At 45.7% G+C, this 143068-nt stretch overlaps 4 protein-coding genes and 1 long non-coding RNA gene across 7 annotated transcripts; 3 read left to right on the top strand and 2 right to left on the bottom strand.

Moving 5' to 3' along the window:
• Positions 1-41552: 41552 nt before the first annotated feature.
• LOC309337960 (GTP cyclohydrolase 1-like) lies at positions 41553-59843 on the top strand. The gene is made up of 6 exons (XM_081855020.1): positions 41553-42746; positions 47747-47856; positions 50634-50689; positions 54588-54619; positions 56586-56670; positions 59016-59843. The coding sequence occupies exons 1-6, from the start codon at positions 42407-42409 to the stop codon at positions 59140-59142; spliced, it is 750 nt and encodes a 249-aa protein (XP_081711146.1). The 5' UTR covers positions 41553-42406; the 3' UTR covers positions 59143-59843.
• A 773-nt stretch (positions 59844-60616) lies between these two features.
• On the top strand, positions 60617-63764 carry LOC309338070. Its single transcript, XR_014154665.1, has 2 exons — positions 60617-63255; positions 63308-63764. It is a non-coding gene; the product is annotated as an uncharacterized lncRNA (long non-coding RNA).
• A 668-nt stretch (positions 63765-64432) lies between these two features.
• Positions 64433-68685, bottom strand: CRIPT (CXXC repeat containing interactor of PDZ3 domain). The gene is made up of 5 exons (XM_081855110.1): positions 68538-68685; positions 67214-67279; positions 66110-66164; positions 64633-64736; positions 64433-64535 (listed from the first exon to the last, which is right to left on the bottom strand). The coding sequence occupies exons 1-5, from the start codon at positions 68551-68553 to the stop codon at positions 64471-64473; spliced, it is 306 nt and encodes a 101-aa protein (XP_081711236.1). The 5' UTR covers positions 68554-68685; the 3' UTR covers positions 64433-64470.
• A 186-nt stretch (positions 68686-68871) lies between these two features.
• PIGF (phosphatidylinositol glycan anchor biosynthesis class F) lies at positions 68872-107146 on the top strand. Of its 2 annotated transcripts, none has more exons than XM_081855029.1 (6): positions 68872-69164; positions 70289-70546; positions 72880-72971; positions 74379-74495; positions 92002-92110; positions 106775-107146. In XM_081855029.1, exons 1-6 carry the CDS (start codon positions 69141-69143, stop codon positions 106886-106888), a joined length of 714 nt encoding a protein of 237 aa, XP_081711155.1. In that variant the 5' UTR covers positions 68872-69140; the 3' UTR covers positions 106889-107146. The 2 variants fall into 2 exon arrangements, with proteins under 2 accessions (XP_081711155.1, XP_081711156.1); XM_081855030.1 differs by lacking the exon at positions 68872-69164 and adding an exon at positions 69414-69529.
• RHOQ (ras homolog family member Q) lies at positions 102183-139062 on the bottom strand. 2 transcript variants are annotated; one of them, XM_081855052.1, is made up of 5 exons: positions 138441-139062; positions 137390-137448; positions 114822-114986; positions 110440-110535; positions 102183-107490 (listed from the first exon to the last, which is right to left on the bottom strand). In XM_081855052.1, exons 1-5 carry the CDS (start codon positions 138586-138588, stop codon positions 107458-107460), a joined length of 501 nt encoding a protein of 166 aa, XP_081711178.1. In that variant the 5' UTR covers positions 138589-139062; the 3' UTR covers positions 102183-107457. The 2 variants fall into 2 exon arrangements, with proteins under 2 accessions (XP_081711178.1, XP_081711177.1); XM_081855051.1 differs by having other exon boundaries at positions 102183-107494; positions 138441-139037.
• Between the last annotated feature and the right edge of the window lie 4006 nt (positions 139063-143068).

The following is a 143068-nucleotide window of genomic DNA, read 5'->3' as shown; positions in this document are numbered from 1 at the left end:
CACGTCTAATCCAATTTTTGGAGGCCGAATAGCAGGCTAGCAATAGTTAGAATATATAGGGTAGTTTTTTTGTGATTTTCGTGCTTTTAGTAAACCTAGAAGGCGGAGCCTTTAATCTTGGAATTGATACTAGAAGTGATCGCTTACATGAGAAATTTGGAAAATTCTGAGTTGGAAAGTAGAGTATTTGAGTGGTAGTTGCAGGTATCGGAAAAAATCGTCCGCTCCACTTAAATTTGATTTTAGCGGCTGTTGGGGAAGCAAGAAATTATATTTTATAGCACTGCAATTTATTTAGCAGGATGTTTCTTGTCAAAGTGTGAGAATCCCGATTGCCTGCTCTCCAGTTTTCTTGGCATTCATTCTCGCGCACCCCTTTAATTCTGTAATTAGAAAGCGCTTTCTCCTCCGCCAACTGTGGCGAGAGGGCGCCTGCATAAAGGAACCGTCCCCGCCTGCAGTCTCGGTGCTCTGCAAATGACCTTCCGCGTGTGAGGCTTCCTTCCGCCTGTGTGCATTGGAAACTTTGCACGGAGGAAGAGAGTTGGGTTCCTGCTGAGTAAATTTGGGTGGTGTTGCAGCCCAAGATTGCCTTCTCCCCCGAAGATGCACCAGTTCATTCAGAATTAATCCCTCTCTCTCTCTTTCTCTCTCTCTCTATATATATATGAACAGAAAGAGAGAGAAATGTAGGGGATTCAGCTAAATGACCCTTGGGGTCTCTTCCAACTCTACAATAATGAATGCGGCGTTTGAATTCGCACGTTTGCTCTGAAGCAAGCTCCTCTACATCCGGTAAGTCTAAAATCCACCGATCTGCCAGTCGAGCCCAGTTCAGGGAGGAACCTTTACTTCCTTACCCAGATCCCACCCCCGCGTCTCCTCGGACCTGCGCAGAGGGTCGCAGCGACTAATTTGCATTGCCCAGGATTCCTTGCGCGCCCCGTGAAGCGGGAAAAACCCCCAATGGTAATGTTTCTCTGGAGATTTTTTTCACGTTAGCGAACAACTGGGCCATATTCTGCTTCCGTGGCTCCTGGATTCAGTGTGCAATGAACAATCCCGGATATGTCACCATAACATGAAGAAGAGTCGCGGATTCTGTAGCCATGTTCGCAAAAGTCAAAAGTTTGCAGAGATATGAATGGGACGATATGTCCTGTTTGGATAAGCTTTTATCCTCAATTTTTGGAGGCCCAATGGTGGGCCACTAATGGTTGTGAAAGATAGAGCAGAGCATTCTAAACTTCGTCCTGTTACCAGTGCTTAAAAGGAGTTCCTTTAAACTTTGGTTAAGCTGAATTAGTGTGATATGATTCACAACTATTCTGTTTGGAAACTCTGCACGAAGGAAGCCGTGTTCCTGCTTAGTAGAGTTAGGTGTTGCAGCCCTGATTATTGCTGTCATAAAAGTGCACAGCTCTTGAAAGTCAACAGGAATTTCTTTCACCAAAAGTGGCAGTGGAGACCAAGTTTACTCAGAAGTGCCTCCTTTTCACTCTGGCGTTTCTCCTCTTGTCTGCAGCACTAAGGTCCTCCTCACTCGCCAAGCCTCTTTTCCTCCTCCACTTCTACTGCAGGGAGAGTCTCGGTGCTTATTTGCATAGCCCCATAATGCTCTGAGCATGGGGGAAGCAGGCTTTAAAGGTGCGGAAAAATAGGAAAGATAACTATTAGGTCCAGTCGTGGCCGACTCTGGGGTTGCGCTGCTCATCTCGCTTTATTGGCCAAGGGAGTTGGCGTACAGGTTCCGGGTCATGTGGCCAGCATGGCTAAGCCGCTTCTGGTGAACCAGAGCAGCGCATAGAAACGCTGTTTATCTTCCTGCTGGAGCGGTACCTATTTACTTGCACTTTGACGTGCTTTAGAACTGCTAGGTTGGCATATTTCTCTTCAAAAATGTTGCAACCCCATTTATCGTGGGGGTGGTATCACGCCGAAGAGGCTCTGTGATTCAGCCACAAACAAATTGCGACAGCGGTGAGACACCATAACCCACTGGGAAAAGACACCATAACCCACTGGGGTTATCTGAGGGCCAGATTTGATGAAGTGAAGTTGTTGACCTTTTTTTAGGATTAAAGTTGTTCAGTTTTTTAGTCCCCCAAAATGCACTTTGGACATGCCCGCCATAACCTATTAATGAAGCATTAGTATTACTAAACGGAAAACTATAGAGGGACCTGGTCTGAATAGAGATATTGCATTCTTGTCTCGTTACATTTCTTAAAGCTATTTTTGGTCATCTGCATACTATCCTTTGCTTTTTCCAGTAGGACTAATTGCAGTCGTTAACAGTCATCCACAGCTTTATCATAACCATTGAGTTAATCACCCATCTCCTACTACCCTTCTGAGAAAAGCCCCACTCCACCCTCCCACTAGATATAGGGGTCTGGTGACTTCTGTTTCAGTGTATCTGAAGAAGTGTGCATGCACACGGAAGCTTATACCACTAACTTTTGATATAACTGTAAAAACTACTCTGAAAATTTACTATTAAAAATGAAACCTTCAGTGGGTTGTAAATGTTAAGATTATACCAGCAAGAATGAGTCTTTCTGTAAAAAAAAAATGTTTTAAATCAAGTCTTACTGACTAGTGGCACGCAAGTTATTGCTTTGGCCTCTGCCCTTAGACATGATGAGATGCCAATAGGGTTGCCATACATCCGGAATTTCCCAGACATATACGGAAGACTGCGGTTGGCAGCAGTGTCTGGCCCAAAATTGGCTGAATGTCTGGGGAAAGCTCACTATTGCAGATGCTCACTATAGCAAAGGTTCTGGGGACTTCGCCACATTTCTCTCCCACCCTGTGAAGGAGAAGCTTTGTGTTCATTGTGACACAGATGCAAGAAGAGGCAGCCAGGCCGTTCTTCTATTGATTTTTATAGATTTATAGATTTTTATTCCTCCACTCTCATTGTTCTAACCCAACCAGTCCAAAAATTAGGATGGCTACTGTTTGCGCCATCTAGTGAAAACTAAATGGGAAGTGCATTTCGTTTATGTCACTTGCAGTGAAGCTGCAGAAGATTAATCCGTTAATTTGGAGTCCTGAACTGAAAACTAAGGGATGGTGAGCAAATATGCCTTCACCCTTTTCACTTCTAGTGCTTTTTTTAAATAACATGGACATAGGAATGTAGGAAGCTTCCTCATATTGAATCAGACTGTTGGTCCACCTAGTTTAGTACTAACTGCTGTGACTCACTGTGGCTCTGCAGAGTTTTGGGCAAGGAACTTATCCCAGTTCACCTGGAGATGCTAGGGATCAGCGCTGTCTTTAGCATATTGCGCCACCGGGGTGCAAAGATCCGCCCAGTGCCCCCAAATTTAGTTTAGCCCCCAAATTCACTTTTATTCTTATGTCAGACACCACGCTTACGCCTTATCTCTTGTTTACGAAAGAAGGGAGAAAAAAGAAAAACTTTTTTATTTGCTCATTTATTTATGATACACTTATACTTCGGTATACAACACCACCACGCTTAAACTTATAAGTATTGTTTAGACACCTACTTAGGAGAAACATCAGTCGTGTCAAAGGTGCTGCTGACCCCGCTGCCGCATAGCAGCTCAATACAATACGTAACATAATATTTTGATGTAAGAGTTAATTCCGCGTTCACAGTGCTGTTGTGAATGACAAGCGCTGCTGCTGGCGTGGCACGTCTTTGGTAAATGAGCGCAGAAAGTCGAAAGTCCTTTAGTGAAACAGTAGGTATACTTTTCAGTAATACCTAGGTATATATGTATTTTGTTTTTCTAGCTTGGTCAAAATTATTTATTATTGCATAACAGGTAGATAGGCAGCTTACTGGCACCCCCCAGAATTTGGCGCCCGGGTGCCCCGCACCCCTTGCACCCTCGGGTAAAGACGGCCCTGCTAGGGATTGAACCTGTGAGGCAGGCTATATAGTGATTTTCTCAACAAACTGTTACAGCATACTTAATAATACTGTATATGGTGCAATCCTATACACCTCTCCTCTGAAGTAAGTCCAACTGAGTTCAGTAGGACTAAGTGCGTATAGAATTGAGCATTAGCTCTGGTGTACTGTAGTCCTTTTCAGGTTTCAAAACACTCTGTGTTATCTTGCTGTTATGCTTGCAATAGGTAGGTCAGTCTTATTACCCCCATATTGCAGGCAGATGGGGAAACTGAGGCTAACCCCTTAAAATGTGTTGCAGGGCGGGCGGGGGGGGGCGTTATCTGTTTCTGCTCTTATTTTTATTATGTACAGTGGTACCTTGGGTTACAGACTCCACTAACCCGGAAGTAGTACCTCGGGTTAAGAACTTTGCTTCAGGATGAGAACAGAAATCATGCGGCGTGGTGCAGCGGCAGCGGGAGGCCCCATTAGCTAAAGTGGTACCTCAGGTTAAGAACAGTTTCAAGTTAAGAATGGACCTCCAGAATGAATTAAGTTCTTAAAACGAGATACCACTGTATTTTTTAATATATATTGTATTTTTATGTTGTGAACTGTACCTGAGTTCTGCGGATGAAGGGCAGTATATACGTTTAATAAATAAAGTGGCTTGGTGAAGGCCGCCTTCCCCAAGAGGAATGCAGAGACAATATTCAAGTTGGGTCCTTCCTAGTTGACATAATGCAGAAGTGAGTCTCACCCAGTTTTAATGGGCTGAATAAAGTTAAGGTAAAGGGACCCCTGACCATTAGGTCCAGTCGTGGCTGACTCTGGGGTTGTGGTGCTCATCTTGCTTTATTGGCCGAGGGAGCCGGCGTACAGCTTCTGGGTCATGTGGCCAGCATGCGTAAGCCGCTTCTGGCGAACCAGAGCAGCGCACGGAAATGCCGTTTACCTTCCCGCCAGAGTGGTACCTATTTATCTACTTGCACTTTGATGTGCTTTCGAACTGCTAGGTTGGCAGGAGTAGGGACCGAGCAATAGGCGCTCACCCCGTCGCGGGGATTCAAACTGCCGACCTTCTGATCAGCAAGTCCTAGGCTCACTTGCAAATCTGTTTGGATTGCAACCTTGCTCATTTCGAGATACCAGCTCCTCTTGCCAGAGCCCTTCGTTTTTTTCTTTTTTTGCTCTGAAATACTAAGCAATAATAGCACAAAGTTTTATATTACATTGCTGCTTTTAAGTCATGCTGTCTGATAAGACCGGGCATTTTAAGTTAATAAAGGCATTGGTGTTGATGTACCAGACCTTTATCAGCTATTTGGCTTCCAGCCATGCGGAATTCTTATTAAGAAACTGATACACAATGTCAACATAAAACTCTTGAGGGGGGGGGCGCTATCAGTAGGTTTTATTTATTTATCTGTTTCTAAAACCTAATGCCTCACCCCCAATAATATGATCAGGACGGCTTGCAAGTCACAATAGAGTTTAAAATCACAGGAGCAACAGCATTGACAAGCCGTAAAACAATAACATTGCAGTTAAGCAGCACAGCATAAAGCACAAGCAGAAAATAGAAATCAAACCAGATTTTAAAAACACACAAAAACAAAACAAAACCTGAGAGGATCAGAGATTTGCTCCACCTTGCACTGGAAGGATGTAAAAACCTGGAGCTGGGGAGAGAAATCCCAAACTGGGGTGCCACCACTGAGAAGGCCCTCTCTCAGGGGGCTGGTCCATTAGGGCAAATGAGGCACTGCCTCACTGACCTCTGCCTTCATCTGATCTCCACATGCCTGCCTTCTTACTTACAACAAGGCTGCCAGGGGGTGGCTGTCAGCTTCCTCCTCCTCAGCCTCAGCTTTGTCCTCTTAAGAAAAGGCCAGAGACAAAAATTAGAATTCGTTGGCTTCCCTGTCGTTGGCTCTGGCGCCACCTGCTGTTGGTCTCCCTGCCTCCTGCCCTGTCAGTTCCAATAGACACCAGCCACCACTGCCTCTCTCTGATAACCTCCAGCCAGATTTGCAGAGCCCTGGTGTCAGTTTTCCCTGTTCAGAAAAACCACTTTCAGTTAGGGCAATGGAGAGCTGCTGTCTCCACCCCTGTCCCAAAGTAATAATAATAATAATAATAATAATAATAATAATAATAATAATAATAATAATAATTTATTATTTGTACCCCTGTACCCCGCCCATCTGGCAGGATTTCCCCAGTCACTCTGGGCGGCTTCCACAGAGACCAAAAATACACTAAAATGTCACACATTAAAAACTTCCCTGAACAGGGCTGCCTTAAGATGTCTTCTGAATGTCAGGTAGTTGTTTATCGCTTTGACATCTGATGGGAGGGCGTTCCACAGGGCGGGTGCCATTACCGAGAAGGCCCTCTGCCTGGTTCCCTGTAGTTTTGCTTCTCGCAATGAGGGAACCGCCAGAAGGCCCTCAGCCCTGGACCTCAGTGTCCAGGCAGAATGATGGGGGTGGAGACATTCCTTCAGGTATACTGGGCTGAGGCCGTTTAGGGCTTTAAAGGTCAACACCAACACTTTGAATTGTGCTCGGAAACGTACTGGGAGCCAATGTAGGTCTTTCAAGTTTCCGTGGGGAAACTGCCATAATGCAGTGTGCCCCAAACTTGGGTCTCCAGCAGTTTTCGGACTACAACTCTCCTCATCCCTCGCTAGCAGGACCAGTGCTCAGGGATGATGGGAATTGTAGTCCAAAAAAATTCTGGCTAGCCAAGCTCGGGAAACGCTGCACAAGCGACCCTCATTCTTAGGAGACACCTGCAAAAATCTACTGGGGTAGTTGACAAATGGGATGGAGAACATTCCTTTCTAGGACTTCCCCAGTTTTTGGAAGCCAGAGAGTGGGCCATGCCTTGTTCTAACATGAAATATAAGCATAGCTGTCAACTTTTCTCTTTTCTTGCTAGGAATCCTATTCGGAATAAGGGAATTTCCCTTTAAAAAAAGGAAACGTTGACAGCTATAACTATAAGTTTATTAACATGTAGTAAGAAAGCGGCGGTATCAATCCGTGCTCCTGGAAACACAAAAATTGTAACAAGGACACAGTGAGGAAGCTAAGCACTTTTAATGAGGGATCCCTGAAAGAACAAGCGCCCTCTCCCCCACGGCTACGTAAGAAGTGCTTCCAATGGCCCGTCTAGCATCCCTCTCTCCTCCATGAATTAGACTAATCCTCTTCTAAAGCCATCCAAATTGGTGGCCATCGCGGGTTCTGCTGGCAAAAGAGGACCGGTCCTCGAAGGCCCTTTCTGGCAGCGGACGAAGCGCAGCCTCGGTGGGTGAATAAAAAAGTATTGTTGCATTATTAAAATATGCATTAGAAATAAACCGATTGGAGGGAAATAATGACCTGCAAGGATTACGAGGAAGCGATCGGCGTTTTAATTCGCACGTTTGCTTTAAAGCAAGCTCCTCTACACTTGGCGAGTCTAACATCCACCTAACTGCGGATCGGGCCCAGTGCAGGGAGGTGCCTTTACTTCCTTACCCAGATCCCACCCCCGCGTCTCCTCGGACCTGCGCAGAGGGTCGCAGCGACTAATTTGCATTGCCCAGGATTCCTTGCGCGCCCCGTGAAGCGGGGAAAAAACCCCAATGGTAATGTTTCTCTGGAGATTTCTTTCACGTTAGCGAACAACTGGGCCATATTCTGCTTCCGTGGCTCCTGGATTCAGTGTGCAATGAACAATCCCGGATATGTCACCATAACATGAAGAAGAGTCGCGGATTCTGTAGCCTTGTTCGCAAAAGTCAAAAGTTTGCAGAAATATGAATGGGACGATATGTCCTGTTTGGATAAGCTTTTATCCTCAATTTTTGGAGGCCCAATGGTGGGCCACTAATGGTTGTGAAAGATAGAGCAGAGCATTCTAAACTTCGTCCTGTTACCAGTGCTTAAAAGGAGTTCCTTTAAACTTTGGTTAAGCTGAATTAGTGTGATATGATTCACAACTATTCTGTTTGGAAACTCTGCACGAAGGAAGCCGTGTTCCTGCTTAGTAGAATTAGGTGTTGCAGCCCTGATTATTGCCGTCATAAAAGTGCACAGCTCTTGAAAGTCAACAGGAATTTCTTTCACCAAAAGTGGCAGTGGAGACCAAGTTTACTCAGAAGTGCCTCCTTTTCACTCTGGCGTTTCTCCTCTTGTCTGCAGCACTAAGGTCCTCCTCACTCGCCAAGCCTCTTTTCCTCCTCCACTTCTACTGCAGGGAGAGTCTCGGTGCTTATTTGCATAGCCCCATAATGCTCTGAGCATGGGGGAAGCAGGCTTTAAAGGTGCGGAAAAATAGGAAAGATAACTATTAGGTCCAGTCGTGGCCGACTCTGGGGTTGCGCTGCTCATCTCGCTTTATTGGCCAAGGGAGTTGGCGTACAGGTTCCAGGTCATGTGGCCAGCATGGCTAAGCCGCTTCTGGTGAACCAGAGCAGCGCATAGAAACGCTGTTTATCTTCCTGCTGGAGCGGTACCTATTTACTTGCACTTTGACGTGCTTTAGAACTGCTAGGTTGGCATATTTCTCTTCAAAAACGTTGCAACCCCATTTATCGTGGGGGTGGTATCACGCCGAAGAGGCTCTGTGATTCAGCCACAAACAAATTGCGACAGCGGTGAGACACCATAACCCACTGGGAAAAGACACCATAACCCACTGGGGTTATCTGAGGGCCAGATTTGATGAAGTGAAGTTGTTGACCTTTTTTTAGGATTAAAGTTGTTCAGTTTTTTAGTCCCCCAAAATGCACTTTGGACATGCCCGCCATAACCTATTAATGAAGCATTAGTATTACTAAACGGAAAACTATAGAGGGACCTGGTCTGAATAGAGATATTGCATTCTTGTCTCGTTACATTTCTTAAAGCTATTTTTGGTCATCTGCATACTATCCTTTGCTTTTTCCAGTAGGACTAATTGCAGTCGTTAACAGTCATCCACAGCTTTATCATAACCATTGAGTTAATCACCCATCTCCTACTACCCTTCTGAGAAAAGCCCCACTCCACCCTCCCACTAGATATAAGGGTCCGGTGACTTCTGTTTCAGTGTATCTGAAGAAGTGCATGCACACGGAAGCTTATACCACTAACTTTTGATATAACTGTAAAAACTACTCTGAAAATTTACTATTAAAAATGAAACCTTCAGTGGGTTGTAAATGTTAAGATTATACCAGCAAGAATGAGTCTTTCTGTAAAAAAAAAATGTTTTAAATCAAGTCTTACTGACTAGTGGCACGCAAGTTATTGCTTTGGCCTCTGCCCTTAGACATGATGAGATGCCAATAGGGTTGCCATACATCCGGAATTTCCCAGACATATACGGAAGACTGCGGTTGGCAGCAGTGTCTGGCCCAAAATTGGCTGAATGTCTGGGGAAAGCTCACTATTGCAGATGCTCACTATAGCAAAGTTTCTGGGGACTTCGCCACATTTCTCTCCCACCCTGTGAAGGAGAAGCTTTGTGTTCATTGTGACACAGATGCAAGAAGAGGCAGCCAGGCCGTTCTTCTATTGATTTTTATAGATTTATAGATTTTTATTCCTCCACTCTCATTGTTCTAACCCAACCAGTCCAAAAATTAGGATGGCTACTGTTTGCGCCATCTAGTGAAAACTAAATGGGAAGTGCATTTCGTTTATGTCACTTGCAGTGAAGCTGCAGAAGATTAATCCGTTAATTTGGAGTCCTGAACTGAAAACTAAGGGATGGTGAGCAAATATGCCTTCACCCTTTTCACTTCTAGTGCTTTTTTTAAATAACATGGACATAGGAATGTAGGAAGCTTCCTCATATTGAATCAGACTGTTGGTCCACCTAGTTTAGTACTAACTGCTGTGACTCACTGTGGCTCTGCAGAGTTTTGGGCAAGGAACTTATCCCAGTTCACCTGGAGATGCTAGGGATCAGCGCTGTCTTTAGCATATTGCGCCACCGGGGTGCAAAGATCCGCCCAGTGCCCCCAAATTTAGTTTAGCCCCCAAATTCACTTTTATTCTTATGTCAGACACCACGCTTACGCCTTATCTCTTGTTTACGAAAGAAGGGAGAAAAAAGAAAAACTTTTTTATTTGCTCATTTATTTATGATACACTTATACTTCGGTATACAACACCACCACGCTTAAACTTATAAGTATTGTTTAGACACCTACTTAGGAGAAACATCAGTCGTGTCAAAGGTGCTGCTGACCCCGCTGCCGCATAGCAGCTCAATACAATACGTAACATAATATTTTGATGTAAGAGTTAATTCCGCGTTCACGGTGCTGTTGTGAATGACAAGCGCTGCTGCTGGCGTGGCACGTCTTTGGTAAATGAGCGCAGAAAGTCGAAAGTCCTTTAGTGAAACAGTAGGTATACTTTTCAGTAATACCTAGGTATATATGTATTTTGTTTTTCTAGCTTGGTCAAAATTATTTATTATTGCATAACAGGTAGATAGGCAGCTTACTGGCACCCCCCAGAATTTGGCGCCCGGGTGCCCCGCACCCCTTGCACCCTCGGGTAAAGACGGCCCTGCTAGGGATTGAACCTGTGAGGCAGGCTATATAGTGATTTTCTCAACAAACTGTTACAGCATACTTAATAATACTGTATATGGTGCAATCCTATACACCTCTCCTCTGAAGTAAGTCCAACTGAGTTCAGTAGGACTAAGTGCGTATAGAATTGAGCATTAGCTCTGGTGTACTGTAGTCCTTTTCAGGTTTCAAAACACTCTGTGTTATCTTGCTGTTATGCTTGCAATAGGTAGGTCAGTCTTATTACCCCCATATTGCAGGCAGATGGGGAAACTGAGGCTGAGACAAAGTGTTAACCCCTTAAAATGTGTTGCAGGGCGGGGGGGGGGGCGTTATCTGTTTCTGCTCTTATTTTTATTATGTACAGTGGTACCTTGGGTTACAGACTCCACTAACCCGGAAGTAGTACCTCGGGTTAAGAACTTTGCTTCAGGATGAGAACAGAAATCATGCGGCGTGGTGCAGCGGCAGCGGGAGGCCCCATTAGCTAAAGTGGTACCTCAGGTTAAGAACAGTTTCAAGTTAAGAATGGACCTCCAGAATGAATTAAGTTCTTAAAACGAGATACCACTGTATTTTTTAATATATATTGTATTTTTATGTTGTGAACTGTACCTGAGTTCTGCGGATGAAGGGCAGTATATACGTTTAATAAATAAAGTGGCTTGGTGAAGGCCGCCTTCCCCAAGAGGAATGCAGAGACAATATTCAAGTTGGGTCCTTCCTAGTTGACATAATGCAGAAGTGAGTCTCACCCAGTTTTAATGGGCTGAATAAAGTTAAGGTAAAGGGACCCCTGACCATTAGGTCCAGTCGTGGCTGACTCTGGGGTTGTGGTGCTCATCTTGCTTTATTGGCCGAGGGAGCCGGCGTACAGCTTCTGGGTCATGTGGCCAGCATGCGTAAGCCACTTCTGGCGAACCAGAGCAGCGCACGGAAATGCCGTTTACCTTCCCGCCAGAGTGGTACCTATTTATCTACTTGCACTTTGATGTGCTTTCGAACTGCTAGGTTGGCAGGAGTAGGGACCGAGCAATAGGCGCTCACCCCGTCGCGGGGATTCAAACTGCCGACCTTCTGATCAGCAAGTCCTAGGCTCACTTGCAAATCTGTTTGGATTGCAACCTTGCTCATTTCGAGATACCAGCTCCTCTTGCCAGAGCCCTTCGTTTTTTTCTTTTTTTTGCTCTGAAATACTAAGCAATAATAGCACAAAGTTTTATATTACATTGCTGCTTTTAAGTCATGCTGTCTGATAAGACCGGGCATTTTAAGTTAATAAAGGCATTGGTGTTGATGTACCAGACCTTTATCAGCTATTTGGCTTCCAGCCATGCGGAATTCTTATTAAGAAACTGTTACACAATGTCAACATAAAACTCTTGAGGGCGGGGGCGCTATCAGTAGGTTTTATTTATTTATCTGTTTCTAAAACCTAATGCCTCACCCCCAATAATATGATCAGGACGGCTTGCAAGTCACAATAGAGTTTAAAATCACAGGAGCAACAGCATTGACAAGCCGTAAAACATTGCAGTTAAGCAGCACAGCATAAAGCACAAGCAGAAAATAGAAATCAAACCAGATTTTAAAAACACACAAAAACAAAACAAAACCTGAGAGGATCAGAGATTTGCTCCACCTTGCACTGGAAGGATGTAAAAACCTGGAGCTGGGGAGAGAAATCCCAAACTGGGGTGCCACCACTGAGAAGGCCCTCTCTCAGGGGGCTGGTCCATTAGGGCAAATGAGGCACTGCCTCACTGACCTCTGCCTTCATCTGATCTCCACATGCCTGCCTTCTTACTTACAACAAGGCTGCCAGGGGGTGGCTGTCAGCTTCCTCCTCCTCAGCCTCAGCTTTGTCCTCTTTAGAAAAGGCCAGGGACAAAAATTAGAATTCGTTGGCTTCCCTGTCGTTGGCTCTGGCGCCACCTGCTGTTGGTCTCCCTGCCTCCTGCCCTGTCAGTTCCAATAGACACCAGCCACCACTGCCTCTCTCTGATAACCTCCAGCCAGATTTGGAGAGCCCTGGTGTCAGTTTTCCCTGTTCAGAAAAACCACTTTCAGTTAGGGCAATGGAGAGCTGCTGTCTCCACCCCTGTCCCAAAGTAATAATAATAATAATAATAATAATAATAATAATAATAATAATAATAATAATAATAATAATTTATTATTATTATTATTATTATTATTTATTTGTACCCCGCCCATCTGGCAGGATTTCCCCAGTCACTCTGGGCGGCTTCCACAGAGACCAAAAATACACTAAAATGTCACACATTAAAAACTTCCCTGAACAGGGCTGCCTTAAGATGCCTTCTGAATGTCAGGTAGTTGTTTATTGCTTTGACATCTGATGGGAAGGCGTTCCACAGGGCAGGCGCCACTACCAAGAAGGCCCTCTGCCTGGTTCCCTGTAGCTTTGCTTCTCGCAATGAGGGAACCGCCAGAAGGCCCTCAGAACTGGACCTCAGTGTCCGGGCAGAATGATGGGGGTGGAGACGCTCCTTCAGGTATCCTGGGCTGAGGCCGTTTAGGGCTTTAAAGGTCAACACCAACACTTTGAATTGTGCTCGGAAACGTACTGGGAGCCAATGTAGGTCTTTCAAGACCGGTGTTATGTGGTCTCGGCAGCCGCCCCCAGTCACCAGTCTAGCTACCTAGGGTGGCCTTAGGTCTTTCTTTCCAGTCCTCTGTTTAAAGCCACCCTCTGTTTCAGTGGTAGCCAGCCAGGTGCCCTGCAGAAGTTGGGCTCCAACTCCCATCAGTCCTAGCTGATATGGCTATGGTGAGGGGTGATGGGAGTTGTAGTTATGGGATGGCAACAGGTTGCCTACCCATTTGAAGGACCGTCCATCGGCGTCTGATTTAAAAATAAGAAACAACAATAAGGGGGAACAGGAGAGGCTTTGAAGTTGCCCATCAACCACCTGGCGACTTCATTATACACCTTTAAGTGCCAGGCAAACACGTTCCTTTTTGACCAGGCCTTTGGTTGATCTGATTGGTAGCTTATGCCCTTTTAAAATGTGGTTTTTTTGTGTGCGGGGCAGGAGCTGTTGCGTTTAAAAAAAGAATTCTTATGTATTTTGTGGTTTTATATATCTTGATATTATTCTTGAGACCCCTTGGGTATAGGGTGGCATATAAATTCAATAAATAATAATAATAAAGTTAAGTACATGGATAGCAGACTGAGCAGGCACACCAGATTGTGAGATTTAGATAAAGGTAAAGGGACCCCTGACCATTAGGTCCAGGCGTGACTCTGGGGTTGCGGCGCTGATCTTGCTTTATTGGCCGAGGGAGCTGGCGTTTGTCCGCAGACAGTTTCCGGGTCATGTGGCCAGCATGACTAAGCCACTTCTGGTGAACCAGAGCAGCACACGGAAACACCGTTTACCTTCCCGCCAGAGCGGTACCTATTTATCTACTTGCACTTTGACATGCTTTTGAACTGCTGGGTTGGCAGGAGCTGGGACCAAGTGACGGGAGCTCACCCCGTCACAGGGATTCAAACCACCGACCTTCTGATCGGCAAGTCCTAGGCTCTGTGGTTTAACCCACAGCACTACCCGTGTCCCCCTTAGACTGAGTTTAAAATGCATGCTGTGAGGGTAAATTAAAGATCACCTGACCCCATATGCGCCCACTCGATAGCTCTGATCTGCAGAACTGCTGCTGTTATGGGTGCCACATAATACTTGTTCCCCATTTGTAAGAAATCATTCAGCACCTGCACTTTTGGAACTCCCTGCCTATTGACAACAGGCAGGTGTCTTCACTGTACTCTTTTTGGCACCTGCTAAAAAGGTTTTTTTTCATTTAGGGAAGCCTATCGAAGCCCTGGGATAGCTCAGTTGATAGAGTATGAGACTCTTAATCTCAGGGTTGTGGGTTCAAACCCTACATTGGGCGGAAAGATTCCTGCCTTGCCGGGGGTTGGACTAGATGACCGTTGTGGTCCCTTCTAACTCTACAATTCTAGGATTCTGTGATCCAGATTGGTAGAATACTGATGAGTTTTCGTCTGGTTTTTAGCTTACTGTTTTTAATTGACTGATTTTAATTCTTTTTAAAGGTTTTGAATAGTTTTTAACTTTTTCTTTTTTTCTTTTTACAACAATCGTTTCCTTGTTCCTTGTTCCAAACCTCCTTGATCTTTTTACTTACAATCAAGCTGTATATAAATGTCAGTGCTTTTTTCTGGGGGAATGCAGGGTTATGCATACCCCTAAAAAAATTGTGAATCTAAGTTTGGGCTCATTGAGGGGCACTATTTCAATATGAGTAGAAAAATGAGAGTACCCCTAAACATTTTTTAGAAGAAGAAAAAAAGCACTGATATATGTTACGAATTGTAGTAAAACGGTGAGAGATGCTTTGCTCTCTGATCTTTGGCTCAAGGTGCTGATACGGTCATATAAGCAGTGGTGGTGTTTTTTGGTGGTTGTTTTTTTAATATTGTTATTATTGGGTTAATTGATAATCCTAACATATGGCAGATGTCCTGAAGCACAACTCAGTTTGGAAACGTGGGCCTGAAGCTCTCCAACCCCCTTGTTCTCAGACAAGATCTAAAATTAGAGCTTGGTGCTGAAATGAATACAGTCGCTCTTCAATCAGCAGGCTGCAAATTGAACAATAAATTCTTGCCTCCTATATTTCATGCCAAGTTAGCCTGAGGAGAGAGGGTGATTTACATCTCGCCATGTCTAAGGTCACAGGCCGGAGCAAAAACAGAAGCTGTTTTGTTCATCCTCTGTGGCAGGGATAGCCAACATGGGGCTCTCTGGGTATGCAGGACTACAACTCCCATCGCCTCCAACCACCGGTCCTTCTGGTTGAGGCTAATGGGAGTTGGGAGTCCAGTGAGATTGGGAGGGCGCCATCTTGGCTACATGAGCTGTGCAGGCCGCAAACTACAGAGGTAGAAATGGTAGAGGGACACGGTTTGAAGAAAATACAAGGGAGAGCAAGAGTCCCAAATAAAAGTGGTAATTCGTATGAAATGATCTGGGAGTCTTTGGCAGACAAGAATGCAATCTTAGGTAGAATAATTTGGGAGGATTGATAGAGAAAAAACAGAAAGGAAGAGCAAAAAGCATAAAAGGTTATTATATGTGGTGGCAATGTAAAACCTGGTCCATGGGATCACCAAGAGTCGGACACGACTAAACAACAACAACAATGTAAAATAATTAAAAAGGCCTGGGATAAGACATATATAAAGATCTCAAAGCAATGTGGGAAATGGTTGTTGTTAAAAGAACCCCCTGAAGCTATCCTGTTAAAGATGAAGAAGACTGGCAAACTAAACTATTGAACTATACAGGATAAACTAGTTACGTAGAACCCATGACAGAAAGAGGAGTTTGAATAATAAAAAGGGGGTAAAGGTTTAATGCTCATCCTTCAAGCTTTGTGCATAGAATATTACGATAGTATAACTTTAAAAACTCACTTGTATTAAGATGAAAAAGGTCTAAAAAATGGATTATTAAGATTATAAGGTTATAAGGACGTGTGTGAACAAGCATTAAACAATGAAACCAAGAGGGGGAGGGGAGGGAAGTCAAGCAAAAATTATGTTTTAATTATATTGATTATGATTATTTTATTTTTGTTTTTATATTTATTTTTATGTTTTTGGGAAATTAATAAATTTTTATATTTAAAAAATGAGCCGTGCAGCCTGTTTGCCAGTGATTTAAGGTTCCTGCCTCCAGCAGACTGAATGGGCGAGAAGGAGGAAAAGTCAAAACAGAACCAGCCAGTCCAGTGCTGGATTTACGTAGAAGCTAAACAAGCTATAGCTTAGGGCCCCACTCTCTTGGGCCCCCCCCCAAAAAAAATTAAAGGGAAAACCCCCTGTACATTTCCAAAATATAAGATAAAAAACAAATAAAATAAAACCTACATACAGCAACAGTGTTTTGTGTTGTGTAGGCTCCTATTTGTTATGTGCAAATGGCTTTTGATACCTACTAGGTCCATAAATTACCATATAGGATATATTCAACACAAAAAACAGCGATAATTTGTTGTTGACAAAGGACAGCTGGACATATAAAGGGACCCATTACCTTCAGTAGCTTAGGGCCTCATCAAACCTAAATCCAGCCCTGCGCCAGTCCACGACAACTATCTACTTTCTGGTTTTTGAAGTAAAGATACATACATACATACATACATACATACAGAGAGATCCGCTAACACTATTGGCGTGCTAGCTAATGCCACTATGTCAAACCCACAACCTCTTCTGTCAGTTTGCATTTCTTAGTACAGAAAGTATTGATCTGGTGTGTAGAGATCTTTCCTATTTTACTTAATCCAAGAGGGTTCTGGAAGCTTCTGAAAGCTTCTCTGTGTGAAAGAAACAGGCAGGTTTGTGATGTTTGGGTTATACCTTCAGAGAAGCTGAGTACAGCTGGCTTAAACTGGTTCTGTTATCTCTTCTGTCAAGGTCATGCTGACTATAAAAGCAGAGGCCAGAAGGAGTCTGTCTCTTTCTGTCTCTTTTCCTTCCGGTGTGGTGTTCTGTACATAGTATGGTTAGTGTTAAGGTTTAGACTTGTTATAAGTTAAAGTTAAGTCTGCTGCAACTGGATTTCTTATGGACAGTGCCAGTCCTGAATGTATTGGATTTGTGACCATTATGCTCATTTGCCTTCAGTAGCAGTAAAGCTCTGCTGGATGAAATATAATTGCCTCTGGTCTATTTTTTGGGAATACTGCAATGTGTTTAAGTTTTTAGTCTGCTAACTATACATTGGAATCTACTCTGGATCAATATTGTGTAGAATTTAAACGACATCTTCCCGACTCATACCCTGACACATAGCTGTCAACGTTTTCCCCTTTTTAAAGGGAAATTCTCTTATTCTGAATAGGATTCCTCGCAAGAAAAGGGAAAAGTTGACAGCTATGCCATGATAGCAAACAGGACAGCATCAGGACACGACATGGACGTAGAACCAGGAGAAGACCAGGGCATAACGAAAGCAATGCTCTAGAAGCTATTATATCTATCTCAGTATGTACACATATTTCTTGAAGTGATAGGGGAGGGTAAGTGATTCAGCAAGTCATATGCTCAACCTTGCTGGTGTTGCTATGACAACCCAGTGCACCTGGCATCCTTATCTCAGAACACCCAGATGTGGTGGGTGTGCTCCTCAAGACATGAGCCCAAGCACAGCATGATTTAACCCACTGTTCACATTACGCCAATAGTGGAAGCAGAACATAGCCATCGTGCCTAGCGGTCAAGGGTCACCTCCAAGTATTTGTATAATCTTCATTTAAAGTCATTCATGTTGGTGGTCATCATTACATGTTGGTGGATCACATCCCATAGCTCATTTACTCACTGTATTCTTTTGCCCATCATGAATCTGACCTGCTGGGAGCCTGAAGGGCCCTGCCCTGCCTCTTTCCACCTGGCTCCATAAAGGACTGCAGCTGCTTGACAGAGATGGATCCTTTTTAAAATTGTTTTTATTTTTTTATCTATGCCATGTTAAATTGTTATTGATATTAATGTTGTATTTTTTAGTTTTAGATTTTATGGTTTATGTGGAAATGGTTTCCCATTTGGTTGTGTACCTTTTGATGCGCTTTATTTATTGTTTATGACTTTTGTCATGTTGGTAATTACCGTATTTTTTGCTCTATAAGACTCACTTTTTCCCTCCTAAAAAGTAAGGGGAAATGTGTGTGCGTCTTATGGAGTGAACGCAGGCTACGCAGCTATCCCAGAAGCCAGAACAGCAAGAGGGATTGCTGCTTTCACTGTGCAGCGATCCCTCTTGCTGTTCTGGCTTCTGAGATTCAGAATATATTTTTTCTTGTTTTCCTCCTCCAAATACTATGTGCGTCTTGTGGTCTGGTGCGTCTTATAGAGCGAAAAATACGGTATGTAAATCTTGCCATGCTGTAAGCCGCCTTGAGCATTGTTTTAACTAGGGAAAGGTGGCATACAAATAAAAAAAGGATGATGATGATGAATCTTCCAATGCTCCATTTCGCTGGATGGCCCTTGAATTTTCATTCTGAGGTCAAAAGTCCACATGCCTCCCTGCACTTATGTATTATGTTGCCACAGTCTGCCTTGCAACCTGCTAAAAGTTGTTGAAATACAGGCTCTGTCAATGCAAGTGCTCCTGGTAATCCCCAGGGAATCAGAAGCAGGCTTTCCCCAGCTGCCCGGGACAGGTGTCCCAGAAGCTTAGAGCTGCACAGAGAAACCTGAGCAGGGGCTCAAGATGGAGTCTGACGGGGTCAGGGAGCATATTTTGGGGATGCTTTTGGTTAGGACCATGTTAAGTGCCAAAGCGAAGAGGGCTTCCGTACAGGAAGCAGAGCAGCTTGCGGTTTGACTTGATGGAGGAGGACAAGAGGCTGCCTTATACTGACCTCGTCCAGGCCAGTATTGTCTGCCCTCCACTGGCTGAGAGTAGCTTTCTAGAGTTTTAGACAGAAGACTCCACTCAGCCCATGAAGCTCACTGGGTGACCCCGGGCCAGTCACTCACCTTCGGCCTAGCCTACCTCACAGGGTTTTTGTGCTAATAAAATGGGGGTGGGTGGGAGAGATGTATTCCTGATACATCTACATGCAGCCACTGGGAGAGATCATCAGTGGGTTTGTTCTGGGTGTTCATGAATATGCGGATGATACCCAGTTCTACCTCTCTTTCAAATCTGAACCAGTGAAGGTGGTGAAGGCCCTGTGTGAGTGCCTGGAGGCGTTTGAAGGATGGATGGCAGCTAACGAATTGAGGCTGAATCCTGACAAGACAGAAGTACTGTTCTTGGGGGACAGGGGACGGGCTGGTGTAGACGATTCCCTGATCCTGAATGGAGGAACTGTGCCCCTGAAGGACCAGGTGTGCAGCCTGGGAGTCATTTTAGACTCACAGCTGTCCATGGAGGTGCAGGTTAATTCTGTGTCCTGGGCAGCTGCTTACCAGCTCCCCATGTCTTTTACTTTTAAAAGACAACTGAAGGCGGCCCTGTTTAGGGAAGTTTTTAATGTGTGATGCTGTATTGTTATTAATATTCGGTTGGAAGCCGCCCAGAGTGGCTGGGGAAACCCAGCCAGATTGGTGGGGTATAAATAAATTATTATTATTATTATTATTATTATTATTATTATTATTATTATTATGCTGGAGCAGGTGGCTAAACATGGCTGGTGGAGAGAGAGAGAGAGAGAGAGAGAGAGAGAAGGAACAGGAGAGGAAATGACATCACACATAGCCTTCTCTACCAATTACAGTGGTACCTTGGTTCCGGAACAGCTTGGCTCCTGAACAAATCAAATCAGCTCCCGAACGTCGCAAACCCGGAAGTAACTATTCTGGTTTGCAAATATTTTTGGGAAGGCGAACATCCGATTCAGCTGTTGGCATTGTTTCCAGGGCCAATCAGCTAATCAGAGGCCATGCCTTAGTTTGCGAACATTTTGGAAGTTGCAAAATGGATTGAGTTCGGGAACCAAGGTACCACTGCATGTTGCTGTGGCCTGAGTCTACAGCTCTATGGTCTTAACGCCATCACATGCTAACTAGCAAGAATATGCATTGAGGTGCCTGCTTCCTCCACTGTTTTCTGCCCAAGTGCTAATGGCAAGGTAGCTGTGTGCCTTACTATACAGAGAGCAGACCTCTGTCTGGAGGGCTGTACAGTCCAAGTCTGCTTGAAAGACAACAACAACCCCTAAGAAAGAAGAGCAGGAAGGGCCTTGAAGTTGCTCGCCAAGGGTTGGTACATGAGCTGCTAGCAGCTGGATGATCAAGGACTTCAGGCCACAGTTTTCCCCGGAGATGTGTTGCATTTCAGTTTTAGGAATACAATGGTACCTTGGGTTACATACGCTTCAGGTTACAGACTCCACAAACCCAGAAATAGTACCTCGGGTTAAGAACTTTGCTTCAGGATGAGAACAGAAATCGCACGACGGCGGCGCAGCACCAGCGGCGGGAGGCCCCATTAGCTAAAGTGGTGCTTCAGGTTAAGAACAGTTTCAGGTTAAGAACGGACCTCCAGAACGAATTAAGTTCTTAACCTGAGGTACCACTGTAGTTTCTAAATTTGTATATATATTTAGGAATTAGCATGTGCAATTTCCATGCAGTTCTCTGCCCTCTTTTCTGGTGATGCACAAGTAGCTATTGTAGGCACTAGAAAACACAGTCTATTCTCGCTCAGTTGGCAATAAAGCTCATGATCTGTATCCTGCTGCCAAGCATTCGGAGCACTTCAGATCCACCCCACGTGGCCGCACCCACCCAGACAGGCACATGGAAAGAAGGCACACTCACTGGAAGAATTCCCTGCAAATTGGTTGGTTTGTTAGATCGCATTTATACCCGCTCCAAACCCTCATGGTGTTGTACATTGTTTTCCTCCTTCAGTCCCCACCACAACCCTGTGAGGTAGGTTAGGCTGAGAGGCAGTAATCGGCCACAGGTCACCCAGTGAGCTTTATGTCAAATGGGAATTTGTACCCCGGTCTCCCAGGTCCTAGGTCTAACCCAGGGGTCAGCAAACTTTTTCAGCAGGGGGCCAGTCCACCGTCCCTCAGAACTTGTGGGAGGCCGGGCTATATATTTTTTTTGGGGGGGGGAACAAATTCCTATGCCCCACAAATAACCCAAAGATGCATTTTCAATAAAAACACACATTCTACTAATGTAAAAACATGCTGATTTCCGGACCGTCCGCGGGTCGGATTTAGAAGGTGACTGGGCCAGATCTGGCCCCCGGGTCTTAGTTTGCCTACCCATGGTGTAACCACAGGTAAAAGTAAAAAGGTAAAGGACCCCTGGACGGTTAAGTCCAGTCAAAGGCGACCATGCCTTTGTGGCGCTCATCTTGCTTTCAGGCCGAGGAAGCCGGCGTTTGTCCACAGACAGCGTTCTGGGTCATGTGGCCAGCATGACTCAACCATTTCTGAAGAAGAAGAAGAAGAAGAAGAAGAAGAGGAGGAGGAGGAGGAGGAGGAGGAGGAGGAGGAGGAGGAGGAGGAGTTTGAATTTGATATCCCGCTTTATCACTACCCGAAGAAGTCTCAAAGCGGCTAACATTCTCCTTTCCCTTCCTCCCCCACAACAAACACTCTGTGAGGTGAGTGGGGCTGAGAGACTTCAGAGAAGTGTGACTGACCCAAGGTCACCCAGCAGCTGCAAGTGGAGGACCGGAGACGCGAACCCGGTTCCCCAGATTATGAGACTACCGCTCTTAACCACTACACCACACTGGCTCTCAGTGTCTGGTGCAATGGGACACTGTGATGAGTGCCAGAGCACACAGAAACGCCGTTTACCTTTCTGTCTCAGTGGTACCTATTTATTTACTTGCACTGGTATGCTTTTGAACTGCTAGGTTGGCAGAAGCTGGGACAGAGCAATGGGAGCTCACCCCATCGCGGGGATTTGAACGCTGACCTTCCAATCACTAAGCCCAAGAGGCTCAGTGGTTTAGACCAGTGTTTCCCAACCTTGGGTCTCCAGCTGCTGTTGGACTACAATTCCCATCATCCCTGACCATTGGTCTTGCTAGCAAGGGATGATGGGAGTTGTAGTCCAAAAACAGCTGGAGACCCAAGGTTGGGAAACACTGGTTTAGACCACAGCACCACCCGCTCCCACCACACTGGCTCTCCACAACTCCACACCGGGAGAGAAGGACTTCAGAACTAGCGGAATCTGAACTTGCCCCTTGAGAGGCTGGTCTAAACACAGCATCCAGGCCCATTGGGTCATCCGGACAAGTGGTGGAACTGACAGGAGCAGGATTCAAACCCACAGCTGTGGTCTGAGACTGCAACCTTGATGCAGTGCCTTGTACCACTCAGTTATCCTGGTAACGCCAGCCGAGTTGCCTGTGGGTCAACTTCATTTGCCTTTACCGTGTTCCTCTCATTAAATTCCAGCAAGCTTTTCCAGCTAAGTACTGTTCTGTTTTAGAAGTAGCAATTGGATTGTAAAAGTTTAGTCAGACAGCACCTCTGAGTGTTTTGGGTCATGGCACTCCTTTCTCAAGACGTTTACTCAAATTAAATATGCTTGCTCATTTCCTCTTCCCTTTCCAAAGAAAACGTTGAGAAGTTTGCCTTCATGTTCCTGCAAAGGAGCCAACTTGGTTTTGAGGAACTGCAACTCATTAGCAAAGTTGACTGTGTTTCTTTGAATAAGAATTCTAGGCAGTCTTCGCTCTAGAAAACAATGGACCCCTTTGTTTCTGTCCTCTTGACTGGGCCTCAAAGGACCAGGAGTGCAAGGAAGTTCAGAGCAACTCAGTTTTGTTGCCACCCAATTTACGCTGCTGCAGTTCTGTTGGATCCAAGATTTAAAGGGAGGCATGACGAGATGGCGCTCCTTCTGCCTTTGACTGGATTTCAAAACAAGCAGCACGCTTAGGGCTTGACGTTGGGAACTTACGTTCAAATGTTGCAGAACATTTTTCAATATTTGACCAAATAATTCTGTCAGGGATTCTGCCATGCATATCCCTCCTGCAATATGGTGGCAAGGCCTTTGCACAACACAGCTTTTGGCCTCATCCATACCTCGGCTTACTGTGGATTCTGAACCACTTGTGCCTGATTTAATTCCTCATCGACCATTGCTGCATTCTTTTCCAACTACTGTTGTCCAATACTTAAAGGTAAAGGGACCCCTGACCATTAGGTCCAGTTGTGGCCAACTCTGGGGTTGCGGCGCTCATCTCGCTTTATTGGCCGAGGGAGCCAGCATACAGCTTCTGGGTCATGTGGCCAGCATGACTAAGCCGCTTCTGGCAAACCAGAGCAGCACACAGAAACGCCGTTTACCTTCCCGCTGGAGTGGTACCTATTTATCTACTTGCACTTTGACATGCTTTCAAACTGCTATGTTGGCAGGAGCAGGGACCGAGCAACGGGAGCTCACCCTGTTGCAGGGATTCGAACCGCTGACCTTTTGATTGGCAAGTCCTAGGCTCTGTGGTTTAACCCACAACGTCACCCACGTCCCTGTTCAATACTTCCTCCTCCTTAAATCCAGAGAGCCCCTATGCCTTGGAAATCCAAACAGGAGAGCCACACTGATCGCAAAGGGAATCTGGATTTCGGGAGGAGAAAGCGTGCAATGAACATTGCGTTTGTGGCTAGCAGTCTTATCCTCCATTAATCTTCCCAATCTTCTTTTAAAGCCATTTAAGGGCTTACCCACACTTCGCTACTTTCCCCTGGGGAAAACGGCTCTTTAGCACTCCATCAGACCCAACAGTAATTTGGGTCCCGTCCCCTGCAATGATTGCCATCTGTCACAGGTTTTCCTTTGGAAAGGAATGGAGCTAGGGGACAGCCACTCAGACCCATGCTTGGAAAGTGAGGGTCAAGCAAAACCCGCTCAGACCCATGCTTTCTAAGTCTGGCACAAGCAGAGAGGAGTTAGAGTGCTAAGTTAGTGGGTATTACTGCCTCCTGTGGGAGCGACCTCCATAATTTGACTATGCACTGCATGAAGTAATAATAATAATAATAATAATAATAATAATAATAATAATAATAATAATAATTTATTATTTATACCCCATCCATCTGGCTGGGTTTCCCCAGCCACTCTGTGCGGCTTCCAACAAAACATTAAAATACAATAACCTATCAAACATTAAAAGCTTCCCTAAACAGGGCTGCCTTCAGATGTCTTCTAAAAGTTTGGTAGTTATTTTTCTCTTTGACATCTGGTGGGAGGGCATTCCACAGGGCGGGTGCCACAACCGAGAAGGCCCTCTGCCTGGTTCCCTGTAACTTGGCTTCTCGCAGCGAGGGAACCGCCAGAAGGCCCTCTGCGCTGGACCTCAGTGTCTGGGTGGAACGATGAGGGTGGAGATGCTCCTTCAGGTATACTGGGCCGAGGCCATTTTGGGCTTTAAAGGTCAGCACCAACACTTTGAATTGTGCTCGGAAACGTACTGGGAGCCAGTGTAGGTCTTTCAAGACTGGTGTTATATGGTTTCGGTGGCCGCTCCCAGTCACCAATCTAGCTGCCGCATTCTGGATTAGTTGTAGTTTCCGGGTCACCTTCTTTTATCCCTCCTGAATCTTCCAACATTTGGCTTCGTTTTATTTCCATGAGTTCTAATGCTACGAGAGAGGGAGAAAAAAAACTCTGAACGTCTACAAAAACAAACCAACCCCTGGCAGCAGAAAGCATCGTTTGCAACCAGCTCATTCTCCCACCTCCATTTAAGGCAATACAGTACCATACAAACAGCAACATAATCCCCCTCTCAGGTTGTTAAGGGCTTTATATACTAACACAGAAACTTTAGATGTGGCCCGGCAGCATAATAGCAGCCAGGGCAAATCCATCAACAAAGGTGTTACTTGTAGCGGCCTAGTTTCTGCATTCTCCTCTAGCCGCAGGGTCTACACAAAGCACATTCCGTTGTCTGACAAAGTTCTTTATTATTTCTGTCCTGGTATTTCACATCCCGCTAGTGTTCCTGTTTTCCAGGGACAGTCTCGGAATTATAGAAGCCATCCCAGTCTCTGATTTGATTCCAGAATGCCCCTGTTTTCCATTTTTTCCTCCCCTCCATGTCTCGCAGAAGAACTTAAAGTGGCGCATGTGTGTGTAGGTGCAAAGAGTCCTGTTTATACTGAAAATAAAAATGAAGGAAATGGTGAATCTGGCATAGGAAACCCTTCCTATAATTGTGAAGGAAAATGTCACCAACTCACTTTCAATTCCTTAATTGCAATACTTCAGCAGCCGGCCATTTTTTTTTTTTTTTAGAAAACACACAGAGTGTAAATGGAGTCTTACGCTGTCTACTGAGAAGCAAGTCCCGCTGTATTCAGTGGAGCTTTCTCCCAGGTAACTAGGTAAAGACTGTGGAGCCTTACACTGCAATCCTAAGCACTTCTACTCAGAAGTAAGTCCCACTAAGTTCAATAGGATTTACTCTCTGGTAGGTTCCTGATCAGATGGGACACTGTGGGTTAAACCACAGAGCCTAGGACTTACCGATCAGAAGGTTGGCGGTTCGAATCCCTGCAACAGGGTGAGCTCCCATTGCTCGGTCCCTGTTCCTGCCAACCTAGCAGTTCGAAAGCACGTCAAAGTGCAAGTAGATAAATAGGTACCGCTCCGGCGGGAAGGTAAACGGCGTTTCCGTGTGCTGCTCTGGTTTGCCAGAAGCGGCTTAGTCATGCTAGCGACATGACCCGGAAGCTGTACGCCGGCTCCCTCGGCCAGTAAAGCGAGATGAGCACCGCAACCCCAGAGTCGGTCACAACAGTACCTAATGGTCAAGGGTCCCTTTATCTTTACCAATATTTCTGATAATTCTCACAGTTTCCATTATTATTAGTATTATTAGTATTAGTATTATTTCCTGCCCTTTTCCCGGGCAAGGTTCCATTCTGTTTATCTGTGGAAGGTGTTGTACATGATGCCTTCCCTCACACATTTTTTTTTCTTTACAACAATCCAGTGAGGTAGGTTAGGCTGAGAGGTTGTAATTGGCTCAGGGTGACAGATGTCTATGTGTATATGACTTCTATTGTGTGCGGCGAGATCAAACGCGGGAGAATCTTTCTGATGCAGAATAGAATTCCCCTATTTGCATCGGAAAAATGTTGGAGGGTGGGGAATTTCATCCAGTCTGCTTCAAAAGTGTCCCTGTGGGATTTAACCTCTGGAAAGGCTGCATCATGGTGTAAGTCTGTCAGATACTACAGTGTGGTGTAGTGGTTAAGAGCGGTAGTTTCGTAATCTGGGGAACCGGGTTCGCGTCCCTGCTCCTCCACATGCAGCTGCTGGGTGACCTTGGGCCAGTCACACTTCTCTGAAGTCTCTCAGCCCCACTCACCTCACAGAGTGTTTGTTGTGGGGGAGGAAGGGAAAGGAGATTGTTAGCCGCTTTGAGACTCCTAATGTTAGTGATAAAGTGGGATATCAAATCCAAATCCAAACTCTTCTAAATACCAAATTCTGTCATATACCATCTCTGAACAGTGCAGGCTCCTGCAGTTTTTCAATGGCACACCATTTTCATATGAGCAGCTGCGAGGAGATGAGCCATCAGAGAGTTCTATGCACTATAATTTTATTTCGCCCACAAAATGAAGGTAGTGCCAACCCAAGCTTTGCCTCAGTCTCCAAACGGAGCAACCTCAGAAGCACTTGCAAAAATGCTTTGCAAAAATGCCTACATTTTGGGCCACTCCAGTCCCACCAGGTGAGAGTTCCTGACATCTGACTCTGCAAGTGTTTGTTTAATAATAATAATAATAATAATAATAATAATAATAATAATAATAATAATAAATCTCTTCTATTTGCCTAAGGAAACATGCATTGTTTATTGGCACAAGCATCAGCAAACAGCCTTCTTTCAGGGTCAAAAAGGGGTAAACATCAAGAGATTCTATAACCAGCTCATTTTGAGATCTGGGCAAGCACTTTGGAGTCCCGCAAGGCTCAAATAGTTATCCAAAGGCAATTAAATCAGTCCTTTGGAAGAGCTCCCTGTTTTCAAGTGCTGGCCTATAATAAGTGTACATAGTTAATCAGCTTGCATAGTGCGAACTTGTAAATATTCCGGGGAGATCCAAGCTGTGAATAAAAATAACCCGTTGGGATTTAAGCGGGACGACAAACAATGATCTGTTTATTTAGGGGCCAGAGTTTTGGTCTTGAGTCATCCGCTAGGCGTATCATGCTTACGAAAAACACATGCTCGATTTTAATACAGAGAGAGAGACTTTAGCAGAAACAACAGCTGCCCCCTGCTTGCCCCCAACAGCCTGAAATGCCTGTTCCAGTGACGCTTGAATTTGGGTTTTGTGCATTTGGCAGGATCAAGTGGTAAAAGTTTTTCCTGGCCTGCACTGCACCCCTTGAGGCTGCTTTGTTTGTAAGATCTAAAATGGATTCCTTGCACATACAAGACTGTTATGACAAGGAGAAAGGTTGAGTCCAGTCCTTTCGTGTGTATGTGTGCTAATGTGCTATTATTTTTCTATATACAGGGCATCTTATTGTGGAAATGTTTTGATTTCTTTCCTCTCCCCTCCCTGTTCCTTTCCCCTTGTATGTCTTACTTACTTACTTACTTACTTATTTTAAAAAATATTGTAAGCTTGTCTTGTTTTAATTCATTGCATGTAAGCCACTCTGGATGAGGAGCTGAGTACAATTGCTTCAAATAAACAGACACATCACTTTGAACTGCACCTGTTGTCAGGAGCTCAGCCTACACTCGAGTAGGACCCTGGTAGAGACACATGCCCGACTGGCATGTACTCTCCCTCCTGGTCAATCATTCAGAAGCTTCAAAAGCTTTCTTTAGCCCGAACATCACAGCGACCGATGCCAACAGACATCGGCACACTCAGGTATCCGCAGAGTTTGCGCATCATGCGCAACAGACCTCAGCAACTCAGCATTTTGGCTAATCTACTTTATTTACATATAAACACACACAGAGCACTGCAACATGGCTCCCTCTCTCTCTAGCATCAGACAGCAAAGAGAGATAAAACAAAGGACAATAGTCCCACTTCTCGGAACACAGGAACACAAACATCCTGTCTCCGTCACTTCCCGCTCTGTGGAGTCAAAACATATACCGTCATGTGATAGACAACAATTCCATGACTGCAGTCGTGGAGCAGGAATTCTAACACCTGTAACCTGTGTTCAAAATTAATTTCCGGAACCAAATTGCTTTTTCTGTGCAGCCTGACCAGGAGCAGGAGCTGTTAAGAAAAAGAGGCTGGAATAGGCCAATAAGTGGACTGTCCCTTGATCATCTAACATCTTTAAGTTCTCAAAGCTCTTAACCTAACTCAAGGTAGTCATCTGAACTTGGCAGGTGTTTAATTGAAGAATCAATCAGAGTCAGTCCATCATGTGAAAAATAAGACTTTAGAGCAACCAGACGTTCTGTTTTGGCCGACTGTAACCTTGGTTTAAAGAGCCATTTGCTGGCTAGCTTATCTATCTGAGTTTCTAACACTGTCTGTGATGCTCGCAGTTAACTTCTCGGTCAGCAGATGACACTCTCCAGCCGTGGAAGGGAGGAAGCAGGGAAGTGGGAGGTGAGCCCATTTTGCCATTATTATTCCCATGTGAAAGAAGCAAGAGAAGGAGATGCAAGGCAGGCAGTTTCTGGGCAAGGTGCTCAAGTGTGTCAGGAACCTGGGTCCTTCTAGATGCTGTTGGGCTCCAAAACCTTCAGCCCCAGCCAGGATGGCAAATAGTTACAGGTAAGGAGAGTGGTAGTCCAGGCAACACTTAGGACTAATCCAGAATGTGGCAGCTAGACTGCTGACGGCCGCTGAGACCACATAACACCAGTCTTGAAAGACCTACATTGGTTCCCAGTACGTTTCTGAGCACAATTCAAAGTGTTGGTGTTGACCTTTAAAGCCCTAAATGGCCTCGGCCCTGTATACCTGAAGGAGCATCTCCACTCCCATTGTTCTGCCCGGACGCTGAGGTCCAGTGCCAAGGGCCTTCTGGCGGTTCCCTCACTGCAAGAAGCAAAGCTACAGGGAACTAGGCAGAGGGCCTTCTCGGTAGTGGTGCCCACCCTGTGGAACGCCCTCCCATCAGATGTCAAAGTGATAAACAACTACCTGACATTAAGAAGATATCTGAAGTTTTTAATGTGTGACATTTTAGTGTATTTTTGGTCTATGTGGAAGCCGCCCAGAGTGGCTGGGGAAACCCAGCCAGATGAGTGGGGTACAAATAAATTATTATTATTATTATTATTATTATTATTATTATTATTATGAGATTCACAGGCTCCCTCCCTCTGCTGGAAAACAATTTGTCCCCATTTTGTTTTTCATTCTAAGGAAACCCCACATATTTTCCACTGGCAGGTTTGTTCACATTGAGACAACTGTGTGGCAAAAGAGGGAGAGGGTGGATTTCCTGTTCCTAATCTTAAAGGAGTCAGTGTACAGTCGTACCTTGGATCCCGAACGCCCTGGAACTGAGACGTTTCGGCTCCCAAACACCGCAAACCCAGAAGTGATTGTTCCTGTTTGCGAACGTTCTTTTGGAACCCGAACATCTGACGGGGCTTCTGTGGCTTCTGATTGGCTGCAGGAGATTCCCGCAGCCAATCGGAAGCCGCAATTTGGTTTTCGAACATTTTGGAAGTCGAACAGACTTCCGGAATGGATTCCGTTTGATTCCCAAGGTATGACTGTATTATGGGAAAGCAAGCTTTTATTTCACCAGCACGTAAAATGGGGGAAAGGAATGCCATGTTTCTGGTGATGGCTGTAATGCAACTTAAAATGCCAGCTTATGAAAGGATTCATACCTTGGGAACAAGCAACTAATACACCTAAATAGTAATGATGAATGAGAATAATGACCCAAGTACAAACCCACATCTTTATTAATATTTGGGTGGCAGTCAGCTAAGTTTTATGCAGAGTAAACCCATTGAAATAAATGGGCTGGACTTAAGCCTCATCTGCATCGTGCATTTAAAACACTGTTATGCCACTTTAAACAGTTGTGGTTCCCGCCCAAGAATCTTGGAAACCGTGGTTTGTTAAGTGTGCTGAGAGTTAGCCCCCTTCCCAGGAACTTTGGGAACTGTAGCTCTGTGGGGGGAATAGGCGGCTGCCAACACCTCTCAGCACCCTTAACAAACCTCTTGAATACAAATTCAGCAGGCGTGTATACAAGAAAGCAAATGATTCAAGAAACTGCCAAGTCAAGCCAATGACCCATTGCCTATTATTAAAATTCTGCTCGTAGTTTCATTTGACTACAGTTTCTCTCTCTCAAATAGTCTGAAAAGAACCTCCACTCTTCAACAAAGGTCTCATCTTTTTGCTCTCTTATTTTTGCTGTCAACTTTGCCATGTTGGCAAGGGATGCGGGTGGCGCTGTGGTCTAAACCACTGAGCCTCTTGGGCTTGCCGATCAGAAGGTCGGCGGTTCGAATCCCTGCGATAGGGTGAGCTCCCATTGCTCGGTCCCTGCTCCTGCCAACCTAGCAGTTCAAAAGCACGCCAAAAAAAGTGCAAGTAGATTAATAGGTACCACTCAGGCGGGAAGGTAAACAGTGTTTCTGTGTGCTGCTCTGGTTTCGGTGTTCCGTTGCACCAGAAGCAGCTTAGTCCTGCTGGCCACATGACCCGGAAAAACTGTCTGTGGACAAATGCCGGCTCCCTCGGCCTGTAAAGCAAGATGAACACCGCAACCCCAGAGTCATCTGCGACTGGGGCTTAAAGGTCAGGGGTCCTTTACCTTTACCTTTTTTTGCCATGTCGGCATAGTCCATTAACTTTAAAATCCATTCTTCCTGGATCTTGGGTTCCTGATATTCACTCAGTGGTTCTGCCTGGGAGGAGTGGCTAATTGCCTGCCCAGGGGCCCAATCCAGCTCAACAAACATTCCTTACGCCAGGGGCTGGGGGCTGAGCTGCCTCCTCCCAAAGAATCTGGAAGCCATTCCTGGGTGGTAATGATTCAACCGGCTGTTGTTCCTGGTTGCTGTCCAAGGTCCTGCACTCTCCTAAAGTGACAGATCGTTCTGTACCTGTAGCTGTATCTGCTTCCTGTTACAGATTGCCTTCAGGCATGTTCCCCAGATCATCATCATCATCATCATCATCATCATCATCATCATCATCATATTTTTTATTTATACCCCGCGCTTCCCAGTTCAGAAAACCGTGCTCAGGGCGGCTAACAACAAATTTAAAACACTTAATTGATGCAACAACAAAAAAGCATAAAATACAGTATAAAACGTGAATAACAATAAATTCAGAATTAAAAAATCAATTTAGGGGGGAAATCTATCCAATAAACATTAAATGATCACCAGGGCTAGCTGGCTAAATTAGTCCTATTTGGGCCAGCAAGGAGACCAGGAGAGAATTAGCTGTGGGACCCAGAGTGGGTAATCTTCATAAAAAGGGGAGGGAGAGGGAAGGAAGGGGAATAAAAGATCAGGCGGAAAGCCAGGTGGAATAGCTCTGTCTTACAGGCCCTGCAGAAGGAAGTTAAATCCTGCAGGGCCCTGGTCTCATGGGACAAAGCATCCCACCAGGTCGGAGCCATCACTGAGAAGGCCCTGGCCCTGGTGGAGGATAATCTGACTTCCTTAGGGCCTGGGACCTCTAAACTGTGATTATTCATGGACCTTAAGGTCCTCTGCAGGGCATACCAGGAGAGGCAGTCCCATAAATACCATAAAAACCAGCACCAGGAGTGCCAACTTGGCCCCGTGACCATGGGTTCCCATGGGCTATGGGTACCATGCAGCATGCATGGTCCTGGCACCACATTTTGTGGGTGCACGGACCCTTCATGGGGAATTTTGTGGGTGCTTGAGTATCCAGGACCTAGGGAGTTGGGACCTATATCCAGCACCCTGGCAGGAACAAGACTCCTAAGACTTCATATAGGTGTCAGGATGCTGTCAGCGGCTCCTGGCTGGTTGCCCAGGAATTATAAAAACAAGGAAAAGTTTCTTACAGTCCTTTTTTATTTCAGTCTTTACAGAGAGAGGCTATAGAGGACAGCCTCTTGGTTAATGGTGTTGTCCCAAGTGAAGCTCTACCCCCGTCTCTTCCACTTCCTCATTTGTCATTCTCATCATCTCCTCTATGGGTGCTGCTACATGCCCTCTGTCCTTGAGCTCTTTGCTCTCCTACTTTTAAGGCTTGCCGGGTTCTGGGAGAGGGAGGGTCTGGAATGCTTTCTAATGACATGTCAGCCAGGTGTTGCTCTGGCTCTCGCATGATTTCCCAACTTTCCCTCTCATCTGCCTTTGAGCTGTGACCTCCTGCAAACTTCTGTTTTTGTGTGTGTGTGTGTGTGTTTATTATTATTATTTTTGAGAAGAAGAGTTTGGATTTGATATCCTACTTTATCACTACCCGAAGGAGTCTCAAAGCGGCTAACATTCTCCTTTCCCTTCCTCCCCCACAACAAACACTCTGTGAGGTGAGTGGGGCTGAGAGACTTCAGAGAAGCGTGACTGGCCCAAGGTCACCCAGCAGCTGCATGTGGAAGAGCTGAGACGCAAACCCGGTTCACCAGATGAGGAGTCTACCGCTCTGAACCACTACACCACACTGGCTCACCCAACAAACCCCTCTTGTAAATCTAGACTGTCTTCCTCTTCCTCCTCCCTGGAAGGGCCAGGATGGGGAGGAGGTCTCCACCGTTCCTCCTCTGACAATAGGCCAAGCATATATTGCAGAGCTTTGCCACTTGTGGTTTGGACATCTCATTTATTAACAAATGGATGAGTTTGATTCTCATTCAAACGCCTGGGAAGTGATGGCGATGCAAGCCCTTTGCCCCACCCTGCTGATGAGCCCAGCTTTTGCCAACGTAAAACTCCTCTGCCAACCTAGGCAGCCTTCCCAATCTGGTGTCCTCCAGGCATTGTGGGTTACATGGCTCATCACCCCTGCTAACTAGGTTAATCCAAAACATCTGATTGGGGATGTGGTTTCTCGCCCTGATCTGGCCACAGTGATCCATGCGACGGTCACCTCCAGTCTTGATTATTGTAACTCGCTCTACGCGGGGCTGCCCTTGAAGCTGACCCAGAAACTCCAGCAGGTGCAGAATGCCGCAGTGAGGCTTCTTACTGCGTCCTTGCCGCAGGATCACAGTCATCCAGTGCTTTACCAACTGCACTGGCTCCTGGTGGAGTACAGGGTCAGGTTTAAGGTGCTAGTTTTGACCTTTAAAGCCCTATGAGGCCTAGGACCAACGTACCTATGGGACCGTCTCTCCTGGTATGCCCCGCGGAGGACCTTAAGGTCCACAAATGACAACCTTTTGGAGGTCCCAAGTCGCAAGGTGGTTAGATTGGTCTCAACTACGGCCAGGGCCTTTTCAGTACTGGCCCCGACTTGGTGGAACACTCTGTCACAAGAGACTAGGGCCCTGCGGGATTTGACATCTTTCCGCAGGACGTGCAAGACAGAGCTGTTCTGCCTGGCCTTTGGTTTGGACTCAGTCTGACCCTTATGTTTTCCCTCCCCTTGCGGTTTTGATCCATGGGCTACTTTTAAAATGAGCCTGCATTTCAAATTGTATTTTAATCCGTATTTTAATAAACTGGTTTTTGTTTGTTCGTTTGTCGTCGTCCCCCCCCCCCAATTATGTTTTAATTGTAATTTTATTGGTGTTAGCTGTCCTGAGCCCAGCTCTGGCCGGGGAGAATGAGGTATAAATAAAAATTTATTATTATTATTACTATTATTATTTATTAAAGGATGGTTCAGCAGCAGGCAGTGTGCAACCACCCTAGGGTTGCATCCCACCCCATGCTATTGGATTGCAGCCCACAACTATAACTTAAAACAGCATTCCAGTTTTCTGGCTTTTCTGTTGGTTACACTTCACCACCATACCTTCTGGATGGAAGCGATGCAGTTCACTCTAGTAATTTGCGTCCCATATGTCTTGCATTAAATGTAGCAGAGAAGTTCAGCCGAGAACATTTCATAGAATCATAGAATCATAGAATCATAGAGTTGGAAGAGACCACAAGGGCCATCGAGTCCAACCCCCTGCCAAGCAGGAAACACCATCAGAGCACTCCTGACATATGGTTGTCAAGCCTCTGCTTAAAGACCTCCAAAGACGGAGACTCCACCACACTCCTTGGCAGCAAATTCCACTGTCGAACAGCTCTTACTGTCAGGAAGTTCTTCCTAATGTTTAGGTGGAATCTTCTTTCTTGTAGTTTGGAGCCATTGCTCCGTGTCTGCTTCTCTGGAGCAGCAGAAAGCAACCTTTCTCCCTCCTCTATGTGACATCCTTTTATATATTTGAACATGGCTATCATATCACCCCTTAACCTCCTCTTCTCCAGGCTAAATATGCCCAGCTCCCTTAGCCGTTCCTCATAAGGCATCGTTTCCAGGCCTTTGACCATTTTGGTTGCCCTCCTCTGGACACGTTCCAGTTTGTCAGAGTCCTTCTTGAACTGTGGTGCCCAGAACTGGACACAGTACTCCAGGTGAGGTCTGACCAGAGCAGAATACAGTGGCACTATTACTTCCCTTGATCTAGATGCTATACTCCTATTGATGCAGCCCAGAATTGCATTGGCTTTTTTAGCTGCCTCGTCACACTGTTGGCTCATGTCAAGTTTGTGGTCAACCAAGACTCCTAGATCCTTTTCACATGTACTGCTCTCAAGCCAGGTGTCACCCATCTTGTATTTGTGCCTCTCATTTTTTTTGCCCAAGTGCAGTTCTCTAATCTGTCAAGGTCGTTTTGAAGTGTGATCCTGTCCTCTGGGGTGTTAGCCACCCCTCCCAGTTTGGTGTCATCTGCAAATTTGATCAGGATGCCCTTGAGTCCATCATCCAAGTCGTTGATAAAGATGTTGAATAAGACCGGGCCCAAGACAGAACCCTGTGGCACCCCACTAGTCACTCTTCTCCAGGATGAAGAGGAACCATTGATGAGCACCCTTTGGGTTCGGTCAGTCAGCCAGTTACAAATCCACTGAGTGGTAGCATAGTCAAGACCGCATTTTACCAGCTTCTTTACAAGAATATCATGGGGCACCTTGTCAAATGCCTTGCTGAAATCAAGGTAGGCTACATCCACTGCGTTCCCTTCATCTACCAGGCTTGTAATTCTGTCAAAAAACGAGATCAGGTTAGTCTGACATGACTTATTTTTCAGAAATCCATGCTGACTATTGGTGATCACAGTATTCCTTTCTAGGTGCTCACGAACTGTTTGCTTAATGATCTGCTCCAGAATCTTCCCTGGTATTGATGTCAGACATTTGACTCCATATGAGCAAGCTGTTCATTACTACCAAAGAGTCTCTTGCAACTACGCTGCATAAATCACTCTGGATCCTAAGAGACTTTCCATCTGAGTATTTCCAAAAGGTTTAAAAATGAAAGAAGCGGAACTCTGTATGATAATCGGGGAATGTGTAGCCATCAGCTTATCAGACCAAGGAAAGTCTCGGGAGATGAATGGGCTTTGCTGGAGGGTTGAGAGAAAGAGTATCATGGGAAGACCTTGTGATTCCTGCCCCTTCCATGCTTTGACAAGTATAAAATGTTGTTATGTTTCTTGCGCATGTAATCCCTTTTACCTTGCCTTCATCGTCCTGAAACCTCTTGGCTTGATGTCCATTAACTGCACAGTGTGACTGTAAGTGCTATAAGAAAAGGGATTTTGAAAGGATTGAAAAGAGCGACATTAAATGGAACTACGCTTCTTGGATGCAACAGCATGTATAAGCGTATTTGCAACGGGGTTCCCGCAAATAGCTGTCACAAGATGCTCCCCTCTTCATCTCGGCATGTGGGACACCCGAGCCTTTAACTGTTGTTGCTCAGTGTTGGTGTAAACAGATAAAATGTGTTGGCTATCCAAGAGCAGTGCACATTCCCTGCTTTCTTCCCTGCACCTCAGTTTTGCTGAGAGGGGACGGATGCAACATTTTAGTAATGGTGGAGGTGATCTGATTATGCTGCTGCTGCTGCCCTTTAAGCCAGGGTGTGGGATGTTTTTTCAGCCAGATGCCATGGGTTGGCTAGATGCAAAAGAATGGTGGGAGGCACCTGCTGGGGAACCCCCAAGGAGAGAAGGCTCAGAACCAGGAGATTGGTGGTGGGTCGACAATGAGCGGTCAGAGGGAGAAGACTGGGGAGGAGGAGATGTCAGAAGCGGAAGAGGCAACAGGGTTTAGTGAGCAGGAAGATACTGTGGCAGAGAATGGTTCAGACTCAGAGGCAAGAGAGGAGTGGGGCTAAGAGGGAGAGATGAGTCAGGATGCAGCGGTAGCCACACCCCAGGACTTCCCCTGCATATCAAGGTAGACTCTGGCAGATGGAGCGGATGAGACCAATAGTGGGTCCAACGGTCAAGAAGACATTTTCTGCACATGCTGTAGAGCAGCCTTTCTCAACCTGTGGGTCCCCAGATGTTGTTGGACTACAACTCCCATCACCCCTAGCTAGCAAGGCCAGAGCTCAGGGATGATGGGAGTTGTAGTCCAACAACATCTGGGGACCCACAGGTTGAGAACCGCTGCGGAAGTGAGGGGGAGATGGGGCTCGTCAACCTGCTAAGGTAGCCCATCTAGGGGAAGGAAAACTCTGGCCCTAAATCTCCTAAATCCTGTCTTGCAGGATATCTTCAGGAGATATCTTCAGAAGAAGAAAAGGCTAAGGAGTAAACCCTACACAAATCTGGAGTAGAGTCTTAAGATGGTTGGATGACGCCTTGTACGCCTCCTTCTGGAAACTCCTGCAGCCAGACTGGTGCCAAATGTATTGCCGTGCTCTCCTTTGGACCACATTGGCAAGGCCAAGGGGTGTGTGTCTTGTTCTCTGGGCGGTCCAGAGCCTTCATACACACTGCCCAGGCTTGCATCCCAGAGAGGTCATTTGGTTTGACTTCACCCCTCCGAGGTGCACTCCATTGTCTCTTGAGACAGATGGATGCCAACAAAAATTATTGTGTAAGAAGTACGTATACACAAATCTGATAATAACTTTTCTCCATCTATGTTCCTGGTTTATTCCATGGATTCATTCTAATTTTGCTGGAAGGCCCTCTCCAACTTTCCACCCATCTTTAATGCGTCAACATGCATGAAGGTTGATTACAACTTAGTTTCGGCAGTTTGAGAATAGACCTCACGAGTGTGGCATGGTCTGTTTGGTCTCTGAATGAAATAATTCATAAAACCAAGAGCATTTCATGCTTCTTTTCACCCCCCATTTGCAATAACTGAGAGTGGCTTCAATGAGAAGGTTGCTTAAAGGCACCACATTATATGCCATTCTGTAACCAAACCTTAAGTTCTCGTAAAAGTCTCTTTTTTTTGGTAGCGGGTGTACGGTAGAGGAAATCACATTTTCATAGCCTTTTGCTCCATCAATAGGAGTCTTTATGGGTAAAAGCATCAGTAGGCTTGTGGTATGTCTTATTGGTATTCTGTGGAAAGTTTTAGGACATGCCTACAGCAAGCCTACAAAACAAGAAATATAGCCAAGGCTACAAAAGTCTACAAAATGTTTAACGTTCTGAATGACCAACTGAAACTCACTGGATTTGCTTGTTTGCCTTATTCCCCTTACCAGTATAGCATGAATCTCCAAACTCTGGGTGTTTCCACACTGGGGAGTTTAATGTGGAATTGCCACTCTTTGTTCACTCACTTTTTAGAGAGCACCCACACAATGCCATCATCCAATCAACGTCAACTTGTATTTTTTAAAATTAGGTTGTGTTTTTTTAAACAAAAACAAAAACAAACCACAAATAGTGGAGAACTGATTTGAAAGATGGGGAAAACGAGACGCAGATATAAACTGAAATTGACAGATTTCCCCATCCCCAGGCTTCACTCAAACTATCCCAGAGGGATAGGGCCAGATGCACCTCAGTTGGGAGGGAGTTCCACACACGAGGAGCCACCACCAAAAAGTCCCTTTCCTGGACACCCACATCATGTACCTCGCGGAGAGGAGGGACTAGCAATCTATGCCCTCAACTGAGCAGCAAAATCTTGAGCAGCACTATATACATGAACTGTTGCTAGCTAAAACTAAGCAAGAATGCTTTCAATCTGGTGGCTGAAATGGCTCCTTTCTGAAGTAGCAAAGAGCTGTTTGTGTAGTCCACTCACACACACTATCACAGGGCAGGTGCTACATTATGAGGTACCACTGAAGAGCAGCAAAATGTCAATTTTAATAATAATAATAATAATAATAATAATAATAATAATAATAATAATAATTTTATTACTACCATGGATTGGCTCAGATACACAAAAAGTCAAGCACTTTTCAGTCTTATTGATTGAAAGAGGAATTCAAGAAAGTTGTGACCACTGTGACTGAAGTCAGTGGAAAGTGCTTATCTTTGGCATACTATGCCTATAATCTGTTGCCAGGGCAGGAACTCAGTGATACGCAATCTAATTAACACAGAGAAAGATGGGTTTAAGATGTGCTTTTCTGAAGCGTACATGTTACTAATTTTAAATATACACGCAGTGTGCTGAAAAGCAAACTCAATTATGGTTCCATTTCAGGCCACATCAGTCTGGGGAGATGCAACAAGCCTCATCTTTGGATCAGCCTGCATCGTGCGATTTTGCAGAAGGCTCGTGGACGTCATCTATGCAGGCCCGTGCTCACATATTTCTCACATGTGTCTGCAGCCTATGCTCACATGTTTAGTCAAATGTAACACAAAGCAGAGCCCCTCCACTGCATTTCAGGCCAAAAGGCAGCAAGCCGAGAACTGCTTCAACCTCCTGTGCCCCTTTGTTTGCGGATCACTGATGACACTGTCATAGGATCATAGGAAGGTGTTGTGTTGGCAGAGTAGCTAAATCACAGCTAGGAAGCCCAATCTTCTGCAATACTAACTCTTTTCTTGAAATTAAAACAATGTCTAAACATTTGTTCAAAAGCTTTTACTTGAAGAACATATAGCTAAAGTAAGGTTACCAGATTTTTTTCAAAGAATCTGGGGACACTTTTTTTTGGAAAGAGAAAAAAAGTTATTAAAAAAAGTTTATATATATATATAAACTTTTTTATATATATACATATATATATATATATATATATATATGAAGTAATATCTTTTCTTCTGTGGTCTCCTCTGTCACGTGGCCTTCTTCTGGGCCCCAGCCTGCTCTCTTGGAGCACCTTGAGTCAGGCCTGGGCTCGGCCACATGTCCTTGCCATTCCAGTGCTCTTATACCTCTCCTCCTCAGTGGCAGCGGTGGTGGTGGCACGGCAAGGTCAGGGCTCCCCACTTTTTTCTCCTTCCTCTTTCTCTCTCTTCCTTCTCCTTCTCTCCTCCTTCTCCCTGCGTCAGCTACAGGGTTTTCCTAGCCCCGGAGCCCTGCTGGGCAGTCGGCCGGGTGGCCAGGCACTTTTGCTCCCAGCTCGATTTGGGTCATGGGGGGGTCAGTGGTTCCCCCAGTTGATGCACCAGGCGTCCCCGGTTCCCCCTCAGCAGGGGTAGCGGCAGTCTCAGCAGCCTGGAGCCAGCCTGGTAGTGCAGATGGCTCTGGCTGACTTCAGGAGCTGCTCGCTGCCGTGGCGCCCACCATTTTGCCTTGCCGTAAGTCCCCATATGATGTGTCTTGTGCCGTTGAACCAATCACACAACATTCATTCCCTACTAATAAATCCACAACACTTAAAATATAAATCCGGTGACATTAAGTGAAATCTAGGGACATTGCTTGGATGGATTTTGTCCAGGGATAAATTTGTAAATCTAGGGACTGTCCTCAGGAAATGGGGACGTCTGGTAACCATAAGCTAAAGACGAAGTAAGCAAAGTATTTACATTCACATGCTTATACAAGCATGGGATTTTTCCTTTTTTTATTTATGGAAGATTATAGCTTCTACCTTTGAACTGGAACTTAATTTAAATGTTCCCTTTTTAGGGGGTGGAGTGTCCTTCTGCCATTTTAATGGATGTTCCGGTCAAGGATGCTTTTATGGGATTCCACATTCCAGTGTCAGGATGTGCCACTGCAATTTGGAAAGCATGAAGCACAGGGTGAATTCAGCCTAGCTCAACACAAGGTTCTTACATCCTCTGGAACACTTTTCATATGGTCTCAGACCACAAGAGTGTCAGCTGCTGCAATAGCTTTTCAAACGTATTGTTGTGAGTTTGTCTGTGTTTGCGGGGTAGGTCTGTATGAAGCTTGGGTCCCTTCTAATTCCTAGGATATTGAATCCAGCCAGGGTGAAAATCCAATGGAGGATTTGGATTGGAGCTAGGCAACTTTTTGGTGAGTTAAAGGTCCTAAGTACTGTGGTTAGCATAACAAAAGAAGTTGCTCTGTGCCAGAAGGCAAATGGAGGAGCCCATCCCTCAACTAGCTGTTAGGTAAAAGGTAAAGGGACCCCTGACCATTAGGTCCAGTCGTGCCCAACTCTGGGGTTGCGGCGCTCATCTCGCTTTATTGGCCGAGGGAGCCAGCGTACAGCTTCTGGGTCTTGTGACCAGCATGATTAAGCCGCTTCTGGCGAACCAGAGCAGCGCACGGAAACGCTGCTTACCTTCCCGCCAGAGTGGTACCTATTTATCTACTTGCACTTTGATGTGCTTTCAAACTGCTAGGTTGGCAGGAGCAGGGACCAAGCAACGGGAGCTCACCCCATCATGGGGATTCGAACCGCCGACCTTCTGATCAGCAAGCCCTAGGTTCTGTGGTTCAGACAGGAGTTAAAAGGTAAAGGGACCCCTGACCATTAGGTCCAGTCGTGGCCGACTCTGGGGTTGCGGTGCTCATCTCGCTTTATTGGCTGAGGGAGACGGTGTACCGCTTCCAGGTCATGTGGCCAGCATGACTAAGCCGCTTCTGGCGAACCAGAGCAGCGCACGGAAACACCGCTTACCTTCCCACTGGAGCGGTACCTATTTATCTATTTGCACTTTGACGTGCTTTCGAACTGCTGGGTTGGCAGGAGCTGGGACCGAGCAATGGGAGCTCACCCCGTTGCGGGGATTTGAACTCCCGACCTTCCGATTGGCAAGCCCAAGAGGCTCAGTGGTTTAACCCACAGCGCCACCTGCATCCCTTCAACTAGCTGTTAGAAGGACAATAATTGAGGGCAGTGGTGTGTGAGAGCTGGAAGCAGGCTGTAGGCAGATGCCAGAAAGCAAAAGCCCTCCTTTGCACAGCTTGTCAATATCTTTCTTAAATTGTGGTACCCAGAACTGGACATAGGGTTCCAGGTGTGTTCCAACCAAGGCAGAGTAGAGCAGGAATGAGGAAGCTGGCATTCTCTGGTTGCTCTTTGGAATAAAATTCCCAACATCCAAATAGTTGAGATCATAGGAGCCAATTCCTAGGGGCTGAGATCCCACTAAAATGTTTGTTTGTTTGTGTGTGTGTGTGTGTCCCCAAAGTTGACGGGCATTTCCATTCAAATTGTGTGTGTGCACCGTGTCTTGTGATCACTTATGTGGGGCTTACCTCCCCACCCCTATATTTTATTCAAATTGGCCACGCTGTCTGAGACTGATGGGAGTTGGAGTCCAATAGAACTTGGAGGCCCGCAGCTTCGCCATCTCTGTTTCTGGGGCGAGGCAGTAGCTGAGTGATTGGAGAAGGTCCGTAGATTGAGCATCTGGAAAAGACAGGGCTCAGGGAGACGGAGCTCGGAGGGAGGAATACTGCCACGGTGGCGGAGAGGGAAGCGGACCCGATTCCTGCATCGCAGGAGGTTGGACTGAATGACCCTTGGTGCCCTTTAGTCCAACTCTACCTTTTTACGATCGTATACGGAAAGGCGGCGAGTTTGCTGTTGCCGTTCGTTGCGCGCATTAGCCGCGTGCAGCGTGCATAACACTCGTGTCCCGAGCTTGTTTCCTGCGATTACAAGCGAGGAAGAGGAGGGACGGCAGGTGACAAAGGGCGCCTCAGTGCAGCTTGCCCAGCTGACAGTCCCAAGACGTCGCCTTCTGACAGAGGAGAGGAGGGCTGCCGTGGCAAAACGGCGCGATAAATACCAGATGGCCGGCGCGCAAGCAGCCCTGCACCAGGCGCAACCCTGACGCCGCGGGCGAGCCGTCCACTCCACTCCTTTGCGCAAGGCGCGCCGCAGCTCAGCTCCGCAGCAAAGCAGCCCTCCTTTGGACCCCGCTGCCCTTCCACCTCTGCAAAAGGTGGGGACCCAAAGTCCCTTGCAGAAACCTCCGCTCCCAGCGTCGTCGGGGACGCTCTCCAGATACCCTTAGACCTCCCCTTTGGGATGCACCAGCGCGCTGCCCTTGCAAACGCCGCCGCCGCAGCTTTGCCAGGCACTTTGGCGCAGCCTTAGAAAATCTCCCTCGTAAATTCCCCCTCGAAGCCTGGGCTGTGCCGTCGGTTGCGCCCCTGCGCCCCTCCTCCGAAGCGCCTCGCACGTGCTGCGCCATGGAGCGCCCGCGGCTAGAGGCGCAGTGCTACCGAAACGGGGACTGCCACCCCGGACGCCTCCTCGGGGGCTTGAGCGAGCTGGCGGCTGGCAGCAACCCCTGCGAGATCCGCAAGCCGGCGGCGAAACTCCCGCGCCCGCCGTCGGACAAAGGCAGCCGGGCCCGGGAAAGCGAGGAGCGGGAAGAGAGGGACGGGCTGCCTGCCCTGGAGGATGCGTACACCACCATCCTGGAGGGCCTGGGCGAGGACCCCACCCGGGAAGGGCTGCTGCTCACGCCCCGTCGGGCCGCCAAGGCCATGCAGTTCCTCACCAAGGGCTACCGCGAAACCGTTGGAGGTGAGATGCCCGCCCGCCTTTCTTTCTTTTCTTGTTTTGACAACAGCCGCCAATGGTCTGGTTGCACCTTAAAGGCTTCCTATATTTATTAAGACGTAAGCCTTCGTGGGCTAGATCAGCTGCGTAAAAATTAGTGTCTCTCTTTGTTTCATCTTTTGAAGACCTGCTAAAATCACTTCTGTTCCGTCGGGAACAATTCAGAATACTGTACACCTTCCCACAATTTTCTGATTTTAAAAATGCAGGCAATTAAGAATTCACCTTCCCATAATGTCTTTATTTTAAAACTTTTTATGTTTTTACTGCATGGCTTTTGTTATTATTTTTATTTTATTTACAATAAAATATATTATTTTATTGTAAAGAATATATTGCACATTTTTATTATATAGCTTTGTTGTAAACCACTCTGGTGTTTTTTTAAAAATGAATTGTGATATAAAAATATTTTAAATGAACGAATAAATATTACTATGTTAGATTTCTTACCCACCTTTTGCCGTGAGGTGTTGGGGAAGATAACGGTAATTTTAAAATGCGGTGTTGAAATTGGTTAAAACAAATTGCAATCCAGGGAATAGGATGGGCCCTAAAAATAATCTGCAGTGCTGCTGATTGTTGTTGTTTAGTTGTTTAGTCATGTCTGACTCTTTGTGACACCCTGGACCAGAGCACGCCAGGCACTCCTGTCTTCCACTGCCTCCCGCAGTTTGGTCAAACTCATGCTGGTAGCTTTGAGAACACTGTCCAACCATCTCGTCCTCTGTCGTCCCCTTCTCCTTGTGCCCTCCATCTTTCCCAACATCAGGGTCTTTTCCAGGGAGTCTTCTCTTCTCATGAGGTGGCCAAAGTATTGGAGCCTCAGCTTCACAATCTGTCCTTCCAGTGAGCACTCAGGGCTGATTTACTTAAGAATGGAGAGGTTTGATCTTCTTGCAGTCCATGGGACTTTCAAGAGTCTCCTCCAGCACCATAATTCAAAAGCATCAATTCTTCGGCGATCAGCCTTCTTGATGGTCCAGCTCTCATTTCCATACATCACTGCTGGGGAAACCATAGCTTTAACTATACAGACCTTTGTCGGCAATGTGATGTCTCTGCTAATGCTGCTGATATATTCATCAAATCATAGAATTGCAGAGTTGCAAGGGACCCCAAGATGCTGGGGTCATCTAGCCCAACCCTCTGCAATGTAGGAATATTTTGCTCAAAGTGAGGCTCGAACTCATGACCTTGAGATTAGGAGTTTCATGCTCTACCAACTGAGCTAAAGGCATTTTCTTTTGTATTGGCACTGAACAATCTGGTCATCACTTTATTAAGTATATCCAGTATTGTTCCTCCTCTTGGAAGACTGTGTCTGTGTGATCTCTTTCGCATGCCTTTCTTTCTTTTAAAAAGGGTCTGGAAACTTCTGTTTCAGTGTATCTGAAGAAGTGTGCATGCACACGAAAGCTCATACCAAGAACTGACTTAGTTGGTCTTTAAGGTGCTACTGGAAGGAATTTGTTTTGTTTTTTCTTTTAAAAAGTGGGTTTAGTCAGCAGCAATTCTCATCCTGCCTGACCACTGATCATGCTTGGAGCTGTAGTTATTTTAAATACTGTAATAAAAAAAACAGATTTTATACATACATGAGAATAGGTAGGCCTGACCTGAAAATATTGAAATATCAGCAAGCCTGTAATGCTATACTGAGCTGCTTGGGATGGATTTTACTTATATGCTACTTTTCCGCAGCAAACTTGTGCCCAAACTGACTTAAAGCAAACATTCAGAGACCTCGAAATAGAGAACACTTGGAAATAAAATTATACAAAATACGGAACGTGTCAATAAATTCACAAATAACAAAAATCAACAAAAGAAATTGTAAACATGCACATTCTCTCTGCCGTAGCTGACACACTTCATATTTCTTTATTCTTTACTGCCAACCCTTGAGGGACATAGCAAATATACAGACTTTTGCCGTTTTCATTTCAGGGCCACATTAATCTCTGGCTATAACAATCAGCTCCTTGGTTCTTGCTGCCTGGAAGCAAGTTGATTAGCAATCCTCTTAAACCTTGTTCCAGGGTTACTGGATTATTTCTATAATGTAGCCATTCAACACTATCTGGGAATTGAGGGTGTTTGTGTATGTATGAATGAACAAGGTTCATAACTCAGTAAGCGTTGAAAGTTTACTTGCATTTGTTTTACAGCAATGTGCAACTTTGAACACACAGACACAGTTCTCGTTTCAAGGGATAAGACTTGTTGTACAACTTGTCTGAGGGCCCTGAAGCAGGAGCCCAGATCCTACATGAGCATTGCACACGCCCCATACTAGTGGTTCAGTGGGATTTGGGGTACTACTTTGACTAAAATAGCTCCCATCCTCAAGGCAGAACCCCAGAATCTGAAGGCACCATGCCAAGCTGACAACTAAAAATGTAACACTGGCACTTAGCAATTTCCTTGCTGAGGACCAGGTTACAGTAGTACCTTGGGTTACAAACGCTTTGGGTTACGTGTTTTCAGGTTGCAGACCGTGGGAAACCCGGAAGTACTGGAAAGGGTTACTTCTGGGTTTCACCGCTCGCGCATGCGCAGGAGCGCCAAATCGTGTCACATGCGTGCACAGACGCAGCGTTGCAGGTTATGAACGCTACAGGTTGTGGACGTGCCTCCGTCACAGATTACATCCGCAACCTGAGGTTCCACTGTACTTTAGGGACCATCTTAACCCATCTAAACCTGCCTGGGCCCTGAAGGAGGCCTTGCTCTTTTAGCTCATTCTCACTGGAAATGTGATTGGCAGGTACAGTGGTACCTCAGGTTAAGAACTTAATTCACTCTGGAGGTCTCTTCTTAACCTGAAACTGTTCTTAACCTGAGGTACCACTTTAGCTAATGGGGCCTCCTGTCGCTGCCGCGCTGCCGCTATGCGATTTCTGTTTTCCTCCTGAAGCAAAGTTCTTAACCTGAGGTACTATTTCTGGGTTAGTGGAGTCTGTAACCTGAAGCGCCTGAACCTGAAGTGCCTGTAACCTGAAGCATCTGTAACACAAGGTACCACTGTACTAGGAACAGGGCCTTTTCAGTGATGGTGCCACCGGACTAATGAAAGCCATTCCCTGGAGAAATAATCTTCTCCCACTTGTTGACAGGTTTTATTTGGGTCACAAAGAGTTGGACATGACTAAACAACAACAATAACAACTGTTTTATGCTCTTTCTAGTGCCACTGATAGCTTTTAAATGCATTTTTAGATTCATTTTTACTGGTTTTTAATACGTTGGTTTTCATCGTTTTGATGTTTAGATCACTTTTGTGGAAATGTGGCATGAAAAGAAATTGAAATGAACGGAAGAGAGAACATTTTTACAGTTCGCTGCAGCACGTGGCTGCTAGGAATGTGAAATATTTTTCTAGGCCTGCCTATCTAGTTTGACCTAAACATTCTTGGTCTGTTACTTGTGGGGTATTTAAAATGCAGTCAAACGAACAATTCATGTTTTGCTAGATAGGCGCATAATAGGAACTGAAGCTCACAGAGTTTCCCTGTAAGTTTGCTAGAGAGAACTCTGTGAGAGACACTCCCACTGTGCCCTGACAGAGGAAGGGCATAGCTACACACACACACACACACACACACACACACACACACTTAACTGCCTGGTCACAGCCTCTCTTTTCTCTCTCTTCTTCATCTCTTCATCAGCAAGCCAGAAATGTGAGAACATCTGCTAAGTCTAAGCTTCAATGCCCGGACACCGTTCAAAACTAGACTAAAGCACATCTTTGTAGCTGAATTACCATTTTAAGCCGGCCTGAACAAAGCTGTTATCTCTGTTACTCTGTTCTGAGTGAGCAAATGTTATTTTTCACCTTTTACAAGACTGTGTGATTATTGTTTTAAGGGGGAGAAATGGGGAAAATACCAGGAGAATCCAGTCTGCCTTAAAGCACGCAGGATTCCTTAAACTAGAAGGTTAAAACTAAACTATCTAGGTGTTAGGAAAACATTCTACAAGAAACAGATAAAAGTTCCTGTCAGCTTTAAAGAGGGTTCCAGATTTTTACTTTAGGGTGTAGGAGTGGCACTCTAGGCTTGATTGGTGTCAGCTGGAGATGCAAATAAAGGGAGGAAGGTGCAGGGTGCAATTTCCGCACGAGGAAAGCACACACACACACACACACACACACACACACTGTCAGCACGCACGCTGACAGCAAGGTTGGAAGTAAGAGAATGTGTGCTGCTGATAACTGAGTTTTGCTGCGTCAGGATTGTTAATTACTGGACTGAGATTATACCGTGCTGGAGAGATAAAGAAATAATGTAAATAGCTTGTACAGTGGTACCTCAGGTTACATACGCTTCAGGTTACATACGCTTCAGGTTACAGACTCTGCTAACCCAGAAATAGTACCTCGGGTTAAAAACTTTGCTTCAGGATGAGAACAGAAATCGTGCTCCGGCAGCGTGGCAGCAGCGGGAGACCCCATTAGCTAAAATGGTGCTTCAGGTTAAGAACAGTTCCCGTTTAAGAACGGACCTCCAGAATGAATTAAGTTCTTAACCTGTATATAACCTGTATATAATAGTAACAGAAATGCTTGTGCAACCAGTCAAGCAACAAAGAAGCTATTGACTGTGAATTTGAGTATGACTCCCGTTCTTGTCCTCTGCCTCCGGGGAAAACTCTGCTACAAACAGTAAGAAGTGGTTTTACCAAGGTGCCACCACACAAGCAGAAAAGTGCAGCGGAAGTGTGTGGGTGGTTAACCTCTAATACTAAGCTCCCCTTTTAAGCTGGCAAATGGGTGGCACCCTGCTGAACTCCCAAACATGAGGAAGGAAGGATAATATCTAATAAATATATCCTCTCCTAGCATCTATCTACACCCCAATATTACTAATTATTCTTTAGTCAAGGCCAGAACTTGTAGATGGAACAAAGTGTACTTTCCCACTATTCCATGAAAAGATTCTGTTTTGTCTTTTCAGACATACTCAACGATGCAGTTTTCGACGAGGACCATGACGAGATGGTGATCGTGAAGGACATTGATATGTTTTCCCTCTGTGAACATCACTTGGTACCTTTCTTCGGCAAGGTACTGGTTACCTGAAATGCTTTGTGGTCTAAACCAGTGTTGGCCCCCTGCTGGAGTGGCTGGGGAAACCCAGCCACATGGGCGGGGTATGAATAATAAATTATTATTATTATTTAAATTATTATTATTATTATTTAGCCTAAGTTGGCTTCACAGGTGTGTGCTGGATTCTCCCCAGCCAAGTTGCTTGGGACGGAAGATTCTGCCGTCCACACTGCACGTTGCCCATTGCCCAGCCTTTGCAGACGTATCCAGGAATCTGTGTTTTACATGCAAAGGGCTCAATGCCTGCCATTTCCCCTGATAGCTGGGAAAGATTCCTGTCTGAAATAGGACTGGAAATAGGAGCAGGAAACCTGTGCTGCAAAGCCTTTTGCAGTGGCTTGCCAGCCCCCGCCTTTCTCCCCATTCGACTGAGCTTTAAACTTCTCCACCAAATTTGGCAGTGTGATGCAGGCGAGCGTGATGTGTGCTTGCGTCTTTGTGAGAGTGGCGTGTGCCTCTGTGTGTGTGTGTGTCAAAGAGAGGAGAGTGTGTGCCTTGGTCCTGAATACCTGAAAGAGTATCCCCCCCCCCCATTGTCCAGCCCAGACACTGAGATCCAGCATCGAGGGCCTTCTGGCAGTTCCCTCATTGCGAGAAGTGAGGTTATAGGGAACCAGACAGAGGGCCTTCTCAGTAGTGGCGCCCACCCTGTGGAACACCCTCCCTTCAGATGTGAAGAAAATAAGCAGTTATCTTATCTTTAAAAGACATCTGAAGGCAGCCCTGTTTAGGGAAGTTTTTAATATTTAATGCTGTACTGTTTTTAACATTTGATTGGGAGCCGCCCAGAGTGGCTGGGGAGACTCAGCCAGATGGGCAGGGTATAAATAATAAATTATTATTATTATTATTATTATTATTATTATTATTATTATTATTATTATTTCCTGGATGTTTTGCGGCACGCATGTGTGGTGAGTATCTGTTTGTTGTGTGTGTGCATTCGTGTGTATTCATTTTGCTTGTGGTGCGCGTGCATCCACGGCAAGCACACTGCCCACGCATGTGGGTTTGGTGGTCACTTGGATCACCACCCGCAAAGGCTTGGCCAGCATTGAATACGGCCTTGGTGTCCAAAAGAGTTAGTCCTTTGGCAGATCATACTGACTGAACTGGATAGGCAAGTAGCAGCTTCCTAGATCCCTAAGAATTCTCTGTGGCTCAGAGTTCTTTGGGTGACCTTTAGTTTGCACTCCGTCAGGCAGCAGAGGAACCAACCCACATGGCAGGTTGCCAGGAATGGACAAGACAAGGGAAAGTCCTTACCATCTGCTTTTATTCAGTATTCACAGAGAGAGGCTTAGAAACTCATCGACTTGGAGCAATGGCGTTGCTCCGAGTCAAACCCCACCCCTTCCGTCTCTCCCATTATGCGTCATCACTACGGTGGGTGAGCTGTGCCTTCTGCCTCTGAGCTTTCTGCTCTCCTACTTTCAATGCCTGCCAGGTTCTGGGGGGGGGGGGTCTGGAATGCTTTCTAAAGACATTTGAGTCCATCAGTTGTTCCCCCCTCTGGTTCTGCTTCCTCCTCCTCTCCCATTAAGAGTTTGGATTTCATATCCTGCTTTATCACTACCCAAAGGAGTCTCAAAGCGGCTAACGTTCTCCTCTCCCTTCTTCCCCCACAACAAACACTCTGTGAGGTGAGTGGGGCTGAGAGACTTCAAAGAAGTGTGACTGGCCCAAGGTCACCCAGCAGCTGCATGTGGAGGAGCGGGGAAGCGAACCCGGTTCACCAGATTACGAGACTACTGCTCTTAACCCCTGCACCACACTGGCTCTTTCCCCTCATCTGCCTCTCCCTCAAACCCTGTTGTAATTCTGAACTGTAATTCCTTCTTCTGAACTGTAATTCCTTCTTCTTCTGAACTGTAATTCCTTCTTCTCTGGAAGGGTCAGGCTGGGGAGGTGGTCTCTACCATTCCTCCTCTGCCCAGTCCCTGACATACTGCTGTGCTGAACTACAAACATGGTATATTTTTTATTTACCAAAGAAACCCTCTTCCCTACTCCCTGTTAGATGTGCTATCCTGCTTTTATTTTAAGGGGATGACACAGGGGTGTATCGCTGTCCGCCAGCACCTGGGGCGGATGCTCCAGTGCTGGGCAGGACGAAGAGGGTCTCTTCACCCTCCGCAATCACCCAGCCCTCACTGCCAGGTGACGGGGGTCTCTGTGGGGGGTGCCTGTTTTGTGTGTCTCTCCCCCCCCCCCGGCATCCTGCACGTTATGCCACTGGGATAACGTTTGCTTCTAAGCCACCGGTTCTCAACCTGTTGGTCCCCAGATGTTGTTGGACTACAATTCCCATCATCCCTGAGCTCTGGCCTTGCTAACTAGGGATGATGGGAGTTGTAGTCCAACAACATCTGGGGCCCCACAGGTTGAGAACCGCTGTATCTAAGCCAATAGCACTGAAGACTTGTGAGTTTGAATCATTGACAGAGATTTGGGGGAAGTATCCTCAATTGCTTTGGGGAAGAGGATTGTTTTGATTTTACTTGCCCTTGGCAGTCAGATCAGACAGGCCGCTGTAACGCAGACCAACAAGGCAAATCCACAAATCCCTTTGGAACAAATTGTGCATTAGCAAGATTTCAGAATCGCAGTGTTAGTGACTAGAGCAGTGTTAGTGACTATTCCCAGCAACATAACTGGTGTGTTGCGGTGGGGATAGACTCAAATTGTGAACCCAGTATTAACCATTCTTCCCTCTCTGTTTGAATCTGCAGGTGCACATTGGATACTTACCGAGGAAGAAAGTGGTTGGCTTAAGCAAACTTGCAAGGTTCTTATTATTCAATTTACGTTCTTGTCTGTTTTATGGAATTCACTGGTGCAGTGTGTATGGACGGCCGCTGTCTCAGATGGCTTTGAAAGGGAATTAAGACAAATTTGTGGAGGAGAGGTTGTTCCAGTGGCTCTTAGCCAGCATGGCCATTCAGAACCTCCAGGTTCAGTAGCAGCTTATGACTGAATAAGACTTGCTGGAGAGCAATAACAAGAAATCATTGTCTTCAGACCATGCTTGCTCACTGTGGGGAAATGGGGTGTTGCACCCGGTGGACCAACCTGCTGTCTCTGTGGCGCAATGGGCCATTGCGTCCGGCTGTTAACCGGAAGGTTGGTGGTTCGAGCCCACCCAGGGACGGCTGTGGGCAGGATTCCTGCATTGCAGGGGGTTAAACTACATGACCCTTGGGATCCCTTCCAACTCGACCTTGTGTCTGATCCATCATGACTCTTCTTAGGTTTTTGAAGCATGCATCAGTGTACACTTATGTGCATTTTGTGTGTATGTGAAATTAGAAGTTACACACGATCTGGGATGTTAACACTGATAAGTGAGATGATTCATTTATTGGCCACGGGTCCCTCCTAAAATGCTGAGCTCAGGACCACACACATGGGGCACCCTCTGCTGCGGGAGGCCAGTGGCTGGGAAACACAAGTATCCAAACAAACTCCTGTGTTGCAAAGAGAATGTCAACAATGTCTAGGCAACACGGTGACCATATACATGCGTAATAGACAATCTTTATAGAATTCCTTCAAATCACAAAAAGTTCAGAATGAAATCTTTAGTCTCAAAGTCTCTGAAAATCTTTAAATGAAGCGAGGTACCAAACTTTGTACGCTGGAAGACAAGCTGTGAAGCTTTGTGTATTCAACAATGATGTCCAACACTGAACGGTAATTCCAGGTATTGACTACCGTTTCGTAGAATTCTTCATCATCGGACACGGAGCAATGGTTCCAAACTACAAGAAGGAAGATTCCACCTAAACATTAGGAAGAACTTCCTGACAGTAAGAGCTGTTTGACAGTGGAATTTGCTGCCAAGGAGTGTGGTGGAGTCTGCTTCTTTGGAGGTCTTTAAGCAGAGGCTTGACAACCATATGTCAGGAGTGTTCTGATGGTGTTTCCTGCTTGGCAGGGGGTGGGACTCGATGGCCCTTGTGGTCTCTTCCAACTCTATGATTCTATGATTCATCAGTGCGGTGGGTGGATATAGAATGCTTCATAAAACCATCTTATTTTGAATGAATGTATATAAATGAAAATATCAAGTCACTGCATTATTTGAACATTTCATGATTTTAAAGATTGTCTATTACGTATGCATATGGTCATTGTGTTGTCTAGACATTGTTGAGGGAAACACAAGTAGGCAGAGAGCTGTTGCACTCCGGGTCCTGCTGGCAGGCTTCCCAGAGGCATCTGAGAGTTGAACTAGATGGGTCTTTAACTTGATCCAGCAGGGCTTTTCTTAAGTTCCTACATATTATTGTTCTGAAGAATTCTGGGGACCGCAAATGGCAGTCTCCAGTTGGGAGAAGCTGTTGGTGCTGATGTGTTTTGTTTTTTTTTCTTTAAAATTTTTATTGGATTTTCACATTTTATAACAACACATACAAAAAAAAAACAAAAAAACACATGAATATTTTCATATCCTTACTTTCATAACCCTCTTTCCTTGACTTCCCCCCACCCACCCCCCATACATCCCAATTTCCATATTTAATTCAGCAAGTTCTTGTTTCTCTCCTTAACCCTATTCTTATTATATTTAGACTTAATTCTTTCTGTTAGGCCCAATTTATTGTCCCATTCACTTATATACATTAAATCCTTTATCTGAGATCGATCAAGGTTCTTATACCATAAATTTCCCTTTTTTATATTGAAATATAAATCAAAATTATAAAACCCCAAAATCATAAAATTTTTGAATTCTGTTTTTCCCCCTTCCTCCCTGCCCAGGTATCTGTCCCTTCCCAAATAACTGTCCTCCCATGAAACTCCTAGTCCGGATTCCTCACATCAGAGGCCTTTAAGTCTCTTTCAGTCTCTCTCTGTCTGTTCTGTTGGTAGTCTTTTTTGTTGGTCTTCAGATCTCGAGGGATGTCTGTCGCAGTCACTTCATCTTTTCTCGAATCAAACCTAATTGGAAAAGCTTGCTGCCAGGGTTCTGCCAGGGGTCCCCGAATTTCAAAGTCATCCAAGCCAGAAAAGAGGAGGAAGTCCCAGTTATGTTTCTTTACTCTTTTAACTTCCCATGTTCCATAGTGTCCAATGGCTTCCTCCTTTGCTTTTCTCTTCTCATGATTTGTAATCCAAAAAACTTCTCTGTTCCCTGACTGCAAAAGGTCCTGTTCGAAATTTTTTATCTGTACTTTTTCCCCTCCAGCCTCCTTTTCCACCAGCTCCAAAGATATCTTTTCTGTTTCAGCTGCAGAATCTTTCAGAGTCAGATCCTTAGTTCCATCAGCAAGGTTGCTTGTTTTAGCGATCAAGGTCGTGAGTTGTTTGTCCATAGCCATAGCTTGCTCTTGTAAAGTTCCCACGAGAAAAATGGCTCTTTCTATTTGTGCTAGTAATTTTCCTTCTGCAGCCATTGTAGTGTCACTGGTTCCCCCTAGGGGGATTGCCATTGTTAGAGTTCTTTGCCAACAGTCTTATACCTTGTTATTTACTTTGTTTCCAACCACTTCTAGTTAAATGTAACACCTTTAAGTCAGAGAGATATAAAGTAATGCAGTTCTTATCTTGATCCAGCCGTTTGACAGCTCAATTAACAGCTGTCAAACTCCTGTTCTTTCACGCTAGGTTGATGCAGGACGCTCCCGGGTCCGGGGGGGGGTACACAAAAGTTTTCAAAGTTCACCTCTTCCCTCCAGCACAACTTAAAAATAAATAAAAGCTTGTTCTCACAAATTCATGGAATCTCTTATCAGTCCCAAAAGACACGAAATTTTTCATTCCGATCTTAGGTTTTCGCTCCTAGCTTTAAATTGTCTGTATGTAGGGGGGGTGCGGACTTCCCTTTAGCACATCCCCCCGTTCGTTCCAAATTAAAGGTATAAATTTCTTTTAAAGTCCAAATTTCCTTCTACTCACGGGGTATTTATTTCCAGTCCAAATGTCGGGAAGAAAGTTGACGCTCTCCGGCAATGGCTTGCGGCTTCACTCCACTGAAGTAGCGGTCTACTCCCAGCACCACGCCATTCCTCGTACCCTCTCCGCAGCCTTTAAAAAGGCTCTTCGATTGTCGAGGAGGGCGCTTAAGGTGCCCACTGAGTCACCAAGTCCACAGGTATCAGCACCTGTGGTTTCTAAGGGTCCCCGCGTCGCCGGCGCGGCAAGACCCGTTTTCAGCGGAGCCGATTCCCTCCGGAGCTCGGAGGGAATCCGCCATTAGACCGATCGCGTCAACCCGGAAGGTGCTGATGTGTTTTGACCCTGCCCCACCCTCAAGAAAAGCGATTACCTCATGTTTTTATTTGAAAGCATGAGTACAGTTGTACCTTGGAAGTCAAATGAAATCCGTTCTGGAAGTCCGTTTGACTTCCAAAACATTTGAAAACCAAATTGTGGCTTCTGATTGGCTGCAGTAAGCTCCTGCAGCCAATCAGAAGCCTCAGAAACCCCATTGGATCTTCAGGTTCCAAAAGAACGTTTGCAAACCAGAACAATCACTTCCGGGTTTGCGATGTTCAGGAGACAAAATGTCCGAGTTCCAGGGCATTCGTGATTCAAGGTACGACTGTACTCCAAAGGTAAAACCTTGACAACTGCAGCCTGAGAGTGAGTCTTGCTTTTTCCCGTTTTGCATTCCATTTGCTTGTCTGTTTCTTGACACCATGCCATTTATTTTCTCTCACCGTTATCTTTTCTCCCTCCAGAATCGTTGAAATATTCAGCCGAAGGCTTCAAGGTTTGTATCCTTTCTGCCATATGATGCAGCTCTGCCTTCTTGCTAACTCCCCTATGTTCCTCTAATGCCACCCCTAGGAGTCACTCTAGGGCAAGAGTGGCTAACCTGTGGTCATCTTGACCAGGGGTTCCCAAACTTTTGTCTTCAGCTGTTTTGGACTACATTTCCCATCATCCCTGACCACTGGTCCTGCTAGGTAGGGATGATGGGAGTTGTAGTCCAACAACAGCAGAAGACACAAGTTTGGGGAAACCCTGATCTAGACCTTCTTGAACTATAACTCCCAGACTGTTGGCCGTGCTAGCTGGGGCTGTTGGGAGTTGGTGTCTGACACCACCTGGAGGGGCAGTAGCTAGGAATCCCTTCTCAGGGGCATGAATTTCCCTGAGTGTGCTGTGAGAAACAAAATTACTTTAAGAATCCTGCGGGCCTCTGGATATTGTGGAATTCCAAATCACATTGGTCTTATTATCCAGTATAGCCAGTAGTAAGGGAGTTGTAGCCCTACAGCACCTGGAGGGCCACAGGTTCCCCGTCCCCAATAACTGCCAGCAGGGCTGCTTTGGTCTCTGGTCCTCCAAATGCCCCCCATATCCACTTCATACTGAGAGCTGGAGGGGAAAGGCAGTGGGAGGTCAGCGCAGTGCGCAGTGCGCATGCAGTGGCAGGAGCAGCAGAATGGGAAGATGGCAGCCTTGCCTGTCAAATCTTCCAAGACAGGAATATGCAGATCAGGACAAGTTGGTCAGTCTCTGTTTGATTTGCAGCAGAGCGGCAAAGGTTTTTTTTCATTCTTCAAATGAAAAACAAAAAAAGATAGCTAGACAAGGTATGTCAATGGGAACTCACGTTGAGTGCTGCAAGCAAATTCCTGGGCTGAGTAGCTCCTCAGAGGAATTGTTCTCCTTAATTCTAAGTCAGAGGGGAGCGCTCAGAGCGGAGGAAGGGGGGCCGGTGGGGGCGGTTTGCCCCGGGTGCCATCACTGAGGGGGTGACATTTGGCGCGCCGCCCGCCCACAACTCCCAAGCCTACCCCGAGCCATTGGGGGAAGGGGCGGAGCTGTGCCACCTTGCTGGTGGCCTTCCCCTCTTCCTCCTTCATTTTGACAGCTTAGGGGAGGTTTGGGAGTTGCGGGCGGGCGGTGCGCCATTGCCCCCCACTCCTGGGCTGCTTCCTGGGGGGGGGGGGAAAGCCTCCCCCATGCTGTCAAAAGGAAGAGGGAAGGGAGGAAGGCTGCTGGCAAAGCGGCACGGCTCCCTCCCGCCTCGCCCAGGAAGCAGCCCGCCATGGGCAGCTCACTCCGTCCCCCTGGGCGGCACCCCCCTGGGACGCTTGCCCCACCCTGGAGAGCACAGCATGCTGGAGCACCTAGCTCCGCCTCTGGGAGCGCTGGTGAGTTTTGTCCTTTTCTCTCAATATATGACACACACACCCTGAATGTGAGGAGGGAGACAGTCTTTCCCCCCTTTGCCTGTGAAAGCCCCCTTCCCCCCAGCTTAGCTGAAAGTTCTCCTTTGAGAACAATTGGCTCGGACCAAATTGATTCAGAAGTCAGTAAGTTCATTTATTCCAAAGTTAGCAATTTACAGTGGTACCTCGGGTTAAGTACTTAATTCGTTCCGGAGGTCCGTTCTTAACCTGAAACTGTTCTTAACCTGAGGTACCACTTTAGCTAATCGGGCCTCCTGCTGCCGCCACGAGGCCACCGTGCGATTTCTGTTCTCATCCTGAGGTAAAGTTCTTAACCTGAGGTACTATTTCTGGGTTAGCAGAGTCTATAACCTGAAGTGTCTGTAACCTGAAGCGTCTGTAACCCAAGGTACCACTGTATTAAGGAAAACAATGTATTCAAAAGTTAACCAAAGCCTATATCCGTAAAATAACAGTGAGCATGTATTTGAAGTTGCCAACCAATTAAAGACCATAGCCCTTTCCCCCCCTCACAAAGCACCATTATTTTTCTAGTCCAGGAGCGGCTTACCAAGCAGATTGCCCTGGCAATTACTGAAGCCCTGAAGCCTGTTGGAGTGGCTGTGGTCATTGAAGCATCGTAAGTTCAGCATGTCCTGTCCAGCTTGGAACTGTTGCATCACATACACCCTCATTGCATTTTCCCCATTTCCCTCTTTTGCTGGGGGCGGGTGAGTTTGCATATTATCGCTATTAAAAAAACACGCTATAAACAATCTAAGAAACCCAGCATGATCCTATACTCAGGAAGTGCCATTGATCTCAGTACAGCTCACTCAAAGGTGAGCAATAGGATTACAATCTTGCTTAGTTGCATGTTGCTGTACACAAAACAGGTTGAATGACCACCTATCATGGATGCTTTTTTATTTTTATTTTTTTATTTTTCAAATTTTACATTTCAAATCAAACATCTATTAAACCATACATTCATTGACTTTCCTCTCTCCCCTACCAAGGTACATTTAATATATCCATCATTCCTGCGTATTTTAATATACCCATCTAATTCTGTTTTCCTATCTTGCATCTCTTCAACATATGTTATATTGTTGAATTTTACTTTAATCCTGCCAGCGTTTTCAACTGTACACAATTATTTTCAAAATATTCGGCAAGAATTTTCCATTCCTCTTTTAAATACCTTTTCTTCTTGCTCTCTAATTCTATTTGTTAGACCTGCTAATTCTGCATAGTATGCCATCTTCAGTTGTCCGTCTTCCCTTACTAGGGACTTCACTCACTTTCCATTTTTGGGCTAAAATCTGAGCCGCTGTTGTTGCATACCTAAATACCCCCCCCCCCGCGACTCCTGGAAACCTCCGTATTAACAATTCCTAACAGAAATGCCTCCGGTTTTTTGGGGGAAAGTTTTTAAAACTTTTTCTTCATCTCATTAGATATCATTTCCCAATATTCTTCAGCTGTCTGTCATGGATGCTTTAGCTGAGATTCCTGCATTGTAGAGGGTTGGGCTAGATGAAACTTGGGATCCCTTCCAACTCTTTGATTCTACACCAGAGAGGGGGCAGGGATGTTATCACCCAACCTGTTCATCTCCCCACTCCTGCACCCCCACCGGAACTCCTATTGGTGAAGCTGCCATCTGAGCATGTGCAGCAGCTGTCCCAATGGCACACACCTCAGCATAACTGCGAAGGGGAAGTGGTTTTTATTTTCAAATCGGGTGCAAATAGCTGTGTTTCTCAAGAAACTACAGCAGGGATCAGCAAACTAAGGCCTGGGGGCTGGATGCGGCCCACTCGGACCCTGTTGCCCGCTCGGTCAGTCCCCACACTAAACTGGCGCGGAGGCCTCACCGTGTGGGGACTGACTTCCGCTATGCTGGCATGGCTTCGAATTGGCTGCAGGAAGTTCCTGCAGCCAATCCGAAGCTGTGGACGCCTTTGGGCGGCGCCCCTTCCTTCCCACTGAGGAGGCCACGTATGGCCAAGAACCAAGCAGGAGGAAGCGGCGACGGCGGGGGGGGGGGGGCTGTCTCCGCTGCCCAGGCCAGAGGCATGGGCTCTGCGCCCCGTGGACCTCTGGCTGAGGCAGAGGACGATGATGACACTGCCAAATATGAGGTGGCGGGAGCATAAGTGGTGGTGGCAGGGGTCCTTTGGGAGGGGGGTCCGGCCCCCCCACAAGGACTGAGGGACCGTGGACTGGCCCCCTCCTGAAAATGTTTGCTGACCCCTGAACTAGTCATACCTCATGTTACGTTTGCTTTCGGTTGCGTGTTTTCGGGTTGCGTCCCGCGGGGACCTGGAAGTACCGGAAAGGGTTACTTCTGGGTTTCGCCGCTCACGCATGCGCAGACGTGCAAAATGACGTCATGCGCATGCGCAGAAGCGGCGAATCGTGACCCGCATGTGCGCAAACGCAGGTTGTGTTCTTTCAGGTTGCGGACGGGCCTCCCGAACGGATCCCGTTTGCAACCAGAGGTACCACTGTACAGGATAGGTAGGGATTGTGGCTGACTTCACGTGTACACGGCATCGGACACCACCGATGGAAGTGCACCAGAGCCAGTGTAAACAGTGTAAAATGTGTACATAGCCATAACTGGACTGAGTTCTGAGTAGATATTTATGGGCTTGCACCGTAAAGTAGCTTGGGAGGCATTGTATGTCTGTGGGCAACATTTTAAAATTCATACGCACCCCTGCAGTGGTATAGCGCCATGTGATTTTGCAGCTTATGTAACTCAGCATTTATTTATTTTTTACAAAAATGTGTAGCAAGCTCTGAATTATTCTTTGCAATCTGACTGTTATTTTATTGGGCGGTTCTTGACCTTCTGAGGTTGTCAGCTGCTTTGGACATCGTTCACCGTGGAAAATAAACCACAATGGTATGGGTGTTAGCAATTCCTGCTGCTAATTTGATACTAAAAATGCCTCTTTGAATGTTCCCCGGCAGGCACATGTGCATGATCATGAGGGGAGTTCAGAAGATGAGCAGCAAAACCGTCACCAGCGCCATGCTTGGAGTCCTGCGGGAAGACCCTAAAACCAGGGAGGAATTTCTCGCCTTGATCAAGAATTAAACGACAGCAGCTTGCGGCTCTCTGTGGGTTTGGATCCCACACTCGAAACCAGTTGCCAAGACATAATTGCCTTCTGTGAGCCAGAATCTGTGCCATAAAAGAAGAGGAAGAAGCAGACAAAAAAAAAAAAAAAAAGGTGAAAGCAAAAAAAGAGAAAAAACTAAATAACTGCACCACAGCTTTGTTCTCGCTTATGGGTAACACCTTAGAGTGTCGTTAAACATTAGCTAGGCAGCACAAGCACCGAAATCCCATTTCGCAGCAAAGAAATTGGGTATCCCTGATCCGGCAGCATCTTGTGGCATGGTGAGCCAAGGGCCCCTTTGCACCCGGCATCTTCTAACCCTTTGAGAACAAAGCAAGAGATCCATCCTCTCCTGTGAGTTTCCATGCATCACAAGAGTCGCACATCGAAGCACATAAAATGTGAATGCAAGAAATGCTTATTTGCAAAGGTGTGTTGTGTAGGTGCATTTAGGATTGGCTCCAGCTCTCTTTGTCAGCTCAAGTGGATGGTCCAGGTGTGGCCTGTTATTCTAGTGTAGGTTAGGGGAGCCTCAGGCCCAAATGTGGCCCCCTACGTCTCTATTTCCAGTTCTAGAAAGCCTGCCAGGCCCCTTCTCCCAGGCCCCACTCCTTACTGGTCCCACTCTGTGTCTTCCTTAGGTACTTTTGTCTTTGTGGCATGAGAGCCTCACCTTTTTTTTCTTTTTTAAAAAAGCACAAATACCAGTCAAAAAACATCTACCTTACAAACTTTTATTGGTTTAATATTGACTGACTTGTTTTGGCTGACTCTCAGGCAGGCATAGGCAAACTCGGCCCTCCAGATGTTTTGGGACTACACCTCCCATCATCCCTGACCACTGGTCCTGTTAGCTAGGGATGATGGGAGTTGTAGTCCCAAAAAACGTCTGGAGGGCCGAGTTTGCCTATGTCTGCTCTAAGGGATCATGGGAATGATAGTTTGGTTAGGGTGATGAGAGTTATGTTAAAAGATAATGTGTCAATCCATTCCCCCCTGGGATTATCCAGAGAGCATAAATTGCTGGTTAACTAGTTCATAGTGGCAAACCTTTGCATGTTTGCTTCGGAACCAGGGTTGTATCCTGCTAAGTCATTGCATGGCTGGAATGATTTTTAGAGGTGCAACAGAATGTCCCCTCTCTTCCCCTTGCACCAGCCAAATCTGGCCCGGGGTTTTTTTGGGGGGGGGAGAGACATTCTATTGCACTTGTGAAAGCTATAGTTGTTCCGCTTGCACAATGACTTGGCATTAGATTGTGCTGCACGGGGGGCAGCTGTCCCCTCCCCAATCAAGTAAAACAATAGAAATACTTAACTAATTGTTAAGTATTATGTCGGTTCTGTCCCTCCATAACAAGAGTCCTGCCCCAACAAAAATACTGGCTACACCCATGTTTGCACAAAAGGCTTTCCAGTGTGTGATACCAAGCCAATTAAAGGTAAAGGTAAAGGTACCCCTGCCCGTACGGGCCAGTCGTGTCCGACTCTAGGGTTGTGCGCCCATCTCACTTAAGACACTTCTGGGTCACATGGCCAGCATGACAAGCTGCATCTGGAGAGCCAGCGCAGCACACGGAAACGCCGTTTACCTTCCCGCCAGTAAGCAGTCCCTATTTATCTACTTGCACCCGGGGGGTGCTTTCGAACTGCTAGGTTGGCAGACGCTGGGACCGAGCAACGGGAGCGCACCCCGCCGCGGGGATTCGAACGGCCGACCTTTCGATCGGCAAGTCCTAGGCACTGAGGTTTTACCCACAGCGCCACCCACGTCCCCCACCAAGCCAATTACTGTTGCCAATTTTCTAACTGGGATTTGTGCCTTGGCACAAATAAAAAGGAGATGAGGAATCTTAACTCTCAAGACATCAATCCTGTGCACACCTACCAGGGAACAAGTCCCACTAGACACAGTAGGATTGGTTCTCAAACTTTTTTCTCCGGGCCACACTTTCAGAATAAAAATTTGCTTGCGACACACTGAATTTTTTTTATTGATAATACATTGGAAAACAAAAAGAAACAGCTGCTAGCAGTGCTTGATTTATAACATAGAACACAACTAATTTTTTTAAAAAAATGATTCTATACTATACTATGTTTAAATGTTTCTTTGATTGTCCTTGAGACTTCCCACCACACTTGCCAATCTCTCCTGCCACACTGTGCGGCAGGACTCCCTTCTGAGTAAAACATACGGCATTGCAGTATTCTTGAAAACTTGTTTTAAGTAGGGATTCTTTCCATCGGTTCTCTTTAGCTAGAATTGTTGCTAAGTGTTTCATGGCCCATTATGACCGCATTTGGGGGGCTGTGGCTTTTTATGTTATACAAAGTATTGTAAACACAATCAAATCTGTACTGTACAACAAAACTTGAGATGTGCCCTGTGATCTAGAGACTTGAGACAACACAGAAAGTGCTGGCATTTCCTGAAGAATATTCCTTTGTTATGTCATACACACTGTGTATACACAGGAGTTCACTTAAATCAGGTGTTTAAGAGGAAAACAGGGTTGCGCTGACCTGTATGTTGTCCGAGTAGCTCTTTGTATAGGAACACATTGGGAACCTACCCATTCACACACCAGCAGCAGAAACTTTGAACTCTCTAGCAGTGGGAAGCTATCTCCTTTTCCTCTTAACTAATAGTTTGTTTTTTATATTTAGTAAGAGAAAATAGCTGCGTAAAAGTGGTGCTAAAATGTATACTAACTGAAAAAGTCGTGTTACTGCTAGATTTATTAAATACTTTATAATGCAGTTATAGTTTGGCATTCCAACTCTGTTATTGTACTGAAAAGATTGAAGAGTTTTATTGTACCAAAACTATTAAAAATAGCCATATTACATGCTTCATATTTAGGTTTGCATATTGTACTGTATTTCCTTGTATTTTTAGTATCTGCATTACCCCTTAATGCCATGCAAGAAATTGAAGACTGAATGAATCGTAATAGTAGTTTTTTGTCCAAGTAATGTATGCTTTGGAGTCAGCACTGGGCACAAACTAACCTAATCAGTGAAGAAATCCTTGAATTGCCTTTGTAAAGAAGGGCAAAGTAACCGTGCCAAGAGCAAAGGAAAGGATGGCAAGCATATTTGCACAATTTGGACAAAAAGCCTACTAGCATTGCATGGGTACAAGCAGAGAACCTGTGGCAGCCATTTTGCTTGGACCACTGGATGGAGCTACAAACTTACAGAATTCACGAACTGCTTTACAATCACATTTAGCATTTTTGGCCAGCATTTATTTTTTTACAAACACATCATTTGAACTCCAGAACACTTCAATCCAGTGTTTAGGAATGTTGCCTTGCAGTTACATTTTTAAAATAAATTTATAAAAATGTACAAACTGCTTCAACAATAAACTAACATAATGGAATAACCCGTGAAATCAGTAGACAGTAAGAACCAAAATTCAACCACCAAAAGCATCAGAAAATAAAGATATTTAAAGTCTTCAAAAGTAATAGGGAGGGGGGGGACATAGGAATCTCTGGTCATAAACCCCTGCCACATAGTCTTGCCCAGATCTGCAGGGACAGGGGATGATTTTTTATTGAGGGGCCCGATGACTTTCAGAGAACACCAACATGAATCATGCTACAAAAAGTGCACTGACTATCATGTCCACCAGGCCTGCCAATTTCTCCTGCTAGGTGTTACAAGCCAGGAAGGACAAAGTTTGAGATAGCAAGTTGTGGTTCACACTGCACTTATGCACCTTGTCCATGAATTAACTGATATTCATCCAAGTAACAGTTTTGATTCCAAGTACCCTAATCAACATGGCATTCAGGTCAAAGTGCTTATTTTAAAAACATTTTACAAATAAGTTGCTGTTCTGGCTCCACAGAATAACTTTCACATGAGCTCTGAAACATGTTTGCATGAATCTGGTCCAAGTCTTCTGCCATCTGAGTTTTGTTCCAGCCATTTACATCTCAAGCAGAAATTAAACCAGGAATTGAAATTCCAAGGATTATAAAAGCAGAAAGATAAAAATAAATATATATGCAGAAGGTGCTGAGAACCTTGAAAAAGAAAATATATTTGCCTGGCACTGAAAGTAGGCGCTAGGCAAGCTTTCCTGGTGACCGTATACTAGAGTTGGAGTGAGACTGCTGAAAAGGCCCTCTCTTCAGCCATCACCTCTCTAACCTCAGAAGGTGGATGACTCCCAGAGAATAGCCTCTGAAGCGAACTCCAAAGTATGGGCAGGCAAGAGGGCAAGTGGTATGCCCTGCTGCCACATCTAGCCAGACCAAGGTGGGTTTCCTCCTTCAGAATCAAATCCTGGATTAGTTTTGCTTCTATTCTCTACAGCATGTCAACACCAATATGCAAGGGATGTATTAACTATCGAACAGATCAAAGAATAACACACTAAGAAACAAAAATAACATACAAGAACACCCTAATACCACCCTCAACCAAGATTATATGGCAGTCACCTCTTTTTTTAAGCACAACAAAATATATACACTTTTTCATCCATGTACAAGTAATGCCCCAACGCCAATTTTGAATCATGAAGTTAAAGGCTAATTTTTGCTAGGTTTCTTCATTCGACTTCAAGATTCACCCCAACAAAACCAGATTAAAGGAAATAATGCTGGCAACGATAGCACACTTGTTATATACCAGGTTCTAAGAATGTTGGACTCACCTAGTTGAATGAAGCCAACCCCAACCAACTGTGTATTTTAACCTGTCAGCTTCTTGAGAACATTTTGTTTTTGCAGTTATAGGCAGGCAACAAAACAGGGAAGCTGATAGAGCTCCTGGTGGTTGGCTTGGTGGGTTCCAAGTTGTGCATCGTTTTATAGATTTGCAAGTAAACCTACATTAAAAAACAAATCATTTTATGCCAGTTTTATTTTATCAATCCCTCTGCTGGTAGACTTGCAATCTACAAATTCTTGTTATAGCAGTGGGGAGAAGAAAAAAGTTAATCTGCTGGCTTTTTTGAGTTTTTCCTCAAAACTAGCCTAATGAGTTGAATTGAAACATTTTTTCTATTTATACCATTAAGTGTCACTAGCAGATCACTATTAATATCAGTAGATCAAAACGCCAAATGGCAAATGTGACCATATCAAGTTGCCAATACACCAGTTTTCTTATTATAAATTTATACAGGCATGAATTGGACCATTTATCCAGGTCTATAATCAGCGCTAACAAAGTGCAACTAAAGGTCCATGCAAATTCTGACGGTGTCTGCCATCTTTTACATTTTCCCCCAACATTGATAAAAGTAAAGCTGGTCAAGAAAAAGTTCGTAGTATATAATTAAACGGATGTTTGCTTGTAGTTTTTTGTATCCAACACTTTCTTCCCACACATTGCACAGATGCCTATTAACGAGAAGAACAGTGAGAATGAAACATTTTCTTTTAGTCCAAAAGTACAAAAACTACTGAACAAGAGAAGAATTGATGCCAAATGTCTCACCCTTTTTGTATGCACATCCCTGGCAGTAGTGGGAGCCTGGCTGATGAACTGAACTTTTGCAAATTCGGCATACTGCAAATTTGTTTTTACCATAAGGATCAAACCTAGGAAGGAAAAAAAAAGTAACTGAGTTGCCTATTCATGGACAGCTTTCCTTCATACAGTTGGGAGCAGATGAGGGTGGGGGAAGGAAGACAAGAGAGAAGACATAATTGGCTGATAACAAAATCTTCAAAAGCAACTTCCAAGTTACAAAGCTGATCAGATGCAGTTCTTCACTTCAACTTTATCAAATGTAGACTGGTTTGCACATCAACATCTTTAAACTATGTAGGTATACTTGACATCTTTTTCAAAAAGTTTCTTACCACACCTCTTGCACAAAACAGGTAAACCAGCCCAGAGGATTTTTTGAATAATTGATACTGGAAAATGGTTTGAAAGTCAAGTGCTATGTAATTGAGATATAAAAGTCAACTGCTAATGCTGCATTTCACTTCTGCCACGCTCCAGCTGGGAGGACCATGAGGCAGAGAAGAAAAGATTGAAAACTGGTTTCAAAAAGGACACAATGGGTCTTTCCCAATCCGTCTTTCATTTCCCCAGAGTCTCATGGCACCTTCACTGTTCATCTGTTTCATCTCTGCTCTGGCAGCTGTTCTAGCTACATCTCTGGTGCCCACAAAGAAGCAGCAATGGCAGCCATAATAGCTGGCTGCAAAGGTGGCATAAAGTAAGGTGATATGTGTATGTGTGCAGAGGGAAGGGGGGGAAAGCTACAGCCCTTTTTGAACAGAAATGACTTGGCCATTGTACTCCATGCTCTGGTAACTTCAAGACTGAATTATTGCAATGTGCTCCATGTGGTGCTACCCTTGAAAATGACTTGGAAACTTCAGCTGGGCTAAAATGCAGCAGCCAGATTAGTGGCTAAGGATGCTTATAAAACTCACAAAGCCCATCTTTTAAAACAGCTGCAATGGTTGCCAGCTGGTTTCCAGGTTCAATTCAAGGTTTTTAAAGCAGTAAACGAATTAAGCCCCAAATATCTGAGAAACCACCTTCCTGACAAGATCCTCTTACCTGTTAGGATCAACAAAGGAATCCCTCTTGGTAGTTTTAGCACCCTTTGAGATTTGGGTGGTAGTGTAGTGGTGGCCCAAGAGTGGGCATTCTCTGTGGCAGCCCCTTTGCTTTCCCTCCTCACAGAAGTCTTTGCTTTCCCTCCTCACAGAGGTGCATTGGGCACCTTCACTATGCAGGTTTCATGGAAGTCCTGAAGATGCACCTCTTTACCCAGGCCTTTGGACAACTGATATGTGTCTTTTCTGGACCCACTCTATTTCTGTGACACCTAATTTGTTTTAACTGTTTTCATTCTGAATTTTAATTTCTGCAAGCTGCCCTAGGAACTGCATGTGAAGAGTGGGTGGTAATGATGATGATGATGATAATGATAATTTAATACTTCAGTTACCTTGCCTTCTTTGATGTCAATGCCTTGTTTTCATTTAGTTTTCTCCCACCACTTTCTAAAAAGAACAAATAAGTTTATTGCTTGATATACATATTTTGCAAAACTATTATAAATTAAGACCCGTGCTCACATATCCCTTATTTTCCAAGAATACAACCAAAAGGTGTATACAAGTGTGCAAGGTGCCCAGTTTTTCTATATAATGTACTATGTTTACAGAAATATGCTGCATTTATACAGATGATTCAATCAGAACATTTCACAAATTTAGTTTTGATTAGTGCTTCAGTGTTCTTTGAATAACTGAACTAATTAAATCAATTAAAGTTTTACAAACATATTTCTTTAACTCCCAGGTTATTGGCACCAAACCCAGGATTCCTGTTGAGGTTCTCCAGGCAAACAAGGAGTTTTCCTACCCTTCTTTTGAGCCTGGAGATGGGCAGTGGGATCTCTGCTACTGGAGTTGATAAAATGAGTGAATGAGTAATATCCAATGAATGAGAAAATTGATGGAAGTTCTAAAAAGAACTTTAAAGCATCATCCAAATTCTGTGCTACTGTAAAAAACTTTCAAGTAATAAGTATGTCCCACGTGTCCACTTTTCTCCATTTCCTACTGCCTATATAACTGCTTTTTTCACTACCCTCTTCTCTCTCTTTCCTAAGGCTCACCACAAAACCAGTTGTCTCTCCCAAGCCCTACTCCTTATCTCAGTTTGTAAGCACACTCTTGCACTGCTCTTGGCAGCCGTATGGGCCATCTCTCCCGGCCCAAGGAGGGGTCTGCAGTGCTCACAGAGGTGTGGGGTGTGTGTGTGTGTGTGTGTGTGTGTGTGTGTGTGTGAATGAAGGAGGCATTTTTTTTCCTATTTGTTACCCTGCCTAAGGAAATTGCTACTGGCATCAAAATAACAGATCTGTAGCAAATTTGAATCTCTGGACTGTAACATAAATGAGACAAACACTTGCATATAAGCATCTGAAATAAGATTGCAAAAAATAATGCACCTTGAAGGTAATCTACTCACATTTCAAGGTTTGCTTATCAATAAATGTTAGAAAGAATATCTACTGAAGTGATTAGATAGTATTTAGAAATACCTGTGGTGTTTCTTGCACCATCTTTCCATGTATCAGGTGTAATTACAGTACCAAGTTTTCTCTCACCTATGGAAAAACAGAAATGCAAAGGCTGTGATATTCCAATCTGTTTTGGAAGTCTTTTGAGAACACACCACATATTTCATTAGGCCCACCTTTAAATTAGTTCAACTATTTGAACATGGGTAATACAGTATAGGTCATTCTATTAATCCACTACTATTACAATTCCCTTTGAAAAGCAGACATCCATAGCTGATAAACAAAGCTCATGCAGGCCTACCAGGCTGAGTGGTCATCATCAACGAACATACAAAGGACCCTTCCAGATCCAACCAAAGACCAACTAGTTCAGCACTCTATTTCCCATGGAAGTGGGATATGAAAACAAGAGCCCTGTCCCACTGCTGTGCCCCAGCAATTGGTATTCAGAGGCATACCTCATTGTTAGTAGCCACTGATAGCTTTAACCTTGCATGTTAGATGTCAATGCATCCAGCCTGCCTAATAAATGAACAATGAATTCTCAGAACACCAATAGCATGATGCACCTCATCATGATTTCACAGTTAACTCCTACCCCACCCCCCACCCCCATGCTTTTACTGAATAGAAGTTGGAGGCACACCTCACTCTTTAGCCCCAAAATGTTTTGCTTCAGTGTGTAAATGAGTTAAGAAACCACTTGTCCATCAGCAGCCAATCCACTTGTGGTTCTGCATGAGTTACTGATGGAGAGGGCCAAGCAGGTTGGCCCCTGTAAATAAATGGGATACTGGAGCAGGCAAGCCATAGGGCAATGGTGTCCAAACTTTTTTCAAAGAGGGCCTGATTTGATGAAGTGAAGGGCCCTGAGGGCCGACCAAAGTTGCTGACCTTTCTTTAGGATTGAAGTTGTTAACCTTCCTTAAGGATTTTACCCCAAAGTTGTTGAGCTTTTTTTAGGGTTGAGGTTGAAGTTGTTGTTTTTTAAGGATTTTACCACAGGAAATAAACTGCCACAGGGATTAGGCCCCCGAAACGGACTTTGGACATGCCTGCCTTAGAGCCTGATCCAGCAGGGCTCTAACTTATGTCTGGAAGGGAGGCAAAGCCAGAACAGTGACTTATACAGAGACGCCTCTTCCTCCTCTCTGTAGGGCGATGCCTTGAGGAGGGACACACAAGACTCCAGAAAGGCCTCCTTATACCATCTCTCTGAGAAGCGTCGCTCTAGGGGTCTCTCGCGCGGAGGCTCCGCCGTTTAAAACAACGGCCGTGACGTCACATTCTCAGCAAACCGCCGCCCCACCCTTCCTTCAGCCCCCTCCCCGAACAAACTCACACTTCTCGCACACCATGGCGAACCACCCGCGACGAAGCCTGCGGAACAGAAGCGCCGTCCCCGTCCGCTGCCACCAAAACAAACCGAGTCGGGTCCTTTCAACTTCCGGCAGCCGCCTCAGCGTCGGCACTTCCTCTTCCGGGTTCAACCGCCGCTCTCTCTCCCATTTCCTCCCTCCCTTTCGCACGCCTATTGGTCAAGATGGATGAGAAGGGGGCGGGCCGCTTGTTGTGACGTCACAGAGAACACGACGGGAGGCGCTTGTCGCTGCCGTCTGAAGAGGAGGATGGAGGCGGTTTCCTGGTGACGGAGGGCTGTCTTTGCGAAGCCCCGCCCACTGGCTCCGGAGGGGACGGGCAGGTAAGGCGGACGCAGGTGACGACCCCCACCCCACCCCACCCCGGCTCCTCTCCTCCGAAACCCAGTTCCCTGTCTCCGGGGTTGTGGACGGCGACGAGCCCCCTTCGCCTCTTCTACGCAGTTCCCTCCCTAGAGGACAGACGTGGGCGAGCTCAAGGCTGCAGGACCGGCTTTGCTTCCCTTCCTGCTAGAATCCCAAGGGCTGCCAATGGGAAACACGGGATTTGGGAGCCGTCTCTTGGGATGAGCCTGCATGCACGGGTCCAGGTACGTCATGCACCCGGAGCCGCCACAGGGGCAGGATTCCGATTCTAAAGACCAGCCAGAGACTCAAAGCCAGCCAAGTAGGAGAGTCGTGTTTTGTTTTCTACAGACAACTTTTCTACTGACGTCAAAATTCAATTGTCAGACTTGCCGATCTAACTGCAAATCACCCAGGGATCCGCCAGTAGGTTGCCATTAAGGTCGGCCCAGGCTTGCCCAAGAACACACCCAGTTACTTCCCTTCGGTTGTATGTGCAGGGAAGGGTGGAGTGAAGGAACTGCCAGGAAGGCTTGCGTCTCCTTGTTTGTTCCTCTGCCTTGTTGGAAAACCCTTGATAAGTTTCGCAAAGGAACCCCTGATAGTGCAGGTGAGTCTTTGTAATGGGAGTATTATGATTATAATTTATTGAATTTATATACCGCCCTAAACCCAGAGGTCTCGGAGCAGTTCACAGAACAAATTCAAGATATAAAGCCACAAAATATATAATCAAAATAAAAACACTCAGTGGAATGCCAGGCCATAATGATGCTTAACATGTGCATACATATAGCCTGCACCAGTGACTTGCATCCTTCTAAGAGCAAGCTACTCTATTGTGACTCTGCATCTGAAGTGGTTGTCTACTCCAATCCTCCCCAAGGCAAAGGCGCATTGGAATTAACCCCCCCCCCCCAAAGCATAAGGTGGTCAGAGATGGGTTGAGTCACTGTTCTGGCAGCTACTTTTTAACAGGTGGATGTTTAGGGGCTGAGAAGCAGTAGTGACCAATCATTTCGAACCATTGTGATCTTTTTCATGTGAATCAGCTTAACTGGGACCACAGAGCCAATTTTCCTTTGTGGAGCCCGTAGCCCTTTGTGGTTATTATTCTTCCTCATCCTGCATGTAGTTTCTCTTATTCTACCTAGCCCTTCCTTCACCTTGTATGGTTCTCATCTACTGTTGCTGCTCCTGTCGCTATCTCCAGGACTCTTGTGTGAACCTAAATCTGAGCTAAAGGTGCCTGTAGATTTAGGGGCGACCTTGATAAGATGCAACATTTTCAGTACCATGTTTTCTTGCAAAAAGAGAATTTCTGTTTGTTTGTACAAGAATATAACTACCTTAATTTGCTTCTCAACAGGTGGAAATTGAAGACAGGACTAAAGGCACCATGAAAGAAACTGAAATAAAAAGACTACTGTCTGCCAATGTTATCTGTATATTCTCCATTATTGTAGCAACTGTCATTCCTTCTCTGTTTTTGGAAAACTTCTCAATCTTGGGAACACACCTGACTTGGTTATGCATCTGTTCAGCAAGTGTTGGCACTGTAAATATAGTCCTGTATTTCATTCTTAAACCAAATCCATCTAATAGAAGAACTTCACTTGCCCATAAGGTAAGTTTTAATCTTGGTAAAACATAATGTTTGGAATGTCAGATAATAGTAACACTTAGTACCTTTTACGTCTTTTAAATATGCATCTCCTACTTTTTTTTTGTTGCAGTCCTTCAGACAGTCTTGTAAGGTATGCCAGATGGGAGAGTAGAGCTTTAGTTCCAGCTACCTGATAAGTTCATGGCTGAGATCAGATTTGAACTGAGTACTTCTGGGGAATCTTTTTGGCTTTGCAGGCCTAAGCTCATGGGCCAAATTTGACAGATGGACAGACATCAGGTGATTGGGCACTTTGAAGTCCCAAAGTTAGGACACTGACAAGGTTAGGACAACACAAGGCTCTTTGCTTCGTGGTCCTAATCTCAGATCTATGACTGCAGTGATAATATTTGAGATTTTTTACTTTATAATGTCCCATGTTGAGTTCTTCACTTATCAAAAAGGTTATAGATCTAAGGCAGGCATAGGCAAACTCGGCCCTCCAGATGTTTTGGGACTACAACTCCCATCATCCCTAGCTAACAGGACCAGTGGTCAGGGATGATGGGAATTGTAGTCCCAAAACATCTGGAGGACCGAGTTTGCCTATGCCTGATCTATGGCTAGGACCAATCCCTGTTTGATCTCAATAATTTCCATTCTCTCCTATGTGGTTTTTGCTGATGTGCGTTCCATTTGACTTCACTGGCACATGCCTGTTTGCAAAATGAACAAAAGTAGTTGCTGTGCATCTTCATAGAATTCATAGAATCATACAGTTGGAATGGATCCCAAAGGGACATCTAGTCCAACCCCCTGCAATGCAGGAATCTTAACTAAAGCATCCATGACAGATGGTCATCCAATCTCTGCTTAAAAAAACCTCCAGGGAAGGAGAGTCCACAACCTCCCGAGGGAATCTGTTCTACTGTCGAACAGCTTTTATTGTTAGAAAGTTCTTCCTGAAGTTGCGTCGGGATCTCCTTTCATGTAACTTGAATCCATTGGTTTGTGTCCTACCTTCCAGAGCAGAAGAACCATAAGCTTGCTCCATCTGAAGGTGACTCTCATGTCTCCTCTCAGTCGTCTGTTTTCCAGGCGAAACATACCCAACCCCCTGAACTGTTCCTCATAAGGCTTGGTTTCCAGACCCTTGATAATCTTGTTACAGATAGGTAGCCGTGTTGGTCTGCCATAGTAAAAAACAAAATAAAAAAATTCCTTCCAGTAGCACCTTAAAGACCAACTAAGTTAGTTCTTGGTATGAGCTTTCGTGTGCATGCACACTTCTTCAGATACACTGAAACAGAAGTCACCAGACCCTTCTATATAGTGAGAAGGTGGGGAGGGGTATTACTCAGAAGGGTGGTGGGATTGGGTGATTGGCAGATAGCTGTGATGAGCCTGTTGACGACTCTTAACGACTGCAATAGGTCTTACAGGAAAAAGCAAGGGGTGAGAAGGTGAAAAATGGCAGCTTCTGAAATAGACTGGAAGCAAGGGGTGAGAAGGTGAAAAATTCAGCAGCTTCTGAAATAGACTGGAAAGAGAAGCTGCTGAATTGCAACTTATTACCAAACTTAAAACCATGGAGAGACCTGGTCTGAACAAAGACATTGGATTCTTATCTCATTATACATGACAAAGCCATTTTTCACCTTCTCACCCCTTGCTTTTTCCTGTAAGACCTATTGCAGTCGTTAAGAGTCGTCAACAAGCTCATCACAGCTATCTGCCAATCACCCAATCCCACCACCCTTCTGAGTAGTACCCCTCCCCACCTTCTCACTATATAGAAAGGTCTGGTGACTTCTGTTTCAGTGTATCTGAAGAAGTGTGCATGCACACGAAAGCTCATACCAAGAACTAACTTAGTTGGTCTTTAAGGTGCTACTGGAAGGAATTTTTTTTATTTTGTTTTGATAATCTTGGTCGCTCTCCTCTGAACATGTTTCGGCTTGTCAGTATCCTTCTTAAATTGTGGTGCCCAGACAGGGTTCTAATCTAACTAAGTTCTAGTCAGGCAAGACCCACTGAAATTAATGGACATGACTAGCAGGACCTGTTGGGAGTTATTGAATCTAAGTTAGTCACACCCATTAATTTCAGTGGATCTGACCTGAGCAGAACTTGGCTGAATGCAGCCAGATGTCAGTAATACTACAAGGCTTAAGCACATGCAGCTGAAACAGCTGGGTATAGTTTACCCCTGTTTCTCCTTCCTATGTTGTTGTGCCCTGTGTCAGATTTTAGATTGTAAACTTCTTGGGGCAGGGACCTGTCCTCCCCTGCTTGTATAAAGTGTCATGTGTGCCATGGGCACTATATAAATAATTTCTTTCTTTCTTTCAAAGGTGGCAAGGTTTCTAAGATGCTGTGTATATTTCTTCATGTCTTGCATCCTATTTCATGGAATAATTGTTCTTTATGGAGCGCCGCTGATAGAGTAAGTTGCTTTATGTAAAACACATCATAAATCACAAAGCCAAATGTCCTGTACTGCATTGAGTCATTTGGACCCAGGTCTGCCCAAGTTTGCATGCTTCATAGTAGACCCAGGCGTTTGCTTGGAGTATTGTGTGGTCACCTCTCCTTAAAAAGGATATTGTAGAGTTGGAAAGGTTCAGAAAAAGGCCAACAAAATGGTTGAGGGGATGGAGCAACTCCCCTAGGTGGAAAGGCTGCAGCGTTTGGGACTTCTTAGTTTTGGAAATAGGGGAGTAGGATGCGACATTATCGAGGTGTTCAAAATTATGCCTGGTGTGGAGAAAGTGGATAAGAGGAAAGGTTCGCGCGCCACTTCTCATAATACTAAATTTTGTGGACATCCAGTGAAACGGAATGTTGGAAAATTCAGGACAAAAGTACTTCAGACAGAACATTAGATTATGGAATTTGGCCACCAGCTTGGAAGGCCTAAAAAAAGGACTAGACAAATGCATGGAGGACGAGGCCACCAGTGGCAACTACCGTATTTTTCGCCCTATAGGACGCACTTTTCCCCCTCCAAAAATGAAGGGGAAATCTGTATGTGTCCTATGGGGCGAATGCAGGTTTCAGGAAGCTATCCGCAAGCCTGGGGAGTTCCCGCTGGGCTCCCTAGGCTTGCGGATAGCAGCCTGCATCCCGAAACCCGGGGCGCAAAGCGGAGCGTGCCCCGGGCTTCACACAGCTCTCCACAAACCGTGGGAGCCCGGCGCAACTTCGCGTTGCGTTCCCACGGCTTGCGGAGAGCTGCCTGTTCTGGGGTCGGGGGAAGCTCGGGCTTCCCCCGCCCCAGCCCCTCGCCTGGGGGAAAATATTTTTCCCCTTATTTCCCCCCCCCCCAAAAAAACCCTAGGTGCACCCTATGGGCCGGTGCGCCCTATGGGGCGAAAAATACGGTAACCATAATGGTTATGTTCCATCTCCACTGGCAGAGGCAATATGCTTATGCATACCAGTTGCTGGAAACTGAAGGAGAGCAGAATACTCTTGTGCTGAGATTCTCTCATTGACCGTTGTGGGAATAGGATGCTGGACTAGGTGGATCCTGGGCCTGATCCAGCACAGCTGTTTTTATGAGTGGGTGATGATGCCTCTTGCTTGTATGGATGAATGTGTGTTTGTCTATAGCCTCCTGTGTAAAGGTAAAAGAAATATTTGTTACTCTGTCTGCTTTTGGCTCTGGACCCAATCACTACTCACATATGGTCCCTGGAAGGTGGTCCACGATGGAGTGTGGTCCTCTCTCTATTACAGAACTTAGGGAAATTGAAATCCACATTGAAGTATCCTTTCTGTTGAGTTTGCCAAGGCAGACCTTGGAAGAGAGCTCCACTGACCCATATGCTGTTGCCTCCCTTTTTTCCAGGTCAGTACTGGAGACCTTCCTATTTGCAGTTCTTCTGTCCACATTTACTACATTGCACTGCTTGTGTTTGTTGGGGCCAAACATCCACATGTGGCTCAGGGTGTTCAGTAAAAACGGGTAAGTTGCATGCAGTATCCTGATTTTACTATATTCCTCCAATAGATTTTAGTAAAGCTTAAAAGAAGATATACAAAGATTAATATCAAATACATATTTTTTGGAACACAAAAAGATAAAAAAGCCAATCTAATTAAAAACAAAGAAAGAGAAAGGGGGAAAATAGGGCTTCTGATTCTTTGACTGTCAGCCATATAAAAAAAGTATTCAAAACATTCACTCCAAGGTAACCCCCAACTATTCTACTTTCTATAAAACAGTGTTTTCTTCAATCCTCAAACCCACATATCACAAGTTCACTTTCTTTTTCGTGCAAAAATTCCATAATGGGTTTCCAGTCATTAATAAATATCAACAATGATTTTTCTCTAAACATGTTAACTTCTCCATGTCAGCCAAGTCTATTCAGCAACCAGTCCCCCATAGTAGGTAATGATAAATCTTTCCATCTTTGTGCATATAAACGTCTCACCACTGTAATCATTTAATGAAATAATCTTCCATAATCCTTTTCTATTTGTATATCCAATGGTCCTAAAAGGAAATGTTCTGGATTCAGTTGAAATCTTTTCAAATCTTCTGTATTGTTTGTATCCAATATTTCTTAGCTTTTTTATGTGTTCACCAAGCATGGTAAAATCTCCCTTCATATTTTTCACACTTCCAGCAAACATTTGGAATGCCTTTATACGTTCTGAATAATTTCACAGGAGTTAAATACCAATGAGCAGTTTCCTAATTTTGCATTACCACTAGTGTATTTCTCTTATATTTAGGAAACTCTACTAAATCCAATTAAATACTAAGATTAAAAGAAGCTGAGTGTAGCTAACATCTCTTAAACACCCAATCATTATCCTCAAAGCAATCTCGTATGATTATAACCTTCTGAAGAAAGGACCACATGTGAACGCGTGGAAAAGGCACAGCAGATTATTCACTAAGGGTGATCAGTTTAGTAAAAACAGTGTCTAAATTTATTAAAACGTCCACTGTTGGATTTTGTTGTTGTTTGGAAAACTGGAGAAATGTGGTGCATGTTAGTTTGAAAACTCATTTTGAGCAGGGATGGGGAGCTTGAAACATTTAAATAGAAATTCAAGGATTGGAATCAAACCGGAAAGTGTGAGATCAAGCTTGCTTTTCTCACAGTTTGCCTTGTTTCCTTTATGTTCTTCTGTGTGTGTATTGATGTGGATAAAAGGGAGTCCTTGCATCCCTGAAGGCCAAAATATGAAAGGGCTGTAAATATTGCTATTGCTAAAATTATCACATCGTTTTGGATGAATCAGGCAGAACGTCACAGTCTTGCAATCATTGATATTTCTGATAGGAACCTGCCACATACCAAGTCAGACTAGGGGTTCATCTCACTCAGTACTGCCTTCACTGGCCGGCAGCAGCTCTCAAGGGTTTCAGACAAGGGTTTCTCCCAGCCCTGCCTTGAGATGCCAAGGATTGAACCTGGGACCATCTGCATACAAATCGGATACTTTACCGCTGAGCTACAGCCTTTCCTCCTTAGATGTGAGCCATTAAGTCTGCTTCATTTTGTACCTGTGCTTATTCTATTGTTAATAGGTAAAGGGACCCCTGACCATTAGGTCCAGTCGTGGCCGACTCTGGGGTTGTGGCGCTCATCTCACTTTATTGGCCGAGGGAGCCGGCATACAGCTTCTGGGTCATGTGGCCAGCATGACTAAGCCGCTTCTGGCGAACCAGAGCAGCGCACGGAAACGCCATTTACCTTCCCGCCGGAGCGGTACCTATTTATCTACTTGCACTTGACGTGCTTTCGAACTGCTAGGTTGGCATGAGCAGGGACCGAGCAACAGGAGCTCACCCCATCGCGGGGATTCGAACCGCCGACCTTCTGATCGGCAAGTCCTAGGCTCTGTGGTTTAACCCACAGTGCCACCCATGTCCCTCTATTGTTAATAGGGAGATGCAAACATAGACAGACCCTGTATCACTTTAGCATGGGATTTCAACCTCTCTCTTATTTTTAAAGTGGCAAACAGCAACAAGTAAGCAGTTCTCACCCCTACCCTTGACACTTTTGGTGAATGTTTAGCTTTATTTTCTGGATGCTGTGTGCTCTTTAAGAAAGGGAGGGGTGGAGAGTAAATTGATGCAGTCTGAAAAGTCTATTGGGTCTGGTTATTGCCTGAATGGTTATTGCCTGGGAACTACATCTGTGCCACCTTGGGGTTCAAGATGGAAGTAAGGCAGGCTACAAATACAAGGAAATAACAGGTTATTATTTTGCTAAAGGATTCCATCTATCACATTTGAATAGGGTTTCAATATTGGCATGGAAAAGAGACTGGAAGAATTTTTTTTAGAAAAGATTGCAGACTGCTTTGGTCGCATGGCTGAACAGGTGGAAAGAGGGACTGAACACGAGCGTGCCGGGTTTTGTTGTTGATGTCCTTGTTGTTTTAAATTACACCCTGCTTAAATTGACCCCATCAGACTTTCCAGTAGCTTAGGACAAAAAATACAATAAAAACCTGTCCCCAGACAATTTGAAATCCTATCTTGCAAACCTCTTTTATCCCTCCTTCCTGAGTTCTGAAGGCCTTTGCAAAACAGGGAAGTTTTCGTGCTGGGGTGGGGGTGGGAGGGTATGCTGCCAGTGGGCCGGATCCTTATGTCACCACACTGTGCGTGAGTCACGTTTGACAGGTGAGCGGAGCCACCCACTTGCCAATTGCCTGATATCACAATGCCATCAGGTGGCCGGCTTTCATCCCCACACTTTGAAATCAAACTCTGCAGGCAAAGGCACAACCCACAGGATGCTGACAATCAACTCATTGTTAGGCCTTGCCAAGCCCTGGGGTTTAGCACTCTGCAAAATCTGACAATCAGCTGGCTGCCGGAGTCTCTAAAAAGCCAGGCAGACAGCGCTTTGCAGGCACCACTGGTCACCTGATTGGCGGCTCCTGCCATTCCCCTTTCAGCTTAGCAATGTCTTCAGCTGCCCTACACCTAATACCACATATGACATCACATGTAGAGAAAGTGGGCATAGCTTGCTCTCCCAGTTCAAAAGGGGGGGGCCCACAGGCCTGTTGCCCTGCTGCTCTAGGGCGTCAGAAAAAATTCCAGTTCACGCTGAAAATTTGCCCTAAGCGATTTCCCCCATTCCTTATTAAAATTTTGCTCTTCCTGATTTATAACTTATCTTAAAGACCATTGTACAGTGGTGCCTCGCAAGACGAAATTAATCCGTTCCGCGAGTCTCTTCGTCTTGCGGTTTTTTCGTCTTGCGAAGCATGGCTATTAGCGGCTATTAGCGGCTTAGCGGCTATTAACGGCTTAGCGGCTTTAAGAAAAAGGAAACAAATTCGCAAGAACTCGCAAGACGTTTCATCTTGCGAAGCAAGCCCATAGGGAAATTCGTCTTGCGGAACGACTCAAAAAACGGAAAACTCTTTCGTCTAGCGAGTTTTTTGTCTTGTGAGGCATTCGTCTTGCGGGGCACCACTGTAAACAGTTAAAATCGTTAGTAGGATTGGAATATCACTTATAGTTTAATGGTGGATTCTGGACACAACGGAGATGTAAAAGATTTGGATCATCATAAAAGATGCAGGAGGAATTATTAATAATAGGACTGGAAGCCCAGGAGATTCCTTGGAATCTTGTTTTTATTATTTATGTTTGATATGTAACTGTAAATTTTTTATCTGAAAAACCAAATAAATAATTTTTTGGAAAAAGAAAGAAAGACAATTTGCCCTAAGCAAATTTACATGGGATAATTTTCCAGAAAATGTTCCACTTCAGAATTTTCTAGGAAACTCCCATCACTGGCTGCTTAACCTTTTCCTCCTGCTATGGATCTCCTGCCCCCACCCCCAACCTCTCCTTGAAGCGCTTGCTTTGGATTAGGCAAACTGCCTGAGGAGAAGGAATCATCTCTGTCTGCTCACACAGCTGCTCTGATAAAATCTGGAGGTTCCCCGCTGCACTGCCCTGCCTGGCAGCTCATTAGAGTGGTGGAAAAGTGGTGAGATAGTCCCCCTGTCTCCCGCCTCACACGTGGTTTGGTCCTGTCAAAATCACTGTTAACAAGTCTTCTGTCATCTCAAGAAACGCTAGCAGAAGGCTCTTCTGTGACACAAGGAGTGCAACAACTACTTTCTGATTTCTCCTCCCCCCCCCCCCCCGCCCCAGTGTTGCTATGGCTCAGCTCTAACATTAGGCACCGCTTTTGGAAAAAGTGTAGGGAGAACTGAAGATAATGGCAAATGGTGTTATTGTGTAATTTTGGTTTGGATTGGGTAGATATGTTCAGGGACATATTATTCCACTTGAATCGTCTCTACAGAATACATTCGCTATAGTCCTCCTATAGCGGCAACAAATAGTTGTCCTTTTTATTTCACGCATCTTCAAGTAGTGACAATTGACATGTCTCCTGCTAAACAGGCGCTTGCTTTGTTCTGTTGGGGGCTCAGTGTGTACAGTAGTTCTAGAAGGCAGATGCAGAAATTGTGCTGTTGACCACAGTCTGGTGTGTGTGTGTGTGTGTGTGTGTTTTGATGTTTTCGCACATGAAAAATTGTGGGTTGCATCCAAGTATTGAGAGCAAAACACTGACATTCATGGACTTAAGATAGCCCTGTCTATTAAATTCAAGGGGTCTCTACTCCAAGTATGATTTAGTTGGATACAAGCACACGTTTTTATCTGATTTTGCACTCACCACCCTAAAGTGGACCGTTCTTCACTAAACTGTAGGACTTTCAGTAACTATGAGGAGTCATTAGTTTGGCAGTCTGCCTGGATTATGAAGTTATAACTCTGCCAACTTCCATTCTCTGGCCATCCAGCTCTGTAAGGTATCTTCCTTGGTAATTTGGCCAGAAGGACAAACTCACGTGGGGTGAGATGACTCTGGTATAATCTCTCCAGGTAAGGAAAAATTGCTCAAATAAATATTGTGTCATTTAAAATATAGGAATATTCAAATCAACACCAGAATAGTATTATAGCTATATGCCGAAAAAATAAAACTTCCCACAATGGCAAAGGCAGGCGTTTTAAAAACACTTAATGTTTAGTTGGTTGCAGGACACCCATAGCAAATAACAAAGACCCTCAACTCTCCCATGGCAGAAGATGCAACATATAAGTCATAGTGTGTAGCCTCTACTATCTTCAAAGTGAAGACTGCTTAGCAATAGACTTAACTATGTCTTTACAGGGAAGTTAACTGGAAATTAACTTGCAGGTATAAGGTGCTACAAGAGCAATAGGGCAGGGACCTACCTACCACTGAAAGCTCTGAGATAGGAGCTGTGTTACTAAAGGCAACCAAAAATAATACCTTGTACATGACTTGGTGCAAGGCATGCTCATGTTTCCAGCAAGTCAATATATGGTTGTGATTATTTGGTGTCTGAAAATGTTAACAAAGGGTAGCTATGTGCCGCCCAGCCCAATCTAGGGAGATAACAGTTTAACTTAGATTGTATTTCTTTCCCCCTCTGATTCTAGTGACCCCAGCTTACTCTGTTCACTGAGTCTCTTAGAACTTATTTTGGGTGAAGGTGACTCTGAGCTTCTGCCTCTCTGCCTAGCTCTTTGCCCATTGCATACATAGCCCCATCTCCATTCCCTGGCCATGTTAGAGTATGACATTAGTGAGACTCAAGAGTCCCAGTTTGCACATAATGGTAAACTATGGTTTAAAGTTACGAGGGTGAGGATCATGTGCTGGCCCTTCCCCCCCTCCGGCGCAGCTGCCAAGAAGAGCTTGGATGCTTCCTTTTCTGATTTAGATTAGTCAGTTTAGTGTTATGTCCTGACCCTACACTGTCGTTAGTAAAAACAAGCAAGCTTCATAAAGTACGGTTTGAAGTTGGCTTGTTTTCTGTAACCGTAGTTAAAATTAACCATAATTTGTCCAGCTTCAATGGCATGACAAGTTCTGGTTAGTTTAAAACAGAAGCAAAAGTGTCTGCAAAACTCTTGGCGATCCCAAAGAAGGAGGGAGGAGCAGGAACTGGAATCCAGAAATTAGTTTGTATATAATTATTATTTTTCTGTACATTTATGTAAGCGTTGGCATTATACCGAGGTAGCATTCTACTATATTAAATCTAATTATCCCAAGATATTTAGTGTTTCACTGACAGTCTTCGACATAAACTGATTTTTGTTTTCTTTGCAAAAAAATAAAATATTTCTCAGGGTGTATTCAACAAAGTCATCCCATAAACTTCCATTTCCTGTGTAACCCCTCTCTGATCCAGTAGGTTGGGGGAGACCTCAGAACAGATTAGGTCAGGGCAGGGAGAGAAGAGGAAGGAGACGTCCATTGTGCAGGTGAAAGTCCTTGTGCTAATGGAACACCTGTTGGAGCACAACCCATTACCTTTAATTCCCACTGCCCCCTTAAAAGTCTATAATGTTTCAGTGGCAAATAATAGTTGGGGAGTGAAATGATTTTGCGGTGTTCTTTTTAATGCATTCTGAAAAACACTCAATTTGGAAACTCCCTATTAAGCATAAAAAGGCATTGGCCGGAACATGCTGAACAATCTGAATTCTCTGTTCCCCAGCCAGCAATATGGGCATTTTGTTGGAAGTCTCTAGTGGATGAACTATTCGGTCAATTGAGCATTTGGATTTGGCCTGTTGGGACTTACGCTGGTGTACTAAAGCACTCTGTCTTAATGTGCACCCACCCACGTCATCTCAATTCAGCATGACCACCACTTTAAGGGCAAAAATGGTGAGGTTTTCCTTAAACATTTGCACAATTGGCGTGAACTCAATAAGGCTCCATGTCTGGTGATGCTGGCACATGTTTGCAGGTGCAAAATGGATTTGCCTGCCTCTACAGGTGATAAGCTTGGGCAGCATGGAGTGAGGAAGGGGTGGTGATGGTGGAAGTAGATGGTCTGATTAGTCAATGACCCAAGTTTCTGTATCCGAGTACCTTTTGTCTCCTTACACTGATTTTTTATATGTAGAATTCAGGTGCTACTGGGCTAAGTCTTAAGGGGAGATTACGCTAATGGATGATGGAGAGAAACTGGGGTTTTTCTCATTGGAAGCTGCCTTATGCCATATGCCAAGTCATCTTTGGCCAGTCTAGCTTACTCTGCATACTCTGACTGGCAGTGGTTCTCCAGGATTTCAGCAAGGAGTCTTTCCTAGGCCAAAGATTCATAGAATCATAGAATAGAATCATAGAATCATAGAGTTGGAAGAGACCACAAGGGCCATCGAGTCCAACCCCCTGCCAAGCAGGAAGCACCATCAGAGCACTCCTGACATATGGTTGTCAAGCCTCTGCTTAAAGACCTCCAAAGAAGGAGACTCCACCACACTCCTTGGCAGCAAATTCCACTGTCGAACAGCTCTTACTGTCAGGAAGTTCTTCCTAATGTTTAGGTGGAATCTTTTTTCTTGTAGTTTGGAACCATTGCTCCGTGTCCGCTTCTCTGGAGCAGCAGAAAACAATTGACCCTGCAATCTTTTGCCTGCCACGTATGTGCTCTGCAGCTGAGTTCTAACTCTTCTAATTCTCACTCTTGTGGGATGAGAAAGCAGAGGGAAAACCAACAGTGGTGGGGTATGTACTGGGTACCTGTGTTGTGGACTCAGACCCTACTGTTGTCTTAGGTAAGTGTGATGGGATGATGAGCTGCTTGTGCGTAAAAGCTTAGTCCCTCAGAGCTTAGGCATGGTTCTCAAAACTCTGTCTTAAGCGGAGCCCCTTAAACATGACTCCCTTAATCGCTGGCAGAATCCAACAGTGGGCGTTTGTGGAATCTGCTCCAACATAAAAGTTCCTTAACGGAAACGCGTCTTCGGGATTCTCGGCGCGACAGTTTCCGGCGAGGAGTGGGTGTACCTATGGGGGGTCCTGAGACTTCTCCACTGTTTTCACTAGAAGTCTCTCGGAGCCCTCCCTCCGACTCACTTTCTCTCTGAGCTCCTTCTCTCCCCCTGCTGGTACCTTCCTCTGCTGCCGAGTCTCTCTTAGCGTCCAAGAGCCCTTCCACCGCCTGCTTTTCCGATGGCAGTTCCCTGACAGTAAGTTACTTCCTTCACCAGTGTTGAAGCAATGATTCTTCAACATCAACTTCGTTGGACTGGTCATATTGTGCGGATGCCTGATATCATCTTCCAAAGCAACTACTCTATTCCGAACTTAAAAATGGTAAGTGTAATGCTGGTGGTCAACAAAAGAGGTTTAAAGACTGTCTCAAGGCAAATCTAAAAAAATGTAGTATAAACATTGACAACTGGGAAACACTGGCCTATGAGCGCTCTAGTGGGAGAACAGCCTTTACCAAAGGTGTCATGGGCTTTGAAGACACCAAACTCAGGACGCAAGGGAGAAACGTGCTAGGAAGAATGCACACGGCAAATTCACACCGTGATCGACTCCCACCCGGAAACCAATGTCCCCACTGTGGAAGGACGTGTGGATCCACGATTGGCCTCCACAGTCACTTACGGACTCATTGTTAAAACCGTGTTTATGGAAGACAATCTTATTCGGCTACGAGTGATCCCCAAAGACTTCCTTCCATCTGGTCCAGCTTTCTGCTTCCAACGTTAGCTATTCAAGCACTGACCAAAGGCGATCTCACTTCCCCTGTGGTTTGTCCAAGAGACCTCTTGTTGAGAGGTATGCTGCCTTTGAATCTGGAGCTTCCATTTCTCTATCATGGGGAATGTACAGTCAGAAGGGACCTCAAGGGTCCTCTCGTCCAACCCCCTGCAGTGGAGGAATCGCAGCTAAGAATGGGCAGAGCAGGTAGGAAGAGCTGCCTGCTATCAGGGTGGAGCTGAGAGAAGGTATTATGGCAGGGATCCCCAAAGGGGATTACTGACTCTGTCATTTGCCATGCTGGCTAGTGGATGTTGCTGTCCCAATAGTGTCTGGAGGGCACCATGTTGGCACAAGTATTATGGGGGTGGTTTGGTAGTGTGGAAAGGACATTTTGCACACATACTCCATGTCATCGGAATCGCCAGCTGTCCCAGGGAACTCAAACATTTAAAAATAAACCCCCACCCTTTTTTTTGCAGGGGGTGCATGGAGTGTGCACAGAGAATGCTAAGAGTTTTAATTGTTTGGTGCAGTCTTTCTAAGTGTGTTGTGCACACACACAAAGAGAATTATATATAAATAAGCCACATCCTGTGCTTTAAATAATTGCTCCTCACGGCTCCTGTCTCCTGTAGTTCTGTCTGCGAGGAACCAGACGCCTTCGGCTCGCCACTCCTGGACTTTGCTTTGTGCTCTGACATCTCTGTATTGTAACCGGTGTCACTAAGCTAATGGCCAGCTGTCACAAGCCCAGAGCGGGGAAGAAATGCTGCGAAGAGATTGTCAGGGCTGATGGAGGCAGGAGAGGAAACCTCTTTGGAAAACTGCTCAAGCATTGTTTGGCGAAAATAGCAGCCTGCACAAAAAGCCCTTGCTTGTCTTACAGACAATTGGCGATTTCATTACTGCTGCTATTTGAATCCTTCTTTGCCTTTCTCACCTCCTACCTCCCTCCAACCCCCTGCCCGGGCTAGCTGCTCACTTTTTGTTTTAAAAAAAGGAATACAGCAAAGAAAAGGCACAGTTGCTCCAACCCCATTTAAAGGAACCCCCCTTTCCCCATGGTGACCCAGGCGGCATGACTCAAAGCAATAAACGCTTACCTAGCAGGCAGACTTATAGTGGGTTCCACTAGGATGAGCGGTTTAGGAGGAAGTGGATCTCTGCCTCAGCCTGCTGATTCCCAACTCATCTGGTGTTAAGACCCCAATCCCGTCTTGATCAAAGATAAGGCTGCGTAACTTTCTCGTCCTGACTCAGCTGTGACTCAGTCGGCTTAGCTCAGACATAGGCAAACTCCGGCCCTCCAGATGTTTGGGACTACAGTTCCCATCATCCCTAGCTAACAGGTCCAGTGGTCAGGGATGATGGGAATTGTAGTCCCAAACATCTGGAGGGCCAGAGTTTGCCTATGCCTGGCTTAGCTGAAGCTAGCTGAACCATAGTTGACCATTGTTGATCATCAAATTTCCAACCCTTCGTCTCCCTCCCATGCCTTTTAAAATCCCAGTAAGTCTCCCCTGTCCCAATTCAGCAATATTGTGTGGAGGTGAGAGACTATGCTCAGTGCTTGCCTTGCGTTTCCAGAGGGCCATTTAGTTGCATTGTTGATTCCAGGTGTGCTTGTGCAAACTAGACTGGGATCCTAAATCTGTACTATCTCTTGCTTCTCTGTGAGATGTATTTCTTTTCTTTTTTTTCATTTCTTCCTTTCTCTTTTTTTGTCCTTAGGGTCTTTTGTAGTATTTCTTTGCCTCCCTGTAATTATGGTCTAGTTTTCAGTGAAGTGGTAAATCTGTGTCTGGGCTCTCTCCCTCCAGACTGCAGGGGAGGACTTGCATGACTGGCTGCTCCTTGAGCCAAAAATAAAAATAAAAATGAGAAAAGTGGAGTGCTTGCCCTTGCCTCTCCTTGGCATGGGGAATGGGCACAGCTCGGTAGCAGTGTCTGCTTTGCATGTCGATGGTCTTGGGGTCAATCCCTGGCTTCACCAGATAAGACTGGGAATGTCTGCACTCTGAAACCCTGGAGAGTTGCTGCCTCTCAACCCAGACAGTACGGATCAGGGGTCTGACTCTGTATATGACAGCTTCCTAGGGCCAGCTTTTCAACACAACTTTTTGGTTCCTGAAATTCATTCTGATTGTGCAGATAAAATATAACAGATAGAATTCTACAGGATGTGTTGCTGGTGTGTGAAAACAGTTCAGATCCAATGATCTCCAGGTGGTGGAGACATCAGGTGCCATCCTGGCTTTTGGGCATCTTCACTTGGTTGCACGCGACTGACAGACAGGTGCAAAATGCGCCTGGCAAATTTTGAATGCTGTTCCCAGGGAACTGGTGAATTGTAGCTCTGTGAGGGGAATAGTAAAGGTAAAGAGACCCCTGACCATTAAGGTCCAATCGTGGCCGACTCTGGGGTTGCAGCGCTCATCTCGCTTTATTGGCCCAGGGAGCCGGCATACAGCTTCCGGGTCATGTGGCCAGCATGACTAAGCCGCTTCTGGCGAACCAGAGCAGTGCACGGAAACGCCGTTTACCTTTCCGCCGGAGCGGTACCTATTTATCTACTTGCACTTTGATGTGCTTTTGAACTGCTAGGTTGGCAGGAGCAGGGACCGAGCAACGGGAGCTCACCCTGCCACGGGGATTCAAACCACCGACCTTCTGATCAGCGAGTCCTAGGCTCTGTGGTTTAACCCACAGCGCCACCCGCGTGAGGGGAATAGTTGTCTCCAAATAATCTTCGGCACCCTTAACAAACAGCAGCTTCCATATTTCTTTGGGAGAAAGCCACAGCTGTCTGAAGTGGCATCTTAGTGCTTTAATTGTATGGCGTAAATGTGGCCTTAGACGCGGTAGTTAGGATTTGGATGCATCACTGATATCTACGGAGTCACATTTTGTGGTGTCTTCATTGCTGTTAAATCCCAGGTTATTCTCCCTCTTTTGCTGCAGAAGACTTTCCTTTGTGTGCCGGGTGATTCACAATGACTTCAGGATTTCTTTCCTGAGAGGCAATTGCTAATTCAGAGGCTAAAACTTGGGGTGGGGAATCTGTGTATGTATTTTGTGTGTCTTCCCCCCGCCCCATTACCACCTGGAGTATCATCTGCTGTTTCTTTGCCCACACTCTGTGTTATGAAAGCTTTCTGCAGCTCCTCGCAATCTGTTGTGGATTTTTAGCCGTTGTGATTTGTTTCTGTGTCATCTGCACATTTAGCTGCCTTGACACTTTTTTGCAGCTCGGATCCTCAGACTGTTGTTGCTAGTTCCCTCCATTATAGAAATTGACCATATGTAACACACACACACACACACACACACACACACACAGAGAATGTGCTTTGGCCAGTTGTCTAGTCATGAAAAAGGTGCATAAAACTAAGCAAGCAATAAGTATTTCAGGACCTGAGCTATAAATGCTGCAAGGCTTTTGCAGTGTACGTCTGACGTATAAAAAAATAACAATGAGGCGTTTTGCTTAGGTTGCTTCTCTCTCTTCCTTGGCCAAAGTCGGTTGTTAGCGCAGATCCCATGTCTAAGCAAAGCCTCTAATGCGATAAATTCAGCTACAGACTAAGCAGGAGATATTCTCTTGCCGTCTGCGCAGAAGTGTTTGTTTATGCTGGAGCTGAGTTTGCAGGCGCCGCTGTACTTAAGGAATTTGAAATGTTAGGCCAGCCTGGTGATTTGGGCTGATTTTGTGTCTGCCATGAATGCTTTTGAGCTAGGAGAAAAGTTGGATGTTCTCTCTTTCTGTGCATACAGCCTGGGTAATAATGTTGCAACCAGATGGCAAAGTGTCTGTAAACACTGAGCGCTGAAGGCTCCAACGATGCCCTTTCTGTGACAGCTAAAAGTCATTGTGGTTACTTTTATTTACTACTTTAAAATTGGTACAAGCTGGATTAAAGAGCCTTCTAAGGATATCTATTGCCCTGTGTTTTCAGACATAGGAACATAGGAAGTTGCCTTATACCTAGTCAGACTATTGATCCAACTAGTTCAATATCGTCTTCACTGGCTGTCAGTAGGTCTCCAGGGTTTTGGACATTTTCATCCCCAACCCGGAGATGCTCAGGATTGAGCCAGGTGACTTGTGCTTGCAGAGCTGATGCTCTGCTTCTGAGCTATGGCCCTCCCCCAGATTGGTATCTGCAGTCCATGGTTTACAGTGTTCCCTAAGAGATGTGTCCAGAACATTGGCTGTCTAAAGTGCAGCTCATTCCCTATGTTACATTTCTGTAACATGTGCACTCATCTGTGAATTATGTGCTTAAAAATAATATGTCGTTTCCTTCCCATTTCTTGCAAAATGTCCATAGTTGGAAACACACACACACACACACACACACACACACACACACACACACCAAGCATGATTGAAAACAATACTATACCAAAATGGACAGGAACAGTAAATAAAACCTCTGGAGCTGCAGTCAAGCGTCAGTCAGCAATAAAAGAAACACAAGTTAACTCTTTATTCAAGGAACCAAAACAGTGGAGGCCCATCAACTCTTCCCAGTAGGTCTTGCTCCAAGAAGGCAGTTGCGAGAAGTTCCCCATCTTCCCACTATAGTGGTACCTCGGGTTAAGAACTTAATTCGTTCTGGAGGTCCATTCTTAACCTGAAACTGTTCTTAACCTGAAGCACCACTTTACCTAATGGGGCCTCCCACTGCTGCTGCACTGCTGCTGTGCGATTTCTGTTCTCATCCTAAAGCAAAGTTCTTAACCCGAGGTACTATTTCTGGGTTAGCGGAGTCTGTAACCTGAAGCGTATGTAACCTAAGGTACCACTGTACTTCCTAAGACTCCTCGTCTCCAGGGTCTTTCCCAAGCAGTCGCAAACTGCGCCTGTACACAACCTGCCCTCTTCATTTCTCTGCGTGTTCTAGGAAAGAAGGGAGCTGGTCGCAGCAGGAGGGGGAGACTTCATGGCTTTTTCGGCAGCCGGCCCTCTTCTGTCCTCTGCCTCCTGTCTTCTGGCCCTCTTCCTCTTCTGCCTCCGAGTCTGAACTGCCCTCTGCCACCATCTCTTCCTGCTCACCAAACCCTGTTCCCTTTTCTGCTTCCGACACCTTCTCCTCCCAGTCTGCTCCCTCCTCTCCCTCTCGCCATTCATGGTCATCCCATCACCAGTCTCCTGGCTCTGAGCCATCTTTCCCTGGGGGTTCCCTTGGGGGATTCCCCTGCTGGTGCCTCCCACCATTCCTCTGCACCCAAGCAAATCCATGACAGGAACTGAGGGAGCTGGGGGGGGGGGATGATCAAGAACTGCAGAAACCACAGGCCAGCCAGAACCCAAAAGTTTTTAACCAGCAGGGAGGGGTCCAAATGGGGACATGCAGTTCGATGGATCGAGGGCCGCAACAGAGAAGGCTGTTTCATGTGTTCCCACCACCCACATTTCAGTGTGCAATGTGCAAAAGAGCTTTGCCAACTAAATGGAGATAATCGGCAGGATATTTCGGGGGCGCTGGTCCATTTTTGCAAATGATCCGGCTTCGGGTGCTAGGATTGAAGAGTGCATTGCATTTCCATATGTCAGGCAGGGATGGAGAATCCTGTGGCTCTCCAGCTCTTGTTGGACTCTAACTCCCATTGGCTCTGCTGGCTGAGCCTGATGGGAGGTGGAGTCCGCCAACATGTGAATGGTCACAGGATCCTGCTGTCAAGCAAAGAGAGGGTGCAGAATGTCAGTTTAGAATGGGATGCCATTGCATGAGACGCCGTGCACCTTTGTCAGCGCCATCTAGATAGCTGACAACTTGCAAACTTTCTCTCACCCCCCCCCCCCGCAATCCTATGGTTACATAAGCAGCAATTTTCTCAGCGGGGGCGGAAAAAAACCAAACCAATTTTAAGTGAAATCCGATTCCCGATGTAAGTAAACGTAAATCTCATCAGACTCGTGTGGATAGACATCTGGGTCTATCTCCAGGAAGTAGCAGTCCCTTGTGGTTCTTGCGCATAAGTCTCTATCAGGACTTAGACGACAACAATGCAGGGATCTTGATTTACATCTAATTAAATGTCAACAATTTGAATTAGATTTCCCTCCAATGTGACTAGAATTCCTCAGCCAGGAGCCTTTGATACCCCGCTGAACTTAATTAAAAAGCTTGCACAGTGGGAGGAATGGCAGCATGTGAACAGTGAATCACGAGGGTTCGGAAAAGCCCCTGGTGCCACGCGGAGTCCCAGAAGGGTACCAATGCTGGTGAAATTTTATTGTTACTTTGCTGAAAGGGGTGAGGCTTTGCCCCCATTGATTTGATCTGCAGTTTGCTCAGCCCACGTCCCACAATGCAGAGTTGCCCCTGGGCTGTTTCAGCTGTGGGGCTTTCTGGACCCTAACCATCTGATGAGCTTTCTGTACTGCTTTGCAGGTGAGGCAGAGGCAAATGTGCGATGTCAATATTTATGTATTTTTAAAACCTATATCCCGCTTTTCACCACCTGAGTCTCAAAGCAGCTTACAACAGACCCTCCAAGTGTCCTTGTATTCCAGGGACAGTCGCAGATTTACAGAAGCCATCCCGGTTTCTGATTTGATTCCAGAATGTCCCAGTTTTCCTTAGGACTTCCCTATTTCCATCAGGGAAATGTTGGAGTTATGTGACCCCCTGAGTCAAGGAGATCAGTAACTATGCAACCTTTAGAAAACATCCGAAGGCAGCCCTGTGTAGGAAGTTCTAAAAATGTTTTATTATGTTTTTATATATGTTGGAAGCTGCGCAGAGCGACTGGGGCAATCCAGTCTGATGGGCGGTGTATAAATAATAAAATTACTTTTTATTATGGAATTGGACATCCCTGTTTTCATCGGAGGAATGTTGGAGGGTATGCTTACAACATTAGGCATATACAGTACAGTACAGTCATATCTTAGAAGTAGAATGGACTCCGTTCTGGAAGTCTGTTCAAGTTCCAAAACATTCAGAAACCAAAGCACGGCTTGTGATTGGCTGTGGGAAACACCTGCAGCCATTCAGAAGCCCCATCAGACATTTGAAAACCGGAACACTCAATTCCAGTTTTAGATCGTTCAGGAGCTGGAACATTCAACTCCCAAGGCATTTGGGAGCCGAGGTACGACAGTATACAAACTATTTTAAGCGGAAATTAAACATCAGAAATTTAAACAAAGAACTTCAGCGGTAATACAGTCATACCTTGGATTGAATGTGCTTCGAGATGAGCGCATTTGAGTTGCACTCCGCGGCAACCTGGGAGTAACGGAGCAAGTTACTTCTGGGTTTTGCCGCTTGCGCATGCACAGACACTCAAAATGACAACATGCGTATGCACAGAAGCGCCGAAACGTGACACGCGCAGACGCACGGACATGGGTTACGTTTGCTTCTAGATGCGAACGGGGCTCGCAAACGAATCCCATTCGCATCTAGAGGTACCACCGATCTCTGTAGGTATTAGCAATGTTGCAGTTACAATCATCAGTAGCTATATAAATCAACATTAACCAAGTAAAACTGTAGGCAAAGCATATATTCCAAATGCCTCTCAAAATGGCAGTGTTTTCATAAGCTGCTTTTAACGCAGCAAAGATGCAGCCTGATGGCCTTGAGAAAGAGAGCGAAATCCACAGTGTTGAGAGCACTGCTGAGAAGATAATCACTAAATGATTCCCCCCTTGGGCAAAGGATACTTTAAGAAGTTCTGCTGTGATTACTTTTATAATCAGGAAGACACTCACAGTATTCTTTAGTTATGTAGGATCCAGATGATGTCTGGCTTAAAAGGAATTCACTTTAAACCCCATGGCTTGACATATGAGAGGGACAACTGGTAGTGTGTAAATTGAGTGCGACTGTTATTATTATTTTTTAGTACATACGCCTGCAGTTTTGCAGCTTGACCCTGTACATGTCACTTAGCTGGTGAGACATGTTTACTAGGATAGCACACTCGGACAGCTCAGCTGGTAAAGCATGAGACTATATCTCTGGGTGATACGTTCGCGCCCCACATTGGGCGAACAGATTCCTGCATTGCAGGGGGTTGGACTAGATGACCCACGGGACCCCTTCCGTCTCTACAATTCTGCGATCCTGTCTTTGGGATTTATGGGACGCGGGTGGCACTGTGGGTTAAACCACAGAGCCTAAGGCTTGCCGATCAGAAGGTCGGCGGTTCGAATCCCCGCGACGGGGTGAGCTCCCGTTGCTCGTTCCCTGCTCCTGCCAACCTAGCAGTTTGAAATCACGTCAAAGTGCAAGTAGATAAATAGGTACCACTCTGGCGGGAAGGTAAACGGCGTTTCCGTGCACTGCTCTGGTTCGCCAGAAGCGGCTTAGTAGTCAGGTTGGCCACATGACCCGAAAGCTGTACACCGGCTCCTTCGGCCAATAAAGCGAGATGAGCGCCGCAACCCGAGTCAGCCATGACTGGACCTAATGGTCAGGGGTCCCTTTACCTTTATCTTTGGGGTTACAGCCTTGACTAGAGAGGTCCAATGCTGCGAATCATAGAATTGGAGAGTTGGAAGGAACCCCATGGGTCATCTATCCCCACCCCTTGCAATGCAGGAATCTCAACTAAAGCTTCCATGACAGATGGCCGTCAAACTTCTGCTTAAAAACCTCCGAGGAAGGAGAGTCTGCAGCCTCCCGAGGGAGTGAGTTCCACTGCTGGACAGCTCTTACTGCCAGAAAGTTTTTCCTGGTGTTTAGTTGGAATCTCCTTTCCTGTAACATGATGCTGTTGGTTTGGGTCCTACCCTGCAGAGCAGGAGAAACCAGCTTGCTCTATCTCCCACGCAACAGCCCTTTAGATGTTTGAAGGCGGCTATCGTATCTCCTCTCAGTTTCCTCTTCCCCAGGCTAATGCATGCACCCCACCCCATCCCGCTAAAGTTACTGAGCTTTTTTTACATTTCTCCCCCAGGGCAATGTCCATCTGGGATAGCAGTCTACAGATTACCGCGATGTGCAGCGTGGTGGGGGCGTGGCTTGGAGCATTTCCTATTCCACTGGATTGGGACCGGCCGTGGCAGGTTGGTTTCTTCATCTGCATTTTAAATTGCATTTTAACCTGTATTTTAAATTGGTCCCCCCCCCATTATGTTTTTACTGTAATTTTACTGGTGTTAGCTGCCTTGAGCCCGGCTCTGGCCGGGGAGGGTGGGGTATAAATAAAATTTATTATTATTATTATTATTATTATTATTATATGTGAGTGAACGTTGGTTGATCAGACCAAGGTGCCTCTAGTCTTCTGTGCCATTTCCAAGAGCGGCCGTACCCCCTTTGAGAAACTTGGAAGCAGGGCATGAAGGTGGTGGCCTTCCTTGTTGCTGTTCCTCAAGCCCCTAGTGAATTCTGTCACTGAACCTGGAGATTTACCTCTTTTGGAAAAATGGCCATTGATAGATAGGTTAATGGTCCAGGAATGTCATTGTTGGAGTTCAGTCCACGTGACCTCTCAGCACTGCTCCTATGATGTCTCGGGGGGGGGGGACGTGTTTTTTCTGCCATCTGAGAACGTGGCCTGCACTGCTGCAGCTTCCCCCCATTAAAAGCACTTAACAAGATGCATCTGGAGCAGGCTATTGGCGCCAAATTGATCTGCAAAAGTGGCGTGGCCAAGCCCTGTGCCCGAAAACAATACTTTGCAGTTTTCGAAAAAGCAGAGCCCTGGCAAGCTTTGCTGCCGGTGAGGAAAATGTGACGCTTGCAGGAAAGCGGTAAATGCAGCTGGCTGAGCGGCTACTGGCAACTGATGCCATTTTCAGAGTTGCATAACCCCTGCAGGTCAGTTCAAGAGCTTTCTGACTTTAAAACCAATCTAAAGCAGTTTCTTTCTCCTTTCGCAAGCGGAGGGGAGAGGGAATAGTCCGTGAAAATGGATGAAGCTGTTCTCCCAGCTCCAACCACAGGGAAGGAATTTATCTTAGCCATATTGCAACTTAGATCTCTTAGTGGCATTAACGCAGACTTTATTTCAGATTAAAATAAACCTGAGCTGATTCTAATGTATCCCTTTCTATGAATACACAAGTACAGTGCGCGCGTGCACACACACACCCACCCACCCACACACACACACACACACACCCTTCCAAGTGTAAAGGGCACACACAAGTATCTTTAGAAAATTCCAAAGTAGTTAGTAGAGAAGGATTGAGTTACTGCTTTCAAGTCTTTTAAAGAGGCCCATGTCTAATTCTACACCTCCACACTCTTCACCCTTGCTAGGATAAAAATAAAAATAAAAATAAAATTTTATTTATACCCCGCCCTCCCCGGCCAAGGCCGGGCTTAGGGCGGCTAACAACCAATAATAAAAATGAGTTGAATGAGTACAACTTAAACACAAGATTAAAATACAACATTAAAACATTAAAAACATAAAAAGTAGCCTCATCACAGGAGGAGAAAGGAAAAAAGAAAGAGGGGGAGGGAATCAAATTGACTCCAAGCCAAAGGCCAGGCGGAACAACTCTGTCTTACAGGCCCTGCAGAAAGAAATCAGATCCTGCAGGGCCCTGGACTCATGAGGCAGAGCGTTCCACCAGACCGGAACCAGAGTTGAGAAGGCCCTGGCTCTGGTTGAGGCTAATTTAACTTCCTTAGGGCCCGGGACCTCTAGGGTGTTGCTATTTATGGACCTTATTATGGCAATCTTTGTATGAAATGTTCCTTTCATATCTCCAATTTTCTTGAACAGATCTCTGGTTTTTCCCATTCTATTGTTTTCCTCTATTTCTTTGCATTGCTCATTTAAGAAGGCCTTCTTGTCTCTCCTTGCTATTTTTTGGAAATCTGCATTCAAATCTGGGCCCATCACCTCCTGGCAAATAGAAGGGGAAGAAATGGAGGCAGTGAGAGATTTTACTTTCTTGGGCTCCATGAACACTGCAGATGGTGACAGGAGTCACTAAATTAAAAGACGCCTGCTCTTTGGGAGAAAGGCGATGGCAAACCTAGACAACATCTTAAAAAGCAGAGACATCACCTTGCCAACAAAGGTCCGTATAGTAAAAGCCATGGTTTTCCCAGTAGTGATGTATGGAAGTGAGAGCTGGACCATAAAGAAGGCTGATCGCCGAAGAATTGATGCATTTGAATTATGGTGCTGGAGGAGACTCTTGAGAGTCCCATGGACTGCAAGAAGATCAAACCTCTCCATTCTGAAGGAAATCAGCCCTGAGTGCTCACTGGAAGGACAAATTGTGAAGCTGAGGCTCCAATACTTTGGCCACCTCATGAGAAGAGAAGACTCCCTGGAAAAGACCCTGATGTTGGGAAAGATTGAGGGCACAAGGAGGTGGAGACGACAGAGGACGAGATGGTTGGACAGTGTTCTTGAAGCTACAAACATGAGTCTGACCAAACTGCGGGAGGCAGTGGAAGACAGGAGTGCCTGGCGTGCTCTGGTCCATGGGGTCACGAAGAGTCGGACACGACTAAACAACAACAACATTTATGGACCTTAAGGTCCTCCATGGGGCATACTGGGAGAAGATGCATGTACATGGGGCTGTGTGCATCTAAATACAAAGCAAACTGGGAATCAGCTGATGGGCAGGAAGCAGGACCTGGAATGGACACTAAGCCTGGTCTGCAAGCAGAAGGGGTGGCAATCGGGTGGCACAGTTTGCACTGCACAGCATTTGGGCTGAACTATGAGAAGCCTTTCGACTGCTGATGGAGAGCTTCAAAGAGAAGTAGATGGGAGGCTCCCTTAGGGATATCGGAAGCAGTCTCCAGAGAGCTAGTCCTGTTAGTCCGTTGCAGCAAGAACAATTGTGATGGCTGCGTTCAACCTCCTCCAGACGTCTCCAAATGCCAGCTGCTGACAGTCACAAGTGGGGAGAGTGTTCTTGGACCCAGGTCCTGCTCGCAGGCTTCCTGCAAGCATCTGGTTCATCGCTGAACTCAATAGGACTTTGGCCTGATCCAGCAGGGCTCTTACGAGTCTTGTGGCATTTGAAAGGAGGAATCCCCAAGGGTCATCTAGTCCAACCCCCTGCAATGCAGGAATCTCAACTAAAGCATCAATGGCAGATGGCCATCCAAACTCTGATTAGAAACCTCTATGGAAGGAGAGTCCACAACCTCCCGAGTGAGTGAGTTCCACTGTCGCAAACAGCTCTTACTGTCAGAAAGTTCTTCCTGATGTTTCGTCGGAATCTCCTTTCTCGTAACATGAAGTCGTTGGTTTAAGACCACTTTGTGTACCTGACAAAGGGGGGTTTAGTCCATGAAAGATTATGCCTCAATAAATAGGTTAGTCTTTGAGGTCCTGCAAAACTCTTTGCTGTTTTAGGAAATTGCATGGCACTTATATTTTCCTATGGATGCGGGTGGCGCTGTGGGTTAAACGACAGAGCCTAGGACTTGCCGATCAGAAGGTCGGCGGTTCGAATCCCCATGACGGGGTGAGCTCCTGTTGCTCGGTCCCTGCTCCTGCCAACCTAGCAGTTCGAAAGCATGTCAAAGTGCAAGTAGATAAATAGGTACCGCTCTAGCGGGAAGGTAAACAGCGTTTCCGTGCGCTGCTCTGGTTCGCCAGAAGCGGCTTAGTCATGCTGGCCACTTGACCCAGAAGCTGTACGCCAGCTCCCTCAGCCAATAAAGCGAGATGAGCACTGCAACCCCAGAGTCGGTCACGACTGGACCTAATGGTCAGGGGTCCCTTTACCTTTATATTTTTCCTATAAGACCAGCTCCCTCTCCCCCACCCCACCCAAGCTTTTGGAAGGGGCTGCGCTGGTTCCCAACACGTTGAATCGCTCCATATTCATCACTACCAAAACCAATTCTGGTTTCTTCCCCGCGTGCAGTTGTGAAGTGGGCTCTGTCCACAAAATCATATTCCATAATAGCATTTCTTAGTCTTGAAGGACCACATCACTCTCTGCTGGTTTTGCTGCAGCAGACCCAACACAGCTCCCCCTCTGAAAGTTATTGCTTTGTTTTCTTTATTATCCTCTTTTATAGGGGAAATGGAAAGAATGTCTTTTTTTTTTAACGATGCAAAAGCAGCTTGTAAATGGACATTTGTCTTGGTATTGTACTAGATGGGGAGCCACTGGAGCAGAAAGATTTTATTGGGAAAAGCCAAACTTGTATCAATGATGGACTTTCAGAACTCAAAAGAAATATTGGTTGCAGAAGTTTGCCTTCTTGGGAGATCTGAGGCTTCCCAAAAATACGTTGCTTGTGAATCAAGAGAGAAGTGTGAGGACATTTGGAAATGCCCCTAAATGGCTCAGACGGATTTGAGATGTAAGCCGTGTCAAAAACAGCAAGTGTTGTCATTCTGTACCCAAATAACATAGGTCTGGAGGGCTTCCTTGTGAACTTATGGCACTTCATGTTCCAGTTACAAGAAAAGGTTTAGGTTTTAATGGATTCATGCATTGTTTCCCACTGCAACCTGCCCCCAGGTGTTTTGCTCAATACAATGACAAAGAGGGCACCAGGCGGTCCTCTCTGGGGAGGCCATTCTGAGAGATGGGACGCTATTGTATAAATTAAGGGTGATAGCTCATTGCTGTTCTCTGTTCTTCTTCCTGGCAAAATGTCATTTGCTTTCTGCCAGGGTAATGTGGCCCTTGGCCGAAAAAGGGACCCCCACCCATCCCGGTCTAAAGGATCTGGCAAAGATGCTTGTCCAGCTTCATTTTTTAAATACTTCCTTCCCAACAGTTGATGTCAGTTCATCAAAAAAGGGGCAATAAAAGAGTTTGCCTGGAAGGCTACTGAAATCTCTCATTTTCCTCACCATTCCATTTCTGCAAGCATTGGAACTTGCCAGGTGGAATGACAACCCCCCCCCCGTTCCCCCCTCCGCACACTGTTCTGTGGGGGGGTGTCTCCCACCACCACCCCAATTTCAGGGGGAGGTGCAAAAGTCCCATTGCACAAACAGAAGTCCTTAGGCAAGACTTCCACTGAAGTGACTGGTGAGTTGAATCCACCACTTCCGCCTTTACTGATTTGTTTGGGGGTTTTCCTCAACACTTTTGAGGATTTTTTTTTTCTTTTCCTTTCTTGCAACCAAGCAGTAAATTTCATGAAACAAACAAAGATTTGTGTTAGTCAGGTAACTTCCTGCTCCCACAAATCAGCCTGTTTCCTCAAATGCGGACATAAAAACTGCTGCCTTCAGCAAAATTTGGCTCCTGCAGAGGGGAGTATTTATAACGCAATATGAGCTATGAAATTAAAGTGGAAATAAAATTAAATGGGCTGAAAATAGAAATAGTTAGGCCTCATAAATATGTGTCATGCTAAGTATCACTTAATATGTTTTCCAAAAATAGATTGCTGTCTCGAATCCCTCCTTTTTCTTCTAAAATAATGTTTACAGTCTTTTAAAAAGACGTTGCTCTTTTAACTTTATGAAATTTCTGTAAGGCCCGTGATTACAACTCAAAACCAAAACCTATCTACTTAATCAGTGGCATTCCGCCCCCTGCCCCTAAAATTACTTTCTTGGTAAACTCTTTTCCTCCTGTAACGAAGGCAGCTGTGGTTGATGGAGAATAGTTTGCTTGAGGCTGCTTAGCAAGTTCCTGGCAGATGCGAGATCTGAGCCCCAGACTTTTAGCCACTGTGCTACACCAACTCTTTATTTCACAGACTTTCTAAGGCTTTCATTTCAGGGCTGCCTCAAATGCTATTTTTTGCTCACAAACAGAGTACAAAATACATACATTGCACTGCTCAGAAATCCATGGCCAAAGGCTAGTTTTTTAAACCTACAAGATGCATGTGAACAGACACCCTATTAAAGACACTAAAAAGTGGGGTTCCTTCATTGCAGGGGGTTGGACTAGATGACCCTTGAGGTTCTTCTGCAATTCTATGCTTCTGTGATTTGTATTTGCTGCTTGGACGAGTGAAACCGGCCACCTGTCTCCTTGATTCTTGCCCATCCTGGCTCATAAAAGTGAGCTGGGAAGGGCTGGGTGATGGACTCCATGGGGTGGTGAATGGACCCAGCCAATATGGCCAACTATCGCCCAGTCTCAAATCTTCCATTCTTGGGCAGGTGATAGAGCGAGTGGTTGCTGAACAACTCCAGGCACGCCTGGAGGATGCAAACCATTTGGATCCCTTCCAGTTGGGATTCAGGCCTCACCATGGGACTGAAACTGCCTTGGTCGCGCTGGTCGATGATCTCTGGCGGGCTAGGGGCAAAGGTGAAAGCTGCTTCCTGGTTCTGCTGGATCTCTAAGCGGCCTTTGATACCATCCACCATGACATCCTTCTGGACCGCCTATAGGGACTGGGAGCTGGGGGCACTGTTATACTGTGGTTCTGCTCCTTCCTCCTGGCCATATCCAGAAAGTGGGGGGGGATGAGTGTTCGGACCCCTGGGCTCTCATTTGTGAGGTGCCTCAGGGTTCCGTCCTCTCCCCCGTGCTTTTTAATATCCACATGAAGCCGCTGGGAGAGATAATCAGGGGGTTTGGGCTGGGTGTCTAATAGTATGCAGATGATACCCAGCTCTACCTCTCATTTAATTCAGAACCAGTGAAGGTCCTGTGTGAGTGTCTGGAGGCGGTTGGCAGATAGATGGTGGCTTACAGATTGAGGTTGAATCCTGACAAGACAGAAGTACTGTTCTTGGGGGACAGGGAGCGGGCTGGTGTGGAGGACTTCCTAGTCCTGAATGGGGTAACTGTGCCCCTGAAGGACCAGGTGTGCAGCCTGGGAGTCATTTGGGACTCACAGCTGTCCATGGAGGCGCAGGTCAATTCTGTTTCCAGGGCAGCTGTCTACCAGCTCCATCTGGTACACAGGCTGAGACCCTCCCTGCCTGCAGACTGTCTCGCCAGAGTGGTGCATGCTCCAGTTATCTCCTGCTTGGACTACTGCTAGGCGCTCTATGTGGGGCTACCTTTGAAGGTGACTCTGAAACTACAACTAATCCAGAATGTGGCAGCTAGACTGGTGACTGACCATATAACACCGGTCCTAAAGGATCTTCACTAGCTCTCAGTACATTTCCAAGCACAATTCAAGTGTTGGTGCTGACCTTTAAAGCCCTAAAAGCCGGGAGAGAAAGATGGTTACTTTCCTGCTTTGGAAATTATTTTCCTTTTTCCAGAAGGAAGAGTGCGACGTGTAGAAAGGGGGGGGGGATGTGCAACCAGGAGAATGCAATCCTTTTGGACGCACAGCTGTCCATGGAGGCGCAGGTTAATTCTGTTTCCTGGGCGACTGTCTACCTGCTCCATCTGGTACGCCGGCTGAGACCCTACCTGCCTGCGCACTGTCATGCCATAGTGGTATATGCTCTGGTTATCTCCCACTTGGGTTACTGCAATGCGCTCTAATCCAGAATGCAGCAGCTAGGCTGGTGACTGGGAGTGGCTGCCAGGACCATATAACTAACCCTGGTTCCAAATAATATACCCTGGCTCCCAGTATGTTTCCGAGCACAATTCAAAGTGTTGGTGCTGACCTTTAAAGCCTTAAACAGCCTCAGCCCAGTATACCTGAAGAAGCATCTCCACCCCATTGCTCAGCCCAGACACTGAGATCTAGCACCGAGGGCCTTCTTGTTCCCTCACTGTGAGAAGTGAAGTTACAGGGAACCAGGCAGAGGGCCTTCTCGGTGGTGGTGCCTGCTCCTCCCATCAGACGTCAAAGAGATAAACAACTATCTGACTTTTAGAAGACATCTGAAGTTTTTAATGTTTAGGGAAGTTTTAAAGAATTGATGTTTTTGTTACGTTTTTAGATATGGCTTGGGAAACCCAGCCAGATAGCCAAGGTATAAATAATAAAATATATTACATAGGAATTGTGTGAGATCAAGTCTGAAGGCAGCCCTTAGAATAAAAACTTTATTTTTTCCTGTCATATCCAAGAAAAAGCTAAACATTTGCCCTTGCCGCTTGCAAATCCAACGAGACTGTGACATTTCTATAGTTTATTCTACTTCTAGTTTCTGTTGAACAGAATTCTATCAAGTTTTTTCTTTAAAAAAACCTCAAAACTGTCAAATGTCTCTTTGTAGCTTCAACCTGAATTGCCCATTACATGCAAATACTGTCCATTCCAGGATGTGAAACCACTTAGTGTAATGACACATTTTATTCAGTAACTAGACAAATGTTTCAGTGCATTCCATGAAAAGGAGACCCAGTCTCTTCACCGAATGCAATGCTTGCAAACCTCAGTAAGCAGATGGCAAGTGAAAAAATCCCATTCTTCTGTTTTGTGAAATGGAAAAAAAATAAATGTGTTTTTATTTATTTATTTAATTTGTATACCTCCCTTCAGCCGTCAATCTCGGGGCAGTTCACAACATAAAAAGATGGCAAAGTTTAGTAAAAAATGATTGTGTGCTCCTCTGGAATCCTAGAGTTGAAAGGGAGCTAGCGTACGTAGTCCTCAGCTAAGGCTAATATCGCTTGTAAAATTGTGGACCAAAAATATGACATGAATTCAGTTGGAACCAAGAATAGTGTTATTAAGGGTGATTTGGGGCAGATAGTTAAAGAAGACATCAATAGATTTTCTTTAAAAATTGCAAAGTTCAATAAATATAGATATATTTGTGTGAGGAAGCTGCCTTCATTTCAGGAGAAGAGCTCACCAAGTCTTGCATAAACACAAAGTATATGAAAGGTAAAACGTGGAGGCCGCCTGCATGCCGTGCGTTTGACGTTGCCCACCAAATCTGTTTTATGTCATCTTCAAAAGCTCCACGCCTGCTTTTGACATCCTGGCAAACAGCTGAGTGCAACTGGAAAGCGCTTGAACTTCTCCATAATGAGGATTGCAGATTTAGTCTTTCTGACCTATCTGTGTGATGGGGGGGGGAGCTTCTGAAACCTTTAAAAACAGTGACAGCTCAGGGTTGTATACCAGTCCAAGTAGGCTTTTCTGGTTTAACATTGCTTGGTGGTAAAGACCCCCCCCCCACCCCATGATGTGGGAACAGGAGTCTCCAGTAGCAGGGAGCATGGCTGAATCTCGCAACCTGATGCGGATGGGGCCGGCAGTAGTGGTGACACAATTGGTAGGAAAATCTCCTGTGGTTCTGATATTCCTATGTGATCAACACACCACAGGGAATCAGTGTATGAGCATGGATGAGACTGCAGTCCCAATCACATCATACACTTTGAAGCACTTCAACTGTCATATCTTCCCCCAAATAATCCTGGGAACTATGGGTTGTTAAAGGTGTTGAGAGTTGTTAGGAGAGCCTCTTGCAGAGCTACGATTCCCAGCAGCTTTAACAAATTACAGATCCCAATATTTTTTGGCAGCAGGGTGCCATGATTGTTTAAAGGGCATAAGCATGCTTTGAATGTACAGGGTGGCTGTAGCCAGAGAGAGAAATGGAGCCAAAGTTTGGGATGCATGGGTGAATGTTATAGGCATCGTTTGTGATAATTGAAATGGGCAGAGCAATCCTAAGAAAATGTCTAGTGGTACCACTTAGTTGGTGCCTGGGATCTGAAAAGCTACTTATAGGCGAACCCAAGACTTTGTGTGTGCCCCCACCAGGTTTAAAAATATTTAATTTATAAATTGTCTTCTTCCCATGCCACCTCTGAAGCTCGTATGGGAAATCCTACTTCAAATCCATGTTGGGCATGCACACAAGTTGTGTAGGTCTGTGGCTCCAGGCCATCCCATCTCCCCCTGCCCAAAATAGTGCAAAACAAAAGGAAGCAGTATTTTATGCCAAGGTTTATTTACTGAACAAGCTATGCCACTGTTTTTTTGTTTTGTTTTTTGGAACTGGCTTGTCAAAGAACATTCCTAAGCTTATCACCCAAATACAGATAGGTAGCCGTGTTGGTCTGCCATGGTCAAAACAAAATAAAAAAATTCCTTCCAGTAGCACCTTAAAGACCAACTGAGTTAGTTCTAGGTATGAGCTTTCGTGTATCTGAAGAAGTGTGCATGCACACGAAAGCTCATACCTAGAACTAACTCAGTTGGTCTTTAAGGTGCTACTGGAAGGAATTTTTTTATTTTGTTCTTATCACCCAAAGACCAGGCTCTGTTCCTATTACAATGCCTCTGGCATTTATAACTGAGCAAGATGTGGGTGAATGTAAAAACGATGACTGTAGCATATGAAAAGATGGGGGAGTTATTTTTATTTTTCTGGTTCAGAAAGCACTTTTTCCAGCAAGAGGGGCAAAAGAGAAAAAAGCTATACCCTCTAGAAATCATCGCGGTAGCACTTGGCAGCTCCAGTTTTTGTTTTGAAGCGCACATTGATGAAATAGCAAGTATGCCCCAAGACAATTGATTCATAAAAGAGAAGTCATAAAGACTCCAATTTTCTGAAAACCGTCCTACGCATTGCTAGTTTTCTGCTGCAGTCTTCACCATTCTGATGGCCTCCAGAGGCTTTGGCCTACAACTCCCAGCAGCCTCAGCCAGTATGTGCTTGCTGGGGCTGCTGGGAGTTGTAGGCCAAAAACATCTAGAGGGCACTGGATTGGTGACAGCTGTTCTAGTGTATCACTAAGCTCTTTGGACTAATGCACAGGTACAGGATTCCATCTCTTAAGTCACGACTAAGAGAAAGCTGCAGGATCTAAAAACTATACCTGCCTCTTCTTCCTTCAGCAAATTCCCTTTCCTTGCCTAATCGAGCATTGAACAAACTTAGCCAAGTGGGTTACGAATCCTGGACAAGCAGGGGACTAGACCAGCCTTGGCCAATGTGCCAGCATCTCCCTTAAGCATGGATAGCAGCGGGTGGAGGAAATATACATTTCCCATGGCCTTAATCTGCCCTCTGAGTTGTGCCTACAAGATCAGAGCTGTTCCATTTTCCCTGGCCTTTCCCGATGGGCAGATAGAAGTGGGTTTAACCCAGCAGTGATGATATCTAGGAATGCATCAATCCATCGCTCATATTAAGAGAAGGATTCATAGTTAGGTTCAAATATACAGTCTCCCCCCGCCTTGACCATTGGACAATAAATGGCACCGGAAGATAACTCAATATTTCATAAAAACCAGCATATCAGTGCCCAGATTATCCTCTAATCACGATTAGTCAATTCCTGTTGAAATTAAGTTTTATTTTGAATGAAAATGTCCAGTGGAGCTACAGCCTTCATTAGGCCACAGAACACAACATACTAGCATTGAATATGCATTGGCTTACGTATAAGTCTCCTGCAAAAAAATACACGGCACCATTGTTAACGCACGGGATCAAGCACATCTTTGGTTTGAAAAGCAATTGCGAGAGAACCCATGAGCTTTTTCTGAAACCAGGACTAGAAAAACGGAAGCAAGGTCAATAAAGAGTACCTAAGGCACCTCATGAAAAGATGATTGCTGTCATCTTCGCTACACTCCTAAAGACCTCCAAATAATGCTCCATTATACTAAACGCGCAAGCCGAGGAATGTGATGCTTAAGTGCAGGAAGACCGCATCGCCGTCAATTCCGGGTAGCAAAAATAAAAAGTTTTATTAACATGTCGTGAGGAAAAGATTAACGGCTAAAAGAAAAAAATTGCAGAAGTGGAAGCCACCAGCTCTTTCCCCTGCCTCCTCACCTCAAATACTTCCGTCCTGGAGTTTGTGCAATGCAAGCTTGGGGCAGAAGCGAAAAGCTGGAGAACGAAAGCCCATTTTCTCACATGCCTGGGTTGCACTTTGTTTGCTGTCCAGGAGATGGGAGAACGGGAGAAACGAGGAGAACAAATCGTGCCTGTTGTAAAGATGAATGTAATGTAGCATATACTCGTCTCAGAAAAACAATGCACAGTGAGGATGGTCTGTACCCAGAGCGTGCAATAAAACAGCAGAACTTGGACTGCAGCACAGTATTTTGCTCCCTCGCCTCTCGACAAGTTGCGGCTTTTAAGTTAATAAAAGTTGGCCTTTTATGTTGTGATGGAGGCGATCAGGTTTCAAAAGTGGGGGAGTCTATCATTTACTTCTGTCACTCACTGTTGAAAATCAGCCTTCTGTTTGGCCAGAATATTCAAGTCAAGATCGGAATGAATCATTGGCACCAAGAACGTTTTCTAACCTATTACTTCGAATAATTGCTCATTGCCCAGCTAGCTGCCTGCATGTTGGTGCCTGCAGCATTCACTTGCAAGGACCACTTTCCCACCACTCCAGAGTTCTTAAATGTTCATTCGAACGCCGTCCCTATGCATGGATTGGGATAGCCTCACCCTGTGTCCCATGCCTGAGATGTCTGCTTAGGCATTGCCTGGTACTAACACACAGTAGAGCCCGACCCATGAAGATGCTTTCTGTGTGGTCGCTGTATGCACACACTTGTGAGGAGCACGAGTTGTGCAGATCAGAGCAATGCCCATTGGGCTCTTCATGCAACAGCCTTGATTTGAATGTGACTCCAAGCACCTGACTGTCAGGGCAGGGAGCCAAGACAGTGCGCTCGTTTAGAATATTTGCATAGGGGTTCAGCATCATAGAACAAATGTGGGCCACTGTTGAACCACTGGGACAGTATCAGCATTTGGCATCAGTTCGCCATCAGTGCACACAATTATGCCATTATGTTTTAATCTACAGCAATGACTGCCCCGGCATAATAACTGCAAGGTTGGGGGACACTGCATACTACTACATACAATTGTTCCTTTGATGCTTGCTTGGGCAGGGAATACATCAGTCTTGCACCCAGGATTATTTGTATTCCACACTTGTGCAATGCGTGAGTGCAAATTTGGTTCCCTGGCACAGATTTCATGATCTCAGGAGACTTTAGAAGTAGAAAGTTTGTCGTTTTCATGGTTGTGGAGGACTGCCAAGGGAACACAACCAAGTAGCGTGTCACTAGTTTGCAGTCACAGGCGAAGAGCCTTTTTGCTAGGAGCTACAAAGCATTTAAATGCATGGGGACATTTCAGTGAGCCTATTTTTTATTCAGTTTTGCTCCTCTATATCTGTGCAGATATTTAAATCTTGGATTAGTTTGATCCTTTAGGAAGTCAAAATTTGAGCAGGGTTAGTTTACGCCAACCACTTTGGGGTTTTTAACGTTTGCACATACATTTATCTCTTACATTTACTTTGGGTTGGGTTCAGCGTTAGTTGATACGTAGAGTGTGGGAGTTAAGTCAGCCATGACTTCACTTGCAATACACCCATTTTTAAAGATGATTTTTATATTTTTTTAAAACCCACTATTTTATATGTTAATTTAATTTTTATGTTAATTTATGTTTTTATGTTAATTTAATTTTTATGTAAGACGTTATAAAATCTTAGAAGGGGGCCTCTCTCCTCTCACACCGGAGGGAATTCCTCATTTAAAATACTGCCTGCTGTAACTTCTAACATCACAGGACAGTAGCTGTTCGTGAGTAAAAACTAGGACTACTTTGTAGTGCAGTTTGTCAGTGGCATCTTCTTTGCCACTAGTTAGGATGCTGGGATTAGAATGGAACCCTGTCTGATTAATCAGACAGTTCCTACTTTGTTTTCAAAATCTGAATTAAGCTTGTTGGCCGTGTGTGTGTTTCTGCATTTCTGCATCTTATCTCCTTGAAGCCGCTTTCCCTTTTGGCTCCCTGACTAATTTTGTTGGGCCTCATTCACCAATTTTCAGGCGCTTGCAGCCTTTTCAATGGAGAAAAGCACTTGTGGGGTCAAAGGGGCGAGGGGAGAGTTAGCAAACCCCAAAGATGCTGGGAAGACAATGTGCTTCCTGGCAGGGAGGCAGAGGCCGCTTTTGCAGACTTCCTCCCCCAACTGTTAGCAACCACTCAAGCAGAGCGTGACAATTTGTCGTCAACCGAATCTTGCTTTCCTCGTGGTGTATGGCAGCGATGGACTTAGTTCAAGCTTGCAAATCTACTTTGGGGTCTTTCCCCTCTCCCTCTACTTCCAGGTGTCCACCAGCATGCACCAAGTGAAGAAGAGTAGCTCAGAAATAGAGGTGAATAAAGAATTAAGGGCTCTATCTCAGCTTAAGAATTCATTTCAAGGCCAGAGCTCATCTCACAGACCTTTCACAGAGTTATCCATTCCTAGGCTTTCCCCCACACCCATCAGCAACTTAGTTTGGCTGCCAAGTTGTGGCCTTGTTAAACAATTGGGAGTCAGAAATCCTTGGTGATCTACTAGTAAGCACCCAGAAGTCTGCTAGTAGATCTCAATCTACTTTCTGTCTATGGTCTTTCTTGGTAATGCTTCGTTCAAATTGTGCTTTGTGGCTAAACGCTTTGTCACAGCTTTTCAGCAATGAAAATATGCTATGACTTTGGGGGGCAGGGAGCAGGGAGGAAGAAGTACAGGCTATTATTAAGAATCCACTATTACAGAAATAATAATAATAATAATAATAATAATAATAATAATAATAATAATAGCAAAGCAAGAGGACATCAGCAGCCCAGGCCCCAAAACTGGCGGGTTAAAACGCTCCACGTTAGTTCTGGGAATTATCAAGTGTCATCATCTGCAATAGCCAGAAAGCCTAGTTACATTTTAATGCACGCATGTTTAAAAACTGTACAACATTTAGTGTTCACGTAATAGATGCGTGATGAACCGCTAACACTTTTGGCATTCTCTGAGAAAGCAGGTCGAGCTCTGCAATGGATCCTGTACCGCGTTTTGGTTTCTTCGTTCGATTGCACGGGAAACTTGTGCTCCTAAAAGTACGTCGAGGGTCTGACCTCTTCCTTTCTCTCCTCTCTCCACGTGGCAATTCTCTTCCTTCAGGTGTGGCCCATTTCCTGTTCGCTCGGAGCGACCTTTGGCTACGTGGCCGGTCTCCTTATTGCACCTTTGTGGATATACTGGAACAGGAAGCAGCTTACGTACAAAAGCAGATAGCTGGCGCAAAGAGAGAAGGCGTTTTTTGTTGCTGTGCTGATTCCTGGCATCGTGACTGCGCAGAGACCACGGTCAAAGCAGAAGGCGATCGAAACACTTTCGGAGCATCGTCAGGCCTTCCTCCTCCTCCTCCTCCTCCTCACAGCACGTTTTGCATGCTGTGGCAACATGATGATGCATCTGTCGCTTGTCCTAAATTATGTTACCCCTGAGAGATTGTACTTTTCCTTCCAGCCTGAATAAAGTGTTTGTAACAGATGCTGCTTGCTCCTTCACTGATTTGGGATTTCCCTCCCACACATTCTGGATTTTGCCTGATGCCAGTTTTTCCTAAAATCAGCTTCCCCAATTGATCTCGGATCTGTGGCTAGAGCATTGTTGTTGTTTTAAGTGTATGTTTGCACGGTATTGGATATTTCACAGTATGTGTGGCCATCGTCCCAGCGGGTCTCACGTGATCAGGCAGCAATTAATGCACCTCGAGCCTATCCGTTTTTTCACCGTGTGTTTCTTTGGAGTTAAAATGGCTATGATAGCTTCATCGAAAACCGTCTTCAGTCCTTTCTGGGTTAAAGCCGAGCACTCCACGTAGCAGTAGGCTCCTATCTGTCAAGAAAACAAATGTCTTTAATAGCTGCACAGGCACACAAAGACACCTCCCTCCTCCCCAAACTCCATTTGCCGGCTTGTGGGCGCCTTTGTTTTTATGGAACACATCAAGGTTTGTTTTGTCTTTGCCCTGTGAAAAACATCCTACTGTTTTAACCCTCCAGGAAAAGAGGTTACACCTTCACTTTGTCTTTCGGTGACAGATTTAGAATTCTTTTCGTTAGGTGCAGTTTCTGAAGAAAACACATTAAGGCTGCACTCCTAAAGGGGGCAGGAGGAGGGAGAGGAAACGAAAGGAGGCCAGATCGCCACATCCAACACCCTGCTGGACTTGCATGGGCAAAACAGAGAAAAGGGCAGAATAGCAATCTTACGCCCCTTTGTCATTTTCTGGGATTTTTCTCCCCCTTCAACCATTTCCCTCCCATTGGAAAGCTCCATGGCTGCCATAGTCCCCCCCCCCCCCCAGGACAAGGGCCTGGGAATGGTTTGAATCATGTTCTGATACACTTCCCCACACCCCTAATTCCACCACCGGCATGCCTCCAATTTGTCTCTCGGGTTACAATTTGCCTCAGGTTACATACACTTCAGGTTACAGACTCCATTAACCCAGAAATAGTACCTCGGGTTAAGAACTTTACTTCAGGATGAGAACAGAAATCATGCTCCAGCGACGTGGCGGCAGCAGGAGGCCCCATTAGCTAAAGTGGTGCTTCAGATTAAGAACAGTTTCAGGTTAAGAACGGACCTCCGGAACAAATTAAGTACTTAACCCGAGGTACCACTGTATATCTGAAGGAGCATTTCCACCCCCATCGTTCAGTCCAGACGCTGAGCTCCAGCTCCGAGGGTCTTCTGGCAATTCCCTCACTGTGACAACTAAGGTTACAGGGAAACAGGCAGAGGGCCTTCTCGGTAGTGGCGCCCGCCCTGTGGAACACCCTCCCGTCAGGTGTCAAAGAGATAAGTAACTACAGCGGTACTTTGGTTCCTGAATGGCTTAGTTGTTGAACAAATCGGCTCCCGGACGCCGCAAACCCAGAAGTGTTCTGGTTTGTGAACGTTTTTCAGAAGCCAACCATCCAACGCAGCTTCTGCTTGAGTACAGGAAGCTCCTGCAGCCAATCAGAAGCCACGCCTTGGTTTTCGAATCGTTTCAGGATTGAATTCCCGGAACGGATTACGTTTGAGAACCAAGGTGCCACTGTATACAACTTTTAGAAGACATCTGAAGGCAGCCCTGTATAGAGAGGTTTTCAATGTTTTGGTATTTTATTATGTTTCTGTATATGCTGGAAGCCACCCAGAGTCAGTCAGATCAGTGGGGTATTATTATTATTATTATTATTATTATTATTATTATTATTATTTAGGACAAGGACCATGGTGGTTTCCACAGCAGCTGGAAGGAAGCATCTGATTCAGATCTTCTCCATGCTCAGAGAGGGACTTCCCCTGTCCCCTGGGATGGGACCTTAGGACTGTAAGCCTCAAGCAGTGACGTTTCTGTTAGTGTGTTTGACGGTTGGCAATGTGATCTTCAAGCATTTTAGGAACGCAGAGCGGGCAAAAGAAATCATAGAGGCAATTTTGTAGAGATTAAACTCTCCAGTAGGAATAAGCCGATAAACAAAAGTAGCTCTGGTAACCCGGCATCACCTCAACCGATATTTTAAGTAATATTAATTTTAGAATGCCCTAAAGGTAAGGCTAAACATTTTAAGTCTCAATGGCTTACTTTGTTAATGTGTTTTATTGCTTTCCGTTGTGAAGAGTTGTTTTCAATTATTAGAAAAGTATTAAATGGGCCACCCTCATCAGGAATATTAAGGCTATGTTTTATTCATGAGCAAACCGGCTTCATTAACGGCTAATATTGTGCTGTGCTCACTAATTCGGCTATCTCCATATGCACCAAATCCAGCAACCTCCGGTCATTGCTGTTTTCTGCGGAAAGGTTTTCCACTAAATAAGTCTGAAAAGAAGAATTGTGCCATTTGACATTTTTGTTGATTAGAGAATTCACACTCCATCCAGAATGAAGTTGAGCACTGGAGTCATCATGAAAATGCACTCTCTGCGACATTACTGCCCAAACCATTTGCTCTCCAAGATCAGGCTCTGCAAAATCAGAAAGCTTACAGTGGAAACTGGCATGCTACAGCACTGATTGGCTGGTGCCTGTGCTGTCATGAACTCACCTCCCATTCTCAGATGCAATTTTTAAAATTGTATCAGAAACAAGGCAACTTTTTTAAAAAACAACAACAGGCACAATTATTTTCCTAGTTTTTCAATCAGTGCCACATGACAAATGCAAATAATTGGTTGACAGGGCATCTATCTATCTGTCACTCGATTGGCAAAGGACAACTATCTGCAAGGGCTTGGGATATGACACTCCCCCATGGTGTTGCACTGAGAGGTTTATTTCTGGTACCCCACCTCAAAGTGGAATGCAAATTCCAAGTGTTATCAGTACAGTATTGACCAATGCTATCATATAATGCTATCTAGGTAGGCACACACAATTACATTGCATTTGCGGAACTACAGGGCCTTCTCAGTGATGGCACCTCCTAGCCTCCTTCACAAATGGGGTTAAGAGAGCCGTGTCAGTTTGGAGGGCATTTGGGGAAAACAGAAAACAAGTTGTCTTCATGTCCTTATTCAGCTATGTTTTGCTGCTGCTGGTGTTGTGACAGTGTTGCTGTTTCCTTATGTTTTTATATGTCTTGTTTTTATATTGATGTTAAGGACCTGGCAAATCCTTTTGGATGCATCGGCAAGAATAAAATAAATGTTAAAGACTGATACACTTTTTTTTTTTAAGTGAGAGAGAAAAGGTGAAGAGAAGAGGGAAGGAAAGAATACAGCACGCAACAGAGGAGGAAACTCCAGGCCAGATGCCTCCAAATCTCTATAAATGGCCAGCTTACCTCTTTTGCCAATTTCTGTCCCTGCTCCATACAAATTGGTTTCTCCTTCATGTCATTCAGCCTCGCTAAAGTTTTGGGGTCATCACGGAGATCAATCTGTTAGGAAATAAATGTGCACACTTTCTTATGTTCACTTCAGAATCCACTTCAGATATTTCAAAACAAAACAAAACAAAAACCAGACACATAGGATTGAATCCACTTAGGTCCCAGGGAAATTAATGGGACTAACTTCACATTAAATGCTAGGGGTCCAAAGTGCAACTAACTTAGGTTGGATCCAACCCATATTCTGAGAGTTAAATTGGCAAGATCTGAGAGCAAAACGGGGTTTTCTCTTAGTTGTGACAGTTATGCTATGTTCTGAGTGGAAACAGGTAGAAAACATACCTTTTTGCAGATGGAACTAGAAGTTGCAATTATTATTATTATTATTATTATTATTATTATTATTATTATTATTATGCCCCAGCCACTCTGGGCAGCTTCCAACACATATGAAAACATAAGGGTTTCCTAAGCCCAGGACAGGGTCTGCTGCAGGATGAAGGCCCCATGATGTTATAGCAGGGGTCAGCAACCTTTTTCAGCCATGGGCCGGGCCACCGTCCCTCAGACCATGTGGGGGGCCGGACTATATTTTGGAAAAAAAATATGAACAAATTCCTATGCCCCACAAATAACCCAGAGATACATTTTAAATAAAAGGACACATTCTACTCATGTAAAAACATGCTGATTCCTGGACCGTCTGTGGGCCGGATTTAGAAGGCGATTGGGCCACATCCGGGCCCCAGGCCTGAGGTTGCCTACCCCTGTGCTATATATAAGCAGGTCTGGATCTAAACATCTTTCTGATGGGACAATGCCTGGGAACTCTATGCATTCGTAGGGGAGAATTAGTGGGACGAGGGGGGGGGGTTAACTCCCTGGCTGTATGTTTATACATGGGGGGGGGGGAGAGGGAGAGAGAGATCCCAGCCAGCTCCAAGTTCAGAAAGGAGCTGAGAAGGAAAACACCTAGAGGTAGGACCCTCAGTCATTTCTCCCCTGCATTGCTAAAAGGTAAAGGTAAAGGACCCCTGACAGTTAAGTCCAGTCGTAGACGACTCTCGGGTTGCAGTGCTCATCTTGCTTTACTGGCCGAGGAAGCTGACGTTTGTCCGCAGGCAGTTTTTCCAAGTCATGTGGCCAGCATGACTAAGCCGCTTCTGGCAAAACCAGAGTAGTGCAGGGAAACGGCGTTTACCTTCCCGCCGGAGCGGTGCCTATTTATCTACTTGCACTTTGTGCTTTCGAACTGCTAGGTTGGCAGGAGCAGGGACCGAATAACGGGAGCTCACCCTGTCGCAGGGATTCGAACCACCGACCTTCCGATCCACAAGCCCTAGGCTCAGTGGTTTAGACCACAGCACCACCCGAATCTCTGCATTGCTTCTATTAAGCAAACCCATATTTTGGAAACGTGTGTTTTCCATCCTATTGTGTCATTTCATCCTGACTCTAAAAGCAGTTTCACACTTCCCTTTTCAACACGGAAAATAATAAAAGCAGTAAGACCTGCAAATCAGTTTCTTTTTCCAATCCTCTGGCAATAAGAACTTCGTAAGGGCTGGACCTTACATTGCTGCAGCGACCACTCAAGTATATATAAATGCAAAGTGTCTCAGAAGAAGGTGGATCTCGCCCCCCCTCGCCCCCAGGCAGGTCTGCCTTCCGTCTGATAGGCCAGCAGCCCAGAACTTATTCTGTCCACCTCACACAAGAGGCTTGGATTTCCCCCCTCCCCCAGCGACAACAAAGATTGGCTGATGACCACGAGGATCTTATTTCCATCTCTCGCAGGATGTGATACAGAGCCTTGCCTGAGTCACCCGCCTGCATCCCACAACTGCTGCTTTTATCACCCAGTGTTCAATACGCAGAGCACATCCAAGATGCGGATCTTTGCTTGCATCCTAAATTTTGGCATTGAAGAAGAAGAAGAAGAGTTTGGATTTGATATCCCGCCTTTCACTCCCTTTAAGGAGTCTCAAAGCGGCTAACATTCTCCTTTCCCTTCCTCCCCCACAACAAACACTCTGTGAGGTGAGTGGGGCTGAGAGACTTCAAAGAAGTGTGACTGGCCCAAGGTCACCCAGCAGCTGCATGTGGAGGAGTGGAGACTCGAACCCGGTTCCCCAGATTACGAGACTACCGCTCTTAACCACTACACCACACTGGCTCTCATTGGTCTTAAGATTAGCTGGGGGCGTGGGAGGGTCTCATGTACAAAGGACGTTCATCCAACTCAAGAGCACGGCTTGCAACACAATTTTGAATTCCTCCTCAGGGCAGTTTCTCCATTCCCTGGTTTCATTGTTGTGTGCTGGTCACACAAGGAATAGAGGACTCTATCACCTCTAAAATGTGATTATTCTTGAATAACCCTCTGCTCTATTTGTTGCAGACTAGAAATACAGTGGTACCCTCGGGTTAAGAACCTAATTCGTTCTGGAGGTCCGTTCTTAACCTGAAACTGTTCTTAACCTGAGGTACCACTTTAGCTAATGGGGCCTCCCGCTGCCACCATGCAATTTCTGTTCTCATCCTGAAGCAAAGTTCTTAACCCGAGGTACTATTTCTGGGTTAGCGGAGTCTGTAACCTGAAGCGTCTGTAACCTGATGCGTATGTAACCCGAGGTACCACTGTAATAGGTTTGTGTGTGTGCGCGCACACATGTGCTATAAGTTGCTACAAGCGACTAATTAAGTGAAATCAATGAAAGACATGGAACAAAGGGGCTGGGTCAAATGGGGAGTGGCTTGAGCCAGGAGGTGGAAGGAGCCAGGCTGGAACAAAGGAATCCGCCTTTTTACTGAGTCAGACCATTGGTCCAGCCAGCTCAGAGCTGTCCACATTGCCTAGCAACTGCTACCAAAGATTTCAGATGAGAATCTCTCTGGGTCGTATTTGGAGATGCCCAGGATTGAACCTGGGACCTTCTGCACTGTATGGGCAATCAATCCGGAAGATAAATTGTATTTCAAGGAGCTGGGAGGAAGTGATAGTGGTAGGTGCTTTCTTTGATGCTGGACATTGTTTTGAGAAAATGAGGCATTAGGTAAAGGTAAAGGGACCCCTGACCCCTAAAGGGTAAAGGGTCCAGTCACGGATGACTCTGGGGTTGTGGCACTCATCTCGCTATATTGGCGGAGGGAGCCGGCGTACAGCTTCTGGGTCATGTGGCCAGCATGACTAAGCCGCTTCTGGCAAACCAGAGCAGCGCACGGAAACGCCGTTTACCTTCCCACTGGAGTGGTACCTATTTATCTACTTGCACTCTGAGGTGCTTTCGAACTGCTAGGTTGGCAGGAGCGGGGACCGAGCAACGGGAGCTCATCCTGTCGCGGGGATTCGAACCACCGACCTTCTGATCAGCAAATCCTAGGCTCTGTGGTTTAACCCACAGCGCCACTTGCGTCCCTAATGAGGCAATAGGAGGGGGTGGCTAATGAATAATGGGCACGTAGCCGGTAATGAATGATCTGCATGTAGCCAGTCAGGCGAGCCACACAGGCTAGCTAGCTATAAATCGGATGGTTGTGGGCAGAGTTTTTGAGATGCTTGTGCACAGACTGATCAGCCGTGGGGCTGTGCAAACTGAAGCTACCTGGGGGAGTCACTTTGCCGCTTCTTGAGGGCTTCCAAGTGGCCGATTGAAGTGCCTGCTTGGTAAGTTTAGAATAAAATCTTTAATCTCACTCACTTGTGTTTTGTATTGCTTCTGAATCTCATTTTAAAAGAACCACCTTGTATTTGGCAAGACATGCACTCAAAGCAGATTGCTCTACTGCTGAGCCACAGCTGAACTGCGGCGCAGAAGGGATGCTATGAAGAAACATGACAAAGGAGGGAATGTAAGCCAGGCTGACAGAGAAGCAGTGAAGAAGGGAAAGGTCAGGTACGAGCCTAGGGGTGTCAGTTCAGCCTAGGGAAGTGTGGGAACCACCACCCTGGACCAAACACTCGCCCAAGCTAAACCTGTTACCAGCCCTGCTTTGCCCTCTTCTTGAGTGTTTTTGCCTGGCTGGAACGTGCCTGTGAATTCTGGTAATGCTTCTTGTTTGCCTGCATGGACATTGGAGACGGGCTACTGGTTGTGTGTGTGCAGAAACGAGTCTTATGTACAACGGTAACAGTCACAATCAGTGATCTGCCCCATGTTTGTCCTGCCCTGCCCGTCACACTGGCATGCGGCCCTTGAAAGGCTGCCCCAAAGGGAATGTGGGCTGTGGTCTGGAAAAGATTCAGAGAGGGGGATCTGGGCTGAGTATAACAGAACAGGGTGGGGGTGTTTTTCTGCATTCGTTCACATAAAACATGCAACATCCAGACCTACCTGGGTTCCGACTAACAAATAGGGTACATTCGGCGCATATTCCTTCAGTTCCGGCACCCACTCCTCCTTCACATTCTGAAAGGAAGCTGGATTCACCACCGAGAAGCAGATGAGGAAGACGTCAGTCATGGGGTACGACAGCGGCCTCAGGCGATCATAGTCTTCCTGACGACAGAAGGATGTTTTTAGAAATTAATCGTTTCTCCAACAGTACCTTATGTTTGGGCCTCTTTGATATCTGTTTTGCCGTTTGTGGTAAATCCATTTGGTCAAATAAACTAAATACCAAAAAATCACATCTTTCCTCCAAGCAGCTCAAGGCAGTGTGTGTGTGTGTGTGTGTGTGTGTGTGTGTGTGTGTGTGAGTGAGAACATATAGTAAGATGCTTTCTACTGAGTCAGACCATTGGCCCCTTTAGCTCAATACTGTCTGCACTGACTGGCAGCTGCTCTTCAAGTTTTCAGCCAAGAGATCTCTCCCAGCCCTACCTGGAGTTGCCTGGGATTGAACCTGATGGGTTTACTATGCAGCTATGGCCATTTCACAAATCTATGGAGTTCTTTCCCCATTTTATCCTCCGTTAAAGGTGGTGCATGCTGAAATACAGTTCATTTAAGCTAGCAGGCAGTTCATTTAAGCGACCCTTATGGCCCTTTAAATGGTCTTTAAATCTGTGCTTACCCAGCCCCAGGCTGACACTTTAACCATTATACCACACTGCCCTCTTAGGCAGGTTTCTGGCCTTAACCTGTTCTGCAGCTTTGCACTTGCTGTGTATAGACAGAAGGGCTGCGATGTACCTGCTCATTTCGACACAAGACCGTCAGCCTCTACCTTTTGCCATCTTTATGTCTGGTAGAGAACAAAGCTGAGGAAGAACATTGTTAACATTTCTTCCGAAATACAGTACTTTTTGAGGTCATCTACTGAATTACCTCAATTCTACTGGATATTGTGATGGCTGCTGATGGCTTAAAAAAATTAGTAGCGTTGGTTCATGGAGGTCACTGGCCATTAACAACTAGAGATGCAAACTTTCATGTAAAAAAGACAGTAAACCTAACTTGTGACACACAGCACATGGTAATCCCTATTTTTGCATGCCTTAGTTCTTTCTACCCCCAGTCATTTTACTGGCAAAAGTCAGAATAATGGGTGGAGAGCACAGGAAAATCTAAAAGTAACCTCCCAACTACAAATTAGGTTTCTTAACAAAATATACAGTCTTCAGACTGTTGTAAGACGAAAGACATTGGTTTGTGAGAGAGCGAAGAGTGATTTGAGAGGGGCAGCGCTACCCGGGTATACATATATTGTTCTTTTGTCCCTCTTTCACCTCTGAGCAAATAGGTTTGGCAGGTTTTTGAAAGAATACAAAAGCAAAACCTGTTTGGTCAGACCAGGCCCTCTCAGACGTCCAGAAAGGCCGGTTCTAGCTCCAGCATTTGAAGCCCTTCACCATAATACATAATAAAAACATGGCAATACAGGAAAATGGAAAAAAGAAGAAGAAGTATGCAGCGGCAAAACCCATGCTAGGGATCATTAGTAGAGGAACTGAAAACAAATATGCCCAAATCATAATGTCATTGATACAAATCTGCGGTGCGAACGCATTTCGAGTACCGTAAACAGTTCTGGTGGCCTCATGTCACAAAGGATATTTTAGAGTTGGAAAAGGTTCAGGAAAAGGCCACCAAAATGATCGGGGTGGGGTAGGGGGTGGAGCAACTCCCCTATGAAAGAAGGTTGCATCATTTGGGACTTTTTAGTTTAGAGAAAAGGCAAGTAAGAGATATTATTATTGTTTCATTCATTCGTTCATTCCCCGCCCATCTGACTGGGTCTCCCCAGCCACTCTGGGCAGCTTCCAACCAAATAACAAAAACAATACAGTGTCAGACATTAAAAACTTCCCTAAACAGGGTCTTTTAAAAGTAAAATAGGCCACATGCTGACATGATAGAAGATTACAATATTATCTATAGTGTAGAGAAAGTGGGCGGAGAGAAAAGTTCTCACTCTTTCCTAACACTGGAACTTATGGGCATGAAGAAGCCGAGGAAGCTGAAGGTTGGCAGATTCAGGACAGATTTTTTAAAAAGTACTTCTTCATGCAACACATAGCCAAACTGTGAAACTCACTGCTGCAGGGACAGCCACCAACTTGGATGGCTTTAGAAGAGGGTTAGACCAATTCATGGAGGAGAGGTATATCGAGGGATGCTAGCCACGGTGGCTATCCTCTGCCTCCACAATATTGCAGGCAGCAATGTTTCTGAATACAGTGGTGCCCCGCAAGACGAATGCCTCGCAAGACGGAAAACTCGCTACACGAAAGGGTTTTCCGTTTTGGAGGTGCTTCGCAAAACGAATTTCCTATGGGCTGGCTTCGCAAGATGAAAATGTCTTGCGAGTTCCTGCGTTGTTTTTTTTCTCCCCCCCCCCTTTTTCTAAGCCGCTAAGCCGCTTATCCGATAAGCCGATAAGCCGCTAAAAGCCGCTAAACCGCTAATAGCGCTAATCCGCTAAGCCGTCAATGGGCTTGCTTCGCAAGACGAAAAAACCGCTAGACGAAGAGACTCGCTGTCAGAGCTGCCTCTAGGTCCCAGCTCACAGAGGACCAACGCCAGGCTGATGTTATGTACAAAAGTCTTTATTGAAGTTTAATTTCCATTTCAAAGCCAGAGCGTGCAGCCCTACGTCTAAACTCTAGATCGGCGAAGTCCCGTCTGAGTCTCCGCCCCTTCCACACCAGTTTAAGATCCTAGCCCTGCTCCACCTCCTGCGCTGCTCTCTCCTCCTCTGGGTCCTCCTGCCCTCTGGGGCATTGCCCTTCCTGGACTCTTCCGACGCTGAGTCGCTTAGCTCCTCCCCCTGCCTCCGGCGTGCTTTAGGACCCGGTTCCCAATCCTCACTCTCTGCTGTCCCGCGCTCCTGTACATTTGAACTTGCTTCTCGCGCCAACCCAGTGACCTTTCTCCTAACCGTTACACTACTTCTATCACTGCTTCCCTCTTCCGTGACACTGGCCGGATCTGACCTCCCTTCCGTTGTCCGACTCTCCGAGGGAGGCGTGGTAGACTCTGCCTCGTCTCCTCTCCCTGGTGGGGAAAGCACTGGCCCCGATGCCTGGGACTCTTCCCCCCCACTCTGCTCTGGTGGGGAAGCTGGTCTTGATTTCCAACTACTGCTCTGGGAGTCCCTGCTGCCCCCTTGCTCCTGGGGCGTTCCCCTTGGGACCCCCCTGCCCCTGGCCACTGGCGCTCCCTTCTGTGAATCTTCCGATTCGCTGGAGAGGCTCATGGAATCCCTCGGACCACTGTCCCCTCCTACGCTCCCTTCGGATTCCTCCCCCTCGCTCTCCATCTCCCATCTTCCCTGTGCCTCAGCTCCTGAGCCCCTGACACTCGCGGAACGGATTCTTTTCGTCTTGCGAGGCACCACTGTACCAGTTGCTGGAAACAACAGGAGGGGAGAGTGGTCTTGTGCTCACATTCTGCTCCCTGGTATTTTGTTGGAAGCCACCCAGAGTGGCTGGGGAAGCCCAGCCAGATGGGTGGGGTATAAATAATAATAATAAATAATAATAATAATAATAATAATAATAATAATAATAATTATAATTACTACTACTACTACTACTACTCCACAGAATAAACAAAGGTTGTTTTCTGCTGCTCCAGAGAAGCAGACACGGAGCAATGGCTCCAAACTACAAGAAAGAAGATTCCACCTAAACATTAGGAAGAACTTCCTGACAGTAAGAGCTGTTTGACAGTGGAATTTGCTGCCAAGGAGTGTGGTGGAGTCTCCTTCTTTGGAGGTCTTTAAGCAGAGGCCTGACAACCATATGTCAGGAGTGCTCTGATGGTGTTTCCTGCTTGGCAGGGGGTTGGACTCGATGGCCCTTGTGGTCTCTTCCAACTCTATGATTCTATGATTCTATGATTCTATGAATAGAACAAAGAAATCCCACAAACGAAACTGAATGGGAAAGATTTCATGCAGAATAATAATAATAATAATTAAGAGTCTCATGCTCTACCAACTATTGGACTACAACTCCCATAATCCCTGACCACGCTGGCTGGGCTGCCGGGACTTGCAGCCAAATAATATCTGGAGGTAAACCATGAGCTACCTTCCAACAGATAAATAAATGCGCACAACTCCTCTGACACATTCAGGTTCTCAGGCGTTCAAACCAGGCCCCGATCCAGGAAGCAATCCCCAATAAAACCCCAACTGCATTTGCACACACAGAGAGATTCATTCGACTGACTTTCTAGCTCGGAGGAGGAGGGAGTGGGCTTCTTGAGGCATGAAAAATATTCGAAGAACTTGAGTGGAATATGTTGAGCACACGGGGAAGAAGCAAAAGGGGATGAAGTCATGTTTGAAGCACCCACCCACGTATTCCTCTGGCTGGGAAACGGAGGGGTCCTGCTGGAGCAGCAGCCTTAGAAAAAGGAGTGACAGCAAAAACTCTCAAAAACGAGACGCAGAAACAGCTTCAAAGGCTGCCTCACTGCACTGGCTGGAAAGGATGCAGGAGAGAGAGAGAGAGAGAGAGAGAGAGAGAGAGAGAGAGAGAGGAGCAGCAGTTTGCACATGGCTTCACATCAGGTTGCGATTTCTGAAATATACGCACAAGGAATCTCAGCAGCCGGGAGCAATCAATATGCTGCTCTCCAAATGCATTGGACTACAACTCCCAGCAGCACCCAGCCAGCACAGCCGAGAGCTATAGTCCCAAACAGCTGGGAACTACAGCATATCGGCGCCCTTCTGCTGTATAAACCTGACTTCAGGTAAACACAATACAGTGGACGCTTGGGTTGCAAATGTGATCCATGCCGGATGCACATTCGCAACCTGTGTCTGCACACGCGTGGGTTGTGATTCTGTGCTTCTGCGCATGTGAAACCGCCGAAACCCAGAAGTAACCCGTTCCGGTACTTCTGGGTTTCAGCGGTCCGCAACCTGAAAAAGCGCAACTTGAAGCAGCTGTAACCCGAGGTATGATTGTATAGTGTTATCTCTGGAGCTGTTTGCGCTGATGCAAAGCTTTGTTGTTGTTGTTTAGTCGTTTAGTCGTGTCCGACTCTTCGTGACCCCATGGACCAGAGCATGCCAGGCACTCCTGTCTTCCACTGCCTCCCGCAGTTTGGTCAAACTCATGCTGGTAGCTTCAAGAACACGAGCTAGCTGTCTAGAAATTGTGTGACAAGCTTGTAACTGTGTGAGGAGTCTTTTTAAAAAATAAACATGGTAGCTTCCAGCCAGTTAGACTCCGTGTGACTATGTGCCCTCCTGCCACCCTCCAAGAGCTGCAAAGTGTGTCAATAACGCTGGCTGAGAGATTGGAGGCTACAGACTGCTACCTTCCTCTACGTAGGCAAGACAAGAGCAGACTCTAGGCCAGTCTGCTGCAACCTGAATGCCCTTCCTGGTGCTTTGCTGGACTCCAAGTCCCATCAGCCCCATCCGGGATGGTCAGGGATGATGGGAGTTGTAGTACGGCAACATCTGTAAGGCCACAGGGACCCTACTAATCAGAGCTGGAGCAGCCAAAAGAAATAGGGAAATTGAAAAGAACATTGTTCATGTATGGGATAACAGTGGTCAGAATCTTAGTAGCAAGAAATTGGAAAAAGCGTGTTCTCCTTCATGGAGAGCACGTGTTGCGGTGGGGGCCGCCAGGACACTCCAAAGTTGGGGGGCGGGCTAATTGATTGTTGGCCACTGATGCGATTGGGGCTTCCCTTGTTGTTGGGAAGAAGTTAATGTTGCCATTTATTGACTGACAGCCAGAAATAGTAAAACTCCTTGCACGAATTTGTATTTTAATAAAGTTGTGGCCAAAATTATGCCAAAAATCTTAAACAAAAATTTATGTGTGATGTGTGAGTTATTAGGGTGGACCTGGGGACCTCGACACGCAAATACAGCAATACCTAACACGGCAGATTTGCAAATCCTAACAATACAATACATACAGCTCGCAAAGACGGCAAAAGCTCGCAAAGACGGCAGGAAGGATAAGAGGCCAAACAAAACAAATAGTCTATAAGGATTAGAGAATTTTTAAAGAATACTTAAAAAAAATATGGTATAAAAGGAAACTTCTTGGCAGAATTAGACTGAACCTTACATTGTATAAATATAAATTTGTAGGGAAGTTAACAGAAACTATATAAGAAATATGTAACTGTGCGGTATAAGATAATCGACAGATAAAGTACAGCGAGACTAACTGGAAGTCATTTTTAATTTCTTGTTTTATAAGTTCTATAATTGTTCACATCATTGGGAGTACAAATGATGTTAGTTATAAGAATTGTGTTGTTCCGTATACTGCTATTGTTTGTTTGTCAATTTATAGTTTGTTTATTTGATTGTATGTTGGTTTGTTTGCTTTCCTGGCATAAATGTATCTATTTTAAAACAATAAACCTATATTAAGAAAATAAAATAAAATAAAAAGAACAAAGCAATCCTATGATTCTAGGATGCACAGCAACAACTTCTGCTTCATTTTGCAAACAGGCGGGTGCCAGTGAAGTCAAATGGGACACACGCCGCCAAAAACCACACAGGAGAGAAAGGAGATTGTTGAGCTCTGCAGTGGCAACCTGAGAGGAGCTGAGGCTGGGAACTTGAGCCTCAGGGCTTAGAAGGGGGCAAGGGAGCAGGGTCAGCTAGCTGTTTGGCACTTACGTAATGAACTTCTGTACCTATGTGAACTCTGAACTATCAAACAACAGGGAAACCAGAACTACTGCAGAATTAAGAAGGCACATTTTGCATCTCACATAGGATCCTCCAACAACCAGCCAGCGGAGCTCTTTCTGGTGGTTGACAGGCTGATGACTCCCACTAGGCCAGCGGTTCTCAACCTGTGGGTCCCCAGATGTTGTTGGACTACAACTCCCATCATCCCTGAGCTCTGGCCTTGCTAGCTAGGGGTGATGGGAGTTGTAGTTCAACAACATCTGGGGACCCACAGGTTGAGAAAGGCTGCACTAGGCAAAGCACCCCTAGCGCTCTCAAAGCCCTGCTGTGACAAACCGGGCTGCACCCTTCCAGGACAACATTGCTCAACTTCAGAGAGACCTCAGTTCTGTGCCTGTTGCAGTTCCAAGTGCAGTCTATTGTGAATCACTTTCAGTTTATGCAGCCTGGCAATGTGCACAAGGTGTTCGCAGCTTCCCACTTGAACCATGTTGAGTTGACCCCTTCTCCTCTTCACTTGTGAAATCTAACAAAGGAGGGTTGACGGACCAGAGGGTGGTTAATAATGCTTCACTGCCGGAAGGGGTGGTCCCTGCAACCTTAAAGGAGATGGTTATATGGCTACTCCAAAAAAAGCATACTCTGATCCCATTGGTTTGGACTATCTACCAGCCGGTCACAACACCCCTTCTTTAGGGAATAGCGTGGAAAAAATTCTGGTGTGCCAACAGCAGACCTTATACAGAAGACTCATTCCAGTCTGGGTTTAGGCCTGGTCATGGGCCTGATTCAGCCTTGGTTTCCGTCAAGGGAAATTCCCAGCCAAAGGAATGCACATAGCAGAGTTCACTCAATATTTATTTATTTATTTATTTATTTATTTATTTATTTATTTATTTATACCCCGCCCATCTGCCTGGGTTTCCTCAGCCACTCTGGGCGGCTTCCAGCAAAGATTAAAAATACATTAAAACATCAGTCATTAAAAACTTCCCTAAACAGGGCTGCCTTCAGATGTCGTCTAAAAGTCTGGTAGTTGTTGTTCTCTTTGACATCTGGTGGGAGGGCGTTCCACAGGGTGGGTGCCACTACCGAGAAGGCCCTTTATTGTCAACAATAACACAGTTGCTTCTACAGCTCTAGATGCCTAGCATCTAGCAAGCTATTCCCAGGTCTGTGCCTTATGGAGCAACAGGGACCCCCCCCCCTACACCAGTTGATGTACCTTCCCCTGACAGGCTGGGCACATGCAGCTGAAGACTATGCCTCTGCTCATCCCTTTTCAATCCTCTCCTGGTTCTGGGAAACAGTGGTGCAAGAGAGGATGGGGAAGCAGGCAACCCTTCACTTGCCTGATCGCCCTCTTCCTCCAGCTCTGAGCCTTCCCTTCCTCTGACTCTTGCCTCCTGGCTGCTGCTGCTGTTGTTGTTGTTTAGTTGTGTCCGGCTCTTCGTGACCCCATGGACCAGAGCATGCCAGGCACGCCTGTCTTCCACTGCCTCCCGCAGTTTGGTCAAACTGATACTGGTAGCTTCAAGAACACTATCCAACCATATCATCCTCTGTCGTCCCCTTCTCCTTGCCAACATCAGGGTCTTCTCCAGGGAGTCTTCTCTTCTCACCTGGCTGGTACAGGACCCCACAAACCACTGTGACCCTGTCCTGAGACAGACTCCAGCCCCACTCCCCCAGTGCACTCTCGCCCTGCCAGTCCCTGCCAGTTGCCTTGATGGAGGGCCTTTATTGAGAACGGGTCCGAGAGAGTGCAACCTTGCTCCTTCTTCGCAATCTCTCTGCGGCTTTTGAGACCATTGTCCACAGGATCCTGCTGGACAGGCTCCATCAAATGGGTATCTTGGGGTGGCGCTGTGGTCTAAACCACTGAGCCTCTTGGGCTTGCCGATCAGAAGGTTGGCGGTTCGAATCCCCACGAGGGGTGAGCTCCCGTTGCTCTGTCCCAGCTCCTACCAACCTAGCCGTTCGAAAACACACCAGTGCAAGTAGATAAATAGGTACCTCTGCAGTGGGAAGGTAAACGGCGTTTCTGTGCGCTCTGGTTTCCCTCACAGTGTTTCGTTGCACCAGACGCGGGTTAATTCTGCTGGCCACATGACTCGGAAAGCTGTGGGTTGCAGTCTGACCTACAGGCCAAAGTCCCATGTTTTCAGCCCCCTGGTAGTGCTAACAGGGCACTATTGTACCCTCAATGCTATTTGACCTCTATATGAAGCCACTGGGAGTGGCCATAAGATTCAGGGCAAGTTGCCATCAGCATGCTGATGACGCCCAGCTCTATTTCTTCACAGTATCTAAATCGGGAGACACTGTGCTGGCCCTGGACTGGTGCCTGCTTGCAGTGATGGACTGAGTGAAAAAAAATAAATGGGCTCTGTTGGAGAATGGTTCTCATGCCTGAGAAACTGACCTACTGAATCCAGCTTTTGTTTCTGGACACCCAGATGGCTTCTGTCACTAGGAGCACTTTTTATCAGCTTCAGCTGGTACGGCAGCTGCGTCCATGGCTGCACTAGTACTGCTTGACCACAGTACTCCAGATGGACGGGGTAGAAATAATTTTTTTATTATTATTATTATTATTATTATTATTATTATTATTATTATTATTATCTTCACTTCTGGATTGCTGCAATGCACTCTATGTGGGGCTTCCCTTGCTGTTGGTCTGGAGTTTCCTGCAGTGACTGCAGAATGTTGCAGCACAGCTGCAGACAGGAGTGAACTGGTTTTAGGAAATTGCACCTGTGTTCAGAGATCTGCACTGTCTGCCTATTTGCTGCTGGATCAAATTTAAGGTTTTGCTGTTGGTATAAAAGGTAAAAGGCAGATGACTGGGGTTGAGGCGCTCATCTCGCTTTACAGGCCGAGGGAGCCGGCGTTTGTCCGCAGACAGTTTTTCCGGGTCATGTGGCCAGCATAACTAAGCCGCTTCTGGCACAATGGAACACTGAAACCAGAGCAGCGCACGGAAATGCCATTTACCTTCCTGCCGGAGTGGTACCTATTTATCTTCTTGCACTTTTTGGCGTGCATTCAAACTGCTAGGTTCTGGGACAGAACAATGGGAGCTCACCCCATCACAGGGATTCGAACCGCCGACCTTCTGATCGGCAAACCCAAGAGGCTCAGTGGTTTAAACCACAGCGCCACCGACGTCCCTAACTGTTGGTATAGAAAACTCTTAAATGCTTGGAACCAGCTTACCTGAGATGCCATTTTACCCCACATGTGCCTATTTGGCCGCTTTGTTCTGCAGAACTTGGACTCCCACCCCCACCCCCATTATATTTTAACAAGTTTCAACATTTTCAACATATACATTCAATATGCAACTACATGCTCTTATTTTTGTCGACTTCCCTCCCCCATTTTCTATGGAGTTGTTTCTCCCCTTCTGCTGCACCCTAACTTCTATTGTTAAATCAGGCACCCCCAAACTCGGCCCTCCAGATGTTTTGGGACTACAATTCCCATTATCCCTGACCACTGGTCCTGTTAGCTAGGGATGATGGGAGTTGTAGTCCCAAAACATCTGGAGGGCCGAGTTTGGGGGTGCCTGTATTAAATCATACCCACAATATTATAATCTAATCACTTCTGTCGCTCACAGCTCAACTCCTGATCCCGAGTTTATCATACTGTAATATTTCTTTAAGTAGTCCGAAAAAAGGCATCCATAGAACTTTTACAATTTTACAGGTGACAAATAACGTATGTTCCACATTTAAAAGTTGCAAATCTCTTTGCGTGGCAGCAAGGAAGCTGCAGAACTCTATGCCTATTGGCAATAGAGAAACATCTTCACTACCTTGTTTTAGATGCCAGCTAAAGCCTTTTTTATTTATAATAATAATTTATTATTTATACCCCACCCATCTGGCTGGGTTTCCCCAGCCACTCTGGGTGGCTCCCAACAGAATATTAAAAACATGATAAAACATCAAACATTAAAAACTTCCCTAAACAGGGCGGCCGTCAGATGTCTTCTAAAAGTCAGTTTATTTCCTTGACATCTGATGGGAGGGCGTTCCACAGGGCGGGTGCCACCACCGAAAAGGCCCTACTCAGATATCTAATTTACTTATGTACATTTGTGTTTTTCTTTTCAGTTGACTTCAAGTGTATTTTACTTATAATTATTTAATGTACACTTTTTAAAAGCTTTGCTGAGCTTACCTGTGTTTTACTGATAATATAATGAGCAATAAAACACAGATGAAATATTATGTACATTGCCTGGAGAGATTTCTGATTAAGTGATTTGCAGACTTTTTAAAAATAAAGTGCCTTTAATAGCATCCAAACGGGGATGGCAGATTGTCTTATTAGTATACAGGTTGGTTTCTTTGGTCCACATTTGCCTTTTAATTACGGAAGCTCCCCCCAGAAGTGTTTTATGTGCCTACTTTTAAAAGCTGCCTCCCATCTTCAAATGTCAGCTTGGACAAAATACACACCACGCTGGCAGATGAAGGTGATGGACTACATGGAACTGGCGGAAATGACTGGCAGAATCCGAGACCAGGGAGAAGAGCCGGTGGAAGAAGATTGGAAAAAATTTAAAGTTTATCTACAGAAACTTTGTAAAATTAAGGAATGTTAGAAGGATGTTGGAGTGAAGCTATGTGGTTTTAGCAGAAATGTTATAAAGGATTAAGTAAAAATGGATTGGTAATTAGTGAAAGAGGAGAATGTAAAATTATAGTATATCAAGATAAATTTTTAGGATAAAAACAAAGATGGAAAGGATTTGCTGAAATATCTAATTGAACTAGAATACAAAAAAGGGAGGTGTGAGGAGGTCAAGGAAATAAGCAAAGGAAAGAAAGTTATGTAAAGGTTGGATTTGTAGTGTGTGTTTTTTTGGTGCTTTGTTTGTTTAACTTTTTCTACTTTTCTTTCTGTAACCTTCAAAACTTTAATAAAATCTATTATATAAAAAAACAAAAACAAAATACACAGGGGTTCAGGCAAAGTTATGGCCATTCAACACACTGTGCAAATACCATTTTTAAAATAAAACAACACACGCACACAAACCTCACTGTGATTTTCTCTGATTATTCCTATGAGAAAAGGGCAACATCTCCCATTGAGAGCTGAGAAACAAGGTTCAGCCAACTACTCAGTGACTCATTTCATTTGGCTAAGGAAGAAACTACAGGACCCCCCCCCTCAGCATCTGTTGAGACTGGGAGTAAAACGGCAAAACTTACATCCATCTCACACCTCAGTGTCTGTCGATAAAGCTGTAGAAACTAGAATCTTGAGTTCAAATCCTGATGTAATTTGTGTGATTCCATAAGATGCCTGATGTTCCAAGGGTAATTCTTAGCTTTGCCAGAAAGCCTCACTTCTGGAGCATTGAGCTTTACCAAGCTTATCACTGGAGGTTTTTAATCAGAGGTGAGATGGCCACCTGTCATGGATGCTTTAGTTGAGATTCCTGCATTGCAGGGGGTTGGACTAAATGGCCTTTGGAAGTCCCATTCAACTCTGGGATTCTATTATTCTATGTGCATACTGAAAATTCAGGTTTGTGCAATTAAAGTACAGGGGAGCCTCGGTTTCCGAACGAATTCCATTCCAGAAGTCCGTTTGACTTCCGAAACGTTTGAAAACCGAGGATCAAAGGGCTCTCAGCAAGTTCCTTTGAGAAAAACGCACCTCAGAAGCCATTTGACTTCCGAGGCGTGTTCAAAAACAAAGAATTGACTTCTAGGTTTTCAGCATTCAGCTTCCGAGACGTTCGGCAGTTGAGACGTTTGAAAACCGAGGTTTTTTGGGGGGGGTTTCACATGATTTTTTAATTAATTTTCAATTATTAAAATCCAATGACCACCACATTTTATCAATATCAAAATACAAACCAAAGTTTGACTGTAATGTAAAGCACATCGTTGCCTAGTGCAACAAATTCACTTAAAAAAAGAAAAGGAAAATAAAGTGATGGTGAAGAAATGCACTGAACTGTGCGGGATAAACAAACAGTTAACAGGAAGCCAAAAAATACCCTGCAAGCAATTCAGGATGAATGCTCCTTGTCATATAACTGCCCAGCGAACAAATCCAATATCAATGAAGACTGGACACAATCTAACAGGATCTTTGCAAGCTTTTCGGGATGAATGCTCAGTAAACAGTTTGTCTGGAGGAGCCCCGGGGAGCTAAAAGTTGGGGCAAAGAAATGCAATTGAGATCATCAGAGATCAAACACTCTGGAAGACCCACTCTGGGTTCTGTAATCGCCACACTGCGAACCATCTGTTGCTCTTTGCAGCTCATGGGCAGGAGTCCTAAGAGAAGGCTCTCAATCAGAACCATCTGTTTTTAGAAGAGGAACCAAAAATAGATATCGGTCAGAGCTGCCGAAGGAAGCCAACCTTCATGTTGCGAAGGGTAGCCATTAGCGCTGCTAAAAAGGGTATCTGGGAAGAGTTCATGTGTACTCGAGGTTGGCTGCTGGAGAAGGCTAGACTCCCAGTTACAGATCCACTTTATAATCTCTTTCCACAACAGCGCTCACTAATGAGAGCCTGCAAAATCCTCAGGCAAGACAAATCACCCTCCCTAATCTCCCTCCCCGGCCCCAAGCTGGAGTTTCAAAGTTATCTTTCAAGGTGCTGAGGAAAGGTCCTGCCACAGATTGTTTGCTTCTCTTTGGGGGGGAAAAGAGAGAGGGAGCGTATAATCTTCTGCATTTGAAAACCAAAATAGCACAGTGCTTCCAAGGCTGCTACATAAATAAAGGAAAAGTCAGAGGCTAAGGAACGCCTAAAGAGGGGAGCAAGACATTCATGAGGCAGAGCTCTGGGAGCTAAAATAATAATAATGATGCCAACATTAAACATATTCTCAGACAAGGGAAGCTGAATCCTGCTGCCATTATAAGTCACGCAAATTACCACCAATTCATTCTGCTTTTAGCAAGGGATGCGGGGAGAAAGCAGCTTGCAAAATTTATTCTGCTTCTAAGGGGCAAGGAGTTGAGTCAAACACTAAAAAACGGTTTCCTAAACTTGGGTCTCCAGCTGTTTCTGGACTACAGTTCCCATTATCCCTGACCACTGATCCTGCTAGACAAAAACAGCTGGAGCGAGTGGTGGCCATACTGGAGAAACTGGAATTGCTGAACTGTTTACAACAGGTGTCAACAAACTTTTTCAGCAGGGGGCCGGTCCACTGTCCCTCAGACCTCGTGGGGGGCCAGACTATATTTTGAAATAAATATATGAAAGAATTCCTATGCCCCACAAATAACCCAGAGATGCATTTTAAATAAAAGGACACATTCTACCCATGTAAAAACACCAGGCAGGCCCCACAAATAACCCAGAGATGCATTTTAAGTAAAAGGACACATTCTACTCATGTAAAAACATGCTGATTCTAGACCGTCCGCAGGCTGGATTTAGAAGGCGACTGGGCCGGATCTGGCCCCCGGGCCTTAGTTTGCCTACCCATGGTTTACAAGATGGCATGGCCGTGTGTGCTGTGACATGCAAGTGTGGCAGGAATAAGTCCAGCATACAAGCCAGTAAGATACAGGAGAAGGCAATTTGGGCAGCAGGAGTAGTGAGTACATTTCCAAATGCGAAGCCACGTGTGGGACGAGGCCCTGGTGAAGACACATAAGGCACTGAACCTGTGGCTAGAAGACAGGAACCACCAGCATATCCTTGCTGATAACAGGGATCTGGCGCAACGGAACACTGATGAGTATCTGAGCACATAGCCCTATCTAGTTGGCGACACAGCTTTCCCAAACCATCACATTGGGCTTTCAGCGGCACCTTGCACAATGCCAAAATTTGGCACCCATCCCTACCTCTCCCCTTCTGTTCTAATCCACTGTTGTGGCACCCCCCGCAGTGCGCCCTCTCGGCTTGGAACCTAGTCTGGACAAACTGGTTGTGCTCCCTTAAATCCACCTCTGACATTCAGTCCATGGCCTCTGGTTGGCTGGGATCTCTCTAGTGAGGAAAAAGGTGTTCAGGCCTGGGACAGGGGGAGAGAAACCCACGGCAGCTGTAGGGGAAACAAACGTCACCAACAACTTAAAGACAAAACAAAAGGGAAATAGCATTTAAGGAAGTTTGGGAGAAAAATGTTACTTGGAAGCACTGTTTTCAGTTTAATAATAATAATAATAATAATAATAATAATAATTTATTATTTATACTCCGCCCATCTGGCCGAGTTTCCCCAGCCACTCTGGGCGGCTCCCAATCGAGTGTTTAAAACAATACAGCATTAAATATTTAAAACTTCCCTAAACAGGGCTGCCTTCAGATGTCTTTTAAAGATAAGATAGCTGCTTATTTCCTTCACATCTGAAGGGAGGGTGTTCCACAGGGCGGGCGCCACTACCGAGAAGGCCCTTTGCCTGGTTCCCTATAACCTCGCAATGAGGGAACTGCCAGAAGGCCCTCGGCGCTGGACCTCAGTGTCCGGGCAGAACGATGCAATCCCAAGCATATGCACAGGTTGCAATACTAAAGTGCAAACTCAAAACGCCATCAGCAAGGCCAGACATACTTTAGCTCAAAGACGGCAGCAGAAATGCTTTGACTTAATCAGAGAAGTACAAACACCTGGCCAACAGACAAAGAAGTGTTACCAGCCCCTCTTCCCGCACGAACTCGTGTGGTGTAGGCCAGCTTTAGCAGAAGGCCTGGCAAGTGACTTCCCTTCAGGGAACAAATACTTCCCCAAGGCATGTGATTAACTGCAGATGCAGACTTCACGCCAACTGCCAAACGCAGGCTTGTATGGAAAAATCCCTGGTCTGATGCGAAAGGGAGCAGGGAGGCCAGTGCTCACAGCTCACACTCAGATTATGGGTAGAAGAAGCGGGGAAAAGTCCCCGGCCTCAGCTTGGCTTCAAGCCAGTGGAACCTTATGACAGAACAGCGGCTGAGAAGCAATCTAAAAGTGTACAGGAAGCCTGCCCTGCTGGTCAAAAGACAGGATTTCAGCTTGCCTTGTGACCTTACAGATCACTTAACCTCAGAGGTTTGGATTTCCTTTCCGTTGCAGGACAAGCCATTTAAAGGCCTTGCACGTGAAATATGCTTTTAAAAACAGTAAGTATTATTATCAACAGCAGCAGCAACCACCACCACCTCCAGATTTCTTCAAGTAAAGCTTCACAACGTCACATTATCTGCTATTGTCTGTTATTTCTCATTATCTGTTAGGAGCATGGAGCTCCTAACACCTCAGGCCATACTGCCTTTGCCAATCTGGTGCCCTCAAGATGTTGTTGGACTACAACTCCCATCAGCTCCCATGATGGCAGTCATAGTCCAACACCATCTACAGGGCACCGGAATTGGCCAAGGCTGATATAATAGACCTATCACTTTCTCTTCCCCACTATTAGAAATGAAAATATCAGTTTCCTCCCCTGCTGCTCATTGTGTACTGGTAAGACTTTAAAGGAAGAATGAAGTAAGGCTGGCTACGACCCCAGAGAGTCTATGCTGGCCCTGATCCAAGCCCTCCTAAAGTGCTTCTGCATGGCTGAGATGCGGCCTTGATTTGCGATGACGTCTCTTGCTTGCAGAAGACAGAGAGAGGTGTGCATTTGTGAAATCTGACTTTTGTATGGCTGGAATGTAGCCTGCTGTAAAAAGCTAAGGGTCTCATCCATAACTCCACCTACTTTTAGTTCTGTCTCCAACCACCGTTGCCTCTGGCCCCACCCACCAATCGTATGTGGCTCCCCAAGGGGGAACGAGACCCTGAGCTAGCTCTAGCCCATTTTATTCTTGTCTGGAGGTCTACCCTACAAATGCCACAAACCTCTTTCTTTCTTTCTTTTTACTAAGGAAAGAACTGTGATGATAATAATAATTTATTACTTATACCCTACCCATCTGACTGGGCTACTGAAGCTACTCTGTGCAGCTTCCAACAAAATATTTAAAAAACTTCCTGATACCAGGCTGCCTTCAGATATCTTCTAAAAGTCAGAAAGTTGTTTATCTCTTTGACATCTGATGGGATAGTGTTCCACAGGGAGGGCGCACTACCAAAAGGCCCTCTGCCTGGTTCCCTGTAACCTCACTTCTCGCAGTGAGGGAACCGCCAGAAGGCCCTCGGCGCTGGACCTCATTGTCCGGGGCTGAATGATGGGGGTGGAGACGCTACTTCAGGTATACTGGGCCGAGGCCATTTAGGGCTTTAAAGGTCAGCACCAACACTTCGGATTGTGCTCAGAAACGTACTGGGAGACAGTGAATATCCTTTAGGTCCAGTGTTATATGGTCCCGATCTTTCTAGCTGCCACATTCTGGATTACAGTGGTGCCCCGCAAGACGAATGCCTCGCAAGACGAAAAAATCGCTAGACGAAAGGGTTTTCCATTTTTCGAGGCGCTTCGCAAGACAAATTTCCCTATGGGCTTGCTTCGCAAGACGTTTTTGTGTCTTTCCCCTTTTTTCCCCTTTTCGAGTCTTTCCCCTTTTTTCCCCTTTTCTAAGCCGCTAAGAGCGCTAAACCGCTAATAGGGGTGCTTCGCAAGACGAAAAAACCGCAAGACAAAGAGACTCGCGGAACGAATTAATTTCGTCTTGCGAGGCACCACTGTAGTTGTAGTTTCTGAGTCACCTTCAGAGGTAGCCACATGTAGAGTACATTGCAGCAGTCCAAGCGGGAGATAACCAGAGTATGTACCACTCTGGAGAGGCAGTCTGCAGGCAGGTAGGGTCTCAGCCTGCGTACCAGAGGGAGCAGGTAGACAGCTGCCCTGGACACAGAATTGACCTGCACCTCCATGGACAGCTGTGAGTCCAAAATGACCACCAGGCTGTGAATCTGGTCCTTCAGGGGCACAGTTACCCCATTCAGGACCAGGGAGACCCCCACCCTTGCCCACCCTCTGTCCCCCAGAAACAGCACTTCGGTTTCGTCAGGATTCAACCCACTCCATTGGCTGCCATCCATCCTCCAACCGCCTCCAGACACCCACACAGGACATTCACCACCTTCACAGGCTCAGATTTAACCGATAGGTAGAGCTGGGTATCATTTGCATATTGCTGAACACCCAGCCCAATGCCACTGATGATCTCTCTCAGCGATTAACATGTGAAGCTGTCTCATGCTGAATCAGACCTATGGCTCATCTAAGCCCTGTGTTATTCTCACTAGCAGCACATCTTGAAGGTCTCAGAATTTTCTGTCTCTACCATCCGACTTCCTTTTTAACTGGAGATTCTGAACCTGGGAATCTGTGCCTCCAAAAAAAGAAGTAGGGACCCTGTGGCCCTCCAGATGTTATTGGACTCCAGTACCCATCAACCCAGGGACGCGAGTGGGTGAAACCACAGAGCCTAGGACTTGCTGATCAGAAGGCCGGCGGTTCGAATCCCAGCGACGGGGCGAGCTCCCGTTGCTCGGTCGCTGCTCCTGCCAACCTAGCAGTTCGAAAGAACAAAGTACAAGTAGATAAATAGGTACCGCTCTGGCCGGAAGGTAAACGGCGTTTCCGTGCGCTGCTCTGAGTCGCCAGAAGCGGCTTAGTCATGCTGGCCACATGACCCGGAAGCTGTACGCCGGTTCCCTTGACCAATAAAGCGAGATGAGCCCCAGAGTCGGCCACGACTGGACCTAATGGTCAGGGGTCCCTTTACCTTTACCCATCAACCCCAACCATCATGGCCAATGGCCAGGAATTATGGGAGCTGTAGTTCAACACCTGAAGGACCACAGGATCCCCATTACTGCTCTAAATACCACAGAGTATAACACTCAATATGGTATCCCACTGGGTTTTGTTTTGGTTTTTTTGCCACAGAAGTCATATGTATCTCAGGTGGGTTTTTTGCCGTTGAGCTGCTGTTGTTTTGTTTCTTTTTTTACTATTCTATGTTTGTTTATGCCACCACTCTCCTGAACAAGATTTCCAAGTCATACCAATGCCATTTTAGAAGTTTTGTCTGACTTCTCCTCCTCTCTCTTTTTCTTCTCTTTTCTTTTTAAAAAATGAGCCTGTAAGGGTCTGCCATCTCATATTGCTCCCCTGGAGTTCCTAATTAAGAACCGCAGCCTCTTGCAATTTTACAGAAGGTCCTCCGTTCTTTTTCAGACATTTACTTAATGTTCCAGCTGCTGAAACTGTGAAAGTTTTATAGCAAGCGCGGCTCTAGAGAAAAGTTGTTGATGGCATAGCTGCAGTGTGTGCCATTAAAATCTAGACGGCTTAAACCAACACCATCATTGTTTTATTGCTTCTGAGTTTCTAGCCAAATGCCTAGTCCCATGTACATTAATCCTTTACTTTTTAAAAGATAAAACCTTATCAATCCAAATCATACCTTCTGACAGTTCAAGTCCACCTTTGCATGATAGCAGCTCCTATAGAGCAATTCTAATTATTCAAGTTTCTGGTTAGCCATACATTTTGGATAACACGTCCTTCTCACCCCCCAAAATATTCAGAAAAACTAGGTAGAACTTTCATCTGGTGTAGATCAGTAGTAGAACATCTGTTTTGCATGGAGACAGTCTAGAATGAACCAATCATCCGATAAGGCAGCTTCCACGGTTAAATCATTTAATTTGAGTAACTGACCCAATATGTGGCCATGGCTGCTCGCTTAGGCAACTTTAAAAATGGAATCAAGACAAATTTGTGGCAGAAACATTTATCTCTGGCTACTAGTCATGGTGGGACGCGGGTGGCGCTGTGGGTTAAACCACAGAGCCTAGGACTTGCTCATCAGAAGGTCGGCGGTTCGAATCCCCGCGACGGGGTGAGCTCCCGTTGCTCAGTCCCTGCTCCTGCCAACCTAGCAGTTCGAAAGCACGTCAAAGTGCAAGCAGATAAATAGGTACTGCTCCGGCGGGAAGGTAGGCGGTGTTTCCGTGTGCTGCTCTGGTTCGCCAGAAGCGGCTTAGTCATGCTGGCCACATGACCTGGAAGCTGTACACCGGCTCCCTCGGCCAGTAAAGCGAGATGAGCGCCGCAACCCCAGAGTCGGTCATGACTGGACCTAATGGTCAGGGGTCCCTTTACCTTTACCTTACTAGTCATGGTGGCAGCAGAGGCAGACTTAGGGGAGTGCAACCGGTTTTCCCATAGTGGGAGCTGAGCCGAGAGGCTGCTGCAACAATCACTTCGAATGGAAGACGCCAAATTTTGGCATCACGCAAGGTGCAGCTGAAACTTGAAAGCCCAAAGTCGGCCACTGGGGGCAAGTTCAGAGGCAGCATGCTTCTGAATGCCAGCTGCTGGAGAAGACAGCATGTGAAATATTGCTCTCATGTCCTGCTTATGGGATTCTACAAGGCACCTGCTTGGCTGCTGTGGGAAATGGGGTCTTTTTCACCTAGCGCATAGTTACAACTGTGGAACTCACTCCTGCAGGAGGCAGCAATAGCCACCAACCTGGACGGCTTTAAAAGAGGATTGGATAAATTTATGGAGGCGGCTACCAGCCATGGTGGAAACTATGCTCTACCCCCACATACAGAAGCTGCCTCTGCAGAGTGCTTCTGCTCCTGTATGCCAGTTACTGGAAATCGCAAGAACCGAGAATGATCTTATGCTCGGTTTCTGCTTGTGGGTTTCCACCAGACATCTGGTTGGCCACTGGGAGAAATGATGCTGGACCACATGAGCCACTGGCCTGATCCAGCAGCCTCTTCGTGGGTTATCCTCAGCGATCTGATCCAGCAGTGTTTCATTTTACGTTCTTATGAATTGTATATGGTGCCACACAGTGATGTGGATATACAGAAATGATGTACAGAAATAAAAAAGACGGTCATCACAGACTGCCTAACTGATTTCTAAACATATTTTGGGCAGACTCTTTTGGGGCCTAGAGACATTTTCAATCAGAACACCTGCATTCAAAGCATGAAGGCACAATATCAAGTTACTTTACTGGTTCAATACCACAGAAGATGAGTACCTATGGGCTGGATTAAGGAGGCTGTTATCTTAGCCACGTCTACTATGAAGAAAAAACAAAAAAAATTCCTTCCAGTAGCACCTTAAAGACCAACTAAGTCAGTTCTTGGTATGAGCTTTCGTGTGCATGCACACTTCTTCAGATACACTGAAACAGAAGTTTCCAGACCCTTCTATATAGTGAGAAGGTGGGGAGGGGTATTACTCAGAAGGGTGGTAGGAATGGGTGATTGGCAGATAGCTGTGATGAGCCTGTTGACGACTCTTAACGACTGCAATAGGTCTTACAGGAGTCTTATAGAAGGGTCTGGAAACTTCTGTTTCAGTGTATCTGAAGAAGTGTGCATGCACACGAAAGCTCATACCAAGAACTGACTTAGTTGGTCTTTAAGGTGCTACTGGAAGGAATTCTTTTTGTTTTGACTATGGCAGACCAACACGGCTACCTATCTGTAACTGTCTACTATGAAGGAATTCCCAGGTAAATGGGTTAGGATTGTGGCTATAGTCATGCTGAGAATGGAGTTGGGTTGGGTGATATCTGGTTTTCAACATCGTGATATATCACCAGCTTAAACATCGTGATATACAGTGGTACCTCGGGTTAAGTACTTAATTTGTTCCGGAGGTCCATCCTTAACCTGAAACTGTTCTTAACCTGAAGCACCACTTTAGCTAATGGGGCCTCCTGCTGCCGCCGCGCCGTCAGAGAACAATTTCTGTTCTCATCCTGAAGCAAAGTTCTTAACCTGAGGTACTATTTCTGGGTTAGCAGAGTCTGTAACCCGAAGCGTATGTAACCTGAAGCGAATGTAACCCAAGGTACCACTGTACTGATATATCATGATGTATGAAATAAGGATGGACCTATGTACTGTAGAGGCATTGAGTGGCTTCTTAGTTTCTCCTGCATCGTGATATTTTGCATAGCACACACACATGATTCACAATATATTGCCAGGTCAAAAATTATGAAACCAGCATCACAACATGGCCTCCAAACCAGTTTAGGATGATATATTGATATATCGCCCAGCCCCAGAATGGAGAACTGAAATGAATAGGACTTGACCTTAAGTCCCATGAGGATGTCTACTTTTAAGTAGAGGAAAGTCTGCATCCAGCCCATTACAGCTAAAAGAATGCAAACCAACAAGCACTAGCAAACTGGAAACAGTACAATTCCTCATGTTTGATCTGGATGCAAAAGCTGTAGTTTGGGATCTCTTCTTGTTGTTTTCCTTCTCCTGCGCAGACAAATTTGAAACAGAGGGAGAAACCTCCTCTCTCTGCTGTGCTCCAAAACTATTCAGTCATTCCTTGCAAATGTTTTGACTCAAAGGAATGATTTCAGGATGGGAAGCAATGTGTCCCTGGGGCCATAATAAACACAATCAGACAAAATGCCTTCCCATAACATTAGATGATGCCATTATTCTCCAATCAGAGCCAGAGGCTCATGTTGCCCGTCCACCAATGAGAAGCAAGGCAGAACTCAAAAGAGGACCCAGCCATTTGGAACTAAAAATAAAGTATCTCACAAGGCTGGTTGTTTTTCCCTGGGTGATAGGAGTTGGGATCACGAAATCGGCTGCTTGCAATTATTGATTTTAAAAATAATAGTATTTTAAAATACTGGGGGAAGGGCGATCCATTCGCCAAAGATCTGCGACAAGGCAGTAAATGAGGCAATTATTACTAGCTGCTGTATTGAGACACCTCAACATAAACGGCAGTCCTTGAATAATTCAGCGTGTGCAAGTAAGCATGAACAGAGCTCAAGCTTTGGAAAACACCATATGCTGATCACTTTTTCCCCCCCCCTTTGTAAAAAGCAACCCACCCTGTTGCTTTTCAGCTGCTGGATCGGGGGGGGGGGGGGCTTACCTGTCCTGCAGTGTCATATAGCCCAAGCAGATATTGCTTGCCCCCGACTGTCACACTGACTGCAAAAAGAGAAAGAGAATATCAGGCAGGGGCCCCAGAACAACACACACTCTCTCTCAAGCTCCCTCTTTCCTCTCTAGACCAAGGAGCAAACAAGTGGATTCTATTACTCTCCCAAACTCATTTTTTTTTAAAAAAAAAAGCACAGACATCTCAAACGGGTAGGCAACCTTTTAAAAATAGCAATGATCCCTGTCTCTGCCCAGATAGACACTTTCGAAGCACTTTTGTGATGGAGCAAAACAGAACTAGACTCCCCATTAACATGCTGAAGCCTACAAAAAGGTGCCCTTGATGTGTGTGTGTGTGTCAATACACACACAACATGTGCTCATAACAGGACTTCAAAGGCTAGTGAGAGGGTATTGGGTCGTTGTCCCCCCCATTTAACCTCTGTCCCATTTGCTCCCCAACTTTCAGTTGCTGTCTGTCAAGGTCCTATCGGGCATGGATTAAATCCTTGCTCCCGTCATAACAGCCACCCTATTCTGTCCCCAGTCCCTTTACACACACACACACACATATGTATATATATCTATAAAATGCGACAATTTTGGAGTGGCCAGGCATCTGCAGTACCAAATCGTCCTTCCTCCTTTCCACTCTTGACATAACCAGACCCCTCCAATGGAGGGGAAGAGAAGAAGAGTACGCTTTAGAGGAGTCATGTTGAGCTGCTTTCCTTTTGCAAAAAAGGGGGTCGTCGGGGATCCCCGGGATTGCAAACACGAGTCGTCCCCCCCGCCGCCAAAGAAATAATAATAAACGCAGCCTCTGCTTTACAAGAAGGCAGGAGAAAAGAGGGGGGAAGGAAGGGAGGGAGGGGGGATAGGAGATCAGAATTAGGGAAAGGGAAAAGTTTTCGCCGAAGTTGCTCGGCTCTGTTGCTGCTGCTTCTGGGGTGCTGGAAGCTGGGGGGGGGGCGGCGGAGAAGAGGGTGGCGGAGCCGGAGCGCCCTTACTCAGCACTTCCCGACGAGACGCGCGTTTACCTGCGTAATGGTCAAAGACGGTGGGCACGTATTCCTCCGGGAAGGCGTCGTTGGCGTAGCTCATCAGCAGGCAGGTTTTGCCCACCGCCCCGTCGCCCACCACCACGCATTTCAGCATGACCGTCGCCGCCCCCGTCCCGTTGGCCATGATGATGAAAAGGAGCTTCCCAAACCGATCGTCATTTTAGGAAGGAGGGGGAACAGTCGGCGAGGAAAAAAAGAGCCTCCCCCTTTCCAATAATAATAACAACAACAACAATGATGATAAAAGTGCGCTGAGCGGGGCGAAGAACGACGCCGTCGGGGGTGGTCGAGGCGCGGAGATCACAGGGCGCCGCGGCGCGGAGGGCGCAGGAGACGACCCCCCGGGGGATGGGCGCATGGGTGCCAGGCGAGGGGAGCGAGCGGTGGGCAAAGCGGGCGGCTTGGCTGGCAGCCGGGGAGCAGCTCAGCCACAAATCAGGGGCGCTGGCATTTCTTCTCGGCTCGCCCTCCCTCCCCTGCGCCGCCTCGCCGTCGCAAACTTGGCTGGCCGGGATTTTCCTCCTCCGGCGGGCACGATGACCGAGTGTCTCCGGCGGCGGAAAGAGGAACTAGTTGGGCGCCGGGCGCGCACAATCCGCACCGCGCCGCCGGGTCTCCGATGGCGAGGGCGAGGAGGGGGCTTCCCTGGCGCCGCGGAAAACCAAAAACGCGCGGCGGCGAAACAACAGCCGAGCCGCCCGCCCGCCCGCCGCCTCCTCCTTCGGCGGAGGGAAGGCCCGCTCTCCCCTTTTCCCGGAGAGAGGAACTGCGCTGAGCCCACTTGGACTTTCCGGAGCGGCCGGATCTTTACGCACACACTCCTCCCTCCCCACCCCGGGCTGCAAACGCCACTTCTCCGAAAAATAAATAACTAAAGGGGAAATGAAGGAGCCCGTCCGCCGTCCTATTGCTGCTGCTGCTTGCTGCTGCCGCCGCCACCTCCGACTAGCTGGAGCGGAGAAAGGAGGAGCGATGCCGAATCGCTGCCGGAGAGCAGCTGAGGGTTCCTCTCCAAAGAGCCGACAGCGCCGAGAAGCGTCCACACTTTTCCCTTTCCCTTTTTTTTTTTTTTTGCAACGCGCTTTCCCCGGCGATGATGTAATCGATAAATCCTCGGAACTTCCACGCAGCCTCCCCCAACCGGGCGCCCTCTTCCAGCTGCTGGGCACTACAACTCCCAGCAGCCTCGGCCAGCTGCGGAAAGCAGCTGGAGGACACTAAGCTGCCGCAATCTGTTCCGGTTTTTCGCTGTGTTGTGTCTCTTCCACTTTTTTATTATTATGATTATTAATTTTTTACGCTGGCCGTTAAGGAAACATTTTAGAGTTTGGGAGGATAAGGATTTTTTGGTACTGCTGGTCCCCCCCCCCCTTTGGGCAGGTGTAGTATAAAAAAGGAATATATTTGAAAACATTCTTATTATTATTATTAAAAACCCTCTTAAAAGTAAGCGGGAGAAGGCTGTCAAGTGGAGTGTAGGACTAGAAAATCAAAATTTTAAACTGCCCCTCAGTCTTCTTAAGTTAAGATGACATTAGCTAAAGTATCAGATATGTTTTCCAGCTTTTCAGACTTACTTATTTTATTTTATTTTGTTTATTTATTTTCTATGCCACCCTTCATCCAAAGATCACAGGGCACTTTACAATATGAAAACACAAAAATACATACCGTAATGATAAATGAAAACAATAACCCTCCCCACACAGTATAATTATTTATAATACTAGAATTAATAATTACACACAAGCAACACACCTTGGCTGGTCTGACAAGTCAGTACAAATTGGTCAAAGCAATGATTCTTCAACATCAACTTTGTTGGACTGGTCATGTTGTGTGGATGCCTGATGATCGTCTTCCAAAGCAACTGCTCTATTCCGAACTTAAAAATGGAAAGCGTAATGCTGGTGGTCAACAAAAGAGGTTCAAAGACTCTCTCAAGGCAAATCTCAAAAAATGTAGTATAAACATTGACAACTTGGAAACACTGGCCTGTGAATGCTCCAGTTGGATAATAGCCTTTACCAAGGTGTCGTGAGTTTTGAAGATGCTCAAACTCAGGATGAAAGGGAGAAATGCGCTAAGAGGAAGGCACGTTTGGCAAACTCTCACCATGATCAACTCCCGCCTGGAAATCTATGTCCCCACTGTGGAAGGATGTGTGGATCAGAATTGGCCTCCACAATCACTTACAGACTCACTTTAAAACTATGTTTATGGAAGACTGTTAAGTTGTGGGCGAACATATCAGACGACACAGCGATTCTTCAAACAGCTCTTGTTTATTCAAAGGCCAGAACAGAACTGAACTGAAGAGCTTAGTCAGCCTGCTTATATAGAGCTCCAGAACAATGTAACTGTAGCAACTTTCTAAAACTATCCAATCACTGAACGTCACTTCCAATCCTTCATTTGCATACAAACTATCCAATCACTGAACGTCACTTTCAATCCTTCATTTGCATAACTATCTACAGTATCCCCCTGCTGGCCCAGGGTGAGAACTTCAGTACATAACAAAGACAATCTTACTTGGCTACTAGTGATCGCCAAAGAAGAAGAAGAATCCCATTTTATCCTCACAATGGCCCTAGAAGGTAGATTGGGTTGAAAAATTGTCACTGGGCCAAGGTCGCTCAGTTGGCTTCACAGCTGAGTAGGGGGATATGAACCCAGGTCTCTGCAGTCCATGCCCAGCTCTGTCCACTGTGCTACTGTGATTATCTGTGGCTATCCTGCATTAGCAGCATTCACAGGGGATGCATTCCAGGCTAAAAGACATTGGTGCGTCCACCAATAGAGCTCCACCCTCAAAACATTTCTTTAGCATTTAAGTTCCAGTCCAATCCACATGTTTCATCACAGAAGTATTGGGAACAACCTTAGTCTAAGCGCTAAAAGGCAGTGCATCCAATACGATCTCTTCGCAAACGTTTCCCAGATCACTTTGAAACCAAACTGTGCATTTCCCTTCCCAAGGAATGGGAGCTGGCAGATTAGAGACCATCATCAATCTCTCTGCTAATTGTGTGTTTGACTTGCTCCTGGAACTTTTCTTCCTTAGTCTGCAAGTTCTTTCCCCTATGGATTGCACGAAAACAAAACAATCCGTCATGGGAACAAAACACACCAGTTTGCTAATTTTTAATTTAAGGAGGTGTTTCAAATAAAACTTTGCTCCCCTGCACCTCTACGCACACACACACCACACAATTTATTGCATTCGGACTGGCAATTTCTATGTAGCTATTGGGCCCTTCCTACCACAAACATTGGTAGTCAACGCTAGTCCTAACGTTTAAGCTAATTAATGGATATGACTAAGTTAGGTTGATTTATTTCATTGGTTCTATTCTGAGTAGGACTTGGCTGAATACAACCCAGACTTCAATTGTTTTCTGTTACCATTTTGGTTTGTTCTATTCAGTGGCCATTGTCATTTTGCTGCCTTGTAATCTTGCTGTCTTCTCCACATCCTCCTCTTCTGTCGTTTCTGAGGGGGCCACTTATCACCAAAAATATGGAAAACCCATCACTAAAAAGAATGATAAGAAGACACAAGATTATGGTGCATGGGCTTGAACTGTGATCAAACAACTGCAGTAAGATTCTCTTAAATGGTGCTGATTGGCGCCTCTTCCAAAGTGAATCTGGAATTAGGGATGGGGAGCTGAACCCAACCATCGGCATCTTTCTTCTTTACCGAAAAGCAGACGATCCATGTAACGGAGATAACTGGAAACAATCCCAGCTCTGGGATCTGATTCCCCGCCCCCTATGGAAAACTCGAGTACAGCATTCATTTGCACTCAACTCCCTTTCCTTGGGATCATGACCACTATGTTTAGAACTGAAATGCCACACAAGCTAATCTATTATTATTATTATTATTATTATTATTATTATTATTAAAGATTTTATTGGTTTACAAAAGTATGAGCAATCTTTCTCTCTCTTTTCCCCCCAAGTAACATTTTTACAGATCAGTTTCATTTGTTGAGACATTAGTGTTATATTAAGAAGAAAAGGGGGAAAGAGGTGGAGGGGGGAAAGTTGAGTGGGTGTGGGGTCAGGTGGCAATGTTTCTGTTTTACTTAATATATGTGTCGGGTTTTGTGTCAGCATCGCTTGTACAGGTTCTCTGCTATTCGCTTGTGTTCCTTTGGTGGTGAGAGAAGTTGGGGTTGGCCTAGGGCAGCCTTTCTCAACCTGTGGGTCCCCAGATGTTGTTGGACTACAACTCCCATCACCCCTAGCTAGCAAAGCCAGAGCTCAGGGATGATGGGAGTTGTAGTCCAACAACATCTGGGGACCCACAGGTTGAGAACCGCTGGCCTAGGGTGTGGTTGTTCATTTGTGATTGACTGGGGTGCGCATTCACACATGAAAACAAGCTAATCTTTGAAAGTAAACTACTACTATTGCACTTAATATGCTTCTGAGATTGTTTGTTTACCTCTTTTCTTTTTCTGCTTTTTGGCTATAATCTGTTTGGGTTATAATTGTTGTTGTTGCTACTAATACACATTGTCTCCATCCAGGTAATCTTTTTTTTTTTAAGGTTAGCCAATGAAGATAGGGACGCGGGTGGCGCTGTGGGT

Source organism: Podarcis erhardii, assembly GCF_964252035.2.
Source record: "Podarcis erhardii genome assembly, chromosome: 3".
Lineage (NCBI taxonomy): Eukaryota > Metazoa > Chordata > Lepidosauria > Squamata > Lacertidae > Podarcis > Podarcis erhardii.
This window is presented reverse-complemented; position numbering and strand designations above follow the sequence as displayed.

Coding starts and splice junctions, on each gene's coding strand:
- LOC309337960 (XM_081855020.1), top strand. CDS start 42,407: ATGGAGCGCCCGCGGCTAGAGGCGCAGTGCTACCGAAACGGGGACTGC. Junction 50,690..54,587: donor GGCTTAAGCAAACTTGCAAG/GTTCTTATTATT, acceptor TTCTCCCTCCAG/AATCGTTGAAATATTCAGCC. Junction 54,620..56,585: donor ATTCAGCCGAAGGCTTCAAG/GTTTGTATCCTT, acceptor TTATTTTTCTAG/TCCAGGAGCGGCTTACCAAG.
- CRIPT (XM_081855110.1), bottom strand. Junction 66,165..67,213: donor TGGTGCAAGAAACACCACAG/GTATTTCTAAAT, acceptor TGTTCTTTTTAG/AAAGTGGTGGGAGAAAACTA. Junction 64,737..66,109: donor TTGACATCAAAGAAGGCAAG/GTAACTGAAGTA, acceptor TTTCCTTCCTAG/GTTTGATCCTTATGGTAAAA.
- PIGF (XM_081855029.1), top strand. CDS start 69,141: ATGAGCCTGCATGCACGGGTCCAG. Junction 69,165..70,288: donor GCCTGCATGCACGGGTCCAG/GTACGTCATGCA, acceptor GCTTCTCAACAG/GTGGAAATTGAAGACAGGAC. Junction 72,972..74,378: donor TATGGAGCGCCGCTGATAGA/GTAAGTTGCTTT, acceptor CCTTTTTTCCAG/GTCAGTACTGGAGACCTTCC.
- RHOQ (XM_081855051.1), bottom strand. CDS start 138,588: ATGGCCAACGGGACGGGGGCGGCGACGGTCATGCTGAAATGCGTGGTG. Junction 110,536..114,821: donor ATTTGTTAGTCGGAACCCAG/GTAGGTCTGGAT, acceptor ATTTCCTAACAG/ATTGATCTCCGTGATGACCC. Junction 107,495..110,439: donor GACAGAAATTGGCAAAAGAG/GTAAGCTGGCCA, acceptor TTTTCTTGACAG/ATAGGAGCCTACTGCTACGT.